Consider the following 132414-nt stretch of genomic DNA (forward strand, 5'->3'; position numbering starts at 1 on the left):
ACCGAGCCTCTCTCTGTCACACAGGCTGGAGTGCAGTAGTCCGATCTCAGCTCACTGCAGCCTCCGCTTCCTGGTTCAAGCGATTCTCCTGCCTAAGCCTCCTGAGTAGCCGGGGTTACAGGCATGTGCCACCACGCCCAGCTAATTTTTGTGTTTTTGGTAGAGGTGGGGTTTCACCGTGTTGCTCAGGCTGGTCTCGAATTCCTGACCTCAATTGATCTGCCTGCCTCGGCCTCCCAAAGTGTTGGGATTGCAGGCATGAGCCACCGTGCCCAACCTCAACTGTTCTTTGACAAAGGAGCAAAGACAGTCTTTTAACCAATGGTGCAAGAACAGGTGGACATCCACGTGCATAAAAACGAACCTAGACACAGGCCTTACACCAGTCACAAAAATCAACTCAAAATGGATCATAGGCCTGAGTGTAGAACACAAAACTATAACACTCCTGGAGGATAACATAGGAGAAAATCTAGGTGACTTGGGGCTTGTCAATGACTTTAGATGCAACATCAAAGCAGAATCTAGGAAAAAAAGAATTGATGAGTTGAACATTAGAATTTAAACTTCTGTGAAAGACACTATGAAAAGAATAGAAAGACAAGGCACAGACTGGGAGACATGTTTGCAAAGCTCATCAGGTAACTGGTAGCCAAAATATACAAAGAACCCTTAAAACTCAACAATAAGAAAACAAACAACCCAATTAAAAATAGGCAAAAGGTCAGAAAAGATTACTCACCAGAGATGAGAAATATATGTATTTAATATCTCGGCCGGGCACAGTGGCTCACGCCTGTAATCCCAGCACTTTGGGAGGCCAAAGCGGGTGGATCACTTGAGGCCAGGAGTTTGAGACCAGCCTGGCTAATGTGGTGAAACCCCATCTGTATTAAAAATACAAAAAATTAGCCGGGCGTAGTGATAGGCACCTGTAATCCCAGCTTCTTGGGAGGCTGAGGCAGGAGAATCGCTTGAACCAGGGAGGTAGAGGTTGCAGTGAGCCAAGATGGCACCATTGCACTCCAGCCTGGGCAACAAGAACAAAACTCCGTCTCAGAAAAAAAAAAAAAGAAAAGAAAGAAAGAAATGTATTTAATATCTTATAGGATGAGCCACTGATGGCAGACAGGCACATGAGAAGGTGCTTAACACCGGGCAATTACAAATGAAAACAGTGAGCTATCACGACACACCTATCAGAATGGTCCAAATCCAAAACACTGACAATGCCAGATGCTGGTGAGAATGTGGGGCCGCATTTGGTGGGAATGCAAAATGGTACCGCACCATGGAGGACAGGTCGACTGTGTCTCATAAAGCTAAACATACCCTTTCTGTATGATCTAGTAGCCTCGCCCGTTGGGATTTACTCACAGAAACCTGCACACACATGTTTATCGCAGCTGCATTCACGATCACCAAAACTTGGAAGCAACTGAGATGTCCTTCTGGAGGTCAAGGGACCAGTAAGCAGTGGTGCAGCCAGACCGTGGAGAATTACTCGGCACCAAGAAGAAAGGAGCTCTCCAGCCATGAAAAGACATGGAGGAAATGCTTTTTTTTTTTTTTTAACACTTTTTATTTTTATTTTTTTGAGACAGGGTCTCACTCTGTTGACTGGAGTGCAGTGGTGTGATCACAGCTCACTGCAGCCTCGACTTCCTGGGCTCAAGCAACCCTCCCACCTCAGCCTCCCGAGTACCTGGAACTACAGGTGTGCATCACCACGTCTGGCTCATTTTTAAAAATGTTTTATAGAGTCAGGGTCTCACTATGCTGCCCAGGCTGGTCTTGAACTCCTGGGCTTAAGTAATCCATCCGCCTTGGCCTCCCAAAATGCTGGGATCACAGGCATGAGCCACTATGCCAAGCCTGACACAGAGAAAATGTAAATGCAGCCAGGCGTGGTGGCTCACGCCTGTAATCCCAGCACTTTGGGAGGCCGAGGTGGGCAGATCACAAGGTCAGGAGATCGAGACCATCCTGGATAACACGGTGAAACCCCATCTCTACTAAAAATACAAAAAAAATTAGCCGGGCGTGGTGGCGGGTGCCTGTAGTCCCAGCTACTCGGGAGGCTGAGGCAGGAGAATGGCGTGAACCCCGGAGGCGGAGCTGGCAGTGAGCCGAGATGGTGCCACTCCACTGCACTCCAGCCTGGACAACAGAGCAAGACTCCGTCTCAAAAAAAAAAAAAAAAAATGTAAATGCATCTCACTAAGCGAAAGAAGCCAGTCTGAAAAGGCTACAGCATGATTCCAAATAGATGACATTTGGAAAAAGGCAAAACTCGAGACGGTGAAAGGATCAGTGGCTGCCAGGGGTTGGGGTGGGAGGGATGCATGGACCAAGCAGAGAGGGTGCTCAGGCGGGGAAGCGGCTCTGTGTGACTCTGTGACGGAGGAACCGTGTCGTTATTCGCCTGTCCAGACCCATAGAGTGCCCAGCGCCAAGAGGGACCCCTAATGTAAACCATGGGCTTGAGTTAGTGATTTCTCATGTTAGCTCTTCAGTTGCAAGGAATATGCCACATGAATGCAGGACGTTAATAATAGAGGAAGCTGTAGGGGAACATATGGGAATGCTTTGTATTTTCCCCTCAATTTCTCTGTAACCCTAAAGCTGCTCTAAAAAACTAAAGTCTCTTTTTTTTTTTGAGACAGAGTCCTGCTCTGTCGCCCAGGCTGGACTGCAATGGCGCGATCTCGGCTTACTGCAACCTCCGCCTTCCAGGTTCAAGCGATTCCCCTGCCTCAGCCTCCCCAGTAGCTGGGATTACAGGCACGTGCCACCATGCTCTGCTAATTTTTGTATTTTTAGTAGAGATGGGGTTTCACCATGTTGGCCAGGCTGGTCTCGAACGCCTGACATCAGGTGATCCTCCCACCTTGGCGTCTCACAGTGTGGAGATTACAGGCATAAGCCACCGCCCCCAGCCCTATTTTTTTTTTTAAGTGATACATGAGTTACAAACACACAATAGCATGGGCAGGCTGGGCACAGTGGCTCATGCCTGTGGTCCCAGCTACTCAGGAGGCTGAGGTGGGAGGATGGTTTGAGCCCAGGAGGTCAAGGCTGCAGTGAGCCGTGATTGTGCCACCGCACTCCAGCGTGGGTGAGAGAGTGAGACCCTGTTTCAAAAAAAAAAAAAAAAAAAAAGAGAGACAGTAGTATGGGTGAGTCTTATAAACACGATGTTGAACAAAGAAGCCAGCCAGCAAAGAGGATGGGGTGTGTGAGCCATTCCTGTGCGATGTAATAACAGGTGACAGGGACCCACGGTGCCACAGTCAGGAGCAAGGCCCCTGGTGGGACCGTGGCCACCATCCACGTCCTGCCTCTGGCCTGGGTGCCCGTGACATGGAGGGTTCGGTTTCTGAAAATCTGCTGGGTTGTATACTTCTACTGCGTCCGCTTTCCTGTGGGTTACACTTCACTAAAGAGTTCCAGAAAAAATAGTGTTTGCGGTAGAAAACTGGAAATCCCAGAAAAGGAGAAGAAAGATGCCACCCCTCATCTACTCAATGCCGAAGGGGGTGTCTGGCTGCAGAAGACCCTGGCCCTGGGCCGGGCTGGGGGACTCCGTCCTCACTGGGGACAGCTGAGCACAGGGCCAGCCGGGAGGAGGGTCAGTGGCCCTCGGGAGAGCCTCCCAAAATGTGTGAATCACAGCGTCTTGGAAGGATGTTCTCCTGGCTCAGGAAGTGCCCCCTCGATGCCACTGCAGCCCGGCCCAGAAGCCGGGGGGACTCGGTTCCTGCCTCTGAGGGGGTCCCATGTTGGTGGCTCAGCCTTGGGAAGGCATGGAGGGGCAGGGACGCCCAGAGCCCGTGCTGGGACAGGCACTTGAGTCCCCGCCGGGTGCCCCATCCCAGCATCTCTGAGCTACCCCAGGGTACCCTGCGTCTTCCCAGAGGTGGTGGTGGGGCCGGGGCCGGGGCTGGGTGGTGACATCATGGGTTGAGCTGTGCCAGTTCTTTCCCGACCTCGGAAACCCCAACATCCCGCTCCAGGAACTGGCCTGCGGCGTCGGCTTTGGCTGGGCGCCCCAGGAGTGTGGCAGGGAGGCCCGGAGCCCCCATCCCCCCAGCAGTCAGCCCCGAGGCCCCCCCCCTTCCCTTCGGGGGCTCCCAGGGAGCCTGGGCCAAGTGTGAGAACCAGCAGGGTCAGCTCCCCAGGTCCCGCCCCCACCCCGCCCCTCCTCTACTGCAAGAAAAATAAACAGCTGTCCCGTCTCTCTGAGACTGGAAACACCACCGCAGCCGCAGCCTCAGCCTCGGCCCAGCTATGGGGCTGACTCACTGCCCGCCCCGGGCGGGGGCAGCGAGAAGGGGCCGGGGCTGCCCTGAGGAGCCCTGTGGTGACCCTTCTTTGCACTGTGCCAGGGGGACGGGAGGACACATGCATCTCAGGACTCCTGAGCTCGGCCACGTCGCCCTGCTCTCCCTCTGGCCATTGTGTGACCTTTGTCAGCCAGGCCTTGACCTCTCCTGGCCCCAGGGGCCTCATCGGCCCAAACGCAGGCTGGAGCATCTCTTGCTCTGTCCACAGTTGTGAACAGGGAGGAGCATGGTGGCTGGGTTCAGGGGTCCACCCTGGGGCCTCATGTAGTAGAGGAGGAAAATAAACGTGTGGGAGTGACTTTCAGCAAGGGTGGAAATGGAAACCTGTGTTCCTGCGCGCCTCGATCATTTGGGAATCTGATGATCCCCAAGTCACCATCGGTCTCCCACGCCTCCTGCACTTGTCCTTCAAGCCTTCTTTCTTTTCCACGGATACCTTCCAGTGTTCCCAGGCCAGCTCCCTCCTGTGGGTGGAGGGCGTGGGCAGGAGAGCAGTCCCTTTTCTCCGAGACCCTTGGTTGAAGCTCCAGGCCGCTTCTCAGAGCCTTACAGCCAGCCTTGCACTGCACCTTACCAGGGGCCTCGCAGGCCTTAACGAAGCACCTCTGTGTGCCAGGCTGAGCCCCTTGTCCTTAGAGATGACTCAAACTCGGCCTGGCCACGTGAAGGGAACAGATAAGGGCAGGGATGAATTGGAGATACGCACCTTTTTTAAATTTAACTTCCAAGTTCAGGTTTTAAAGTACATGTGCAGGTTTGTTAAATAGGTAAAGTTGGTCATAGGGGTTTGTTGTACAGATTATTTCATCCCCCAGGTATTAAGCCCAGTACCCATTAGTTATTTTTCCTCATCCTCTCCCTCCCCCGACCCTCCACCCTCAAGTAGGCCCCAGTGTGTGTGGCTCCCCTCTATGTATCCATGAGTTCTCATCATTTGGCTCCCACTTATATGTGAGAACATGCGGTATTTGGTTTTCTGTTCCTGCATGAGTTTGCTAAGGATAATATAATGGCCTCCAGCTCCATCCATGTTCCTGCAAAGGAGGCGATCTTGTTCTTTTTTATGGCTGCATCACATCCCATGGTGTATATGGACCACATTTTCTTTATCCAGTCTACCGTTGATGAGCATTTAGGTTGATTCCATGTCTTTGCTATCGTGAATAGTGCTGCAGTGAGCACACACATGCATGTGTCTCTATAATAGAATGATTTCTATTCGTTTGGGTGTATACCCAGGAATGGGATTGCTAAGTTGAATGGTATTTCTGTTTTTAGGTCTCTGAGGAATCGCCACACCATTGTCCACAAGGGTTGAGATAATCTACACTCCCACCAGCGGTGCACAAGTGTGAATCTACGCTCCCACCCGAGGTGCACAGGTGTGAATCTACGCTCCCACCATCGGTGCACATGTGTGAATCTACGCTCCCACCGGCGGTGCACAGGTGTGAATCTACGCTCCCACCGGCGGTGCACAGGTGTGAATCTACGCTCCCACCGGCGGTGCACAGGTGTGAATCTACGCTCCCACCTGAGGTGCACAGGTGTGAATCTATGCTCCCACCGGCGGTGCACAGGTGTTCCTTTTGGAGAGATGTGATTTGCTGCCCAAGCAGGGGCAGCGGCATGGTGACCGTCATAAGAGTCATGTCAGTGGAAGATGGAGGCTCCCTGGGACAACGAGGCCTTCCTGTGCCGGGCAGAAGGGTTGTCCTGGGTTGGGTGTGGGTGAGGACGGAGAGGCAGCTGGGCAAAGGTGGAGAGGTGGCTGTGGCTGGAACGTGGGACACAGACAAGTGTGCCTTTGGGGCAGTGCTGACACTTGTCCCTGCACGGGAGCTCCAAAGACTCACAGGCTCTGGGGGGTAACGAGGGAGGAGCTGGAGGCTGAGCAGAGGGCCTGGCGGGGCAGGGCGGATCAGAGGGCGACGGAGCCCCGCTGGGTTCCCACGCCGGACAGCGGGGCAGGTGTGGCCTTGGGGTCAGCAAGCGGGGGGAGGCGCGAGAAAGCCGGGAGTCTGGCCCTGGCGGGCAGCAGTGTCAACCAATTAACCTGTAATCGCCCAGGGAGATGCTAAGAGGATTTGCCTTTTGTCCGGCTAATTATTCTGCTTGGACACTTTTCCTTTCCTCGGGGAGCTCAGGCCCTCTGCAGAACTTTAATTAAAAGGAAGCCGCTTTCTCAATTACCCCGAGGGCGGGGCAACCGGTGAAAACCGCAGGGTTGCCCTCCCCGGCTCAAGCTGATGGTCTGGGGGGTCTTCCTTATCTGACCCCCGGGCCAGCGGGGGAACCTTCCCTGGTGCCCCTGACAACGCGGTGAGGACTGCCGCTGAGGTCGTGGAGGGAGAGGGAGCTCCTGCCCCGAGGCAGGAGGCCCCCAGTGCTGGCTCTCCCAGCCCCTCGGGCAGGAGCCGACAGCTCCCAGGAGCAGAGCTGCACTGACAAGCGCTCTGAGATCCACAGTGAGGTCCCGGGGCCTCTCCTGGAGCCCTGACCACTGGCCACTTCCTGGTCCCCACCGGACCTTTGGGGGGCAGCCATTGCCGAACAGTAATGCTGAGTGAGGTCCGCAAGCGTTTAAGGACATGGAGTCCAGCCTGTGAGCTCCCCACACCCGTGCCCAGCCCCACGGAGCTCCCAGGAGGGCAGTGAATGTTCACTGCCGCCAAAGGAATGCTGTGAGATCGCAGGAGTCAAATCGCTGGCTGTTAACACGAGCAAGGCACGGCCGCTGTCCACTGCGTGCCAGCCGCGCTGACTGCCGAGCTCTCAGGGCCTCCTCCAGCCCCGATGTCTTCCCCAGGGTGGCCCAAGCCCTGTTTTACTGAGGAAGAAACGGAGGCCCCTGGGGTGAAGGAACTTGCCCAGGATCAGCCTTGTCAGGTCCCTGTCACTGGTGGCTTCCTCCGTGGGTGTGTGAGTGCCCTAGGCTAACGGGATCCCTGCACTGCCCCCAGGGCCTCAGGGCCCAGCTGAGGCTGGTGGGCTGGTGGGCTGGTGGAGGAAGATGCCCTCCTGTGGGGCTGACCACAGCTGCAGCCATGGATACGCCCAAGCCAGGCTCTCCCTGAAGTGAGGGGGGAGCTAGCTCCCGCATCCACAGAGACACAGTCATACGCTCAGCCCCATCCATGTCCGGGCTTTGACTGTGCTACCCACGCTGCCACTGCCAGCAGCAGACACCCTGCCTGCCTGTGTCCTGCACACGCCACATAGGCTACGTGGTCATGATGGAGCTGTAAGGGAGAGAGCCCCATTTTGCAGATGAGGAAACTGAGGCTCGGAGATGTTAGGACACCCAGATCTGGGTCTATGCGGGAGCAAAGGAGCTGAGCACTGACATCAAGGCCATGCCAGGCCCCAAATTCTGGCCAGCCCCATTCGGTGCAGGATCCTGCCAGCCCCTCAGGAGTTCAGGCTCTGCTCTGGGCTGGGAGAGGGGTGGGGTTGTGGGACTTGGCTGGGAGGTTGCATGGCACAGCCTCTCACAGGCTTTGGAGCAGGTCAGCAGGGACTGGGCCCTGGACCCCCGGCCCCTGAGCTCATCTGTGCAGCGCTGGGGCTTCCTGGAGGAGGTGGCATGTGAACAGATCTCGAAGGATGCACAGTTTAGCAGGCAGAGAAGGCTGGATGCTCACCTTGGGCAAGAGGCAGTGAGCCGGTGGACCCAGCCGGGAGCAGTGGCCCGAAGAAAGAGCCCTGCGGTCCTGTGGGTCTGAGCATGGGCCTCACTGGCCCAATTCACAGGGAACCTTGGGAGATGTTTGGACTCCCAGTAGCCATGGAGCCGTGCGGCAGACCCGGACTGACCCCTGTATGGTCCTGCATGGCGTGGAAAGGGGAGTGGGGCTGTCTGCTCTTTGGAGAATGCTCCTGCTCACTTCTAAGGCAGAATTGGAGCTTCGCGAATTCATTCATTCACTCATGTATCCATTCACTTGTTCTTCCGTTTGTCTATTCTACCTTCATTTGTTCTTATTCGTGTGTTCACTCATTCACTTATTCACTTGCTCATTCATTTCTTCATTCCCTCGTGGCTTCTCCTTCACCCCACTCTCTCCTTCGCTCGTTCACTCACTCACTCTTTCACTCGTATTTCATTCCTGGGTTCAATCCATTCTTTCACTGTTCGGGAGGCTTTGGCAGGTGCCAGCGTGGGGCTCATGAGGAGGGACCTTCCCACAAAGGAGGTGATCAGCAGTGGCAGACGGCAGCTGTGAGGCCCATGTGAGGGGTTTTAGAGCAGCCAGCGGGTGGGAACTGCCCAAGTGCTTCCCTGGCCCTGGGATGGGGCAGGCAGTGGCCTAGGTATGGTGTTCCTGGCCCTGCACACTCTGGACCCAGCCCCTGCTGCTGGGGACCCTCAGGCCTCCCAGAGCTCCCCTCCCCTGCGGGCACCCAGCACAGAAACCAGCCGGCCTCAGCTCCCTGGGGTCCTTCCCTTGTCACCATCAGTCAGGCTGGGAAGGTCCAATTCTGCCCTGGGCAGCAGGGCCAGCACTGCCTCCTCTGTGGCCTGCTAACCTCCGCACCTCACTGAGCCCTGGACCTGCCTGGGCTCCTTGTCTGGTTTCCTTGCCAGGAAGCTCCTTCTGGAAGGGTCCACACCTTTCTCACCTCTCAGGGTCTACCCGGGAGGCCCGGGGCTGGGTGGTGTGGGGTCGGTCTCATAAGATGGGTCACACTGGCCCCCTGCACGCCCCGGGTCACAGGCGTACTCTGCCCACTGTCCTTGTTCCCCCACAGGCAGAGCAGCAGCCAGGCCTCCTGGGACGTGGCAGGTGGACCAGTCCGTCCTCACCCCAGGTGAGCCAACCTGCGCCTGGTGACAAGGCTCCCTGTGCCACCCGCCCTGACCCACGACCTCAGCGACTGTAGCTAGCATGCTCGAAAGCTCTCAGAGAATTTCTGGAACTTCTCTTTCCTGTGGCGGTCTCACTTAGGAGCATTCTAGCACAGTCTCCTGGGGTTGGCTTTCACCAGCGCTGAATGTGGGTAACTGCGCCACCCCCTCGGGTCTGCAGGAGCCAGCAGCCCAGCCTCAGGGAGCCCTTGTTTGGGGTTGAGCCCCTGGGTTTGGGCAAATGTGGCCAGGAGAGCAGCACAGCCTGTGTGGCCCGGGGTCAACCAGTACCCAGGAGGCTCCAGAGCCTTGAGTAAAACTTCAGGGCTGGACTCACTTCGTGGTTTTCAAATGTTTTTAGCAGCAGAGCCTCTTTGTCAAACCAACGCTTTTGTGGGAACCTGACTTGTAAAACCATCAAAGTGGAGTGTCCTATGGAGGGGGGTCTGAGGGCCAGACCCTGCCTGAGCGGGCCCTGGACCCACCCTGAGCCCTAGACCGCATCAGACATGGCCCAAAGTCCTCCCAGTGCCCAAAAGTCCTCCCACGCTCTGCACCCCAAAATGACATCTGACTTCGTGGCCTCTGAGTCAGCCATGCCAGCGATCCAGGCCCCAAGCCCCTCTCCCTCCAGCACATGCGGTACGAGATGGAAGAGGCCCTGCAGCCTCTGCCACCTGGCTGCCCCCTGCAGCCTCTGCCACCTGGCTGCCCCCCTGCAGCTTCTGCCACCTGGTTGCCCCGCTGCAGCTTCTGCCACCTGGCTGGCCCCCCAAAGCCCCACCCAGTGTGAGGACAGAGATGTGCTCCTCTTAATCCGTTGGGGCCAATTGTCCTGTGTGATTTGGTTCAAAAAGTATTTGCTAAGTCCTGCTGTGTGCCAGGCTCCAGGGCACTCCAGAAAGATGCCCAGCCTTCTGTTCTTCTCCGGAAAGGTCTCCAGACCCTAAGGATGGGTGGATGGGTTGAGGGCCTCATCGGGGTCCCCTAGTCCCAGAGTGTTTCTGGATCTGACACTCAGTACACTGTTCCCAGGGCAGTCTTGGCATTCAGTAGTGCTCAAAAAACACATTCAATGGACAAAGGTGCACCGGAGCTCGTGTTCTCTTAGCAACCTGAGCACAGCCAGGTTGGGAGGGACCAGGCCTGGGGTGGGAGGAGGGGACATCAGCATCTCCTTTGGGCTTCCTGGTGCATCTGGCGGGCTCCTGCATCCTCTCTTTATTCTGATTTTTAATTTTTAAAATAGAGATGGAGTCTTGCTACGTTGCCCAGGCTGGTCTCAAACTCCTGGATTCAAGCAATCCTCCTGCTTTGGCCTCGCAAGGTTCTGGGGTCGCAGGCCTGAGCTGCGGCACCCAGCCAGGTTCCTGCCTCCTCTCTGCCTGGCGTTTGGTTCTGTACTTAGATATTCTCGTTTTCTGAGTGTGCGGAGAGCCTCCCTGGCTTCCTCTGGGCTGGAGTTTTGGCATAATCTCACCATTGAACCAGTATCTGGAAAATACCCCTCCACTGGCTCCACAAAAGACCGCTGTGTGCCTGCCATGCCCCGGACTCTGTCACTGGGCTATTGTGGTGACAAGCCGGCCACCACCCCCGACTGAGGCATTCATGCCGATCAGAACAAACCAGAGGCCTGGGGACCGTGCTCAGTGGCCAGTGACTGGGAGGTGTCTTCAGGTGGGGGCCCGGGGGTGAGGCCTGAGGATCAGCAGTTTGGCCACAGGGAGGTCTGTGGCGAGAGTCGGGGCAGAGGGGCTGAGGCGCTGAGGGGCTGAGGCTGCCGCGGTCCCAAGAGGGGGCTTGTTTAATGAAAGTTGAGGACCAGGGCAGACACAGACCTGAGAGTGTCAGAAAGGATTAGGGGCATCCTTGGAGGTTTTGGACAGGCTGCTGGTGTGGTCTGTTGTGCATGTTACTAAGGTCACTCAAGTGCCAGCTGGGAGACAGGGTGGGAGGAGGGCCCAGAGTTGAAGGGACAGATGATGGTGCTTGGGCAGAGGGGATGGGGTGGCGGGGTGCAAGATGGGTGTTGGGGGTAGTGTTCGGGGGACAAAATTGGGGTTCCACATTCTCACCTGACCCACAGGCAGATGAGGGGGGTCTGGGGAGATTCCACAGGGAGACTCTGACCTCCTTGGAGGTCAGGTGATCCCTGGCAGGAAGGCCTGGGGCAGGGCATGGGAAAGGTAAGAGCCACTGGTCACTGAACATCCACTCTGCACAACACCTCACTCCCAATGCCCACGAGAGCCCTCGAGCAGGGGCCAGGATGACCTGGGCCAGGCTCAGGGCCAGGTGCTTTGCTGCACACGGAGTCCCAAGCGTCAGAGCCGATGCGCACCCAGGCCTGCTGCACGCCATCACCCACCCAACCAGCAATCATGACTCTGGGGTGTAATGCACCAGGACCCTTACTTTTCTCCCTAAACCCCAATTCTGGATGCCCAGCTGCAGCCAGCTCCGATGGACCCTCTTCTGTCCCCTGCTCCAGAGGAGCTGTCCCTGGGGTCTTCTCTGAGCCTCTCTACCCAGGCCGCCTGCAGGAGGCTGAATGATGGCCCGCAAAGATGTCCAGCCTCTGAGCCCTGGATTCTGGAGAGATCCCTGGATTCTGGAGAGATTGCCCTGCAAGGCAGATGGGGTTGAGTGGAGGATTTTTTGATGGGGAGATTATCCGGGATGATCCGGGTGGGCCCTAATGCAATCACAGGCATCCTTTTAAGAGGGAGCTTTGGCCCCAAGGCCATGGGAAGAGGAGCGCAGGGAGATTTGAAGATGCTGCCCTCCAAGGCCGGGTGATTCCGCCGCAAGCCGAGGGTGCCAGCAGCCATCAGAGGCTGGGTCCTCCCTGGAGACTGGAGGGAGCGCGGCCCCGCCCACCTCTGGATTTGGGCCCAAGGATGCCAATTTCAGACTCCTGGCCTCCAGCGCCGTGAGACAATAAATGCTGTTTCAAGCCCCGTTTCTGTCATTCATTCCAGCAGTCCCGGGAAACCGTGCCCTCCCACCTCAAGGTCCCCAGCGTGGAAGCCTCTTTGCTGTCCCCACCGGCGGCTCAGCCAGACTTCCCAGGCCTCTCCAAGCCTGGGAGCTACTGAGGAACATCTTGCTTTCTTGGGACACAGCTCAGGGTCCAAGATGAGGCCATCAGAGCAGCACCCCCAATAGGAGGACGCTGGCCCCCACATGGCTCACGGAGGCCCCACCAATTGCTGCAGGGAGTCCTGGGCGGGGAAGGGCATCCCCAGGGAAGCAGGGGGGCTCCAGCCAACCTTAGGATGCAGGGCATCACTGCACGACACACCGAGAGGAGGTGCGCAGGAGCAAGGGCAAGAGGGGGAAGTTGCCAGGCGAGTTCAGGAAGGGTTGGGGAGCTCAGGGAGGGTGGAGACCCTGGGAGGCTCTCTGGAGCGGGAGGCTGTGCGGGGTGGGGCCTGTTGGATGACGCAACCAAGCGTGTGCTTCAGGCCCCAAGCCCTCCATTTGAGTCCTTTTAAGAATAAAAACAAATATTTGTGTTGCATATTGTGTGTGTTGGGGTTGAGTTTTCTTCTTAAGGCTAAAAATAGGTGCATCTCCGCGTCCCCACAGGGATTCCTCCTGCCCCAACCAGAGTTGTGCAAGTCCTGGTCTGGCGCTCCGGATCTCATGCCAAGTTTTGACTTCACCTCCAGCGATGGGTGTAGGAAAGGTGGCAGAAAACAATTATGAGGTGGAGGCTGCCCACTGCAGCTGCAGAAGGCTTGGCAGGGCCAGGCAGGCCACGCCCAGGCAGGTGACATCGACCCTGTTCTGGAAGAGGCATCGTGCCCAATGAGGCCTGAAGGGTGACCGGGTGAAGGGGCTGTGTCTCTGCCTGAGGGAACTGCCAAGGCCAGGCTGGGACAGTCCTGGACTTACTGGCCCCGGCCGGGCTGGTGTGGAGACCGAGGGGACTAGTGAGGGGGAGCCAGGGAGCACCGGAGGATGAGAAGTCTGCGGGGCCTGTCGGGGGGTATGGGGTGTGGGGTCCAGGGTAGACATGGGGAAATGATGGTCAGCCACTTCACGGGGTTTGGGGAAGACACTGCAGCCCCGAGTGCCTGCGGGGGCAGAACAGTGTGGGGGTGCAGCTTGGCATGAACATAGGGACCCCCAGGAGAGGGGCCTGTGGGGTGCAGAGGGAGCCCAGGGCAAGTGGCCCCAGGCAATCTCCAGAAGGGAGGGGCAGTTCGGAGAAGGCGCAGCTCTTAGGAGATCATGATAAGTACAGAGGGGATGGGGGGGTTCAGGGAGGAGCTATCTGGCTGGCTGGGGACAGGAGGGGACCCAGGGGCCAGTGAAGGGAGAGAGGGCCCTGGGGAGGAACCGAGGAGAGGTGAGAGACACCAGCTGAGGGGCCCTTGAAAACTAGCAGAGAGGCTGGGGCACGGGGCTTCCGGGCCTCAAGGCTGGGCCAGATAATGCTCACAGGGGGAATTCATAAACTGTAAAGTGCTGTTGGCACATGGGCAAGGGGCTCTTTGAATCTTCACCAGGAAGCGATCCAGCTGCCATGAAAATCCCCTTCCGGAGCCCCAACTTCCCAGAAGCCAGCCCTGTGCTGCCTCCGGGTCTGCAGAGCTCCGAGGACACAGCCCCGCCCACCTCTACCGCACCCACACCCCCATCTCCCCTCCACCCATGGGTCTGCCCAGGGGAGGGGAGGGACCTTTGCTGGGCCCTGAGCAGGGCGGTGGCTGAGAGACCTCCCAGGGCTCCTGGCTTGGCTGCCAGCTGGAGGGACACAGCTGCTCTCTGTGGGTCTCTTGGCCCCCAAGGCGGGCAGGGGGAGGGGCTTCTGCGGAGTGTGCCTCCCTGCTGCTACCCAGGCACTCTCAACCCAGCTTACAGGGGAAACTGAGGTAGCACGAGGCCAAGGTCACACAGATAGCCCCCACCAGAGCCTGTCTGAAAGCGGCTGTCCAGCCCAGAACCCCTGCTCTCAGCCCGCTCCTGGGCCCGGCTAGCCAGTCCCTCCGCCACAGGCCATGTCGGGTGAATGAGGGGCAGGTGCCTCCCACCCCAGGTTCCCCGCTGAGCCTGTGTCCTGGCTCCTTTCCCCACCCCTGGGGGGCCCTGGAGCAAGTCCCCCCACACCTGAAGGATAGCTGGGGTGCTCAGCCTGGGCCAGGCACACCCTTGCCTCCTCTGGCCTTCCCCTCCCTGGGGTCCCTGTCCAGAGCCTGCCTGACCTCTGTGCGGGGACGCCCCTGGTCTGCCTGCAAAATGCCTCCAGAACCCCATGCTTCTCCCATGCACCTCCTGATCTGACCTGAAAGTGGCCTCCTCGCCCTCTCCCTGCCGCCTCCCCTGCCCCGCTGGGACCCTCTTAGAAATGAAGGCAGACCATGTCCTTGTCTGCCACCAGCCCTGCAGTGCCCACTGAGTCACTGAGAGGAAAGGCTACATCCTCTTGGTGGCCCAAAAAGACCCTGCTGTCTGCCCAGTCACACCTCTGCACTCCTCCCCTCTCGCTCTGTCCCAGCCACCGACCTCCTACAGCTCCTGGCCATCAGTCATTCTCCTGCCTCCCAGCCTTATGCCTGGAACACCGTCCACACCCTCCACACGCCACTCCCTCCTCTCCTGCGCTGCCATCTCTGTGTGGCCTGCTCTGCCTCTGGCTCTTCCTGAGCCATGATGACCTCCTTCCACGCTGAGTGCTTGATGATTTATAACACCTGCTTCCTTCATAGTAGGTGTTGATGGTCTCACATCCCCCTCCAGACTGTCACCTCCCTGTGGGCAGGACTTTTGCCAGACACATGGGAGGAGCAATAATGTCTGTGGAACCAATGAACAAGGGTGAGACAGAGCTTCTCACCTCTGAAGGGAACTCCCAGTGTCAGGCACAGAAGAAGAGGCTTCCCCTAGACCCTGGCCCAGAACCGCAACCCCTTCCAACCACAGAACAAAGTCTTCTTGTACCTACAACTAAACATACAGCCTCTCAGCATCTCAGAATCGTGGAATCAGAACACCGGGGGCTGCACACCTCCCTCTCCATCGTGTGGAGATCAAACCATGCTTGAATTCCTCCAGCGGTGGGGAATTCCCTCCTCCTAGTGGCTCGGCTAGCCTGAAAAAGGCCTTTCTAATGCAGCCTGAGGCCTGCCCCCTGCAGTGTCTAGAATGAGAGGTGCTGGTGGATCCACATAGCAGTAACCCTTGCCACAGAGCGGGGCCCTTTGAGATTGAGGAGCACCCTTCCCTGCAGAGTACACTCCCTGGCTTCCTGAGACAGTCCTGGTGACTCAGATCTGTCGCCGCCTGCCCTCTCCCTCCCAGAGTGTCTGTGGTTGAGATTTAATCGGTCCCTCTTTCCTGGGAACCAGGAGAGGAAGCAGATGTTAGTCACTGTCTGTGTCAGGACCCATTGGCCATCCTGTCCCCGCTCTGAGCAGGCAAGGTGCCCCCCTTGCAGGGCTGGTTGACAAGGAGCTCAAAGCCCTTGGCATTGGCCTTGTTGGTGCAATGCAGGCATTTATGACGAGCCTGGGGGGGTAGCCTGCTCTGTGCCCACCCAAGCTCAGCCCATCCTGGGGTCTGATACGAACCCCAGGGATCAGCCTGTCCAAATAGGGCAACCGAAGCCCAGAGGAGGAGTGTGGAGGCCTCTCCTGGAGAGCTTTTGCTGGGCTAGACAGACCTGGGGAAACAGCCTCCTCCCCAGGGCAACCTGAGGCCAACAGCCCTAGCCCACTGGGCCTGGCAGGGACTTGAGAGGGGGCTAGGAATAGTACCAAGGGGGGCCCCAGTGCCCAGCCCTCACTCCCCACTCCCCTACAGCCCCATCACAGCATGGGACACTTTCCTCCTGGGACCTAGGAGCTTGGCAGGCAGCCAGGGGTGGCCAGGCAGCCACAGGCCTTGTCCAGAGGGCACCAGGCTGCAGGGCCACAGGTGGGTGGGGTGGAGGGGGTGAGAGCTCCTTGTCCAGAGGGCACCAGGCTGCAGGGCCACAGGTGGGTGGGATGGGGGGTGAGACTTCCTGCTGAATGCTAGAAACCATGGGGCTCAAGAGCAAGAGTCCCCTCTTTCCCTCCAGAATCTTCTGAAACCTTGTCTCCAAGCTCTAGCGGCCCCTGCCCCAGCTCCCACTAACTCCATCTCCACTGTCCCTTCAGTTACCCCAGGCTCGCCGCTTCCTTTCCCTCTGGCTCCCACTGTCTCCCCCCTTTCCTTTCCTACTTTTGCTTTTGGTCTCACCCTCCACACAGCTCCTCTAGGAAGCCGTCCCTGAGTGCCCAGGCAGGGCTGCACTGCTGCCCCTACTTCCCTCCATGGTACGCTTGGTCATGGAGGCTGAGGGGAAATGTTCATTTGTCATTCTGTCCCTCGTCCTGGCCTGGGGCTAACTGGGAGAGGACCCCACTTGAGACTCAGCTCTGAGACCCCACAATGCCCGACCACACTCCAGGCGCTGAAGTGCCCAGTAGTGATGAGCACGTGAAGACATGAGTGAAGAAATGAGTGTGTGACTGGGTGGATGCCATGGGACGTGCTTGGTGGGAGCCAGAGGGAGGGTTGGAGCCAGGGGCCAGGGAAGAACCGTGGGCAGGGCCCCCACCCATCTGGAAAAGTGGAATGGTGTGCACAGGCCCAGCTGGCAAGTGGCCCCAGCTGTGGCTTGGCCCCAGCAGCTCGGACGGGGATGGTGTGTACAGGCCCAGCCGGCAAGTGGCCCCAGCTGTGGCTTTTTTGGCCCCAGCAGCTCGGACAGGGATGGTGTACGCAGGCCCAGCCGGCAAGTGGCCCCAGCTGTGGCTTTTTTGGCCCCAGCAGCTCGGACGTGGATGGTGCGTGCACGCTCAGCCGGCAAGTGGCCCCAGCTGTGGCTTTTTTGGCCCCAGCAGCTCACACGAGGGCTTCCAGAGCTGCAGACGCTGCAGGGACCTCTCCAGGGGTCCTGTCCAAGACCTTCCACTGGGCTTGTCCTGGCACTGTACTTGTGAGGCCACCCTTAGGCCTCAGGGTGGGTGGGCTGCCCGCCCAGGGAGACCAGTGTGGCCTCAGGTAGGACACCTGGGTCTGGACCCAGAAGGTGTCCCGGCCTTGCCCTGCTGGCCCCAGGCCCTTGCCTGCAGATGGAGTGAGAGGACTTCTCAGCTTCTGCCTGTGTCTCCTCCCCGCTGCTTCCGAGTGAGGCTGGGAGGGTTTTCCCTTCTGTGGCTACAGGACTCCAGCTGTGAGAGGTGAGTGGCCCAGACCAGAAGAGGACAGGACAGTGGCCTGGAGGCCCAGGCTGCCTCCCCTGGCACAACCTCCATGTGTCCTAAGGTGGGGTCAGCAGATGACTCAAAAAAGAGCTGGGTCTCCAGTTCTGGCTGGAGGCACTGCTCACCCCAGGGTCCTGGCAGGAGCACCTGCCCAGGGCAGGCTATAGGTGAGCTTTGGGTCCTGGGACCCCCTCTCCTTTGCATTTTGCTGGCCACCTGCCCAGTGGGCACTATCTATGGGGCACTGCTGTGGGCATCAACATGCAACTCCCGGGATCCCCAAAACTCACAGGCTCTGATTCCCAAGGGTCCTAGGGCACCCAGGCCAAGTGGCTCTGAGTCCCCGGGTCCTTCAAGTGCAAAGACCTGATGAACAGACAGGTAGAACCCTAGGGAAGGAAGGCAGGTGCAAGCTCAGACTCAGAGGGAAACAGGCTAGGACGAGGCCTGGGTGACCGCCAGCTGGACTCCCTGGTTCCCGTGGCGGAATGAGTCTGCAGCACTTGCTCCAGCTTTGGGCTCTCCCGGGAGCAACCTGGCAGCTCTGCTCGGGGAGCTCAGGTTTTCCTGTGTGTCTGGCACACAGCGACTCAGCCACCCCTCCCTGTGCACCGCTCTGCCCGTCTGCCCCTCTATCCCCCAGACCATGGCCCCTCCCAAGGGGCCAGCAAGACTAGCCCAGCTTGGGGAAAAGGTAGCCCACGGCCCCTCCTTCCTGATCCCCCTCCTTTACCTCCCAGTTCTGGGAGTTGTGAAGGTCACCCAGACGCATCTAACTCAGACCTTGCCTGCTGCTTTTTAACTGGCTCTTTCTTGTTCTGTGGGTGAAGATACAGTGTTGCTTGTCATCTCTCTGAGACCAGCCATAGCCACTCTTTTCCCCTTCATCTCTCTGTGACTTTGGACAAGGTCCCTGGGCCTCTGTGTCCCCTCATGGGATGAGGCACATGAGTTGGGTAGAAGGAAGACCCCAGAGGGCCTTCCTGGTTCAAATCCTGGTTCTGCCTTTCACTGGCTGTTGAGCTTCAGGTTCCCTTACTCTCTGTGCCTCAGTTTGGCAATCTGTAAAATGGAGCCAGCACTGACCTATTTGGGGAAGGGGTGTTGTGAAGGTCGTGCACACGTGTGGAACAGGCCCAAGGCCTAGCACGGGGGTGTGCTGGACCTCAGCCAGCTTGGGAGACAGGGACTGTCACAGAAACAGGACCCCTGCCCCTAAGGGTGGGAGCTGAGGCAGGGGAGGAGGAGAGAGCAAGACTCTACAGCCAGCTTGTTGCAAGCTGGAGTCTGGGAAGAAGAGTGTGGGGTGCATCCTGGGAAGAGCCAGCAGGAGCAAAGGCAGGGCTGGGGCTCACTCTGCAGCGGGGCAGGGAGGGGATGGGCTGTGGGCACCTCAGTGGGTCAGAAAGGACTCTAAGGGTACACCAATGAGACATCCTCTGCCCTCCAGGGCCACAGGGCCCCTGTGTGCTCTGGCCACCAGACAGTGCGAAGCGAATGGCGTGGGCAGCCCTGTGGGATAGGGCAGGGTGGGCGCCAGGGCTGCAGCTCAGCTGGGAGCCAGGGAAGGACGTGGATCCCCCAAGAGAGGAGGAGGGGACCAGGTGGCAGCAGGGCAGAGGCTCTGTTCCCTTATGTCCGTTCTACAGAGCGGGAAGCCCAGGCTCAGAGGCCTGGAGGAGTGAGTACAGAAAAAACCCTTTCCTCGCTCCCAGGCTGCCTCAGTCGTCAGCTGTTGCATCCCCCTAGATGGGCCACCAGCCTCACCACCGGCAGCTGTGGGCACAGGCACCGCAGGGGAAGTGGGGAGAAGGGTGAGGGGTCGGAAGTCAGGGCCATCCCAGGGCAGAACTGAAGTTGCAAAGGAACTAGCCAGCAAGCTTGCGTAGAGATGGGCTCCCAGAACTCCGGCCCTTCCAGCCATCGGTCCCCACACCTTTCCCAGCAAAGCCCACAGGAATGGCCTATGTCTGGGAGCAGCCAGGTGGCAGGCCTGGTGCGGGAACCACTGGGGCCAATCAGAAGGCAGGAAGGCCCCTGGTGTGGGCGACACCTGCAGGGCTAAGCACGTGGGGGCACCACCCCATGCAGCAGTGAGTCACTGAGTGGGGGTACGAGGGGCTGGCCAGAGGGAAATGCTCCCAAAATATGAGCCTTAGGGGCGGAGCCTGGGGCTGGGGTCAGGTGGGCTCCTGGGCCAGGCCAGCAGCAAGGGCGAGGCCTCCAGCAGCCCCCCCGGGAGGATGTGCAGGGCAGCTCGAGGGGACTGGGCGGGGGGTTGAACCAGAGCCAAGAAATCAGTCCAGTCTGGGCACCAGGGCCAGGCATCTCAGAGGCTTCCTCATTCCTGGCCCTGTGGGAGTAGCCGGACCCCGGCATGCCGCTGCTGCCGCCGCCGCTGATTCACTTACTGTCTCACGGGGAACCAGGGCCTCCTGCCAAACTGCCCAGCCCAGGCCCCATGCACGCCAGCCCCATGAGCCCCAGCGACCACCAAGTCCTGGCCCCGGGCCACCCTCTGCTCTTAGATGGGGAGACTGAGGCCGTACATCCAGAAGGGTCGCCCCAGAGGCTGCCCATGCATCAGGAAGGAACAAGGCTGGGACTGTGAGTCCAACACTCTTTTCTGGCTGTCACGCCCTCTCCACACCCTGGAGGGGTCCATTCCCCTTAAGAAGCCCCTCCACTGGGATCTGGGTCTGGGGCCAGTTCCGTGGGTGCCCAGGCTGGGCATAGCAAGGATGGGGTCTGTTTGATCAGCAGTTCCGCCCGATGCCAGGCTGCTGGGACAGTGGGCAGTGGCCAAACCGGCCCTGCCACATGCCTCCGGCCCTCGGGGAAGCGCTGTGCATCGCCCTGTGCATGGCTCTTGCAGGCTGCAGGCTGGGAGGCCCTGCCACGGCCAGGCTCTGGGGAGAAGCAGCGGAGCCTGTGGCCAGCCGCAGGCTGTTGAGCTTCTGGGGGCCTCATGCCACCTTCCCAGGCCTGGTGAGAGCAAGGCAGGCCCCAGGGCGGTGGAGCCAAAATCCACCAGACCCAGCTGGATGGACCTACAGGGACCCTGAAAGCCAGACCCCACCCCGGTCAGAGGGAAGCAGAGGCACAGGGGCCAGTGGGGCCTGCTGTCCCTTCTTACAGCAGCTCCGGCCCAGCCCCCAGTAACCAGATGCCAGGCCATGGCCCTCCTGTCCCTGCAGCCTGAGCCTGGTGCTGTCCAGCAAGGCCTCAGGGTCTGTGTCCAGTGCCCCAGCGCCCCCGGCTGGGTGGGGCCAGCCCAAAGGTGCCTGGAGGCAGGTAGGCGTGACTTGATCTCAAGGGTAGGCTCTGGGCAAGGGTGTCTGGTGCAAGGATGGGAGGGACGGCCCACAGAGGGGCATGAGGAAGCCAGACAGCTGGGGGCACATGAAGGCCTCGGGGGCTCGTCCTGGGTGGGTAGAGCATGTGTCCCCACTGGTGGGGCCAAAGCTGCAGGCACATCGCATGGGGACTCCACACACACTTCTCCGATTCCAGCTTTTATTGGGCCGAGCACTCCCCTCCAGGGGAGGCTGCCGTCAGAAGGGTGGGGACGCAGCACCTTGGTTGCCATCACCCCCATCTGGGCCACCCTGACCCCCGTCTCACCTAGGCAAAGGGCCTGTTGCTGACAGACTTCGGGGTGGGCAGGGGCTCAGTGGGGTGCCCGGCAGCCAAGGGCGAGTGCGAGTGGCTCGGTGGCATCAGGGGCCCCGAGGGTCTGTTCAAGCAGAAGGAGGAGCCTGGTTTGGGAGATGGGGGATGGGATGGGGGGTGGGTATAGGGGAATAGGGATGAGGGATAGGGGCCAGGGATGGGGTGAGGGATGGGATGGGGGATGGGATGGGGGATGAGGGATGGGGGCCGCAGCCATCCCCCTCTCCGGTACCCAGTGTAGGTCACAATAATTTAAAGACACTATAGACATTTCGACGCTATATAACAACATAAGTTAACCAGGTTCCTTGCAGAGGCTGCCGGGCCTATGGACTCAGGTGTGTTCTGGGACTTGGGGAAGGTAAGGGGATGGGGCCCGGCTGAGGGTGGGGCATTCACGGTGGCCCGGAGACTCAGAGCGTCCAGGCATGGTTAGGGGCACGTGGGCTGGACCACAGGGCCAGAGCCCAGGAGGGACCCACTTGCCCCAGGCTGAGCCCAGGCCCTTGGCTTGTTGGCTGCTCAAGAACACATTCCCACGGGCTTCCAAGAGAACACACCCTAAATGGGGGCCAGGCCGTGGGCAGTGGGGGTGCACCAGGAGCCAGCTGCAGACCATCCTCTCTGGCCTCGGACAAGTTCCTCCCTCTGTCATTCATGCTCCTCAGAGACAGGGGTGGGAGCATCCAGAAAGGACACGTCCAGCTCTGGATCCAGATTTTCTTAGCATTGGGGTCAGGGTAAAAGGACCAGGACAGGGCTAGGTGAAGCCTCAAAGGCACCGAGGGGAGTGCAGGCCCCAATGAGGCTGTCAGGGGGTGGAGGGAGCAGCCGAGTGCCTCAAGGCATGGGAGCTACCTCCTGCCACCCTGGGCATCCTGATGTGTTCTCCCAGGTCCAGAGCCCCAGGCTGGGCAGGAGAAAGGTAGAAGCCTCCACTCACAGCTGCAGGGTCTCTGGCAGGTCCTTGTGCCACTCTGGGCCTCAGAGTCCCCATCTGTCAAATGGGACAAACATCCCTGACCACTCACCACCTGCCTGCCCCCCCGTGGCAGCACTGTCCCAGGGGTCAGGCTGGCTCCAGGGGGAAGGGGGTCTCTGTAAACTGGAGGTGCCAGGCCGGGAGGGTGACAGGATGAGGGAGGGAACGAAGCACTCCTGGAACCTGATGTGGGTGACATTTTGATTTGCTTGATATTATTTTCTTTTCTTTTTTTTTTTTTTTTTTTGAGACAGAGTCTTGCTCTGTCACCCAGGCTGGAATACAGTGGCACAATCTTGGCTCATTGCAACCTCCACCTCCCGGGTTCAAGCAAGTGTCCTGTCTCAGCCTCCCGAGTAGCTGGGATTACAGGTGTGCGCCACCACGCCCAGCTAATTTTTGTATTTTTAGTAGAGACAGGGTTTCACCATGTTGGCCAGGCTGGTCTCGAACTCCTGACCTCAGGTGATCCACCTGCCTCGGTCTCCCAAAGTGCTGGGATTACAGGCGTGAGCCACCGCGCCCGGCCATTGATAGGATTTTCAAAAGAAGGAAAGACGGCGTGGAGGAGCCTGTCCATGGCTCTCCTCCAAGGCCGGGTCAGGGCTGTGTGGTCCGAGGAGCCCCTGCCCAGCTCACTTCTAGGACCTGCAGGCACCACGTGGTCCCCATCAACCCCAGGCGGCCTCAGCTCTGCAGGGGCAGAGGGCCGGCCAGGTGGGGCCGGGAAAGGAAACAGGGTGTCAAGGGGATGGGCTGACACAGATTACGGAGTTAGGACTGGCTACGCATTAGTGCTGAGAATCCTCTTCTGATACTAAGAAAACATAAATAATTTGTGTCAACATCTGTCCCCACCGCCCCAGGGCCCGGCGGCAGACCCAGCCTGGGAACTGGTCTTGAGAGGCCAGCCAGCGTAGCTTTTCTTTGTCCATGCCGCCAGGTGGGGCCGGGGACGCTCAGTCTCGTCGTCACTTTGCTCTCTGGGATACAGGTGTGTCCTGGAGGTTCATTTTCCCAGAGAGAAGAAAGGGAACTTGCTGGGCCCCGTCGGGGAGCACCAAGGCCCCTGGCCTTGCTCTCTCAGTGGATCACGGGCGCTGTTCTGCCGCAGGAGGTGATGGGAGAAGGTGGCAGGAAGGAGCCCCAGGGAGGCGGGCAGAGGGCGTGGGCCCCGGCCGGTGCCCTCCTGCACCTGGAGCTCCCCGCTTCTGCACCCGCCTCTGTCTGCCGCTGGCAGCACCAAGGCAGGGAAGGCGAGGAGTGGATGTGCAAAACGCCGCTGGGTTCCGGGGTGCCCGCGGCCACCTCCGGGCCTGGCCTCACTTGCAGGTGAAGACCTCGGTGCGCTCGCTGCAGGTGTTGCACTTGACGAAGCAGCACCAGTGGAATTTGCAGTTGCACTGCCACACCTTGGTGTACTGGTGGGTGTTGTAGCCTCGGCCGCAGCACATGGTGTCACAGCCGTCCGCACCGGGCGACGTGCGGTTGCAGAGACGGCCCTGCGTGCCCACGCTGCCCGTGGCCGCGTCCTCCTCGCAGTAGTTGGGCGACTTCTCAATGTACACCAGGTCTGTCTCCATGGGCTTCTGATAGCTGCGCAGCTGTTTGATGCGCAGGAAGGTGGGCTGCCGCAGACGGCTGGCCCGTACCACCTCCACCTGCACGGCCGCGTTGTACTTCTCCTTCAGCAGGTGGCCCACCTCTCGGAACTTGGGCAGCGTGGTCCAGCAGGTCTTGGTGGTGCAGGAGCCAGACACGCCGTGGCACTTGCACTCCAGCTGCATCCGGTCCTCTAGAACCTGAGGGCAACAGGGAAGCTGCTCGGTGCGGCATGGCCCAAGCTGGGCCCCTCCAAGTTCCCCTACCCCTGCCTCCAGCCCAACCCTGGAGCCCGCTCCTCCACTTGCGGCTGTGTGACCACAGGTAAGTGTCTCTCCCTTTCTGAGCCTCATCTATTACATGGGGCTGTTAACAATAGGTCTCCACTGCATAGAAGGTTGTGAGGGTGCAGTGAGAATATTCAGGACTTGGCAGAGCCTGCTGTACATTTATTGAAGGTATTTTGTTAGACTCTCACAGCGCTTCAAGGAGATGCTATATCCTGGTCATGCACTGGTGAGGAAACATAGGCTTGGGGCTGTGGGACCTGCTGCAGGTCATAGGCAGCAGGTGGGGTAGGCCCAGCAACAGTAGGTGCTTAATAAATGCTCATTACCCCACCCTGCCATCTCTCCCGCTCCCCACCCTCGGGCTTGGTGTAGGGTCTGGCATGCAGTTGGTGCTTAACAAATGGCTGTTTAATGGAAGCCTGGAGTGCCAGTGGCCCTCGGTGCACATTTGCCCAGGGCCGAGGGGTGAGCAGGGGAGGCAAGTACATGGGTCAGCGAGGCCCGGGCGTGCTGAGAAGCCAACAGCCCCGGCCTGCCCACTGTTGTTCTTTCTCCCCAGCTCCACAAGGGCCCTCCACGAATGCAGCTGAGTGTTTTCCTTGGGCCTCCCTCCATGGCCCCGGAAGGCTGATTCCCAGAGCCAGCCCTGACCCCAGGTACTCATTTACCCGGATCGAAAGGGCCCTGCCAGCCGGGCCTGATTGAAGATGGGGAATTATTAGCTGGCGCCCCGCGGCTGCAGAGGGGCCATTTGTCAGCTGTCAGAGCTCTGCTGGCCTCACTCAGCAGCCCAGCCCTGCCGGGGCTTGGCCACCCTCTGTCCCTCAGGCCAGAACTCACGGTCATGGGGCACCTGCTGTTGGCCCCCAGCTCTAGCCTAGTGGAGAAGTCCCCCAAAAAAGGAATGAATGAGTACAAGAAAAAGAGGGAGAGAACCCCACAGAGATGGCTACTGCGCCAAGCAGCTTCCCTGGCCTGGTTACATGAGGTCCTCTGGGGCTCACAGTTCAGCATGGGACATAGTGAAGGTGCTGTAGGAACCCCGGAGAGCCTAATCCTGCTGGAGTGAGGGTGCTTGAGGTAGGGGCTTCCTGGAGGAGGTGTGGGTATTGATGGATGAGTCGGAGCTCATTAGACAAAGAGGACAGCATTCCAGGAGGGGTTCAACATGAGCAAAGGTCTGGAGACCACTGAGCATGAAGGAAAAGACTGGGCCCTAGGCCGGCAGGTGGGCGCTGGGCGGGGCCTAGGCTGGCAGGTGGGTGCCAGGTGGGCCCAAAGGCTTATCAGGTGGGTGTTGGGTGGGTCCTAGACTGGCAGATGGGTGTCGAGTGGGCCCTAGACTGGCAGGTGGGTGCTGGGTGGGCCCAAAGGCTCATCAGGTGGGTGCTGGGTGGGCCCAAAGGCTCATCAGGTGGGTGCTGGGTGGGCCCTAGGCTGGCAGGTGGGTGCTGGGTGGGCCCAAAGGCTCATCAGGTGGGTGCTGGGTGGGCCCTAGGGTGGCAGCCTGGAGCTGGGGTGTTCTCTGATCTGCATCAGTGATGCCCTTGGACAGAGACTGGGGAGACTGGGGAGACTGGGGGGAGGTGGGAGAGGGAGGCTGATGCCCCTCCCAGGATGGCTGAGGGTGGGAGGAGCCCAGGTGTCCTGAGAAGAGGGCGGGCAGCTTTGGGGAACTGCGGGGCTCGGAGGCTGGGCTGAGGGGCATCGGGGCCAAGATCATGGGCCAGAGCCTGGAATGGGTGTCCGGGTGACGCCCAGAGTGTACTGGGACCTCCTCCCTACCTCCTGTCCCTCTCCCGTCCTGTGCATCACCCCAGCTCCCTGTTCATCTCCGCTGGGATCTGTCCCCTCCTGGAAAAGCCCTTCCCTCCACTAACCTGCCCTTCAAGCCTGGAAGCATCCCTGGTCCTGGCCACACAGCCTGCTCCGACGCCCCCAGCCCAGGCGCCACCCCAGGAGCTGCCCTGACGGTGGCCCCCCTCGGAGTTCCCAGCCGGGAGAAGTTCACCCCACCCCGGGCTACTCACCCTCCTCAGATGGGCCTGGATGGCCGGAGACCTGGCAGGCCTGTCCAGACTAGAGGGTGTGCAGGCCACGTGGTCTGGGCTCAAGCTGCCCTCTAGTGCTCCTGCTGTGGCCAGGATGGCTGCCCCTGGTACTGTGCCCTGTATCCCTCCCCCTCCTCCCTCCCCTGTCCCTGTCTCCCGGTCTTCATCAAGGCCAGGGAACCCAGCTGCATGCTACTGCCCGCCTGGGGATAATCGGCCCCTGCAGGGCCAGGCCCGTGACCATCCGCAGATAAAGCCTATGGGGCCGCTGCTTGCCGAGCGAGGGGCCACATCCTCGCTTGGCTGGATCCCTTGGGTCAGAGCCTCTCCCAGGAAGTGATCACAGGGTTCAAGAATGTGCCGTTTCCTTCTCCAGTGCCCTGGCCATTCGAGCGACAGCAACGGTGGCGCCAGTGCTGAGACCGGCCTCCTGCCCCAGGAGACCACCTGGCAGGGCACAGAGTGAGCTCATCTTGCTCAGGGGAGCTGCAGGCTGCAGCAGGGGCTGCTCCTCCAGGCCTTGGTTCCTCCTCGACCCTGGGGGCCTGGTTGGGCGAGGCGGGTAGTGGACTGACGGGGCTCCAGGAAAGGGCCAATTCAATGTTCTTTCCAGAATAAGGGTGTAGCCTGTGCTCTGGAAATAGTGCTCAGTTACAGCCAGGCAGGGGAGTCATGGGGTTGGTGGACCAAAGTCCTTCCAGCGTGAGGCTGATCAGCCCAGGAGCCTGGCGTCCGATATTCCAGCCACTGGGGCCGACGGAAGGCACCTCACCCTGGATCCTGGCCACGGCCTGGGCTGTGGAATGAGGTGCCTCACATCCTCTTCCACAGCACCTCCCATGCTTGCCGGTCCCTGCCCCTAAGTGTGGCCCTGACCTGTGAGCCCCTCAGGGACACAGCCCACGTCTGCTTCACCCTCTGACCACAAGCCCACAGAGTGGATTGAATGTGGCCTCAAGTGAAGTTACATCATGGGCCACTGGCTGTGAGAAGGAGAGTGTGGAGGGTGTGCCCCTCCCAGGATCCGGCGCTCCCTTTAGGACGGTGTGAACGATATGCCCACCCAGCAGGACGCTGTGGACCCTCAGTCAGGGAAGGGCTGTGCAAAGACGTGGGACATGGCCAGCTAATGGGGTTCCCACCCCCTGGCTCCAGGAGCTGGTGGCACTCCACAGCGATGGCTTCTAACCTCATGTCACCAAGAGAGGTGCCCTCAGCTGTCCGGACAACAGCCCCCAGGCCTCTGCAGATGGACAATTTCCTGCCTTCACTGGGTTCGTCTTGGGGGCATGGCCTCTGTCTGCCCTGCTGACCTGCCCTGCACAGTGGTGGGGACCATACACCAAGGGCAGAGCTGGGGCTGGGTACTGGGCACTCAGGTCTCCAAAACCTCAGGGGCTGCTCTGAGAGCTTTCTGCACAGGCGCCCTGTGGCAGCCCATTAAAGGCCACCCCAGCCCACCAGGAAGCTTGGGGAAGGGCAGCCAAGGCCTTGGTCTGGTAGAAGTGGGGGCAGGCCTCCAGACTCTGCCCATCTCACTTTTGCCCACCAGGGACATCAGCCTGGGCCACATGCCAGCTTGGGGAATGGCATAGTAACCCCCCAAATTCATGTCCACTCAGACCCTCGGCAAGTGACTTTATTTGGAAGTAAGGCCTTTACAGATGTGATTAAGGAAATGATGGAGAGGAGGTCACCCGGGGTTGTCCAAGTGGGCCCTAAATCCAGTGAGAGGGTCCATATGAGAGATGGAAGAGGGCCAGGGGCAGTGGCTCACGCCTGTAATCCAAGCACTTTGGGAGGCCCAGGCGGTCAGATCACCTGAGGTTAGGAGTTCAAGACCAGCCTGGCCAACATGGTGAAGCCCCATCTCTACTAACAATACAAAAATTAGCTGGGCATAGTGGCACATGCCTGTAATCCCAGCTACTCAGGAGGCTGAGGCAGGAGAATTGCTTGAACCTGGAAGGCAGAGGTTGCGGTGAGCAGAGATCAGGCCACAGCTCTCCAGCCCGGACGACAGAGCAAGACTCTGTCTCAAAAGAGATGGAAGAGAAGACGACTCAGGCTCAGAGAACTGGTGAAGACAGGCAGGGGCTGGAGGGATGCGGCCACAGTGGAGGAACACTGGGAGCTGAGGAATGCTGGGAGAGCCAGGAAGCCTCCTCCCCTGGTGCCTAGAGGGAGGGCAGCCCTGCCAACCAGCACCTCGGTTTTGGACTTGGGGCTCCAGAGCTGAGAGAACAGATGTCCTTTGCTCTAAGGCCCCACCCGCGGCACTTGTCTGTGGGGGCAGTCCGCTGCTTTCCACCCACCTCACTGTGCAGCAGGGTCCTGAGGAAGTTGGGGGGCAGGGGTGGGCCTGGTACTCTGATGGGGTCAGCGCCCCAGCACCAACCCAGGATGGGCTGGATTCAGTGCTTATGGAAACTTCCAGAAGCCCCACCCTACACCGTGATGAGCACCGTGCTCCTTAGAAAGGACCCTGTCCTGAGGGTCACCGTGACGCCACCACCCTTGGCCTTTTCCAAGGGTTTAGGCCACACTTGTGCCCCACAGGTGCACAGGGTGGGGGCTGTTGGAGGGGCAGTGAGGAGTTGGAACAAAGTGAATTGCACCCACTGTGCAGACAAGGAGGCCAAGGCCCAGCAGAAGCAGGTGTCAGCCAGGGCCTCACTGACCATTGGAGACAAGGCTGGTAGGAGAATTGGCCACGGGTGGCATCGTCAGAGCCCTTTTCTGTGGCTGTCCTCTTTGTCCCCTGCCCACCCATGGGGACTGTCACCAGCCTTCTTGTTTTCCCACCACCTGTCTCCCCAGGGGCCAGTCCTGCCTGCCTCCATTTCCCTTCTGCCTTTCCATCACTTGAGTCACCAGACACCTCCAAGTCCCACACCAAGTCAGCCCTGGGGTTCACACAGCACCCTAGAGCTAAATCAGACACAACCCTGGTCCTTGAGTTAGTGTCACTGCCCCAGGGCCCTGCAATGGCACCTGTAGCCCAGAGACCAACACCACCCTACCTGGCCATCCTGGCCTTGGTCTCGCCACACTGCATACCATGACCTGGGTCCCCCATGCCTTTGCCTGTGCTATTTCCTCTGCCTGGAGCACCCTTCCCTGCATCTCTGCTGTGTACACTTCCCCATGAGCAGGGATCCGAGCTTAGGCCTCCAGAGCCACTCATCCAGGTCTGCTGCTCGCTCTGAGCCTCACACTCCTTATCTTTAAAATGGGGACAGTGAGAGTTTCTTCCCCAGGAGAGGCTCTGCTCAGAACCTAAGCAGCTGGCAAGGCTCAAGGGTGGTGGTGGTTTCCATGAGGGCTCAGCCTTGCCTTCTCCTCCTCCAGGGAGTCCTCCCAGATGCCTCCGGGTAGATGACCCACACTTCCTCTGGCCTCTCAAGGTTCGTGGGCCTCCATTATGGCATGGACTGTGATCTGCCTGTACCTGGAGACTAGTGCTCACATGCTGTCCGTGAGTTCCTTGGAGGCAAAGGCTGTGTCACTCATTCCTTCATCCATCTATTCACCCATCCATCCCTCCTTCCATCCATCCAACCACTCTTCCACCCACCCACTCATCCTTCCAACCATCCCCTCATTCATCCATTCATGCATCCACTCATCCATCCATCCACCAATAACTTAATAACCACCTGCATGATAACCTCCACATCTACAAGAGAAAGTCAAACCCCTGGCCTGGTGTGCAAGATCTCTTCTGTGCCAGGCCCTACTTGCTTCCCAAGCCCTGTGGCCATCAAACTCTGACACACTCCTAAGCAACAAGGCCCTCACTGTCCTAGGTGTGACCCCTGCACCCTTCATGTGGATCCGGTTCCCACAGCCAGGGCCCTGTCTGATTACCCTGTGCCCAGCCTAGCACCTGGCACAGAAAAGGGCAGTGAGTGACCAGTGGCCTCAGCTATGGTCCCTGGGCCCAAGGGATTCTTCAGCTCCTCTTTGCCTGGAGTGGCAAGTCTGTCCCACACCTGAGGAACCCCCTGGGTGCAGCCCCCAGGCCTCAGAGCCAGAGCTGGCTGGGCGTTCCACTTGGCTGGCCACCCTATCTCAGGCCATCTTGCCGCTGTGCAGCTGCTCCTCCCAGCCCAGTATCTGGGGCCCTCATCTCCAGCGGGCGGGGCCCGGCTTGCTCTGACTTCTTCCCCAGTGTGTCCCTGCCTGAATTTTCTCCATTGCCACCCACCACATATTGTCCTGCCCCATGTGGGAGCAGCCTACTCCCCAGCACCCCTGGCTCACAGCTTCCACCTTTCTCAGGCTGTTCCTGCTTCCTGGGGGCATCCCTTCCTTGCTGAGTCAAAAGGCTGCCTCTGCCAGGAAGTCTTTCCTGGCGTACTGATGTGACCTCTGGGACCAGGAATGCCAAGGGCAGGGACATGGGCTGTGGTCTGGGACCGTCCCCAGCCAAGCCCAGCTCACACCCTGCATGGACATGGAGTCCTCATCTTAGCTGGGGGTTGTGAGCATCGCGTCAGCATTCAGAGCCTTGGCTCTCACATCTCTCGGTGGGGACAGCCACCTCCAGGTGTTGGGAGGCTCAGAGCCATGCACGTGGAGGACCCAGACAGCCCCACCTGCTGCACACCTACAGAGAGACAACTATTGCTGCTAGAAGAGGAGCCTGAGGCTCCGAAAGGTCAGCGGGTGACACAGCGGTCCCAGCTAACGCCCCCACCAGCCGCACCCGCACCCTACCTTCCTGCCGGCCTCATTGTTATGCAGGTTCATGAGGCGCCGCGCGTTCTTCTTGATCTCCCGAGCGTCCACGAAGCGCCGGGAGAAGTCGATGCCATAACGCACGTCAGCCGAGCAGCCGCCCCACTTCCAGCCCTCAGCTTGGTTGTAGTAACCCTGCTTCTCGCGGTCACAGCCACAGTTGCTCAGGTTGCCTTGGCTGCAGGCAGCGGTGACGGCGTGCGCTACGCCGGCCGCGGTGATGGCATACGTGAAGGCAGCCTCACGGCTCCCTGCGGGGACAGACAGGTGCAGAAGGTGAGACCCCAGGCTCTGGGCCAGGTGGGCTCAGGCGACGGGGTTGCCGAGCCTCGATCCACCTGCTGTTGGCTGGTTGTGTGACCCTGGGCTCATCACTTGCCCCCTCTGAGCCTCTGACTCACCAAAGCGGGGCTGTTGGGAGCCACCTCCCAGGGCTATGGTGGGGGCAGCGCCTGCTACACAGCAGGCCCCAGTGCACCCTGCAACCACCCTCCAGCATGCAGCGCTGCCGACAGCTTCTCTCTCTCTGTTCCCAAGACTCCGGGCAGGACAGGCCCAGTTTCTCCAGCCCTGAGAGTGAGTGGTGGGGACCCGTGGAGGGGCATGGGCGTCCATGCCTCTGCTCCTCCCAAGAGCCCCTCCTTGTGAACGGGCATTTGCACTGACCCCTGTGGGGACCAGGCATGCATGGCTGATGGAAGCTGGGGCCCTGGGGAGCATGGGGGGCCTCGTCCCCACCCCCAGCCAGGAACCCAGGCCGAAGTCACACAGCTCAGAAGCTCTTTGTTGCCATCTCCCTCTCGGTCCACCCACCTTCAGTCCATCTCCAGATCCTCGGCCCCTTTTCCTCACAATACCCCTGCCTGACCCAGGGGCCCCAGAACTGCCTGGACTTGGGCAGCAGTCCTCCCTGCTGCTTCATCCCCCCAGCCACCAGCTGGTTCCCTCCACGGGCAGTCTGGCCAGGGCCCTCGCTGGCACCTTGACTGCTCCCCTCTGCTGGTAGAGCCAAGCCCACGGCTGAGCTGGGAGGGGAGGGTCCCAGGTCAATGCCCACTGGCTGCCTCAGACCTCTCTCCCCATCTTCTGCCCAGAACAGTGACTCAGTCCTTCCAGGCGCTGCTTCCATCCCCTGGGGATTATGTGGTCTTTTTGGTGGAATTCCCTCCCACTTCATACCCAAATCCCAAGGACCTTCCAAGGCCTGCGTCTGAGGCCTCCCTGTCCAGGCAGCCTTCCCAGACCCCCAGCCAGAAGGGAGCACTTGGTACCTGACGTTTCAGTTCCAGATCTAACCCAGATCTGGACACCCTCTCCCTGGTGAGCCCTACAGGTGGGGACTTCCATATGGGTCCAAAGGCCCCTGAGATGGGCAGGTTCAGCTCTCATTTCCTCTTTGTTTCCCCCAGCTCCAGGCCAGGCCCTGTGCATCTTTCCATCCTGGCTCTGGACTCTTGGGTCCCTCTCAACCTGCCCCTGGCTGAGTCTGTGTCATTTCTGTGTCCCCAGCACCCGGCCCACGTGGACACCGAGCAGGCTCAACCATGCCAGCTGGAGGACCAAGAGCCAAACTCCAGTGAGCGGGAACCTCCCTGCCCATCTCAGCAACAGGCAGAACAGGGCCAGTGCTCAGCCCAGGAGGGCAGCTGGAGACTCACGCCGCTGGCATGGCACAGTCCCCTGCCCAGCACCCGCGAGCACCTGCACAGCCCCCAGTTGCCCACTGCTGTGCCTGTTATTGGGGCTGAGGTGACAGCCCGCAGACTGACAGTCAAGTCAGGTCTCGTCTATGAACAACGATTGAGCACCAATGGCATGCCCAGCTTTGTGCTAGGGGCTGTGTGCATGCACTGGGGCCACTTCCTTGCCCGCAGCCTGCTGGTGGCTCAGCCAGGTGGGGTCCCTCTTCCCCTAGGGTGTCTTCCATCAGGGTGAGGACTGGGGTGGGGCCCACCAGCCTTAGGAGAAGACCTTGGTGGGCTGTCTGTCTGCCGTCATGGAGGGAGCCATGGCTTCCTAGGAACTTCCTTCCTGAGAAGAACAAAGGGGAGGATGGTGTCCAGCATCCCTCCCTCCCCAGCAAGGTCCGAGACTGCAATGATCGGCCTCCTCTGAGCTGCAGGCAGCACGGCCCCTGCCTTCGAAGGGTCTCATCCTGCCAGCCTCTCCTCCTCTGGCCAGTGCCTACCCACACTGCCCGCTCCCTGCCTGGGCCAGGGCCAAGAAGATATAGGAACTCACTTCCCCGAGTCTAAATTAGGTCAAGATGACCCGAAGGGAAGCCCATGCATGAGGTGTGAAGTGGGATATTAAATGCCCCATTCTGTCTACACCCAAGCACAACAGGGCCTGCTGGCAAGAAAGCCTCAGAAATCTCATGGGGGTAGGGGGAGGGGGCAATAAATGAAGAGGGGGATCCCAGTAAAGGGTGGAGAAGGGCCACAGAGGGGTCATGGCACCTCCAAGGATTCGCTGACCTACCTCCTGGAGTGGAGTCAAGGAAGGCTTCCTGGAGGAGGTTACATCTTAAGTAGGTACAGTCTTAACAAGGCACATGGATTCACTTGCTGTGTGTGTGTGTGTGTGTGGCTGTGGCAGGCGTGCACTCCCGGCACGGGCACACAGAGGCAGATGCTGAGCTGTGGGAGGGTTTGGTGAGGTCAAGAGTGGCCACAGAGGAGGGGAGAAAGTCTCGCAAGCAGGTGGCACTTTCTGTCCAGGTGCCAGGGCCAGCTGCTGGGGAGGGCTGGACGTCAGGGCACTTGCCTAGCCACACAGGCGTGGATTCTGGAACATTCAGAGGCCGGTCGGCACCAGCACCAGCGTAGCCCACCCTCAGGGCTCTCCCCGTGTGCCGGGCGCACAGCCAGCCCTCAAATGTACTCCCATTTCACCTGGACGTTAGGATGAGGTGCGTCCAACCATGATTCCCAGTTTACAGAGGAGGAAGCAGAGGCACAGAGAGTGGCTGGAGCAAGATTCAAACCCAGGGAATGAATTCAAAGACCAGGAAGGCTGATGGAGGAGCAAAGCGTCTGGGGGCAGGGGCCCTGGAAGGTCCTTCTGACCCCAGCTTGGCCTCTCTGAGGCTAAGGTGACCTGGGGCAGGAGGAGAGAGGGGAGGTGGGCTGTGCAGCCCCCAGGGAAGATGCTGCCTGGACAGTCTGTGGACCTGGGGGAAAGGCACAGCTGCAGGCAGGCTCTGGGTAGGAGCTCTAGGGAGGCTGAGCTGGCTCTGGAGTGGGCACGTGTCACCCAATGGAAGGGGTCTAGGAACCCCAAATAATTGTGCGGGCCCAGCCGGTGGACCTTGAGGACAGATGTGGATGTCCCCTCAGAGGTCCTGGAACAACAGCCTGTGACCCTCCTCTTCCTGTCCCATGGGAAGGCTGCAGAGCAGGTCAGGGGATGCCACTGTCCTGAAGTCCCTGAGCAGGCTGGCAGGTCCACACCTGGGTTTGCACACTTGGAGGATGCTTCCCACAAGCCTCCCTCCCAGCCTCCCGCAAGCGCCTGCTCTCACCTGGCTATGCCTGCCCCAGGCTCAGACTCAGACTCAGTTACTCACCGGTTACTCATCGCCTGCCGCTCCCGCTAATTCCTTTATTTGCTTTTAATGAGCCAAACCCTCTGGTCTCTCATCATGGAGACAAGAGGGGGTGGGGGGGTGAGCTGCAGAGAGTCGTAGTTTTGGCAGAATCAGTAAGAACGACCTTAGGTCCGGCGAGAGTCGCTGCCGTGGACCGCGGGCTCCCGTGCACCTGGCACGTTGCCTGTGTTGTCTGGTTTAATTCTCACAACAGCCCACGGGGGAGGGCCCGTTACCCCATGTTACAGACCTAGACGCCCACTCCGAGGGCTTTGTCATGGTGTGCCTGGGTGTGTAGTGGGAAGGGCGGAAGGGCTGCAGGCTTCCCCCGTGTCCCTCCCCACGTCCTTCCTGGGGCCATGACTGGGGCACCTTGCCAGTCCGTGCACACGCCATGCTTCCTCCAGGCTGACAGCGAGCCAGTGCTTAGACTTAGAAGCCGGTCCTCTGCAGCGGGTACAGACAGCCTGGACCCACGCGCCTTGCTCAGCAGCTGTCGGTGGCCCCCAAGGTCTCTGAGACGACTTCCAGTGCCTTGGCCTGGCCCCCAAGGCCCCGGAGGCCTGACCCCACCAGTCCTCACCCACCACTGCCTGCAGCCCAGCGTGGCCTGCCTGCAGGTCGGGCAGCCACCTCCGGTGCACAGTAACTACTCCTGAATAAAGGACCTGCTGGCTTATTGCCGCCCGCCCTGGGGGACAGCAGCCCCCTCCCTTCCTGGAATACCTGTCCACCCTCCCACATATCCATGCACTACTCAGGCTCTGGACGCAGGGAGGGAGGCTCCCTCCTCCCCGAATGCCCACTGTGGTGGGCACGCCCTCCTCTGGGCTCTCACTGGGTGCCCCTCAGGCTGCAGAAGTGGTGGGCGGGATCCACATCTGATTCTTTTGTGTACCTCCCACCCATCGCTGTTTCCCAAATCCCATGCATGAGCAGGTCTGGGCTGGGCACCTCCCCCACACCACCTTATCTCCAAGACAGCCCCATTCTGATCAGACCCACTTCACAGATGGGAAAACTGAGCCTTCAAAGCAGGAAGGGATTTGCAATAGGCCCATGGCAGTGACCACAGCCATCTGAGCTCAGCAGCTGCCCTAGATGTGTGTGGTGATGGGGAAGCTGGATGAGGGAAGCATGGATGCTCTGTTTGGGGCCGGCAGCTGTCCTGCTGGTACACTTGGGTCTCGGGAGGCCTAGGGGCCTCTCTGAAGACCCACAGCCTACCCAAGCACAGGTTTGTACCCCCAGACTCTAGAGCCAGCAGCAGCATCCAGCAGAATCCCTAGAAAATGCCACAGCAGGCTATATTCTGGCCACCTCTCACCCCACAGCCCTCAAGAGCACTGGGTGGGTTTCTGAGTAATGGTCCTGAAGGTTCCAGCCCTGCGGCAGGATTCAGTGTTTCCAGTGCAGGCTATCTCTGGTGCCTCGGCAAGTTACCAGCCCTCTCTGAGCCTGTGTTCCCATTTGACACATGGAACTCAAAATCCTCACCTTGCTGCACAGCCCTAGCTGCCAGCTCTGAGAGCAAACAGGACGAAGGGGCATGGTACCCACATCACCAAGATGGTGGGCAGTCCAGGGCCAGCTGTGGGTGGACCAGATAGAGCAAAGGACTCCAGGACAGACCCAGGTGTCTGTCTGTGCTCCATGCAGACCGGGCTGGAAACAGCCTCCTCCCCAAGGCCAGCCCCATCGGCCCTGCCCAGCTGTCCCCTCAAATCCAGAGTATCAGAGCAGCAGAGTCCTCAGAGACATGTGGGTAAACGGAGGCTGCTGGGTCAGAAATTGCCTGGCCGTGCAAGGGCCATCCAGCTCTGCTCCCTTTTCTGTAAGTTATTTGAACTCAAGCCCTCAATGGAACCCCTGGCTGGGCCCAGGACAGGCTCAGAGGGAGGAGACGCAGCCCCCTGCCCTGCTCCTGTGGTGCCAGACAGACCCTGATGTCCAGGGACAGGGGGGTGTGCTGGGGCAGAGCTGGGCCCTCATCCACAGTCATCTCACTCTGACCATGAGGAGGATGGTGGGGACCCTGGCAGATCTTTGTGAGCAGCTTCTAGAAAAAGCAGACGTGTGTCCTGAACAAAGCCAGGGCTTGGGCAGGATGAGGCTTCCCCCTCTCCTCCTCAGGGCAGAGCTGGGGGCTGAGTCCACCCTCCCAGCTGCAGCTGCCACTCCTCGCCATCCACTCAAGCTCCCTGCCACTTCCTAGCGTCCACAGGGGCTGGCGCACTTTTGTTAGAAAGCCATGGTTGAGCTCCTAATGACCTGATCAACTGCATGGAGGAGGAGGTGGGAGAGGTACTTGGTGTCCTCCTAGGAGGAAAGCCAGGAGTCTGCAGCCTCAGTGCTGGGAAGGCCCTCGGGGACCATCCAGTGCGGCTCCTCCATCCCCAGCAAGAAACCTGAGGCCCAGAGATGGGCAGCATGCTCCCCAAGGTCACACAGCAGCTCAGGAAATGGGGGATCCAGGACATGAGGTTCTCAAGTGACTGAGGTGAGGGCAAAGGTCTGTGGGCCACACATGTTCCTGGAGCCTTCTGGAAGCAAGGGGGAGGCTCAGAGTCTGACACCTTGCCTTCAAGTCCAGACCCTGAAATTGGCCAGCTGAGTGACCTCAGACTGGCGAAGGGGCCTTTCTGTGTCCCTATCTCCCTACCTGCAAAATGAGAGAATTGCTCCAATCTGGCCAGAAGGGCACACACAGTCCTGGGGGCAGGCTGACCTGAGCTTCGTGCCTGCAGGTGTGACACATGACACATTTGGGATCTTTGTGGGCAGACACACATTTGGGCATCCCTGGGCAGCAGGTGTGCGCCTCTGCACGTGTCCCTGGGTGTACACCTGGGCTGACCCTTGGAGGCAGTGCCCGCCAGCGGCCATGTGAACCTGTGCTCATGGGTCTGTGCTTCCGGCCCACACGGTTCAATTCTCCTCCTGTACTTGCCCCTCTTTTTAAAAAAATGACATTTTTGTCCAGGCACAGCGGCTCACGCCTATAATCCCAGCAGCACTTTGGGAGGCTGAAGCAGGTGGATCACCTGAGGTCAGGAGTTCGAGACCAGCCTGGCCAACATGGTGAAACCCCAGCTCTACTAAAAATACAAAATTAGCCAGGCATGGTGGCGGGCACCTGTAATCCCAGCTACTTGGGAGGTTGGGGCAGGAGAATCGCTTGAACCTGGGAGGTAGAGGTTGCAGTGAGCCGAGACAGCGCCATTGCACTCCAGCCTGGGCAATAGAGCGAGACTCCGTCTAAAAAAACAAAAAAAAGACATTTTCTACAACTCAACAATAAAATGGTTAACAACTCAATTAGAAAGGACAAAGACTAATGGATGAATGGATAAAGAAAAGCTAGTATAGATACACAACTGAATATTACTCAGCCATGAAAAAAGAATGAAACCGTGTCATCCCTGCAGTGGCACTCACGTCATCATGTGAAGTAAAAGAAGCCAGGCACAGAGAGACAAATATCACATGTTCTCACTCACATGGAAGAGCTAAAAAAGTTGATGTTATTGAGGTAGAGAGTGGAATGACAGACACCAGCGGCTGGGGAGGGTGTTGGAGGATGAAGAAAGGTAGGTTAAGAGGTACAAAGATGGCTGAGTGCGGTGGCTCACACCTGTAATCTCAGCACTTTGGGAGGCTGGGGCGGGTAGATCACCTGAGGTCAGGAGTTCAAGACCAGCCTGACCAATATGGTGAAATCCCATCTCTACTAAAAATACAAAAATTAGCCAGGCGTGGTGGTGCGTGCCTGTAATACCAGCTACTCGGGAGGCTGAGGCAGGAGAATCACTTGAACCTGGGAGGGGGCGGGTTGCAATGAACCAAGATCTCACCACTGCACTCCAGCCAGGGCAACAAAGCAGGAATCTGTCTTGGAAAAAAAAAAAAAAGATACAAATACACACAGGTGGAAGGAGTGAGTCTGACAGCACGGTGGGGTGACTACAGTTAACAACAACATGTTGTGTGTTTCAGAACAACCAGAAGAGAGAACTGGAAATGTTCCCAACACACAGAAATGATAAATATTCTAAAGGAAGGAAATCTTAAATACCCTGACTTGATTGTTACACATTGTATACATGTATCAACATATCACATGGACCCCATAAATATGTGTAATATTAAGTATTAATTTTCAATCAAAAAATAAAAGCTAAAAAATAGTAGGCCAAGGACCTGAACAGACATTTGTCCAAAGAAGGTATGAAAACATCCAATAAGCAGACAAAAGATTCTCAGCATCATTAGCTGTCAAGGAAATGCAAATCCAACCCACAATGAGATGCCACTTCACACGCACTAGGAATAAAAGGCAAAAAAGACTGACAATACCAAGTGTTGGTGAGGACGTGGAGAAATGGGGACCCCTGTATGCTGGTGGCAGTGTGAGATGCTGGTGGCAGTGTGAGATGCTGCAGCCACTGTGGCAAAGTTGGGCAGCTCCTCAAAAACTTAAATGTAGGGTCACCATGTGACCCAGCACCACCACTCCTATGCATACACTTCAGAGACATGAAACAGGCGCCCACTTATATATTGTGCAGAAGAATTCATAGTATCCTTATTTGTAACAGACCAAGGTAGAAACAACCCAGATGTCCATCGATGGACGAAAGGATAAGGAAAATGTGTTCTATCCATACGGCAGAATATTACTCAGCCTTAAAAAGGAGTGAAGTATTGATATATGCTCCAGTGTGGATAAAACTCGAACATATCGGCTGGGCACAGTGGCTTGCGCCTGTAGTCCCAACACTTTGGGAAGCCGAGACGGGCAGATGCCTTAAGCCCGGGAGTTTGAGACCAGCCTGGGCAACATGGCAAAACCCTGTCTCTACACACACACACACGCGCGCGTGTGCACACACACAAATAGCCAGGTGTGGTGGTGCACGTGCCTGTGGTCCCAGCTCCTCAAGAGGCTGAGGCAAGGAGGGTCACTTGGGCTCAGGAGATCAAGGTTGCAGTGAACCAAGATCAGAACACTGCACTCCAGCCTGGGCAACATACAGCCTGGGGTTGAGACCCTATCTCAACCCCCACCTCAAAAAACCCCAAAACATCGTGCCAAGTGAAAGAAGCTAGACACCAAAGGCCACATATAGTGTGATTCCATTTCTGTGAAATGCCCAGAGGAGCAGGAGTTGGAGAGACAGACAGCACCTTAGTGTTGCCAGTGGCGAGAGGACTGGGACTGATTAAGCCAGAGGGTTTCTTTCTGGGGTGATGAAAATGTTCTAAAATCAACTGCAGTGACAGCTACACAACTCTGGATATACTAAAAACCGTGGGCTTGTACACATTAAATGGATGAATTGTAAAGTATGTGAATTAGATCTCAGTGAAACTGTGATGGACACATAGGGGCAATGGATGGCTTTCACAGGGTTTCATACCCATGTCCTACTCAATTTAAACCCTCCCTGAGGCCCCATGGGTATGAACTAAGACCCCCCACCTCACAATTAGGACACTGGGCTCAGGAGAGGCAGGCGACCGGCCCAAGGTGACACAGCAGGTGAGACACCGAGCCGGGATCTGACCGGGACCCCAGAGTTTGTGCTCAGCCCACTCCACACCCACCGGGCCAGGGAAAGCTGCAAAGTCTGCCTTGTGCCTCACTGACCTGGGCACCACGCTTGCCTGTGCCAGCCTCTGACACTCTACACATGCGCGACACTGCCTGTAACCCTCACATTATTGCCACCTGTGTGTCCCTGGCACCAAGTACAGCCTCCCTCCTGGTCGGACCTCCCAGGATCCCAGGGGTGAGGCTCTTAGCCTCCCGTCCATCAGGTAGCTGCCCAAGGCCAAGTGCAAGGCCAAGCACACAGCAGGGCGGGGCCAACACACCGAACCCGGGGAGCAGACAGGCTGGGAGCGGCTCACAGACAGTGCCGCCAGAGGCCAGGGGTCAGGGGTCAGAGCCACAGAGGAGCTGGCAGGGTAGGGTGGCTGGAGGGACTGGGGTGCAGGGTGGCCAATGGGGGCTCCTCTCAGGAAGGGATGCTGAAGGTGGGTCCCGAAGGATGGGAGAGGTGAGGAACACAGAGGTGCAGGGAACAGTGCTCCAGGCAGAGGGAACAGCAATGCTAAGACCCTGAGGTGAGAATGAGCTGAGCATGAGTGGTTTGTCCCAGCACAGATCAGTGATGATGAAGTGGGGGACGGCCCTTGGGGGCTGTACCATGTTGCCCTCAGAGAAGACCTTGGACTTTGTTCTGAAAAGATGGAAGCCCCTGGAAGGTGTCACTTTGACTTACATTAAAAGGGACCCTCCACCCCACCCAGTGGGAGGCCTGTGCAAGGGTTTGGGTAAGAAATGCTGATGACCCGCCAGGTAGAGGAGGTGAAAAGTGGCCAGGTCTCAGAGTCTCAGGGTGGAGCTAACGGGATTAGCAAGTGGATCAGGTGAGGGGGTTTAGGGAGAAAAGAGTGCAGAAGGGCCGGGTGCAGTGGCTCACACCTGTAATCCCGGCACCTTGGGAGGCCAAGGCAGGTGGATCACCTGAGATCAGGGGTTTGAGACCAGCCTGGCCAACATGGTGAAACCCCGTCTGTACTAAAAATACAAAAATTAGCCTGGTGTGGTGGCAGGGGCCTGTAATCCCAGCTACTCGGGAAGCTGAGCCAGCAGAATCACTTGAACCCAGGAGGTGAAGGTTGCAGTGAGCTGAGATCACATCACTGCACTCCAGCCTGGGCGACACTCCAGCCTTTGTCTCAAAAAAAAAAAGAGAGTGCAGCCTCTTCTGCAGTGAGGACCCCAATGCAGTGAGGGCAGCTGGTGGGGGGCTGTTACCAGGAAGCTGGACAGGATCAAGTGGAAAGAGTTGCCTCGGCCACGGGTGGCTTAAGGTGCCCAGGGATGGCAGGAGAGAGGTGAGGGGCAGGTGGGAACTCAAGCCTGGCACCAAGAAGATGTCCCAGCGTTGCCCAGCCCCCACCTCCCGGGGCCAACCCCCCATGGAACTGGGGCTTGTGCTCCGTGGCCCTGGCCAAGGCCCTCACTCCTCGAGCCTCAGCTTCCCCATTACCATGGGATGAGGCCTGGTGTCGTGGGTTCTTTAAAATCCCTTTAGCAGGGGAGGTTTTGTGAGATAGACTTTCCTGAAGAATAGTTCAGGGAAGGACTGCTGGGGCTGATGTAGGGTAGGGATGCAGGGTGGGGTGGGGTCCCTGAGGCCTGGCTGGGGAGGGGTCCCTGGGACACGGTTGGCTGGGTAGCTCCTTGGTTTTCTGAGCCCCCGTCTGCCCCCTACCCCACCTGATTCCCAGGCTCTTCACAGCCTAGACCTGGACGGGGGAGTACTGTACCCCCCTTCCCAGTTTCCTGGTGTAGAGATTGAGACCAAGGGAGGTGAGAAGACACCCCTGGGCCACACCCGCAGCTCCTGGTGTTACCCGGTCCAGCTGGTGTGGCGCCCGTGTCCAGGCTGGGGGTCTTGGTCTAGACAGGACTCGAAGTGGCTGTTGGGCACAGAAGCTGGAAGAGAAGCTCAGGGCCCAGGTGGGGCCCCACAATGGCCCCCTGTGGCTGTCCACTCCCCAGCCTGCCCTTGGACCCCAGCAGAGCTCAGTCACAGGGGGACAACTCACTGCCTGAGCTAGTCTGGGATCTGCATCCCTGACACACACAGAGCTCAGGCTGGGGACATCGGGATGGAGGCAGAGACCAAGGCACGGGCAGAGAAGCCGCCAGGCCACACAGCTTGGCCCCAATCCCTGCTTGTGCAGTTGAAGGATCAGAAGCCCAGAGCCCTGGCCTGCCTGGCCCTGCTGCAATCCCGGCCTGGACCACCTGGGGCCGAGGTGCGCTCTGGACAGGGAGGGCTGGACAGGCTGCCTCACACCCTGCGCCTAATTTTGTGGCTTACACGAAGGTGATAGCAGCACGCACCTCGTGGGGTCCTACGTGGGTGAGTTGAGGCAGAGGAGGGCTCAGGACGGGTAGGAACATAAAAGTGCTGGATGCGTCTGGGCCGCTTTTATTAATATTACCCATCTCCGAGCAGGCCTGGACCCTGGGCCCCATGGTCCTGGCCTGGGTGCAGCCTGAGTGGGTGCTGCGTGTGTGTGCATGTATGCGCGTGTGTGTGTGCGTGTGCAGTGTGCACGTATGTGCATGTGTGTGTAGGCATGTGTGTGTGTGCAGTGTGCATGTGTATGTGCGTGTGTGCAGTGTGCACATGTGTGCACGTGTGTGCATGTGTTTATGTGTGTGCATGTGTGTGTGTGCCAGGTGTACTGCTGTATGTCTCTCCACATGTCTCTGTCCTTCCCCCTCTGTTTCTCCCTCTCCCTCTTGGTCCCTTGGTCCCTCTCTGTCCCTCTGTCTCTCTCCAGCCCCACCCGGCCCCCGCCCCGGCTCGGGCTGAGTCAGCGTCTCCACACTAAGCTCTTCCCTGCCGTTGTCATAAACAGATCATGGGAAAAAGTCATGCCAGGTCCAAACATGCCGGCGCCCGTGCGCCTGAGGCCTTTGTTCCGACCCAGCGGAGGCCCTCACACGCCAAGCGGCAGCCCCCCAGGTGGGGACAGCAGGCTCCGAGTGGGAAGGACCCGGCCTTCCAGGAGCTTTTCCCCAGCCCTGAGGTGCTGGGGGAGCCCAGGAGGCCCCTCCTGTGTCCAGCCCAGGGTGGCCTGCCCTTGGGAGTGCTCTGGCAAAGCCAGCAACCGCCTGTGTGAGGTGGCACAGAGACCCCTTCCTCCCCGGGGCTGCCCCAGGGCCTCTCAGCACCTGGATCCTGGTGGGCAGTTCCCTGACAGCCTGTGGGCTTCTCTGGCCCTTGGGTGAGTCACACGATCTCCTTGTGAGCCTCAGTCTCCACATCTGTGATGTGTGGACGACAGGTCCTCAGGTGGTCATGTGACAGGGCCCAGCCCAGGCGGGGGCTACAGCCAGGAAAGAAATGACTCTCTCGAAAAGGCGGCAGGAGTTGGGCTGAGTAATGGCTGAGGGCCGGGCTGCTGTGCCCCTGTGAGGCCGAGGGAGGGGCCCTACCCACCCTGGGGTCTGTGTCCTGCCTCAGTGGCCCAGGGCTCTGGAGCTTTTGCCCATGGAACCCATGTGGGAAGCTCTGCGGGGACCTCCATGTCCCCATTCTGAGGAGAAACCCCAAATCCTGGCAGAGTCCCAGCCCCCACCTCGGCCCCTCATGAGGCAGGTGGGGCAGCAAGGTCCCCAGGGCACCAGGCTGCACCCAGGGTCACACAGTGGGACCTGGGCAGGTAGGGCCTGTGTCCTTGGCCGTAGCCTCTCCGCAGCCAGACCCCATCCCCACTCCACTCTTGTCCGTCTGTCAGGGCCCTGCCGGGGAGGATGGAAAATTCCCAACTTGGATGAGTTCCAGGTGGCCTTGGAGGAGCCATGTGGAAGGACTGGGACTGGAGGACCAGCAACCGCCTAGCCCACAGGGCCTCCATGCCACCCCCAGGAAGGGGCACAGCCCTGCCACTGCCACAGCCCCTCGGGCTCCATCCTCCCAGGAGCCTGTGAGCTGCCTTCCCCGGGAGGGGCAGCCCCGGCCTCATCCCGCCCCGAGCCAGGAGTGGGCTTGGGCAGCTTCGCCTCCAGGAAAGGCTTTCTGACCCTGGCCTTCAAGGTCCCAGTTGTCCCTACAGTCCTGGCTGCCTGGCCCCTGAGCCTCAGAAATGTCTGCTGAGCTGACTTGGGCTGGGCCCCCGGGATGAGGGCGGAGGTGGGGAGTGACCAGGGTCATCAGCCTGAGGCCTGCAGACCACCAAGGTGTGGCCAGCACGAGACTGGGCCCAGCAGGCATTGCCTCCTGGCCCGGCCCCATTGGCCTGTCCTCACCCATCGTGTCCTGGGTGCAAGCCCTGGCCTGGCATACAGCAGGCACTCAATGAATGCAGGCTGATGAACAACCAGGCCTGATGAAGGGGGCTGCCCTCCCGCCCCCGTGCTGACTGTCCTCCGAAAACGGCTGCTCAGTGACTCTCTGCCCTCAGACTGCCCCACCCCACGCTGGAGGACAGTGTCCTGGGAGTGACGGTCAGATCCAGGTTCAAATGTCCCTTCTGCCCCTGACCAGATGTCTTGGGGCCACCCCCTCCTGTCCCCTATGGGTGCAGCACCGCTCAATGGAAGGTTCAGGCGAGCCGCAGGTGTCAGCTGAAATTTTCTAGTAGCCACATTAAGAAAAGTGAAAATAATTTTGGTGAACTTAATTTTTTTTTTTTGAGACGGAGATTCACTCTTGTTGCCCAGGCTGGACTGCAGTGGCGTGATCTCGGCTCACTGCAACCTCCACCACCCAGGTTCAAGTGATTCCCCTGCCTCAGCCTCCTGAGTAGCTGGGAGTACAGGCATGTGCCACCACACTCAGCTAATTTTGAATTTTTAGTAGAGATGGGGTTTCACCACGTTAGTCAGGCTGGTGTCAAACTCCTGACTTCAAGTGATCCACCCGCCTCAGCTTCCCAAAGTGCTGGAATTACAGGTGTGAGCCACCATGCCTGGCTGGTGAACTTAATTTTGATAGTATATTTTATTTAGCCAATAGATCCAAAATCTTACCATCTCAATACGTAATCAGTAGAAGAGTTATTCAAGAGACACTATATTTGCTTTTGGGGTTTGAGTCTTCAAAATCCATGCATACCTTACACTTATGGCACATGTCGTTTGGCCCATACCATATTACAAACACTTTCCTGCCAGAGGTGGCTTGGGACCACCAGAGTGAACAAGTGAAGAGTCCAGCCCTCGAGACCTCGTCCCTCCTGGGGGTCACTGGGCCTGGTCTGCAAAGCCCCGCAGGGCGGTAGGTACACCTGGCCTGGGAGTCACCCTCTCACCCCACGACCCCTGGCCTCTCAGATAACCCGAGATGGGTCCCTTGGCCCGTCAGGCTGTCCAGCAGCCGACAGCCCTTGCTGAGCCCCTGCTGTGTGCAGCCGAGGAAGACACTCCCCACGCACAGCTCGCCCCCAAAGCAAACAGGAGCGGGCGACAGCTGTGCTGGTGTCCCGGGCTGCTCACGTGAGCATGGATTAGGGGCAGTCCCTATGCCTGGTCATGTCTGAGGCTAGCACATGATGGGCAGGACTCAGCGTTCCCTGGCAGCTCAAGGGTGGGGCTAGGGGGCCCGAGAGCACGCAGTCACTGCCCCAGGCCCAGGCCCCGTGGTCCTGGGGGACTCTGGGCTCCGGGGGGGCGGGGGGCGGCGCAGTGGTTGGAAGGAAGCGGCCTGCAGAGGGAAGCCCTCACCTGCTCAGAATCTCCTATGCCTTCTGGGCCCTCCAGAGCTTCACTGGTGCTCCAGCCCTGCCCTCACCCTCCAGCCTCTCCTGTTAGCCCTGGAAGCTCCTGTCATTCCTGCAAAAGTGCTCTCGCCTTTCTGGCCCCGGAGCCTCAGCAGATGCTGTTCCATCCACCTGGCGCCCCCTTCCCTGTGCTCACCTCCTGTCTGGCCTGGGTCACCTCCTCCGGGAAGCCCTTGCCGACATCCCTGATTCGATGATAGCACCTGTTTGAAACTCCCTGCCTTGCTGGGGGGCCCCAGGTTTCCAACAGACTTTCCTGGGATACGAGGTTCTCCTGATGCTCACGCCGCCCCTTCATTCTCCTCCCCCAGCCGTGGCAGAAGACTGCTCAGCTGGGGACAGTCACCTCTAAGCTCATTTCCAGTCAACAGAAGAGACAAGAGACAAGCCTCTCTCGACACATGAGGAATAGGCCTGGGATGGGCTCAGGAGGCCTCCAGGCACGAGGGGGGCCACAGCAGTGGAGGGGGGCCTAGCGTGAGCCTTGACCCTCTGAGGCGAGCAGAGCAACTGGAACCCAGGGGCCCAGGGCAAAGCCGGCACACGGTCATTAGAAGAAACATCTGTCTAATGGGGAGAAGTGAGCGCCCCATCCTCAGAGGCATACAAGCACCCACACCAGGTGATGGAAAAGGGATTGGAACTTTGCACAGGGGGTTGATTTGCCCTTTTAAGGGGTACCCTTTCAGCCCACGAGATTTAGGCACAGCCCAAGGTCAAGGCCTGAAAGGGGCTGTCCCACCCACGCAGGCCAATCATTAATTGGCACTGCTTGAGTGGCTGTTCCCACGAGTGTCCTGGCAGCCTGCCAACCTATGGCCCAGCTCCCAGCCCATGCCAGGGCACCCAGCTGGCCTCGGACATGGCTGGCCTCCCTGATCGGCCCCTCTTTCTGCTCATGACTCCCCGCAGCTGAGCCCTGGAAGGGGAGCAGGGCCTGGCGTGCTTGGGGAGGAGAGAGGAGCCAGATATGCCTGAAACTCTAGTTTTCAGAAGGGATGTGGGGAACCTGGGTGAATATGGGAGGCAGCTACTCAGATTCCAGGCTAAGAAGTTCACTTTATCCTGAGGCCATAAGGAGCTACTGCAGATTTTGGAGGAAGAGCTTCTGTTTAACTCAGCAGCTAGGGCTGGCGTGGGCAGGAGGCAGTGACAGCTGCCAGGGGAGGGCCAGAAAGGCAGACCGTGCTGCAGCCATGGGGCAGAGCCCTGAGGTGTATGGGGAAATGATACCAGGTTTCTGCTGAGACAACTGGCCGGGAGAAATTTGGGGACAGGAGATTTAAATAACACGGTGCTGAGTGTGTCAGGCCAGAGGTTCGCATGGGTCTCAGGGAATGGAAGCCGTGAGCAGGAGTGAGCCTGCAGCTGAGAGGGCAGAGCCAGGCGAGGGGGCCAAGGTGCACCTGGAGGAGCCGGCACTTCCCAGCTGGGATGGGGCAGAGAAGTCCAGGCTACAAGCCGGGGCCCAGAAGCCAGGGAAGAGGGGGGACAGTTGACAGCAGGAGGGTCACGAGCGGCCCAGACCAAGAGCAGTGGGGGTGATCAAGGGTGTGAGGTGAGGATGGTGGGTGTGGACAGCTCTGCCAAAATGTTTGCTTCTGAAATGCTCGGGAAAGCAACGGGGGTGTCTTAGGTGGGCTCCCGAGCAGAAGAGACTGAGACGCGATGCAGCGCTTCCAGGATCGAGGAACAGGACAGGACACACAGCCACATGGCCACACAGCCTGATCCCCAGGCGAGCTCGGGGACCCCACAGTGATGCCCAGGGTGGCCCAGATGTCCCTCACCCCATGTCTCATGGTCCCAAATAAAGTCCAAGCTCCCAGCCCTCTGTCGAGCAGCAGGACGATTTCCACGTCTGCCCCTTTCCTGGCGCGGCAAGACAGCAAGGATTAGCAGGAACGGCGAGGGACACCTGATCGACGCTCAGCTCCACCACAACTCCCCGGGGGCTCGGCCGGGAGGCAGGGGCACCCACAGCTGCCTCTGAGCCCGCCAGCTCAGCACTGAGGGGCCAGGCAGGCAGATGGGCCCTGGCATGAGTGAGCACTCGTGCCGACGCCCTCCCCACTGGGGTGGATGGGCAGCCCTGCCTGCCACAGCTGGCACCTGGAGGGAGGGAACTGCACTTGGGTGGTGGGGCCCCAGGGAGTGGGCGGTGCCACCCTCCTTGCTGTGCCAGGCGCCACCCACAGGCTGCTCACCACAAAGGGGGCCCCAGGGGCTTTTCCCCTGCGCCACCCCCAGCCCCACACCAGCGTTCCAAGCCCTGCAGAACCTAGCTCTGGCCTGTGTCCCGGCAGCTGCGGCTCTGCTCGGCTCCAGGATCAGAAGGACATGTTATGCCCATGGGCTGGGCACCCCTGCAAGCCTGGCACTGTGCCAGAGTTATCCCCCCCGCCCCGCCTCTTGCCACAGCCTGGAGGGCAAGGCACATCACTAGCCCCACTCCCATGCACACAACAGCAGTTTACTGAGCACCTGGGAGAGCCACGGGGACCCATACGAGGGCCTACTGGCTTGGAGCTCACGTCACCAGTGGGGAAGCTGAGGCCCTGAGCAGCCCCAAGTGATGTGTTCAAGGTCACACAGCTGGATTCAAACCCAGGTCAGGCTCCAAAGATCCTTTTATTTTTTTTTTTCTTCCTGAGACAGAGTCTTGCTCTTTCACCCAGACTGGAGTGCACTGGTGCCATCTCGGCTCACTGCAACCTCCCTCCACCTCCCGGATTCAAGCAATTCTCCTGCTTCAGCCTCCCAAGTAGCTGGGATTGTCTGGCTATTTTTTCTATTTTTAGTAGAGACGGGGTTTCACCATGTTGGCCAGGATGGTCTCGATCTCTTGACCTCAGGTGATCCACCCACCTCGGCCTCCCAAAGTGCTGGGATTACAGGCGTGAGCCACCGGGTCCGGCCCAAAAGTCACTTTGTAAAGCCCCTCTCTGGGCCTCAGTCTCCTTGTCTGTAAAATGGACATGATGAAGCCTTACCCCCGAGGCTGTGAGGACAGGGAGGGGTTGTGGCCTCATGGGCTGTGCACAGGCAGCAGGGATCTTGCCAGCCCACCTGGCGGGTTTCAGTGATTGCTTGGTGTCCATCAAACCACTCCCCACACCCGCCCACCCGCCCTGCCCTCCGGCCATCGGATTCCTCGTGCTCCACATGTCATGCTGGAGCATCCCGCACAGTTCACTCGGCTCCCTCTACCCAGCTCCACTCTCGGAATCCACGACATTCACACAGCACTTCCTGTGCCCCAGCTACCCCCTGCAGTAAGCGTTACTACTCCCTGCTCTCCAGATACAGGAATGGAGGTGCTGCCAGAAGAGGCAACGTGCCTCCCTCTACACGGCTGCTAGGCAGCGACAGAATGGGCCCCAACCACTGCATGGCACCGCCAGCACTGCCGTGCCACCAGCCTACAGGCCCAAGGGCCCACGGCCACGTCACGACGATGTCCTCCAGCCCCAAGCAAGGACCCTCATCTGCACACAGCCTGGCTCCCATTGAGGCCTCCCCTGCCCCAGACGCAGCGGTGCTGCCTAGGGCCAGGCCAGGCACGCAGAAGGGCTCACAGGAAGGCAAAGAAATCGGCCCCCCAGGAGGCGTGCGCGGAACAGCGGCCTGGGCTGGCCTTCGGTGGGTGGCCTGGCCCACTGCCCCTGGCCACAATGGCTGGGCCCCTTGAGCCCAGAGGTGCCCTTACCTACTCGGAGCTCTTGCCCGAAGACGGTCTTCTCGCCGAGGGCAGAGCAGTTCCAGCGTCCAAAGCGGAACTGGTACTGGCACTCGTTGATGCCCATCTGCGCCCCCTCCCCGATCACAATGATGGCATCGGGCCGGCTCTGACAGATGGCACGCTGCCGCGGGGCTAGGCCAGGAATCTTGTTGCAGATGATGTTGGCTCCCAGGGCCACCACGGATGACAGTGCTCTGCGGAGGGGAGGAGACAGAGGCCGTGAGACGGCGGCGGCCAGCACCCCTCCTCACCCCCAACACCTTTCCCCCACTCAGCCTCTCAGTCGCAAGCCCTGCACTAGCTCCGCCCACCAGGGCACAAGCAGATCCCTGCCCTTGAGGGGCTGTTTCCCATCAACTCACACGCGTGACCCCAGGATACCACACAAGTCACCCCAACTCACACGCGTGACCCCAGCCACACACACCCAGGCCTCTGAGCCTCAGAATGGAGAATCACGCAACCACAAGTCCCACAGCTCTCCAGGCCACTGAATCAGATACACAGCCCTTCAGATCAGATAGCATCATGCCTGGGATGTGGCAGCCGCCAACTCGGGACTGTCTGCGCTGTCTCTAAGCGGCAGACCCCAACTCCCCGACCAATGGGGCTTTCCCCTCATTTATAAATTCCCTGATGGCCCCTCCGTGGCACCTGGGCCAGGCAGGCTGCTGAAAAGGCCGGCAGCCAAGCCCATCCGGTACTGACTCCAGCTCCCACCTGTGTGTAACTTTGAGAAGGCGCTCCCTGTCTGAGCCTCAGTTTCCACACCCATGAAATGGGGGTATAAAACACCCATCCCCCACCACCCGACCACAGGCTCAGACGACCACAGGGAGAAAGCCTGCACCGGGAATGGCGGCTGTTGCTGTTTTCTCTCCTGTCGGGGTGACTGGGTGCACGCAGAGGAAGAAATTAGGCCTGCAGCAAATTGAGCACCTACTGTGTGCTGGGCTCGGCAGGGGCCTTATTGCAATACTGGAGCCTCGAAGTGGTCCCCCGAGGGGACTTTGTCATTAATCTCCTAGCAACTCTCATGACCTGAAGCCCTAGACAGGAACCCGCAGGTCACGCTCACTCTACTTCAAGTGATATCAGTGGGATTGTCATTTGTTCGTTTATATATTTGTTTGTTTATTTTGAGACAGAGTTTCAGAGTCTCACTCTGTCACCCAGGCTGGAGTGCAGTGGTGTGATCTCAGCTCATTGCAACCTCCACATTCCGAGTTCAAGCCATCCTTTTGCCTTAGCCTCCCGAGTAGCTGTACTACAGTTGCCCACCACCACACCTGGCTAATTTTTGTATTTTTAGTAGAGACAGGATTTCATCATGTTGGCCAGGCTGGTCTCGAACTCCTGACCTCAGGTCATCTGCCCGCCTCGGCCTCCCAAACTGCTGGGATTACAGGTGTGAGCCACCGCACCCAGCCTTGTGTGTTTTCTTAATGAGGTGAAATTCCCATAACATAAAATGAACCATTTTGAAGTGTACAGTTCTGTGGCATTTAATACATTCAGTGTTATGCAACCTCTAGCACCGTCAGGTTCCCAGATATTTCCACCACCCTAGAAGGAAACTGTACCCATCAGTCACTCCCTGTTCTCCCCTCCCCGACCCAGCAACCACCAGTCTGCTTTCTGTTCCCATGGATTTGCCCATTCTGGACGTTTCCTATGGATGGAATCCTTCATCATGTGACCTTTGGCGTCTGGCTTCTTTCACTTAGCGTCGTGTTTTCAAGGGTCATCCGCGTGGTCACAGGTCAGTGCTTCATGCCTTTCTAAGGCTGAGTGATATTCCATTGTGTGGATAGACCACATTTTGTATATCCTTTCATGGCTGGTGGGCATTTCGGCTGTTTCCACCTTTGGACTACTGTGAGTGATGCCGCCATTAACGTGCGGGTGAGGTTTCTGTTTGAACCTGTTTTCAGTCTCTGGGGCATGGACCTACGAGTTGCTGGGTCAGGTGGTCCCTTCACTTTCTGAGGACTTGCCGGACCACCCTCCACAGCGGCTGCCCCAGTCATCTGGCTTTAAGCACCCATGGAAGGGGCAGTGAGCTGGAAGGAGGGGGGCGGCTGGTTTCAGGCAGACCTGCAGGCAACAGTGGGTTTCAGCACAGCGCTTGGCTTCAAGACAACAGATCAGGCTTGTTTAGTGAGGGGGCAAGATGTGGGAGTTGGGGGGACCGCCAGGGGCTCCCTGAAGCTGATGCCCATGGCCCTGGGCCCCTAGTGTGCTGGGAACCCTTCCTCTACCTACTGCCCGCCCGCCCTTTTCTTGAGGGAAACAAGTCAGTGATTTTCCAGGGCGGCCGAGCACCCACAGCCAGCTGGAAAGTCCCCGTGTGGCCTGAGCTCACAGCACATGCTGCAGCCGGGCTGCCAGGGCGACACTCAATCCCCGAGGCCCGCCCGGCCCGCCCACTAATCTGGCCAAGACCTCCCTGGGTCTCCCACGGGCACAATGGGCAGAAAAGCTCCAGGCTGGCGTGGAGGAAGAGCATCTGGATGGGTGGGGCTGGGAGCGGGCTGGAATCTGGGGAATTCAGCCCAAAGTAATTGTAGATCCTCGGAAAACCGAGCTGGGGAAATGAGATGGATGGGAATCCTGCCGGGCACCCTGTTTGCCGTGGGGCAGAGCCCGCCTCAGTCCCGGCCTGAGGGACACTCTCCAGTCCCAATCTCCCAGCAGGCTCAGGGCCGAGAAACCCCCATTATCTGCAGTAGGTACCCTTGCTGGGGGGACCATGATGGGACTTAGTGTGGACCCTGGGGGCGGCAGCGGATCATTGCCATGGCCAAAGCCCTGGCCTCCCGCCTCCAGCCAGCTGTCCACCACCGGCCCTGCCAGCACCCAGATCTGCCATGCCAATCTGCTCAAAGCCCATCCATAGCTCCCCATTGCCCAGGGGACCATCCCAGCCCCTGTGCCTGGAACTAGAGGCCTTGTGGGGTCTGGCCTTGGATGACCCCGCCTCCCAGCTGTGTCTGCTGGTCCCTCCCCTGGCTGCTGCCCCTTCTCCGTTTTTCTGTCTGACATATTCCATTTCCCTTTCAGGGCCCAGGTGAAAGCCCCACTCTGCTGAAGCTCCTGATTCCCTGGCACTGAGGGGGAGCGCGGTGGGCGCTGGTTTTGCGGGTGTAGAGCTCGTTCTGCAGTCTCACAGACACCGCGTCCATGCCCGGCTTCCCCCTCGCCATGTCCCCGGCTTCCTCTCACAGTCTGTGTCCCCAGCTTCCCCTCACAGTCACCGTGTCCGTGCCCGGCTTCCCCTCACAGTCACCACGTCCGTGCCCGGCTTCCCCTCACAGTCACCGTGTCCGTGCCTGGCTTCCCCTCACAGTCACCGTGTCCGTGCCTGGCTTCCCCCTCACCATGTCCCCAGCTTCCTCTCACAGTCTGTGTCCCCGGCTTCCCCTCACAGTCACCATGTCCCCAGCTTCCCCTCACAGTCACCGTGTCCATGCCCCGCTTCCCCAGCAGACGGTGGGCCCCTCCAGGACAGTGTCAAGTCTGCGCTCAGTCAGGTCTCAGGGCTGCCAGGCGTGGCCATCCCGAGTGTTTGTGGAATCGATAAATGAATAAATGAACAAGTCAGTACTTAAGAACCACATCTGAAAGAACTACAACTCAACAACAAAAAGACAAACAACCAGTGTTACAATGAGCAAAGTGCTTGTAGACATTTCTCCAAAGAAGATATACACACCACCAACAAGCTCTGGAGAAGATGCTCAACCTCAGTAATCACTGGAGAAGTGCAAACCAAAACCAAAATGAGATGCCGCCTCACACCCACTAGGATGGCTATGATTAAAAAAAAGAAGAAGAAAGAAAAGAACAAGTGTTGCCAAGGATGTGGAGAAACTGAAACCCTCACACACTGACAATAGGAGCATACAATGGTATAGCCACTGTAGACAATGGTTTGGCAGTTCCTCAATAAGTTCAACCTGGAGTCACCCAGCGAGTCCACCCCTTGGTATATATTCAAATGAACTGAAGACAGGTGTTTAGACTAAAGCTTGTACACAAATGATCATAGTAGCACTATTCACAATAGCCAAATGGTGGAAACAAACTCAGTGCCTGTCAACAGCTGAGTGGATAAACCAAATGTGGTCCATCTATACAATGGAACATTATGTGGCCATAAAAACAAGCAAAGCACTGGGTTATGCCACGGTGTGGAAGAACTCAACAATACAATGTTACATGAAGGAAGCTAGACCCCAAAACCACGTACTGTGTGGTTCCACGGCTATGAAATGTCCAGAATAGGCAAATCCATCAAGACAGAAAGTAGAAAGGTGATTGCCAGGGCTGGGAGGAGGAACGGGGAACAGGGAGTGGCTGCCTAATGGATATGGAATTTCCATCTGGGGTGATGGAAAGTTCTGGAACTGGGGGTAGTGACTGCACCACATTGTGAATGGACTAAATGCCACTGAATTGTTCACTTAAAAATAGTTAAAGTGGTAAATTTTATTTTACGTATTTTAACCACGATTTTAAAAAACTCTATCTATATACAGGACTTCTGCATCCTGGTGAAGATTAGGACCCAATTGAAGGGGATGCGAGAGGCCCACCCAGCCGACGCCCTGCTTGCCTTCTTGCACACTTATCCGGGGTACGTGGGACTGACAGAGCAGAGGGACTAGAGCCCCCAGCAGCCCCCTGCATGCCCGTGCATGGGTTAAAGGGGAAGTAAAGGCATCGGGGAATAGAATACAGGCTCCTGCACTGTATTTTATGCCAGGAGTATAAATAATTAGATGTGGTTGATAATTCAGAAATAATTTCAAAATTGTCTCCCTTACTAAGTGGGGGTGTTTGTGTTTCCACTAACAATACCAAGTGCTCCCATTCTGAGGGTCGACTCTGGGCCGTTGGGACCTCAGACCTCACCTGTGTATCATTTAATCCTCACCTTGCTAGGTGAGTGGTGCCATCCTCATTTTGCTGGTGTGCAGACTGGAGCTCAGAGAGGCTAGGGGACCTGCCTGGCGCTGCACAGCCAGGCTCGGAGCCCAGTCTCTGAATCCAGAACTCAGGTAGAAGAAGGAGTGCCACATAGTAAGTGTGGGACTCACGCTGGAACATGGCCTGGAGCAGGCACTGTGTCGGCTTTTCATTCTCAAAACAGCTTAAGTTCTTCCTTTGCTTAAAATCCTTCAGGCTGTGCAGCAATTCATTCCAGGTGCACAGGCGGCTCCCATGCAGCTGCCATCCCTGCCCTCCCACTGCTGCCCCGGGCACTGTCCAGTCTGACCCCTGCCCTCCCTGAGCCGGCCTGGCCCTGCCACACCCCAGGCCTGGCCCATGCCATTCCTTCCACCTGGAAGCGAGGGGGCTGGGGAGAGGGGTGACTGGGACGGGCCCTCCTTAGAGAATGGTCGGCGTGGGAAGTGGGGGAAAAATATCTACCAACTATTTTTATAGCCAGTGATTTAGAGGAGGCCAGAGAGCCATGCGGGTAGTGTGCTGGGGCCATTGGGGAGCGTGGGCCGGCCATGGGCACCCTCAGCAAACCCTGTGGGGCGGACCCAGCTTCGCTCCAAGTGTGAAAACTCTCAGGGGTGGCTTCCTCATCCTCAGCTGCTTGCCTGGGTGCCGAGGGAAGGTTGGCCAGGAAGGCTCTGAGTGGCTGTGAGTGCAGAGATGCTGGGAGCAGGGGCATTCATGTTTCAGTCGCTGACCTTTTTCATGGAAAATTCTGCCCCCGGCTCGTCCCCCTGCATTGAATGGGGCCTCGGGACACAGGCGAGATGCCAGATGGGATGGGCAGGTTGCAAGTCTGGAAAGTTTCCTTACCCCAGCCTGGGCTAGTCCGCTGCAGGGAGGGTGCTTATGGGAGAAGAGTTTAGCCCTGCAGACAAGAAGCCTCCTCCTCATTCCCCAGGGACCATGGACAAGGCCCTGCAGTCTCAGGCCAGAGGCCAGCAGAGGTCCAGGAGCTTCCTGAGATGCATCCTGGCGCAAGCAGAGGTCCAGGAGCTTCCTGAGATGTATCCTGGCGCAGGCTTTGAGCCGCCCCGTGTATAAGGAGGGCCTGCCACCAGGTAGCAGAACGAACTTGCTCTTTGGCAGAGTGGCCCCAAGGGAGTGAGTGGGGCTGCCTCCAGGAGGAGGTGGCTGCAGTGGGGGTGAGGGACAGGTGAGGACACTCCAGCCCCTTCAACCACTGCCAGGTGACAGAAGAGAGCAGAAGTGGACAGCAGGCAAGTCCCTGGCTGCAGTGTTAGCCAGGTACCAGGCCAGCCCCGCAGCCCTGGGGTGCCTGAGTCTGCAAATTCCTAGCTGTGAGACTCAGGCAAGTTTCTTAACTGTGTCTCAGTTTCCTCCTCTCTCAAATGGGAGTGATAACAGCCCCCATCCATCTCAGAGCCGCTGGGAGGGGCCATCTTGTGGCGTCCACAGCACGGGCCGCTGGCCTGCAGTGACAGCCCTCATTATTAACCCTTGAAGCTTGAGACTGCAAGCTCATTACTGACCTCATTCACTGGACACACAATCTCTGACCCCCAGGATCCAGCCTCCCCCGGGAGATCAGGGACCAGCTTCATCTATGGGGCCCCAAGCCCAAGACCAGCAATTGTGAAGCCACTGGGTATCCGCGTCAGCCACTGCACCCACCACCGATGGGTCCATGCCCAGATCAGCCCTTCCCTGCGACCCAGCGATCTGTCTCCTGTACCCAGGAAAAACGCGTGCATGTGATCACCCAAGGATATGCACATGGGTCTATAGCACAAATGGGAAACAATCTAGGCGTCTGTCAACAGGAGGATAGATAAATAAAGTGTGGTCCATTCATGCAGCGTGACTACACGGCGAGGAAACTGCTGACACGCGTCAACACGGATGGGCCTCATAGACGTCATGGCGCGTGAAAGAAGACAGGAAAGAGGATGTGTGGATTCCAACACTTCTAAGAATCTCCGGCCAGGCACAATGGCTCACGCCTGTAATCCCAGCCCGTTGGGAGGCTGAGGCAGGCGGATCATGAAGTCAGGAGATCGAGACCATCCTGACCAACACGGTGAAGCCCCATCTCTACTAAAAATACAAAAATTAGCTGGGCGTGGTGGCATGTGCCTATAATCCCAGCTACTCAGGAAGCTGAGGCAGGAGAATCGCTTGAATCAGGCAGTTGGAGGCTGCAGTGAGCCAAGATCGCACCACTGCACTCCAGCCTGGTGACAGAGCGAGACTCTGTCTCAAAAAAAAAAAAAAAAAAAATATCCAGGACAAGCCCACCTCATCTTGGAGACAGAAATCAGAGTAGTTACTCTTCGGTGGGTGGCACCGACTGGGAGTGAGCAGAGGGAGCCTGCCGGTATGCCAGAATGTTCTATGTTCCAAGCCGGGACATAGTGTACATGTATGTAAAAATGCATTAAGGTGTCCACTTGAGATTTCTGCATTTTACATAAGTTATATCTCAGCATAAAAGTAAAGTATTATAGCATGTGACTTTATTGAAATGGGGCAATAACAAAGCAGGAATGGAAACTCCAGGCTTCTTACAATAATTAAAATACAGAAAACAGGCCGGGCGCGGTGGCTCACACCTGTAATTGCAGCACTTTGGGAAGCCGAGAAGAGTGGGTCACCTAAGGTCAGGAGTTTGAGGCCAGCCTAGCCAACAGGGTGAAACCCTGTCTCTACTAAAAATACAAGAATTAGCCAGGCATGGTGGTGCACGCCTGTGATCTCAGCTACTTGGGAGGCTGAGGCAGGAGAATTGCTTGAACCAGGAGGCGAAAGTTGCAGTGAGCTATCACACCACTGCACTCCAGCCTGCGTGAGGGAGCGAGACTCCGTCTCAAAAAAAAAACAAAACAGAAAACACACTTCAAAATTCAAATGCCAACATTAAAAATCATGCCCTTGTGCTTTGTATGTGCCTAGCCCGCATGGGGGCTAGCCTTTCCTGCACACATGCTCCATGGGGCCGCTGGCCTGGGCCAGCCACCGACCTAAGGCAGAGCTGGGCTGAGCCAGAATGCCCTGCCAGGGCTCCTCTGCCCCAGCCTGTGCCCATCAGCCAGCCTGTCCCCACCAGGCCCTCAGCCTCTCTGGACCCTGAATGCAGGCAACAGCCCACCACAGCAGCTCCCAGGCAGTGAGAAGGTTAAGTGCAGGAGACCTCAGGGAGTTGTGGGGGCTCATGGCGCTTGGTGGAGTGCCCTCCAGATCTGCCTGTACCCAGCCTGGCACTCAGGCAGTGGACAGAGTCGCCCACATAGCCACCATCCTTCCTCCGAAAGGAGCAGGGCCCGTCAGCAGTGATGCGGAGACCAGGGTTGTGGAACGTGGCCCCTCTGGCTAAGACCCTCATCTGGGCGACACCATCTCTGCCAAGGCCCAGCCTGGGGGCTCCCTCCTCCAACAGTCTCAGGAGCTTTGGGGTGACCTGTCGTCTCACTCTTGGGTACCCTGAGCCCAGGTGGCAGGGAGTGGGCAGCATCTCACCTGTGACCAGAATTAGAGCCGCCCTCTCCTCTCCCCAACACCCCTGCTGTGCTCAGGAGTTTCTCCCGCTTCAAAGCCTGCCCCAGCAGGTAGGAGTCTAACCTAAATCCCTCATGCTATCAGGGTCTTCAGTGGTTGAGGCAGAGTGGACACCCACTGCATGCCTGACTAGCCTCAGAGTCTCCTCATGGTTGCTATTTCAAAGCTCGGAGGGCCAAGGGCTAGAATGGTGACAATAATCATGATTACTCTTCCCTCAGAACAGGAATCGGAGGTCCAGAAAGGTTCAGCAGCCTTCCTGGCAGCTCAGGTAGGCAGGGAGCGAGCAGGGCTGGAACCCACCCCCCGTCCCGGGGCTGGCCAGTGCCCTGTCATCAACCCTGCCCCTGGGACATACCCCATTCCTGACCCTCAGACAGCGGGGGCAGGATGGGCAGAGTGTGGTCACTTGTCCTCCTGGAGAGCCACCCTCCCGTGTAAGTCCCTAGGGTCAGGAGGCTGCATCTGGGGCCAGGCTGTGGGGGGTGGGCCTTCCCTGAGGAGCTCTTGGAGAAGGACACCCCCCCACGTGCACCAAGCTGTAAGGAGTCTCTCAGGCTCCAGACTGAGTCACGGGCCCTCCCCGAACAGGTCCAAGCCCCCATAGCTGGGTCCAGGATGGCAGAACCATCTTACTCCCCACGATATGCTGGGCCTGGTGCAAGGCCAGGTGTGGCAGAGCCTCAGCTGTCACCTCAGGATGAGTGAATGAATGGTGGGTGACGAGTGGCTGACAGACACATGCGGGAGACACTCTTCCCCGACAGAGGCCCTGTCTGTGCAGGCAGCAGGATGGGGCATCTGGGACACCCTCAGCGGGGCTGGGGCTGCAGGCTGGACAGGGGGTGGGCAGCAGCACGGCCATGGGGTGTCCCCTTGTCACTCAGACTGTGTTACAGGTCAGTCGAAACCAGCTTGCACCCCCACTTCACATAGGGTTGAGAAAATGCCCACGGTCCATATCGGGGCCCTGCGTTTAAAACTGGGGGATGAGGTGGTGAGGATTATGAGGGTGAAACCACCCAAAGTTGCCCTCGAGAGGGCACAGCTCCCCGCCAGCAACAGGACAAGCTGTGTCTTTCTGGTGATGCAGCCTGGGAGAAATTGGCTGTGCTATGACACAGATGTGGGCTCGTGTCCCGAGGAGGCCTGGGAGCCAGGCACCTCCACCTCAGTATCCCGTTTCTCCTCCAAATTCCCAAAAACCGACCCCACAAACCACAGCCCAGCTCTGTTTTGCCAGTGGGGGTGCAAATGGCCCCACAGCAGCAGAGACTCCTCCCACCTGGCTGGACCCCCGCTCTCCCGCCTCGCTCTGGACTGGACACCAGCTCCCAACATGGCACCCAAGCAGCCCTAGTGCTGCCCACCCCACCCAGCTCAGGGTGGAAGTAGCCCCTACCCCGCCACTGAAAGCATTCCCCAGAAGGACCAGGGCAGCTCTCCGTAGGGGAGACACGAGATCTGACTTCTTCCTGGAACCCAGCTGGAGCCTGCCCGGGCCTCAGCATCCCAGACCCCCCCCAGAGCCGCAGGAACCAGAAGCGGGAACCCTAGGGCCGTCTGCCCTCCCCCGCAGATAACATGGACCTCTATCAAAAAGCTCATCGGAGGTCAGAAAGGCTTTCCCCAGCATGCCCCGCTCTGCCCCCAGGGCACCCAACCCGCCATCCTGCCCCTGGCATGGGCCCACGCCCCACCCTGACACCGGCAGGTTCATGGCCTCGGGGCCTGCCTGAGCCACCTCCCAGCCCCAGCCCAGGCTGCTTCTCCTTGACCACTTTGGCCAGGTGGCCCCAGGCCTGCCCCCTCAGCCCTCACTCTTGCCCACACCCGTTCCTCCTTCCTAGCATGCTGGCCCGCCCCTGACCTGCTGAGCTCTCCACTGCAGAGACCCCTCCTTGGGGAGGCATTTCCACCCACCAGCCCCCTCTGGGAGCGCCCAGACTGTGCTTGACCTCTCAGGCTGTCCTAAAGCCACTGTGTCAGCGGCAGACTCCCCAGGGCAGGGGTCCCCAGCATTGCCCAGCACCTGGCCAGGCCCTACGCTCACCTTGGTCATGAGCCACCCCACCCCCCCAGCTGAGGGAGCATGGGCAGCCCCCTCCCCAGCTCTCTGGGTGGCAGGGACAGGCTGGCTGAGCCCGGGCCTGATCTCCGGCCTCCCTCCCGGCCCCAGGCCCTGGCTGCCGGACTGCCCCAGGCTCCTGCGGCCCACACTCCTGGCCCGGGGCGCTTTGTAATTCTTCCTTCTCAGGCATCTTCTGGCAAAAATATTTGAAGAATGTTCCAATTATCTGTGATCAGCCAGGGAGGCGGGCCTGGGTCCACCCATTCAGGAAGTAAGTCAGCAGATACCCGGGAGGACAGCACCTGGCCCCTGTGCCCACCCAGGGCCGAGTCCTCGCCAGCCTCTTCCTCAGGTGGGCAGAGGGTTGGCCCAGAACTTTCCATCCATATAGGGGCTCTTCTATGGCTTTGGAGCCCAGCAGGGTTCCTTGGGGCTGAGTATGGGGCAGGGGCTGGTGGTGGCCTCAGTGTTCCTGCCTGTCAAATGGGGATCAGAATGTGGACCAGGTCTGGGGTCATTCAGCAGACCCCATGAGCCACAGGCTGCAGACTAGCCAGATACCCCTACTCACCCAGAGCAGAGCTCCACCTGCACCTGCCCCATAACGCCTGACCCCCACAGCAGCTCTGGTGCTGCCCTCAGAGGAGGCTGGAAGGGACGAATTGCAGCCCAGAGCTGGGCGCGCCGATGAGAAGGAACCAGAGAGAATGAATAGGACAGGTCTGGGCTCAACAGCTGGTGCCCCGTCCTTTCTCAGGGCCCAGCTCCGTGGGGTGGGGCTTGGGCCAAGAGTTTCGCCCGGCCACCCCAAGGCTGTTCTGAGTCTCAGTTTTCCCATCTGAGAGCAGGGAACAATCACCTCTCCTTTCGCAAGTGGCAGGCGAGGCCCGGGAGGGGCTTTACACCTGTGGGGGAGGGACAGGCCCAAAGCACTCCCCTTTCCAAGCAGCATTCATGGTGTGTGGGGCCCTGGAACCATTTCCCACCCTCTCCCCACTCTGGTTCCCCTGGCTGGTCCTTGCCAGCCTGACCTTACAGATGAGAAAACTGAGACTCAGAGAGAACAGCCAGAAGAGAGCAGTGTGGGTGGGGGCCGGGGCAGTGCGTCCTTCGAGGAGGCACAGGGAGCTGGACAGGTGGGGGGTAGGCAAGGAAGGGGCTGGGGAGAGCAGAGGGCTGATACCCCCAGGGCCCAGCTCAGGAGTGAGGCCATCCCTCTGACCCTCTCTGCCCCTCCCGGCCTCAGTTTCCCATCTGTGTAGTGAGGGGCTGAGGTGACAATCTGGGTACCTGCAGCTGTGTCCTAAAGAGGTTCGCTTGCTTGCTTGGGTTTGGGGTCCTGTGTTCGAGTTCTGCTCAGCCACTGGCTCTCACTGGCCTCCCTGAGCCTCAGTTTGCCGGTCTGTCCAATGGGGAGAACCGGCCTGCTGGTGGGTGGGGCATCCTGCAGCCTACACTCCACCACAGTCCCGCCTGCCACTCTTTCCACGCCACTGCTCTGCTCAGCTCTCAGCTCTCAGTGTTCCCAGGGAAGGGAGCAGAGCGTCCGCTTGCTCCCTCGCGCCCCCGGCGGGCGGCTGCCCTCCCACCCTCCCCACATAGCTGGCATTCCTGGCCTGGCAGCCTGGGACCCCACCCTGGAGAAGAACCAGACCGCCTGGGAAAAAGCTGGTGAAGAGCTGGGGGCCCCAGCAGGGCTGAGGCTGCTGCAGGTGGATGAGCCACAGCCATGGGGTCCATTGCACCCCTGGCCAACACAAGGAGCCCGCAGCTAATGAGGTCAAGGGCAGACACTCCCAGCCACCATATCTGCTAAATCTGTGAAATGAGAGCCTCACCCATTCACTGTGACCTCCCAAACTGCAGGACGCTGACCTCTGACTTCAGAACCTTCCAGATCTCTACTGGCACCCAGGGCCCATCAGGATGCACCAGGTGCTGGCCACACTGGACTAGCTCCTCCCCGTCCAGGGGCAGGCACTTTGCCCCCTCCAGCAGCCAGGCAAGATTCCAGACCCAGCTTAGTGCCTCCTCCTCCAAGAAGTCCACCAGGGTCTCTCTCAGTTCTCCCCTCTCCACTCCCTGCAGGATCACATCTGTGCTGGGCTCCTGAGGAAGCCGTTGGGACTGAAATTCAGCTATGCCCTTCCCTAGGTCTTACTCTGGCCCTTCTCTTTGCTTCCCACAGTACAGATGGGAATAGAAACACCCAGAGATGCCACAGTACCTGAGACCACCCAGCTAGCTGAGACCCGAGCAAGGATGGGACTCCCAGTCCTGGCCCTGGCCCTGATGCCACAGATCTGTTGGACGCAGGGGTGCCTTGCAGGCCTGGGTGACCAGGATGCCAACCTGAAACCTCAGGACAGATGGGTGGGTGGACAGACAGGTGAACACGTTGGAGGGAGCTGGCAGGCCCCACTGGCCCATGGCCAGGATGGGAGTCTGGACACTTTGTGGCTGGGCCAGCGCCTCGGCCTTCCTGGCTGCTCTGGACTTGGCTGAGCGGCAGGTCTGGGGGCCGAGCCATCACCTCTGTGCAGACTGCAAGACAGGGCTGAGCTCCCGGCCCTGGGACTCAGCCTCAGGCCATAGTCCTGAAGGGTCCTCCTTCCAGGAACAGATGGGAGCCACGCCCAGTCCATGCCTGGGCCATGCAGCGTCTCAGACAGAGTGTGAGCCGGATCCAGGCCAGCCCCACACAGGTCATCTGCATTCTCCAAAGCAGGGGACCCATTCTGGGTCAGAAGTCCCCTGTGCATAATTCCACACCCCCCTCACCTTTCAAGCAGCCCACTTTTCTGGAATGCTCCCTCCAAGAATTCCTAGGCCGCCACCGCCTCCTAGCCAACTGCTCAGCGTGGATGCCTTGTGGCCCAGAGTGCCCACTTCCCCAGGGGCAGCCTCCTCTGCCATTCATCAGCCTGGCTGAGTGAGTGCTTATGGAGCCTTCAGAACTCCAGGGGCCTTGATTGAAGTGGCCCGAGGTCCTGAGTGCCATCCCTGCCTTCCCCACGGTGAGCCCCCAGTTGGAGTTCATCATTCCCATTTTACAGAGTCGGCTTACAGAGGAGCAGCATCTCGGGCCAGGCCACACAGCAACGTGGCAGTGATTTGGTATCAGAGACAAGAGCAGGACCAGATCCTGTGGCTTTTCCCCCACCTTTGGGCTCTGCCTCTTCCCACCCTCCCGTCCTCCCTGCCACAGGAATCTCCACCGTGGAAGGCGGTAAGGGGAAGCCGAGCTGGGCTCTGGGCTCACAGTCAGAGCTGACTGCAAAGCCTGGCTCTCCCCAGCCTCTGAAGGTAGGGGACCACCCCAGCCACCCCTCCAAGGCTGCTCCAAAGCAGGGGACTCCCACAACAGAGGGAGGCATCACACTGCACACCCTGCCTGGCTCCTAAAGATGCCAGAAGGAAATACAAGAGCACGATGGGGCGCCAGGTGACCCCCCGCACCTCCAGGAGCTGCAGCCTGGAGGGGAGCCCCCAGGCCACATGCTGGGGAGGTGGGTTCTGAGAGAGAGCAGGTGCGGCCCGTGTGCAGTCTGCAGCCCTCAGCCCAGTGGCCCTCCCCAGGTGCAGGTCCACAGCAGCCCAGCCTGGCCACTTCGGGGACTATGTCCCGCAGGTCCCCAGCCCCTGCATCCCTGTGTACTCTGGACTACTGCGGACATGGAGTGACTGGAGCCCAGAGCCACTGACTCCCTATCCAGTGCTCTCTCCACAACACCAGCCTGCCTGGCATCCAGGGATCCTGTGCCTGTCACCCCCAGGAACACTCCCTGAACACCCTGAGGCTCAGAAAGGTGTGCCCGACATGCGAGTCCATCCCCAGGGCAGTGCCACCAAGGCGGGTGACAACCTTGCTGGAGCAGTGATGGGGCCAAGCAAGCACTTCAGACCACAGGAGTGTGGCCCCTGAAGGCCAGCCCTCCCCAGGCTGAGGGGAGCCATGAGGCACACAGGAGGAGCCCCGGGAAATGGAGATGGCAGAGTGATGAATCTGCCCTCCTAGTGGGGGTGTCAGCCGCACCTGGAAATTCCCAACACTTTCCCGCCAGCGGTGAAGTCACCCTGGGAAGACCTGAGTCAGGGAGCCCAGAAGTCATCCAGCCCCCGGCCACCCACTCCCCCTTCCCACCTGTGCCACTAGGGTCCAAGCACACCTGGGGCCACCACAGGCTCTGCCACCCCTGGGCAGCGGGCCCTGAGCTGGGAGTTCACTGGGCCCCAGACCCGCAAGTGGCCATCAGACTGACAGATTTGCTGGGTACCGACTGAGTGAGGGCCTGGTACTGCCCTGAGTGCTGGGGAGGAGGCAGGCAACCCTGCAACCCCAGACCTGGCCAAGCACACTCCCTTGGCACCCCTGCCACTGGATGGTCCTACAGACTCAGCCATCTCCTCTCCTCAGCCCCGGAGTGGCCCGGGCCCTGCATCTGCAGCTGGTGGGCAGGACCAGCCTCCTCCATGCTTCCCCATCCTCCACCTCATTGCTCAGAAGGGTCTTTCTAAAGTTCTGCTGAAGCCACTCCTCCCTGCCCTGGGCTCCCCAGATCTGAGATCACTGCCTCAGGCCCCACCCCCACCTCACCTTCTCCTGCTCCAGCCTACTTGAACCTGCTGCTCCCCACTCCTGATGCCGCCACATCCTCTTCACACCTCCAGACCTTTGCCCACGTCTGTCCCTTTCCCAGGAACCCATCTTCCTTCCCTCCAGCAGGTCCTTCAGGGCCGAGGTCAGAGGCTGCCTTCCTTGAGAGGTCTTCCCTGGGCCACCCTCATCACAGATGGCTTAGAACGCCTGCTGTGGGTCCCACAGGGCTTTGTGTAAACGATGCTGGAAGGGAGGGCGGTAGGGGCTTTCCTTCCCAGTCATACCTGCGCACCTGGCCAGCCCTGATCACCCACCCGTGGGGGCTGCCATCACGCTGTGGGCACAAAGGGAAAGTTCAGGGTGGTGGTGGGGCCAGCAGGAAGGGGAGGAGGGAGGAAGAGGACCTGGGGGAGCATCCAGACCCACCACCCAGATGGGGAAACAGAGGCCCAGAGAAGGGGAGGGATACCCTCAAGGTTGCCACAAGCCCACAGCTGAGCCAGGAACAGGACCTGGGCATCCAGGACCACACACTTGCTGACCCAACAAAGCTGGCCAGGCTGGTCTTAGAGCTCCCGGGTCAGGGGCGAAAGCAGGACAAGGCCCAGAACAGAAGGCCTCTGGGCTTCCCATACCCACAGGACAGCTGCACCTCTGGTCCCAAAGCTAACCTTGGAGGCAGCCCCTGCAACCTTGACACCCTCGCTCAGGGTCCCAGGGACTCTTGGTCAACACACAGTTCTAAGCAACTGGAGGCATTGGTTTCTGCCTGGAGAGGACAGGCAGGAAACGGGACAGGCAACAGAGCCCGCCCAAGACTGGAAACCCACCTTAGTAAGACACCGTGACAAGTGGCATGGACCCAACAGCCAGGAGTCCCTGGGCTCAAATCTGGGCTCAGCTGCTTGACCTGGGCGAGTGACTCTGCACCCTGACCTCGTCTTCCTCACTCCACCACCTACCAAGGCAGACGGGCCTCTCCTAGCTCCCCTTCTCTGGCAGCCCGAGGGGGACACAGATTCCAAAGCAGACCCTGGGCACTGTGCACATGTCAGTCCCGCTAGGGAGGGCCTTCTGGGGGTAAACTAAGTCCTCCAGAAGTGGGAATGCCTCATCCTGTGTCCCCCAGGCGGGGGTCTGCAGGGCAGGCAGTGCATTCTGGAGGACTTCCCACTGGAAGGGGCTTTGCCATCTGTCTCACCACTTGGGACTGCGCGGGCCTGAGTCGCGGCTCTGGACGCCTCCTCACCCTGGCCCCACCAATACCCGCTGTGTGGAGGCCAGCTGAGACACCACCAGTCCTTGTGCCCAGGCTCCCTCTGGCCTGGCCCATTCAGAGCTCCAACAGGGCACGGAAGGGTTGGAGCAGGGATCACAGTGCGGGAGGGCTCCAGAAAGCGATGGAGGCCCGCAGGGGTCATGGGATGGAACTCCAGGGGATGCTCACTCGGGCTCTTCTCCATTGCTGCTGATACCCGGCAAGCTGCTCGTCGGGTGGGGTGGCTTCCTCCCAGGCCCAGCTCTGGGCACCTGCAGGCTTCACACTCTAAAGCTGCAAAGGCTGCTTGGGGGAGCAGGACGTTAGTGTCTTCTGCACACAGCCTCAGACCCAGCCTCGTGGCAGCCCCAGCACCTCAGCTGCCACCTGCTCCAGCCTGGGGATGGAGGACGTGTCGATGGCCCTGTGCCAAGCCTCACCTGCCACTCTACCACTGAGACTGTGGGATGGCCTCTGGAAAGGCCAACCACTCCACCGGCTGCTTGCACAGAGAACCTGTGAGCTCCGCTTCTCTGCTCAGGCAGGGACCCTCCCCAGCATCCCCGGCCCTCACTCCTGCATCTGCTTGTATGTCTCCGGGGCTGGAGAACTCACTGCCTCTCTGCCAACAGCGGAGCTGACCCAAGCCTCAGGACCCACACTCAGGACGAGAACGCCCTGGGTGAGGGGCAGGGATGGGGGAGGGGCCCCAGGCAGGCTGAGTGGGAAGACAAGGAAAGGGGGAGGGAGCGCACCTGTATCCACCCCCATCCTGCCGGCCAGCCTGAGGTGAGGCCCCCAGCCCCGCGCCAGGGACGGAGCACAAACGGTGGTTTTGTCCTTGGCCAGCGGGCGGCCCGCACCACACAATGACCCTTTCATCAGGCTGAAGGAGCCCTGGGCCGGGGTTTCATCTGACAAGGGAGGGTGCCCGGCCTCCTGTCCCTTTGGGAGGGGAGCTGAGCCCCATCTGAGCCGGACCCAAGGCTGTGTAGGGCGGCAGCCTTAGGAGCCTGCTACCGCCTCTCCATCTGCCCGGGATGACAGGGAGCAGTGTGAGCCGTGAGGGCTTGGGCTCCCACTGCATGTGGGTCCTAGTTCCGGGGGCTCCGCACCCTGGCCCTGGGCTGATGGCCTAGACACCCACAACCGAGCCCTCTACCTCATCCAACACCGCCACTCCACACCCAGGGTCTGTCAGGGTCCTCCGAGAACAGAGCCTTGGTCCACACCCAAGCAGGGGCCCTGGGCTCCCCACAGGCACCCACCTGCCCTGCCAGGGTGACTCAAGGCTCCGGGGACGTGGTGGGTGGGAGGGGAGGGAGCGGGAGTGTGACTTGCTCGGCCATTGTCCACTGTGTCCCCAGAGGAGCCCAGGGAAGTGTGTGAATGAGGGAACAATAATGTGCTGTTGGCGCCTCAAAAATCACCAACTTCATGATCATCACCTCGCCTCCCATCAGCACCTCCAACTGCTGGCTGGAGCCTGAGGCCCTGGGAGACCCCGATTCCACTCCATGTGGGACTGCATAGGGGGAACTTCCCTTCAGAGGCAGCGCTGGCACCAGGTGAGGAGCTGGAACTGGGAGGGCTGAACCCCTGGGATCCAAGGTGATCTTGGGAAACAGCCTCTTCTCCGGACCCTGGCATCCCATCGGCCCACCTCAGCAAGATGCTCTGAGGCTCCCTGGAGGGGAACCCCTGGTGAATGTGTTGACAGTAGTGTTCCCTCTTCTAGGGGTCTCTTTCATATGCCTGTTTAGTCTGGCCAACTCCTCTCCATCCTTCAAAACCCTGTCTGAGCGTCATCTCCTCTGGGAAGCCCTCTGAGATGCCCTAGGGGGTCCATCATTCCTTCCTGAATGAACACAGCCACTGGGCCTCCCTCTGTGCTGCCTGTGGCCAACCTCCCTGTTCCTGATAGCTGAGAATGGCCTGTCTCCCGTACACCGACCGCACCAGGCATCAAGCTAGAGTTTCCCACAGCCACCCGGTGAGGTTTGTGCTCTGGTGATCTGCACCGGAGAGGGAAGAGCTGGGCCTGGGGACACAGCCAGGCAGTGAGGGCCCTGTGGAGTCAGGATGAGGACCCAGATCTGAGTCACTATCATGCCCCTTGGCCTCACGGGAAACCATGTTAGAAAACGGCGCATTATCCTACAGGCCTTGGCGCACAACCGTGGAGCCCAGTGCCACCCCAGGACCTCCTGTCCTCCCTCTGCACACAGACAGTCCAGGATGCACATTCTCCCCTTTAGCCAATGGTTGGTGGGTCTCGTCCACATGGTGATGAGTTCTGGGGAGTTTCCTGTGATTAGAGAGGCTCCACTTGTCCACCTCCAGTGGGGGGTCCCCAGTTGAGATCTCATCAGATTTCCCAGCTTGAACCCCACATGCACACCCTCTATGGAACGTTCTACACTTTCAAGTTCCAACTACACGTGGCCTGTTCTGAGCCTTGGGGGAGGGATCACCATCCCAAGTGACCCATGAGGAGACTGAGGCCCAGAGAGGCTCATGGACCTGCTCAGGGCACACAGCAGAGCCCCTCCCAGACGTGGATAGACGCAGACCCTCCAGGCTGGGAGTTGCCCCTCCCCCAAGGGCAACCTGAACACGCCTGAGCCACGGGGTGCATCCTGTCCCCACACAGGCCGTGGTGCCATGGGAGTGGGCCTGCTTCATCTCCTCCCCCTCGAGGGTCATGGCCACAGCACTTCTGGGACTGTGGCTGGCACCACTGACAAAGCCACAGCGGTGGAGCCGGGAAGAGGCCTGGCCTGGCAGGGCAGTGGTAAGCGCCCCCCCACCCTGCCACAGCCAGGTGGTCGGTGAGTAACCACGCCGTCACCCATGACTCACTCGGCTCCCCAGAGCGGGCGGTCACCATGAGAGGCTCCTACCGGAAGACCTGGGGGGGTCGTCAGAGCCAACCCCCACATCTGGGAGAGGAAGGCTGAGACCGGAAGAGACCTGCCTGGGACAGAAGCTCAGCCTGGTCCTGGTCAAGGCCTCAGCCAGTCCCCCATTCCAGCTGACCGAGCACCACAAGCCTTCTTCTTGGCCTGCAGTCCCCTACCTGCCCTCCCTTGGGCCGTTACTGACCCCCGCTGGCCCTGGGAGCTCCTGCACTGACAACAGAGCTCTGCACAGAGAAGGCGAGGGCTGGCCAGAGCCGCCTAGCATGGCTGCAAGTCAGCATGTAGCAGGGGCGCAGGGCGCTTCCAGGCCAACACACCCGTCCAACCTGATCAGTGGCAGGGACCCAGGCATGCGTCTGGGATTCGGTGTGCACAGACCACAGCCCAGGACAGGGAGCTAGGGGAGCAGTCCAGATGAAAGGGGGAGGATCAGCCGTCAGCCAGTGTCTGGGATCCCAGCAATGGGATCTGGAAAGTTCCTGAAAGTTCTCTGGAGCAGAATGAAGCCTCCACCCAGTGACCCTCGTAGCCCAGGCATCCTCAGATCCAAAGGCCAACACCATCGAGTGCGCCTGCAGTGCTGAGGGTGGGCTGACACTCACCCCCACCTCTCACAGCTCTCCAAGCACTTGCTGCTGGCTGCCTCCCCAAGTGCAGCCATTGAGTCGGAGACACGGGAACCAAGGTCTTCTCACTTTGCATGCTTTCATTCAAATCGAATTGCGCAGGCCCTACTCCCACCTATGGTCAGCCTTGCGCCCACCAAACAAACGGGGCAAGGGACATCTGAGACCCGCCCCCCTGGCTCCGGGAACGTGTCTGGGTTCGTCTCTGCTTGGGGAAGGCTGGCGTCAGCGTTTTCCTCCCTGTGGGGCAGGAGCTGCTGAGGGCAAGTCAGGGATGCAGGCTGCCTTCCTGTCCCCCACGACTCAGGCCGGACCCCAGCACTGGCCCAGGGATGTCTGGAAAAGCTGTTTCCTTAGGAGAATTTCTGCCAACACAGCTGGCAGTGCACACTCCAGGAGCAAGCCTGGCGGGTGTAGTCACTGCAGGCCCGGATGAGGGGCCAGCCCTGAGGTAAACCTGGGGTCTGCAGAGGTACACTGGGCACCACCTTGCCCCAGAGGCCCCTCACTGCTGCCTTGGCATCAACTCCCACCAGGCTTCTGGGGCCCCTGCGCACCTCCCTCTCTCCCACCCTTACCCCAACTCCCCAATCCCCCCACTTCCCTCGCCCCCACCTCCGCAGGACTCCTGGTCTCCCACCCCGGACACCTCTCCATGAACACCGAACCTCAGCCAGCCGGCTCCAAAACTGATTTCCCAAGCACCGGAGCTGCCAATTCTCTAGCAAGGCCTAAGGCTGAAATGCCAGGATTCTGGGGAGGGGGAGGCTTCCTGGCCTCCAACCGCCAGACGCTGAAATTCCAAGGTCCCCTGGTTGATCTAGTTCCTGGGAAGGACACCAGAAGCAGGACCCGGGGACCCTGGCACTTTATTAGCCTGGGTCCCCACTGCTCAGGCGGTCCCCACCCGCATGCGCCCTGCTACCCCGCCCCCCTCAGGCGATGCCTCCGCAGCCGGGGCTGCCCGCCGGGCCTGGAGCGCTCTCTGTGCCTGGACCTTGTAATTATGTCCCACAGCCCGGGAAACCACGGGCCTCGCAGCATCTGGCTGCGGTTGCGAACTTTTGTTTCAAGATGCGCGACTATTTATAGAAGGAAAACTGGTAGGATAGTAATTTCCTAGGAGCAAGAGGAGAAATTGGCTGCGTCTTTATTAAATGGGGGTGGGGGTGCGGCGATGTATTAGGACTGCGACCGCATGGGGAAGGGGGTGGCGCAGGGAGCGGGAAGGCAGCGGCTGCCCCCTCTGGCCGCGTCAGGCGACCCCGGACGTGGCCCGCGTGTAAAGGAGGGGGAGGGGGAAGGGAAGAGAAGGGGAGGGAGAGCAGGCTCTGAGGTTTAATCAGTAGCATCCAGCTTAAATTCCCCCAAACGGCGGTTCCATAAATCAAACTTCTTTTTAAGTCAGAGGCCAGAGCATATGCGTCCCATTAGGAATCCGGCGAAGCCACCACTGCGCGCCCCCTGGGCTCACTGGGCTGGACTCGGCCCTGCCCGGAGCTTCTCAGAGCCCCGTGGGCTCTGCCCTGCCGGACGCACACACGCGCGCCCACGCTCCGCGCTCCGCGCTCTCCCTTGGCTGAGACACCTGGGCGAACGCGGCCGCCAGCGCGCAATGCGCGTCCTCCTCGCCCCCAGGTGAGGACTTGGCAGGGGCAGGGATCGGGCCACCGCGGCAGGAAGGCGCGAGAAGCCGCAGCGGCTTCAGGGTACAGTCCGGGCACTGTCCGGTGAAGCGCGGCGTGCACGTGTGTGCCGGTGTTTGCACGAGGGAGCGGGTGTGTGCGTGCGGCTCTCCCAAATGTGGCATGGTCTTGCGCGCCGCGTAGGTTAATACGGGGAGGAGTCCCCCGCCGGTCCAGGACTCTTCTGGGACGCGCAGGGAATCTCGGCGCCGCTCGCGCGCCCGCGGGCCCTCGCTCTGGGCGTGCACAGCCTGCTCTACTCCACTCCGGCAGTCGAGCCGCTCTCGGGCCATCCTTTCTTTGACCCCAGAGCCAGGACTTCTCACTGCCGTAGCTGCCCGACAAGTGCTCCACCTCGGCAGCTTAGGCTGGCAAGGCGACCTAAAGTCCCCCGGCTCCCGCGCGCGACGGTCACCCGGTGCCCCGCCCCAGGGGCCTCGCTGCCGCGTTCCCTGCCCGCCCGGTTCCAGCGCTGGAGGCCCGGGGGGAGCCCACCCGCCCACCCCACAAGCCGCCCGCGGCACTCACAGGTAGCTGCCGCTGGACAGGAGGAGAAAGATCTGCGGGCAATAGACGGAGACGAGCGCGCTGCGCGGCGACAGTAGGAGCATGGTGGGCCGGCGCGCCTGGCGGGGCTGAGCAGGCTCCACGGGCCGGGCGCCTGGGCCAGCTGAGGCCGGGGTCCCCGCGGAGCTCCCTGATGCAGGACGGCGGCGCTGGGCGCTAGGGGCCGGGTCTCGTGGGCCCGGGCGCAGTTGTCGCCCGTGCCCCGCCGCTAGGGCCGCGCATGGCGCTGGGTCTGGGGCAGCGGCGGGAGCTGGGGCTGGAGTGCGGGGCGGGGACCCGGCCGGGGGCAGCGGGCGCGCCTTGGCTGCGGTCTGGACCTCCGTCTGTCTGTCGGTGTGAACCGGCTCTGTCGCTCGCTCTGGCTCACTTCTCCAAGTCTCCCGAGGCGCGCAGCTGCCATTGGACGGGCCGCCCCTACATCCGCCTCCTCCCCCGGCGGGTTTTTTTAAAGGGGAGGCTGACCAGAGCGTGTGGTGGGAGCCGCCTCCAGGGCTTGCCCAAGTTGCCTTGGCTGGGACACCCGTACCCCCACCTTTAGGGAGCCACACAGCTCTGGCCTGGCTCGGGAAGGTGCACATGGGGGCGGCTCTGCGGGGGAACTTCGCGGAGGCGTGTGCTCCTCTTGGGGGCTGTGCTCGGCAACGTATGCGCGTGTGTGCATGCATGTGCCTACATGTGCCTGTGTGTGCCTGCGGAAGCGTGGGCAGTCTGTGAGGACAGGTGTGTGTGCACAGATGCACTGAGTGTCTGAGCCTCTGCCCCCGTGTGCCCTGGGTTTAGTGAGGCTGGCTGTGGGTCGCACACAGGCACTGCCATGGCTAACCAGGCCCAGCCTTGTGCTGGTGCTGAGCCTGCACGACCCTGCCTGGGCACCTCTTTGGAGAGGCCGCCAGTGGGAAGGCATCGCCAGCAGGTGCTGCTCTCCTCGCACAGAGGCTTCCGCACTCTGGCTTCCCCATCCCGCTTCTTTTGCTCTCCTTTGAGGGGTTGGTGGGGATGGGTTTGGGGAGTAGACCTACAAAGACATTCTCCCTCCTCGAGTTCGTTTTATTTTTTGTTTAAGCCTGAAACATAGGTCTAGTGTCCCACCTCCTGTCGTTAGCCAATTCTGGTTCCACATGACCATCTCTTTACATCTGAATCACAGCACAAAGCAGGAAGATGGCAAGACAAGGGAGGGCTGGGCGGTCTGGCATGTCGTCCTGAGGAAGAGGATTTTCTAACTTCTAGACCTGGTGTGGAGGCTCATCACACAGGATGAAGCAGCCGCTTCCTCCACCTTCATCCCTCCCAGTCCAGGGCTCTCAGGCCCCTCTGCTTCTGGCCCCAAAGGCAAGGACAGGCTTGTGGCAGGGCTGGTCCTAGAACTGCAGTGACTCTAGTTCTAGTGAGCAGAGAGTGTCCAGACTCCAGACGGGCTCCTCTGAGTTCTGCTTTGGCCTCCTCCAAGGCTGGAGCTGAAGGCCGCTCAGTCCAAAAAGGGCCCTGGGTGAGAAATTGTGACTCTCTGAAGCCATCAGGTTTTCAAATTGCTCCAAATCCCAGGTGCATCTGTTCTTAGGGCCCTGACGCCTAAGGGGATTGTGAGGGCTGAGTTCTGGTTCCAGCTGGTACTGGAGTCCTTCAGGGGTTGTACATGTGAGTTGCACCAGGCTTAGGGGCACATGTGTGTGATGGCTGCACGTGCCCGGGTGGCCCCCCTGTGTAATTAAACACAGGCAGCACGCAGGGAAGTGATCACGTAATATCCCATCCATGCATACAACCTCTGATCTTTGGTCAGAACTTTATGACCCTGAAAATCCCAACTTCTGGGATGCAGACGCCCTGGAATACACCATCTGGAGGAGTCCTCAGGGTGTCAGCCTCAGTGACATCATAGTCATTAACAATAAGAAAGATTCTCCTGGTATCTACAGCTGTTCATTGGGACACATATCTCCACCACCTGCAGGGCAAATGCCCTCAGGAGTAACACGGGCAGCACGCAGTGAAGGGGGTGTTGTGACCCCATTTTTTGGATGAAGAAAGGGAGGTTGAGAGGTTAAAGGGCTCACTCAAGGCCACAGGCTAGGAGTGACAGGAGGACAGAACAGACAGCCCATTGGTCCCAGACTCCCCCTTAATGCAATGGGCTTCCAGGTCATTTAACCCCTGAGGGCACACCTGGGCCCAGCTTCCCCCTTCTACCGCTGCGCGTAGCCAAGATGGCTTGCGAAGAAAGCAGGGCCCTTCTCTCCAGTCCTGGCGGGCAGGGGCTGAGCCTCGAGGGAGGGATTGGCTCTCCTTCCCTTAGCAGATCCCAGGGTAGATCTCTGGCTTTCCTGCTTGCCATTCCACAGGGTGTTCAGAGGTCACATTTTGGAAATCAAGGAGGTGGGTGGGGAGTGTGTGTTTTAAATTGGCACACCAGGGGGAGGAGTTTCCCCTCCAGGGGTCCTGGGTGGGGCCTGAGGGCAGAGCCAGGGCCACACAGAAGGAAGCTCAGCCACTGCTTCACTCTTACCTCCTCCCAGAAGGAGGCTGACACAGGTGCCCGGGGCTCAGGCTGGGCTACACAGAGGCCCGGTGGGGTCTTGCTCACTCAGACCTCTCTCAGACACTGGCCACCATCCTGTTCAGGATGGCCAGAGCTGCACTCCCTGTTTACAGAAGGGACCAGGAGGCTTGGGAAGGGCACACAGACCTCAAGCCCTGGAAGCAGCCCCAGGAGCGGGGCTGGGGTGGACCGTCAGCTCCTTCTGCTGTCTACGGGGGTTCCTAGAGCTCTTCCCACCCGCTCACTCATGGGAGGAAGGGCTGCTTTCCGATGACTGATGCAGAAGAATGGACGCTAGGAACAGCGGCCCGCAGTAGGGGGGCCACAGCCAACTGCAGCCCCAGCTCTGTCACTGAATTCTGAAGACAGTGACTTAGGTCCTGTGCCCAGTTTCCTAATCGTTGAATCCGGGAGAGTAAAAGCGCCTAACTCTAGGGGTGCCAGGAGGGGGAAGGCCTCAGCGCTGAGAATCAGGCTGCAGGGACAAAGCCTCATTAAGGGTTGCCATCACTTTGAGGAGCCCAGCGGGACTCACTGCAGGACTGCTGAAGATGCAGGAAAAGAGCAGCCTGCCCACTCCACCCTCAGCCCAGCAGGCTCAATGCCCCGCACCCCTCACCTCCATAAACAAACACCCAGGGACACAGCCTACCCACAGACCTATGATAAACGGGGCTACCGGCAGCCGCAGGCACGCCCGCCCAGACCTGCAGGGCTCAGGCTAGGATGGGGGCTTCCTGTCCTGCCTCTGAAGCCACTGGCTTTGTCTCTGCAGGCCTTGGGCCTCAGTTTCTCCACCTGTAAAATGGCGGGGTAGAGATGGGATGGAGGGTGATGGAGAGACGATTCCCAGCTCCTGCTTCCACCTCTCCGCCTGGGAAGCCGCATCTCCCCCCAGTGGTACCTGGACCTGCCCCTCCCGCGGGTCTGTTCATCGCCTTGCCAGTGGCCTGGACGGGGCTTGCCTCGGGGCAGCCGGCGGCGCACAGTAGGCGCGCAGGGCGCGGGTCCCCGCAGGTGCGAGGAGCGCGGGGCCAGCAGCGGGCGGTGGGCGCCCCAGGCGAGGTGCACCGCACCCCCTCTGTCACGCCGTTTCTCCACCCCCACTTCGAGCGAGGCCGAGACAGATTCTGTCTAAAGGAGATCGCGGCTCAACAGGTAAGGACTCGGCTGGGTTCAGGAATGTGGAAATACGACTCGGAGCAGCTACCGCAGAGAGCAGCTAGCGCGGCTCGCCGGGCGCCCGCCCGCCGGGCCGCGCCAGGGGGAGCGCGGCGAGAGGGGGCCGGGCCCAGGGCCCAGGGCCCCGGGCGGGCGGGGCGCGGGCCCCGGACCGAGCCCGAGGCGGCCCGGCCGGCCCCACGGCCCATCCCGAGCCAGCCGGACGAGTTGTCAGGGTAATTTCAACACGTCTGGGTGATGGATAGAGAAGAAGGGCCGCGGCGGGTGCCCCGGCCTGCGCGCTCGCGGCCGAGTGCGCGCCCCCCGCCCTCCCAGGCCTCCGCAGGCGCCGGACGCCCCCCGACCCCGCCCCGGCGCACCCTCCAGGCGGCGAGCGCTCGGCCCGGGCTCGGCGCCCAGCGCAGCCCGGGGGAGGGAAGGCGCGTCCCACCCCCGGGGCCTGGAGCCCAAACAGGTGAAAGTACGCGCCGGGCACGCTCGCCGCTACCCGCGAGCCCGGCCGGACCTCCCGCGCGCCCCGCTCTCTCTCCTCCCTCGCTGGGCTCGGCGCCCCTCGGGAGCCCAGGGGGTTGGGCTGCGTCTCTGCTGGCGTGGGGCGAGGGTCTGACACACGGGCCAGCCCCGGAGCCCAGAGAGCTGCCGTGGCCCCCTCCAGTCCCCACGTCCCCACGGGGACACCCTGGAGGCAGCTCCTTCGTCCTGTCTTGGCCCCTGGCTGCTGCCCCCGCCTACGGGGTACTCACCCGAGCTTCACGTACAGGACGCCAAAGCAGAGAAACACGTAGAAAATCCACTTGCGAAAGTTTCTGTGCATGATCCAGGGAGGGGGGCTGCGCCATAGACAGCGGCGGCCGGAGGGGACGCGCGGGCCCGGCAGGGCCGGGCAGGGGCCAGGGGGCTGCGGGCAGACTGCGCTCAGCCGGCGCTGCGGCTCGGGCGGCCGGCGACGCGCGGGCACTCGGCGCGCGCTGCCACCATGGTGAGCCCGGGATGCCGCCGCCGCCGCCGCGTGAGCCCGGGAAATTGACCCAGGCTGGGGGCCGAGACCTCGAAGCCCGGTTGAGCGACCGTGGGCCCCTGCAAGCGCAGGCCGGGGGCCCGGGCGCGGCTGGCGGGCGGGTGCAGCCTGCACTAGGCGCAGCCGCCTGAGGCCGTGCGCGCCTCGCCGAGCGCCGCGGCGGCCAATGTGTCCGCACTTGTCGGCCTCCCCAGGTGACTCGCGGCCCCGGCAAGCGAGCCGCGAGCGAGCGAGCGCGCCCCAGGTAGGAGGATCCGCCTCCCGCCCGCCCTCCTCTCTCGCCGCGCGCTCTCTCCCTCTCTCCCTGGTTCTCCCCTCCCTTTTCTCCTCCCTCCCCCGTGACACACAAACGCATCTACTACCCCCCCGGCCCCCCCTCCCCAGGCCAGCTCCCTTCCGATTGCCCTCCGGGGACTGGGCGGGGGAAGAGGGCTTAGGTGACGGGTGGTGGGGGTGCGGGGAGGGTGCGGCTCGGAAGAGACACCTGCGCTCCTCCGCGCACGCGGGGGTAGGGGCGGGGGTACAGGTGGGGGCGGGAAACTGCTGGTACAGGTCGCGGTGGCCACTTGGCTTCCAGTTTCCGGTGGGGGAGGGAGAGACCACCCACTCCCATTGCCTCTCCGAGTGCACTTCCCTGACCCCCAAAAATTATCCGCATGGGGTACTCTGGGGCCATGTTTTTAGTCCAGGCATCGCTGCCACTCCAGTAAACCTCAATGGCAGATTCTCACAACCCCAGGTCCCAGCACTGCTGCCACCTGCGCTAGCCCAGCTTTGGGACCTGAAATATGACAGACGGGCTAACCTGGCCTCATGCAGGGAGATGGCATGCGTGACCTCCTGCAGAACCCATTGGCCAAGCGCCGTGATGGAGGCCTGTGGAAGGTGGTTGAGGGGCTTCCCCTGCACTGGGGGAGGCTCCTGGCCCCCAGAGTCTCTGCCCCGCGCCACGGTTTTCGTGGCCTCCTCTGCAGCGCCCAGCTGTGTTCAGTTTCCCTGAGGAGAGCCCGAAGTCAGATTGACTCCGTGCGGCGCACACCCAAAGCCCATCTAGCCTGATTCAGCCCAGGGCGAACGAGCGCCAGAGTCCCGCAGACCCTGCTGCGCCAAGCCCGGTCTGTCCTCAGGGGGCAGGACCCAGACCCACAGCCAGATCGCTGTCCAGGCCAGGCTCCCTGCCTGCTCTGTGCTTTCTCAGCCCTGGATGGCTCCCGGTGCTGCAGGCGGACGGGACAGGGAAGAGCTCAGTCCCCGAGGACCAGCAGGGCTTGCGGCCACCAAGGCGAGAGTCTGTGTGTGCATCCGGCTGCCCTCTCCCACCTGGCCAAGCCTGGGTAGGTACCTCCAGCTCAGAGCCTGCCTCCCCTGCCCCCCGCAGTCCCGCCAGACCCCCTGCCCCTGATCCCTTCTTAATCCCTCCAAATCCCTGAACGTTTGCCACGACCCCGGTGCAGGTCATTCCTGGGCCCCTCGATCTGAGGCCCCCGGTGCCGCCGAGCCCCGTGCGCGGATGGGGAGGGTTCCCAGATAAAACGGACGTTGGCGATCAGCACAGACAGGGGAACCGAGGCACAGGAAGAAGTGAAATGGCAATAGCAGCTCCACCCCTGGGTGGCCCCTGCTCCTGCTCCCCAGAGCCCCACTCTAGGGCACCCACCCCCATTTCACGGCCTGGAAGCTGGACGCGGGGAGCAGGAGGGTCTGGCCTGGCCCTCGCAGCCAGTGGCGGGCGCGGGCGCAGCTCGGGCGCGGGCGAATGCTGCCACCCGGCGGCGGCACTGAGGGCGCTGGGACTCAGGCGCGCAGGGGCTGGAGGTGGCGGGCGGCGGAGCCACGCCTGGCCCCGGGGCCATGAGGCAGGAACCCCATCCCCTCCCGGAGCCCGGGACCCCGTCCCCACTGCCGCCAGCCTCAGTCTCGGCGCCCTTTAATGGGGCGGATCGCCAGGAGCTGTCGGGCTGTGGCGGAGCTGGAACCACAAGGACTGCACCGGCGGCCTCCCTGCTGCGTGCGGGTCTGGGCGCTCGACCCCCGACCCAGCCGCGCCAACCTCCTCCCGATCTTCTTCCGGCCAGAGGTGGGGTCGGCTCTGGGACCTGCCGGGCGGGGTTCATCCGGGAGAGGAGGGGGTTACGGTCGGTGGGCGGGATGCCCGGGTTCGTTCGCAGCCTCGGCTGCGTCTCAGTGCCTCGGTTTCCCCGGGACAGCGGGAGGCGGAGCCGCGCCTCGGAGCGCAGAGGGACCGCGGCGTGGTGCTGCCCCCTGTCGGCCGCGGAGAGAGGCGACGCGCGGAGAAGGGCGCGGAGAAGGGCGCGGAGAAGGGCGGGGCTGAGCGGGGTCCGGGCTGCTCGCAACCCAGGGGGTCGCTCCCACCACCGGGTCCGGTTTCTCTGTCGTGGTCTCCGAGGGTCTTTGAATGGCTCCAAGGTTGGGGAAATGTGGGGTGGGAGGAGCTCACAGCCTACGCGCACACAGCACACATACACCACACACAAACACCACACACAAACACAACACACACCACACACACACCCCACACACACACCACCCCACACACACAACACAACACACACGTACACACGACACAAAACACATACACCACGCACAACACACACCACACAAAAACACACCACACAACACACACAAAGACACCACACACATCACACACAACACACAAACATACACCACACACAAACACCACACACACACAAAACACACCACACCACACACACCACACACAAACACACAGTACACACGTGCACACACATTACACACACCACATGCAAACACCACACACATGCACACACATCACACACACCACACAACACACAAACACACACCACACACAACACGCACACACGCACACACCACACACACTACACACAAGCACACACACCACACACAACGCACACACACACACCACACACAAATACACACAACACAAACATAAACCACATACGCCACACACAAACACACACCCCACACACACCACATCACACACAAACACACCACACACACCACACAACACACATGCACCACACATACCACACACAACACACATCACACACACCACATAAAAACACACAACACACACCACACATACACCACACACAATACACACACAACACACAACACACGCAGCACACAACACACACCACTCACCACAAACACACACAACACACATACACCACACAACACAACACAAACACACACCACACACGATGCACATAACACATCACACACATCACACAAAACACACATAAACACATCACACTACACAACACACATAACACACTACACACAACACATACACAGCACACACATCATAGACACACCACACATAAACAACACAAGCACAACACACCACACACACGCACACACCACACACACAACACACATACACACAACACATACACAACACACAAACATACAACACACAAACACAACACACACAACACAGACACACACAGCACACACACAACACACAAACATACACCATACAAACAACACACACCACACACACACAACACAACACACGCAACACACAACACAGAAACATACACCACACACACCACACACAACACACACCCACCACACACAATACACAGATCACACACCACACACAACACACACACACCACCACATGCAACACACACAACACACATAACACACAACCCAGAAACATACACCACACAACACACAAACACCACACATACCGCACACACAGCACACACCAGAAATCACAAACACACAACACTCGACACACCACACAAACGCAACACACAACACACCACACACACATCACACAAACACAGTACACACAACACACAAACACAACCCACAACACACAGCCACCATATAACACACACACAACACACACAACACATACAAAACACAATACACACCCGATACACAACACAACGCACATACACCACACGCAAACACAACACACAACAGACACATGCAATGCAATACACACAACACACCATGCACAAACACACACACACCACACACATCACAAACACAGAAAACACAACTCACACAAAGCACATAACATCACACACACATTAGACATAATACACATAAACACACCACACCATGCACACAACACACACACAACACACACAACACACAACACACCACCCACAACACATACACAGCACACACACACCATACAGACACACCACACATACATAACACAAATACACAACACCACACACACAACACATGAACACCACACACACAACACAACGCACACATGCCACATTCAAACACCATGCACCCATACCACACCACACACACACCACACACAGGCAGCAGGAGTCCCCAGGACAACAGGGCAGCTGTGTCTGAGCCTCCACCCAGCTGGGGCTCCAAAGGCTGGTCCCAGGCCTCAGAGGTCTGCATGACCACAGGCAGGTCCACTGTCCCTCCATATGGGATCATGGCTCTGATCATCTCGAATGTGAGGGTGGCCGGGATCCAGGCCCAAGGGTCCCCACGCCTGTTGTGGGTAGCGGGTGATTGAGTGGGCGGAGGTGGAGCCTGTGCTTCTGCTGGGAGTGGAAGCCTCTCTGGTTCCCAGTCAGCATGGAGACCTGTCAAGGCCTGATGTCTCCAAAGTCAGGACACCCTGGGGCCCCGGATGGTCACCTTTGGGCTCTATGGAACTCAGCTACTTCTTACCTGTGTGTGCTGTGTGTTTCTGTGTTGTGTGTGGTGTGTGTGGTGTGTGTGTGGTGTGTGTGTTGTGTGTTGTATGTGTGTTGTGTGGGTGTGTGTGTGCCTATGTGGTGTGTGTGTTTGTGTGTGTTGTGTGTTGTGTTTGTGTGTTGTAAGTTGGTGTGCTGTGTATGTGTTGTGTGTGGTGTGTATGGTGTGTGCGCATGTGTGTGATGTGTGCATGTGTGTGGTGTGTGTGTTTGTGTGTGGTGTGTGTTGTGTGTGGTGTATGTTTGTGTGTGACCGCAGGTAGAACTGTCAATGTCCCCAGCCCAGGCATAGTAATCATGAGCCCACACTCCATGGGGTTCTTCTGACAGGGGAATGAGTTAACTCAAAAATGATTGAACAGCCAGGCACAGGGGCTCACGCCTGTAATCCCAGCACTTTGGGAGGCCCAGGCAGGCGGATCACGAGGTCAGCAGTGCAAGACCATCCTGGCTAACACGGTGAAACCCCATCTCTACTAAAAATACAAAATATTAGCCGGGCGTGGTGGCAGACACCTGTAGTCCCAGCTACTCGGGAGTCTGAGGCAGGAGAATGGTGTGAACCCGGGAGGCAGAGCTTGCCGTGAGCCGAGATAGCACCACTGCACTCCAGCCTGGGCAACAGAGCAAGACTCCGTCTCAAAAAAAAAAAAAAAAAATGATTAACCTGGCCAGGCGTGGTGGCTCATGCCTGTAATCCCAGCACTTTGGGAAGCCGAGGCGAGCAGATCACCTGAGGTCAGGAGTTCAAGACCAGCCTGACAAACGGTCTTTAGTAGAGACCCGTCTCTACTAAAAATACAAAATTAGCCGGGCATGGTGGCACATGCCTGTAATCCCAGCTACTTGGGAGGCTGAGGCAGGAGAATCGCTTGAACCTGGGAGGCAGAGGTTGCGGTGAGCTGAGATCACACCATTGCACTCCAGCCTGGGCAACAAGAGCAAAACTCCGTCTCAAAAAAAAATTAAAAAAAGATTAACCTAAAAACAAGTACAGTGCCCAGCGCACACGGGCATTCAATCAGTGCATGTTCTATGTCCTAACTCTACAGGCCTGTGCCAAGCAGAGCTTAGGGTGTGGCCCAGGAGGACAAGCCAGGTGCCTGATCCCACTGCCAGACCACCTCCCTCCACCAGCCCCACAGTTCCCAGAGAAGGCTGAGAGGAGCTGACTGTGGGGTGGCCATAAGCAGGACCAGTCCCTAATTGCACGGGGCATTGGGGCAGGCATCCATGTGCCCTGCCCAGGTCTCCTTGATGTACAGGAGTGTAGGGGAGAAGCCCACCACACCTCCCTCCGCCAGGCCCATGGTGGACTCACAGGCGCCCTGGGGCCTCTTTCCTTTCTCTGGGCAGCAAGGACTCCGGACTCTCTTTTTAAGCAGCTGCCTCTATTGGGTCTGCCTTCTCTGAACATGGAGGGTTTCTGGAGGAGGTGACCTGCAAGAAGCTGAGATCCGGAAGAGCATGGCCCCTGTGGGGAGAGACAAGTTCTGTGTGGCTGGAGTGGAGGCAGAGCCTTGGTTGCCCACCCAAGGATCCTGGGCTGGACCTTGAGCACGGTGTGAGCCATGAACTGGTTCCATACAGGGGAGCAACAGGGTCAGGTTTCCAATTTAGACACCCTATGTGCCCATGACACCACATTGGCCCTTGGCCAGGGTCCTCCTCTGTGTCTTCCAGGCTAGACATCTTAAGGCCAGTGCCACATCTGATTTATCCCCACGTTCCCAGCATCTAGAACAGAGGTGAGGATTTGGTGAGAGTGAAAGATGGATGGATGAATATGTGTAATAGTGGGAGGAAGGATGGATAGATGGATGGATGGATAGATGGATGGATGGACGGATAGACGGATGTTTAATTCAGGATGGATGGATGGATGGATGGATGGATAGATGGATGTTTAATACAGGATGGATGGATGGATGGATGGATGTTTAATACAGGATGGATGGATGGATTTGCTATGGGAGGAGACAGCACACCCCCCTACCTTCACTCTGCTCCATGTGGACCAGTGTGGGCTGTAATGATGGAATCAGGTCTGGGTGTGGTTTGCCTGAGATGTTCCCAGTTTTAGCACTGGAAGTTCCACATCTCAGGAACCCCTCAGTATTGGGAGAACAGGGATGGTCGGTCACCCTAGATCTAAGATTATAAAAGGAAAGATGACTTCATCTTCAGTATTTTCCTGGGTACAGTTTCTCTGGTGCCCTGGCAAGGGGCTTCTGGACTGGTCACACTGGGATGTGTTTTGTGTGGGAATGGTACTATTAAAAGTGATTTAAATAATAATAACAGCTCCCATTTAGTGAACAGCTGCTGTGCCAGGCCTGTCCCAGCTGCTGGATCCCCCTGAGTCCTCGTGAGCTTACAAAGCAGGGCCTGTCCGCACCCTTGTGCTCTGGGTTCATTTGTCCTCCCACTGGACAGGAATTTCTGAGCACCCGTGATGTTCCAGTCTGGAGTGAGGTCCTGGGATGTGGAGAGAACACGTCCCCACCTTTGGGGGCTGGCAGGCTGGAGGGGGAGGTAAGGACACCGAGGTCGCAAGATAAGGGCCTGGGGCCGGAGCCCAGCGCTCGCACCTGTGAGTGCACATGTAACCCAGCCTCCTCCCCAGGGGCTGCCTGCAGGATGTGTTTGTGTCACTGTCACCAGAGTTGGAAGCTTGATTCCTCCACTACAAAGCCTCATCCCAGTTTCTCAAGATGGAATTCAAGGAGCTGCCCTCACTTCCTCATCCTTTCCGCTTCCCACACTGAATCCACTCACAAGGCCTTTGGCCCTCATTCCAAAACAGATCCTGTTCCTACCCTCCCACCTCCACCACTGCTACCTACTGGTCTGAGTCCACCCAGAAGATGAAATAGGCCCCAGCTGCTCCTCTGCGTCCTCTCCTGACCTTCTGCAGTGCATCCTCCAGCCGGCAGCCAGAGGAGTCTTCGATAAATGCAAGCCAAATCAGGCCACTTCTCCTGCTTAAACCTTCTATGGCTCCCCACTGCTCTCTGAATAAAATCAAAGTCCTGATCTGGCCTGCAGCGTGGCATCTTCTGGCCCCCACCTGTTCTCAGTCTCATCATGTAAATGAGCCTGCTTCTTGTCTCCTCTCCATTCTCCATGTTGTTCCTTCTGTTACTTCAACAAGTCCAGGGTGGTTCCTGCCCCAGGACTTTTGTATGTGCTCTCTCTTTTAGCAAAGGGCTCTTCCTCTGGTTTTATGCAGCCTCAGCTTAAATGTCCCACATCAGAGGGGGCCCACACTCCTCCCCACAAACACACTCTCTGATATTTGCTACTGTAACACTTGCTGTTCCCTTGGTGACACTGAGAACACTATGTCATTATTTTTTCCTGTCTGTCTCCCACCAGTACATGAGCTCCACAGGGGTCATTGCAACACCTGCTTTGGCTACTGCTCTATCCCCAAGACATAAGACAGAACCTGGCATGTAGTCAGTGCTCAATTAAGCAACTATTGAATGAATGAATGAATGAATGATTTTCTAGGAAGCAGCTGGCATACATAACCAGCATTGTTACAAGCTGGAGAGGGCAGAGACCTGACCTGGACTTTTTTGAACTTGCCTTTGAGCCCAACTCAGCATGTCCAGTGTCACCCCATTCTTGCTGCCCTACCCCGGCTGCCTTCTCGCATCTTATGACTGGTGTGACTGACAAGCATTTCCTGAACCCCAGCAACTCCTGCTTGGGTGACACTGAACGTGTATTGGTTCCTCTAGATAAGGAGCAGGTGCTTGTTTCACCTAGCACAGTCTTGTGAAATGGAGCTACTGGACTCATTGTGCAGATGAGGAAACTGAGGTAGAGAAGGAAGTGCTTGAGGTCACACAGCTGGTGGAGCTGGGATTTGAACCCATGCTTGTCAGGCTCAGAGCTTGAGTTCCTTCCACTGCATGGCCCAGCCTCCTGGAGTGGGACTATGGGATAAGGCATTCACAATCTGCTGCCAGGACCCCCAGTCCTATGGCAAGAGGACATGAGGTCATGAGGAGCCCATGATGTCACTGGGCACACTCCAGCAGGACCAAGGCAGGTGCAGGGGGCCTGGAAGGGAATCAAGGTATGGTGGACAGACTCCTAAACCACCCCAAGATGTCCTGCCCTAGTCCCAGGACCATGAGTATGAACAGACGTCACACCCATGGTTTTGTTTCGGTCCGTGGCAAAAGATGTAATTAAGGTTGCTAATCAGTTGCTGTGATGCTTAAGTGTCAACCTGATTGGATTGAAGGATGCGAAGTATTGTTTCTGGGTGTTGCCAGAGGAGATTAACATTTGAGTCAGTGGACAGAGGGGAACACCCACTTTCAGGGAGACCCACCCACAGCGTGTGTGGGCATCATCCAATGGGCCGTCAGTGCAGCTAGTAAAAGCAGGCAGAAGAAAGTGGAAGAAGTTGGCTTGCTGAGTCTTCCAGCCTTCATCTATCTCCCGTGCTGGATGCTACCTGCCCTTGAAGATCAGACTCTAAGTTCTTCAGCTTTTGGACTCTTGAACTTACACAAGCAGTTTGCCAGGGGGTCTCGGGCTGGAGACTGAAGGCTTCACTGTTGGCTTCCCTACTTTTGAGGTTTTGAAGCTCCGACTGATCCACCACTGGCTTTCTTGCTCCTCAACTTGCAGACGGCCTATCGTGGGGCTTCACCTTGTGATCATCTGACTCAATTCTCCTTAATAAACTACCTTTCTTATATACATATATCCTATTAGTTCTGTCCCCCTAGAGAACCCTGACTAATACAGTTGCCTTTGAGTTCGTCAAAAAGAGATTTTTCCCAGTGAGCCTGGCCCCATCATGCAAGCCCTTTCCAGGCACAGTTTTTACTGACTTGTGGCCAAAGGGCCATTCAGAGGGCTGTGAAGCATGAGAAGCCCTGCCATCGCTAGCTTCGGAGATGGAGGGGCCTTGAGGTGAGGAATGCGGGAGCTCTCTGAGCTGAGAGTGGCCCCTGGCTGACAGCTGACCAGGAAATGGGCACCTCAGTCCTACAGCCACAAGGAACTGAATTCTACCAACAGCCCAAATGAGCTTGGAAGAGGATCCCTCCCAAAGCCTCCGGATAAGATCCAGCCCTGGGATGCCTTGATTGCAGCCTTAGGAGACCCTGAGCAGTGCAGGCATCCACACCAGGCTGGAATTCTTAAGTACAAAACTGTGAGCTAATAAATAGATGTGGTTGTAAGCCACTCAGTTTGTAGTAATATATACACACTATAAAACAAGCACAGGAGGGCTTGGCCATGTGGCAATGGGGAGCAGAAATTGAAATGATGGAGCCCTGTGAGCAGTGGCTCCTGGAGGCCCAGCAGGTTATGGAGCAGAGGAAAGGGGGAGGCAAGGGCACACGCACAGACAGCCGGAGTGCCAGGCTAAGGAGCAGGATGTTACTTATGGTCACTGGGAAGCTATTGAAGATTTTGAGAGAGGGGGGCACCAGAGGTGGACCCTGGATGGAGTGTCCCCAGCTTGCCTGACCAGTCGATTTTTAGCATCACCCCAGGGCCACTTCTCTGAAATATCTCAGGGAAGGGGCTAGGAATCTGAATGTTTAATCAACACCCAGGTGGCTCCAGAGATCAAGCACAATTGGCAAATGATACTTCTGGCAAATGTGTAAACTGCAGAAAGTTCCGTGGGAAGGTCCACACCCCAAGTCCTCTCAGTGTACACCCTGAGCCCCTAGGGGGTTCCTAGCCCTTGCCAAGGGAGGTGGAGGGCTCCTAGGGGAGAAGCAGTCCCTCCCAGGAGGGACAGAGCCCCCACTGGGGATGGGGAGCAGAGGCCAGCTGGGGAGGAGGCTGCGGGCATCAGATGATTTCCAGCAGGAGCCTGTGTGTGCCCACCAGGACCCCTCATCCAGAGAAGGGCAGACAGAGCTCTGGCATTTCTGGAGGGAGAATGAGGAGCCCCAAAAGGCAAATCCAGGAGCTTGACCCAATTCAGGGCAGAAGCTAAGGGATATCCAAGAGCCCAGGGAGCAGAAGGAAGGGGTGAGCACCAGTGACGGCAGTGGCTGCTCCAAGATGGCCTCCCACTGCCATCACGCAGAGCGCAGCAGGGAGGCATGGCCAGGGCCACACACTCCATGGAGTAGGCTGGAGCCCCACCCTCCTAGGTGGGGCTGCAGCCACCCAATTTGTGGCTGCAGATCTGAGCATCCCTGTGCTCTTGTGGGGACAGGAGCAGGCAAGAGCCCTACCCTCCCATGCACAGCTGCAGCCACCAAAACTGTAGCTGCAGACTCAGGAATTTCTGCACTCAGGGACCTGGGAAGGCCCCCACTGCCCTCGCAGGCTTGGAAGTGCCTGTTCCCACTGCCTGGCTTTTCCTTGCTGTCAGTGCCTGCTTTGATCTCAAAGCAAAGTCAGGGCCAAGGCCTGGCGCCATGAATGGCAGCAGGAGGCAGGCACATTACTGGGAGGAAGGGGACGGGTCCCCAGTGAGGCTCCACCTTTAGGGCCAGGGAGGGCCTGAAGGCTGGAGGCTGGGCTTCCAGTCCCACCAACCTGAATGGGAATTTGTGGTGCCTTTTCTGGGCCTGCCCATGGCTACCCATGGACCAATCTGCACACACTTTCTCCCCTCTGAGGCCCATAAAAACCCTGGGCTCAGCCAGAGCTGAGCAGATGACAAGTTGATCAGCTGCAGAGAGGAGCTACCCTCTCTGCTGAGAGCTTCAGAGACCTGCGGAGATGTCAGAATAACCTGCCTGCAGAGAGGCACTACCCTCTCTGGGGCTTCCTCTCTGCTGAGAGCTGAACACTCGATGGGACAACCTGCCTACAGAGAGGAGCTACCCACTGTGGGTTTCCTCTGAGATGTTCTAACACTCAGTAAAGTTCCTCTTTGTCTTGCTTACCCTCTACTTGTCTGCGTACCTCATTCTTCCTGGACGCAGGACAAAAACTCAGGCAAAGACGCCACCAGTCACAGAGGTTTCCAGCTAAAAAGACGACACCCAAAAGATCCTGTAACACCAGGAGCTAGCATGGGTTCACTGGGAATGAAATGTGTAGGCCCCCGTGACTTCTGACCTCTGTGAGGGTCATGAACCCAGGAGGTGAGGCATTTGACAGGGAGGCTCGGGACTGCCTCATAGACAAACTCACGTCACGTTTTCTATGTTAAAACAAATGCTCTGTGTCTCTAACGAAAGTCCTCTCCAGGACCAGGAGAGCTGAGGTCAGGCTGCCCAGCACGTCCAGCTGCACCTTGACCAAAACTCCAGGCTGCCTGAGCCTGGCAGTCAGCTGAGAGAGAAGGTGATAAGGGCCAGGTCTGCTGAGTAAGGCTGAGGCAGGGCAAGCCCCCATCTCTGCAGATGAAGATCTGGGGTCCAAGTGAGGCCTGGTCTGTGCTTGTCCATGAACCCCTTCCTCGGTAGGAGAGCCAAGGACCTGAGTCTGGAGATGAATGCTCCTGGCCCCCCCGACCTCAACATACAATCACTCCTCACCTGTGGCAACCGACCAGCACCACCCTGATGGGGCAGCTCCAGGACCCTGGCTAAGCCGGGTTTGCTGGTGGGCCAAAGCAATGTGCCCTGGGCAGTCCCTTACCTCATCCTTCTGTGAGGGTCACTTTGACCCTCCCCCTCCCCGCCCTCCACCCTGCACTGATGGCTGCTGGTGGAAGATCCAGGTTTGAGTTTTGAAGGAGGAGGAGGGAGGGCCCTTCCCAGTGCCACCCACCACAGAATGAAGAGTTCTTGGATTTCCTGCTTGAGTCCCTCATGGGGAGAAGATGGATGCCCAAGGCTGGATCTGAGCCTTCCAGAGTTCCCTGCATAAAGCCCACCCTCTACAAGTGCCACGACCCAGTGGGACTAACCTAGCACATGATGCCAGAGTGCCCAGCGCCCAGGGCTGAGGCTGGGTTAGGCCACGAAGGCCACCGAAAGCCAGGCCGCCACTTGGACCTCATCCTTCTAGGCAAGGGCCCAACACTGAGCACTCAGCTGCCTGTCTCAGCTGGGGCTTCTTGTGGCTGCACCATGGCCATTCAGGTCAGGATCGTTCTCTGTGGTGGGGACCGTCTGTGCCCAGTAGGATGTTCAGCAGCGTCTCTGGCCTCTGCCCACTAGACGCTTTTAGCACACAGCATCCCCTGAGTTTGACAACAAAAAGTATCCCCAGACATTGCCAAATGTCTCCTGGGGGGCAGAATTGGCTCCAGTTGAGAACCACTGGTCTAAGATATGAGCTTTGGACTTTTTGGTGTGGAGGACCCAGATTCTATTCATCCTGTTTCGTGGATACCCCCAGGACAGGGCCCGGGTGGCCAGGCTTAAGCTGAGCCATAGGCACGTCTGAGCTCCTGCTTGCAGGAATCAGAACAGCCCAAATAAACAATTGCTTTTTAAGCAAACCTGCAGCCATGATCCTACCCATCAGGGTGATCTCCTGAAAGTCACGGGGTGTCTGTTTTAGTCTCGGGCACCAAGAGTCACAGCCCCAGGGCTGACCACTGATGGCATCGACGCCTGGAAACTGGCCTGCTTACCCCACACCACACAGGACCCATGAACGACCGAGAACCACTGATCTGGTCTGAACCTCTTGCTTTAAGGGTGGGAAGGCCGAGACCCAGGGAGGCTGCCGGGGTCACGCAGTCATCAAGCAGGAGTTTGAGCCCCAGCATGCTGGCCCCAGGAGCCAGGGACTCTGGTGCTGATAGTGGGGTCCCCCAGGACTGTTGCGCCATCTCCCACTGGGTGACTACAGCTGGCAGATCTGGCATCAGACCCATGGCCTGGGGTCCCTGGCTGGACCATACAATCTTCCTTTCCTGCAGGGGCCTGGGGAGGTTGGCACACAGACCTGGACTCCTTAGCCCCTCTCCACAGGGGTCCCAATTTCAGCCTGAGAATGCACACAGGCCATCAGGAGGCAGTGGCCAGGGCGTGAGGGTGGGCTCCAACCCAGGCCCAGAAAATGCCTTCATAGCTGTAAGACTATATAGCTGCGGAAGACTTCGGGCAACAGCTCACACTGAGTCCAATTTGAACTCGGGCCTTCCGTGCACACGCTGTGGGATTCGGGCAAGTCATTCCTCTTCAGGACACCTCAACCAAAGGTGTGAAAGTCCACATCACCGGAAGGTTTAAGGAGGTAACACCATCTACCCAACAGGGTGCTGGGGGCCTCCTCGGGAGCTGTCACAGCTGATCCTGGGTCCACAGTGAACAGAAAGTGGGTGTTGGGGGCAGAGTCTGGAGATGGGGACAGTTGGGCACCAGGCTCTGTGACCCCGAGCCTCAGCTTCCCCATCTGTGAAAGGGCACCCAGCACCTTGATCTTTGGGCACATGAAGCCCTAAGTGAGGGCCTGGCACATGCTAAGTGTTCAGCTAAACCAGCGAGTCACACTAACTGCGGAGACTAGGGCGTTGCCAGGATTATTGGAGTTTGAAGCCGCATTTGCAGTGATCCCACCTGGGCTGGGGCTGATTGCTCTTCAGAGTTACTGTGCCCAAAGGAGGGAGCGGTGGCACATCGGGGAGGCAGCCCAGCTGTCACCCCCTTCAGGTGGGCAGCCAGGGTCCCTAGGGAGACGCTGGGTGGAGGTGAGACACCCCGTGGAAGCGGGCAGTAAGAAAGTCCAGGCCAAGGCCAGGGACAGGGCCTAGCCTCTGGGACAGTGGGTCCTGCCCAGGTACTCTATTTCCTGGCCACCTGAGACCACAAAGAGCTGCAGTTCCTGAACACTCCCCACTTTTAATGCACTCATAGCTGCACCCTGAGTGCAGCATCTTGGGCCACCTCTCAGCGCTCGAGGTGCCTTTGCCCTCCCTGTCTGGTGGGAAATGGGTACATACAAGTCCCTGGTAAAAGGAGGGGCTGGGGCTTTTATAACACTCTTTTCAGGAACTGGAGCCAACACGGCAAAGATTTTGAGGGGTGGGAATCATGACACGAATCAACATGCCTCAAACATACACATCAAGCTAATTTCCTCACCAGTTAAAGTGGCTGAAATGTGGTCTTCTCGTTGAGCCAGGCCAGGAGGAAATTGATCTGGATCCCAGGAGATTAAAACACGTGCAAGTCAAACGGAAAGCTCAGAGAGTGCTGGCTGGGCCCTGAATTGAATTATGTTGCCTACAGCTGGTGCTGTAGTCGTAGGGCACTGAGGACCACTGAGTTATTAAAACAGATATATTACTGCACAGGATCCATCCAGCAGGGCTGTTTCTGGTGGTGGAAACTTTTTTTTTTTTCCGACTGAGTCTCACTCTGTCGCCTAGGCTGGAGTGCAGTGGCGTGATCTCAGCTCACGGCAACCTCCGCCTCCCAGGTTCAACCAATTCTCATGCCTCAGCCTCTCCACTAGCTGGGATTACAGGTGCACGCCATCACACCTGGCTAATTTTTGTATTTTTAGTAGAGACGGGGTTTCACCATGTTAGCCAGGCTGGTCTCAAACTCCTAACCTCAGGTGATCCACCCGCCTTGGCCTCCCAAAGTGCTGGGATTACAGGCATTAGCCACCACACCCGGCCTTTCTCTGGGCTTTTAAAAGTTCCACCAGGGCCAGGAGCAGTGGCTCACACCTGTACTCCCAGTACTTTAGGAGGCTGAGGCATGTGGATCACCTGAGGTCAGAAGTTTGAGACCAGTCTGGCCAACATGGTGAAACCCCATCTCTACTAAAAAAAAATTAGCTGGGCGTGGTGGCTCGCACCTGTAATCCCAGCTAGTGGGGAGGCTGAGGCAGGAGAATTGCTTGAATCTGGGAAGCAGAGGTTGCCGTGAGCCGAGATCATGCCACTGCACTCCAGCATGGGTGACAGAGTGAGACTCTGTCTCTAAAAAATAAGACAAAATAAAAGCCCAGAAAAAGAGCTGCAGACTTTATGAGACGCTAAGATTTCCTCCACTCCCGCCGGGACCTGTGGCACAGGCCAGGCAGGCATGGAAAAGGCCAGATGAGGGACAGGCAGAGGGGCCCGCAGTTATATCCCGCGGGGGAGAGCATGGGCAAGCTTCTGGCCTGTCGAGGCAGAATCTTCGCCCATTTGGGCCAGGGGCTCATTCACCAGGACTGGTGGCAGAAGGAGAGGGAGGGGTGGCATCAGCTGGCTGGGCCCCAGGGCCTTGGGGAGAAATCAGAGGTGGCTCTGCCTTCAAAGGAAGATGCCACAGAAACTAACAAGAGCCCAGTGCCATGAGAGCCCCAGGGAAATATGCAGCAGACAGGGGTGTTCGGGGAAGGCTTCCTGGAGGAGGACAGCCATTGCTGAGCCCTGAAGGGTGAGCCAGGCAGACAGTCCAAGAAACCGACTTCCCGGCTGAGGGACAGCATGGAGATGAGCAGGAGCAAACCCTGCTGAGGCACATATGGGGCCACACAGCCATCGGCTTCAAACCAGCATTGGGTGAGTGGCCTTCTCCCAGAAGTTTCAGCCTTTTGCTCTAAAATGGGGTGATAGGGCCTGCCCTGCCCCCATAGGGCCCCTGCAGGCACTTCCCTGGGGCTCCCAGGAGCACGGCCCCTGCACCCACCCTCATCAAACCCACCTGCACTGAGCTCCAGCCCTGGTTTCCACCACCCTTTGTCCCTAGTGACCCCTCATGCTCTCTCTGGGGCACATTGCCTAGAGCACCCTCCTCCAACCTTCTCACCGGGAGACTCCTCTTCAGCCTACTGAGGTGGCTGGCACCTCCTCCAGGGAGCCCTCCTGGTTGTTCAAGGTAACCTTAGATGCTCCCTTCCCTTGCCTCCACACGCCTTCTGCCTTCCCATCTCAGCCTGGACCCACTACACAGTGTCTGTCTCTGTCTCTTCAGGGGCAGCTTCTGGGAAGGTCTTGGGCCAGTGCTGTTGCACTCTACCTTCCCCCAACACCTCTAGTGCAGAGCGGTGCCTGAGCTATGTGTGGGAGACACACAAGCATGGCCGCGGCTGCCATGGGCTACCCAGTAATGACCATTGAGAGGGCTTCTTTGGCAAATATTGTTGTTCTTGTTGGCGATGATGATGGTGGTGGTGGTGGTGGTAGTGAAGGTGATGGTAGTGGTGATGGAATGATGGTGGTGATGGTGGTGATGGTGGTGATGGTGATGATGGTGGTGATGGTGGTGATGGTGATGGTGGTGATGGTAATGATGGTGGTGATGGTGATGATGGTGGTGGTGGTGGTGGAGGTGATTGTAATGATGGTGATGGTGATAATGGTGATGGTGGTGGAGATGGTGGTTATGATTGTGATGGAGGTGGTGATGAAAGTAAGGGGGTTAATGGTGGAGGAAGTGGTATTGGTAGGGGTGGAGGTGATGGCAATGATGGTGGTGATGGTGGTGATGGTGGTGATGGTGATGATGGTGGTGGTGGTGGTGATGGTAGTGATGGTGGTGATGGTGGTGATGGTGGTGATGGTGATGATGGTGGTGATGGTGGTGATGGTAGTGATGGTGATGATGGTGGTGATGGTGGTGATGGTAATGATGGTGGTGATGGTGATGATGGTGGTGGTGGTGGAGGTGATTGTAATGATGGTGATGGTGATAATGGTGATGGTGGTGGAGATGGTGGTTATGATTGTGATGGAGGTGGTGATGAAGTAAGGGGGTTAATGGTGGAGGAAGTGGTATTGGTAGGGGTGGAGGTGATGGCAATGATGGTGGTGATGGTGATGATGGTGGTGATGGTGGTGATGATGGTGATGGTGGTGGTGGTCGTGATGGTGATGCTGATGGTGCTGGTGGTGGAGGTGGTGGTTATGATTGTGATGCAGGTGGTGATGGAGGTAAGAGGGTTGATGGTGGAGGAAGTGGTAATGGTGATGGTGATGATGGTGATGGTGATGGTGATGGTGATGATGGTGATGGTGATGATGGTAGTGGAGGTGATGGAGGTGATAGTGATAATGGTGAGGATGGGGGAAGTGGTGTTTATGATTGTGGTGGAAGTGGTGATGGAGGTAGGGGGGTTGATGGTGGAGGAAGTGGTAGTGGTGGTGGTGGAGGTGATGGTGGAGGTAAAGTAATGATGGTGGTGGTGATGGTGATGATGGTGGTGGTGATGGTGGTGGTGGTTGCGATGGTTATGATTGTGATGGAGGTGGTGATGGAGGTAAGGGGGTTACCTCCATGACGGTGGTGGTTGAGGTGATGGCAGAGGTGATGGTGATGATTGTGGTGATGGTGATGATTGTGGTGATGGTGGAGGTGATAGTAATGATGTTGGTGGTGGTGGTGATGACAGTGGTGGTGGAGGTGGTGGTGGAGGTGATAATAATGATGGTGATGGTGATGGAGGTTATGGTGATGGAGGTTATGGTGATGGTGGTGGTGGTGGTGGAGGTGATGGTGGAGGTGATAATAATCATGGTGATGGTGATGGAGGTTATGGTGGTGGTGGTGGTGGTGGTGGTGGAGGTGGTGGTTATGCCTGTGATGCAGGTGGTGATGGAGGTAGGGGGGTTGATGGTGGAGGAAGTGATGGTAATGGTGGTGTTTTTGTTGGTAGTAGTGCTGTTTTAGAGAATTAAAAAGAGGAAGATCTCTTCTCCACCCACTGGGTCCGGTTTGGAACCTGGATGTGCCCTCATCATGTTACAGTCTCTGGACATGAGCTGCCCTCTTGGCCATCGGTTTTCCATGGAAGTGATGGGGTGATGGGGTGGGGTGCTAGGTGACCTCAGTGCATTCTTCTCAGTCCTGGGGTCCCAGAACCTCTTTTCTGTTGGGGGAGGGGAGGGGTCATTCTCTCCTTAGTGGGTAGAGTCAGGACCAGAGTTGCAGATCAACAGCTGGGCAGTAAAGGTAGGGGGGCAGTAAAGGTAGGGGGGCAGTAAAGGTAGGGGAGGCCAGCCCATGCTCTCACGGCTGCCTGAGCCTGCAAGCCAGCAAGTGGCCTGTGCCAGGCTGGAGTCCTGCAAAGGATGGCCTGGCTCCCTGTGAGACGAGGATGCAGGGGCAGCTCTGAGGTGAGGCTGGTGATATCCAGGGCCTCGGGGCATGAAAGCTCCTTCCTGGGACCCCGTCAACCCCATTTCCACCTCCTGACCAGACCCCGAAGATGGAGCCTGAACGCGGGGCCTCCCGGTCCCAGGCTCCACTGCACAATGGGGCAGTGACACCAGCGCCTCCTGAGAAACTGGAGGTCTTTCCCCCCAGGCCCCCTTCAGGTAGCTCTTCATCCCCAGCCAGTCCCTGGCTTCTGGCCCTTCACCCTGTCCTTAACCTTGGGGTCGGCCCTGGTTCCTCCGCCTCATCCCTGACAATGCCCAGAAGGCCCACCAGAGGGCGCTCAAGGGCAGGGAAAGGACCTGGTTTGTGCCAGGCCTTGGCATGGGAGCTGGGACTCCTGGGACAAGGGGAGTCTGTCCCGCCCGTGGGAGACACAGGGCAGGAGAGTGCGGGATCTGGATTCCCAAAGACCCAGCTTCCAAGCCACTAGGCCGTATGACTCTGGCAAGTCCCTCGCCCCTCCATAGTACTGCCTGCCCGGGGGGCTTCAAGGAGGGCCCGGTAGGACCGGGGGACACTTGGCGGCACCCCATCCCATGTGGGGAGACTGAGGCCAGGTGGGGACATGGTGTCTGGGGCCTTTGCTGTCCCCATGAGAAGTAGGGTGAGTTTTTGAATCTGCAGTCCCCAGGCGGCTGAGGGGCTTGCAGGTCCCAGAAGCACCCCTTTGACCACCCAGGACACACAGCACACCGCAGGGGCCAGGCCCAGCCCCGAGTGGCGAGAGAGGAGGTGTGGACAGGCCCCGTTCTGTTCCTCCATCCCCCTGGGTGCACGCCGGGGCTGTTTCTCCTCGGCTTCTGTGAGCGGTGTGGCTGTGAACCTCAGGGTGCCAGTGTCTGGTGAGTCCCTGTGGCCGCGTCTCCCGACTTACACGCAGGAGGGGACCTACTCCTGTTCATGTCATGGTGACTCTGGCTCTCTCTTCGGTGTCCACAGTGACTGCACCATTTCACCTTCCCACCAGCAAGCGTGTGCACAGGCTCCAATCTCTCCACGCCCTCCCCTGCTTTCTCCGGCTGTATGATTCTTCACTGTGGTTGCTGTCGCAGCATCAGTGACAGTGAATCGGTGCCGCACTGTGCTCCGTTCCTTCTCACGGCTGACTCCCACCCTTCGCTCTTCCCGCCAGGAGCTCACGCTCAGGAGGGAGAGGGCTCCAGAAGCCAGCCCCGCACTGTGAGTGGCCAGGGCGAGGGAACGGTGGGCCAGCAGGCAGGGGCGAGCTCAACGCATCAAGGAAGGCTCCAGAGCTCACTCATTCCGCAAGTGTCAACCAACAAGCAGCTCCCTGCCGGCCTTATGTGCCAGGCCTGGGCTGAGAGGCTCTGAAGATACCAAAATCAGCACCAAAGTGTAGCAGTCCCCCTCAGTCCATGAATTGCTAAATCAAGCTCAGAGTCTAGCGGGAGAGACAGACCTGTCGGCCAGACAGACAGACAGACAGACCACCCTCCTCCAAGCTGGAAGGCACCCGATGCAACAGCGAGTGCCGAAGGCAGATCAGGGAGGGCTTCCCTGAGGCGGTGCCACTTGGCTGTGTCTGAGAGGTGAGGAGGGGATAGCTGAGCCCTGGAAACCACCTGCGGGCACAGGGTAAGTTCCATGTAAGGCCCCAGGGGTGACACTTGGGCCAAAAGGAGGTCAGCAGCAGGCAGGGCTGGGCCTGAGGCCTGGGACACAGCTGAGTCCTGGCCTATGGCAGTGGGTCCAGGGCAGGCACCAGGACCTCCAGGGTGCCCGGTCCAGGGAGGGGACCTCCAGGGTGCTCCGGTCCAGGGAGGGCTGCTTGACTCTGGTCTCTGCTCCCTGTGCTGACTCAGAGGGCCAGTTCTGCTTTGTGGAGCTCAGTGGGGCTGCCCTCCTGGTCCACGGCCTGGTGGCTGGCTGTGGTCTACGCTGAGGAAGGGGAAGCCCAGATCCATGCTGCCTGCCCAGGACCTCTCTGAAGAGCCTGCCTCTTCTCTTGGCCCAGGTCTGGCATCGGGGTGGGCTCCTGCAGCGGCCCCGCCCCTCCAGGGTAGTTCCAGGGCCAGGGAGACTGGCAAGCACACAGGCACGTTGCGATGGGTGATGGAGGGGCGTACAGGCGACGGAGGGGCGTGCAGGAGATGGAGGGGTGTGCAGGCGATGAAGGGGCCCACGCCACGTGGGTAGGCAGGGGCTGGGGGAAAGGGTACCCAGGGACCACAGGAGCTGAGCCCTGAGGGTTCAGGGGAGAGTAACAGGAGGGGGAGTAGGCAGGAGAGGGGGAGCAAGAACGACTGAGGGGACCTCAGGACCCAGACAGGAAATCACAGCACAGGTCAGGGCCCATGTTTGGGGAGAGGGGACAGGAGGGGCTCTAAGGCAAGGATGGAGAGGCAGGCGGGCCACAGGAGGCCTCTGGACTAAGACCCAGATGCAGCAGGCTTGAGGGACCTCAAGACAGGGCACTGCAGGCAGGAGGCCCAGCCGTGCAAAGGCCCTGCGGTGGGAGGGCTGAGGTGCCACCCACACAGCCCGAGGGCAAGGGCCGCAGGAGAGGGGAGAGATGAGGCAGAGATTTTCCCAGTGCCATCCCTCCCAACTCGACCCCCCCACCCCCACAGGGTCCCAGGGCCCTGCCATTTTAAGGCTGAAATAAACCAGTTTGACTCAAACTGGAGGCACCTCCTCTGGGAATCTACAGCCCTAAATCACAGCGCCCGGGCAGCAAGTTCACTTCAGGACACACTGGTCTTCTGAGTTCTGTCTTCCTGTGTAGCTGGGGGGGATGGACAGCATTGGCCCGGGGCCACTGTTCCCCGCCAGCGCATTGTCTGCCAGGCCAGCGGCGGAAGCAGCAGCTGCTGGGGCAGGCGGAGCCTGCTGGAGGAAGCCTGGGCCCCCCTAACCCCCGCCCTCCGCTGTCTCCACTTGCCTCACCCCCTCCACCACTGGAACCTGGGGGACAGAGGCTGGGCATGGAGACCTGCCCTGCCTCCAGCACGGGCCCCCCAACCCTGGCCAGAACCCTCCCTGTCCTTCCACCCACCCAACTCAGCCCAGCCCCCTGCAGACTCTCAGGACCATCTGGTTATCCAGCTTGTGGGTGACTGACCCACAGTTGCCCTGACTAGATGTCGGCCACCTCTCCGCCCAGAGGGAGGGGAAGAGAGAAAAGCCAAGGCCTAGTTTACAAGGGAAGTGACTCCAGGCCTGGTTGCGTACCCCTCCCCAAAGAAAAAGAGTTCAGCCACTGGCCCTGTGGGAATCTGGACCCCAGACCTTAGGTGCAAGGACTGGTGGGATGCAGAGGTCAAACCTGGGAACCCATAATGGTCCCCTGGTCCCAATGGCACCTGCCCTGAGCTGAGCCCTGAGCCTGACTCTACAGTCCCACCCCACCACCGTGTGCCCCCTACCCCTCCCCGACCCCAACCCACGAGGCCAGGATCACCAGACACTTCCCTCATCCTTTGAGGAAAGATGGTGAAGCCTCAGAGGCGGGAAATGGATTCAGTTGTCCACAGCTGAACGTGTATGATCCTGTTCAGGTGTGAAAACTGAGTCAGTTCAGTGCCCGGTGGCACCTGACATTCACGGCATCCCTGTTGGGGTGCCCGCCTTGGACGCCATCTGTCCAGGCAGGTGTCCTCTGTGGGCTCTTGTTCCAGGCTGGCACGGCTGCCAAGGCCCCTTAATGGGCCAAGCCCCTCTTGATCACCCACACCTGGGTCACTGCTCCTGCGGCCACTCCTGGACCTGCCGCTCCTCATCCCCACCCCTCACTAGGGCCCAGCTGTGCACCTGTGCACGGCTCCCGCTGGCTGAGTTCCCCCAGGCAGTGGGCACAGGCCAGCCCTGCCTGGCCCGCAGAGCCCGCCCTGTCCTGTCCTGAGGATCTGAGAGCCCTTTTAGCCTGGTCCCTTCCCCAGGGCTGACAGCAGTGCCCACCCAGGGGCACTGGCTGTTTGTCTCCTCAGGGACATTGTTTGGAACGTAGTCTCCTGTTGGCCAGGGATCTGGTTTCTAGACTCTTCTTTTGCTGTTTTCCTTCAAACGTTAGCCACGCTTTTCAAAGTATGCTTTAACCTCAGACCCTGGCCAGCATCTCCATCGTCCCTTGCTGGGTACTGCCCTTGACCGTGCAGCTGCCTGGGGCTGGAGGAGGTGCCACCTTGGGGAGAAAGTCACATCCCCTGCACCAGGCAAGGACAGCCAAGCCCACTGCCAGAGGAGTCACTGGGTTCAAGTAAATAATCAAATTGTAATTGTGTGTTCAATGTAAGCATTGGAGAGCCTGCTGTGCACCCTCCCCCCATAACCTGCTGTGGCTCCCTGTCGCCTCCCTGAAGGCCTTGCTCTTCAGCACAGTACACGTGAGCCTCTGGGTCTTATTTCTCCCCTGTTCCCCCTCCTCAGGCACATGGGAGCCCTGCCTCCTGCCTTTGCTCATGCGGGCCCCTCTGCCCGATCGGCACAGGCTCACAGGGCCAGGTTCAAAGGACCTTCTAGACTCTTTGGCTTCAGAGGGGCTGTCCACACACCTGGCCAAACTGCTCCTCACAGCCACCTTTCCATCTGCTCTCCTCTGCCTTCCTTGCCCTGGCTAACCCTACTCAGCCCTCAGGTCTCACCACCTCCTCCGGGCAGCCTCTCCTGACAGGCTCCACCAGCCCCCAGACTCCCACAGAGGCCGGAGGTGCCATCTAGGGGCATTGTCCAATGAGAGGGGACAGCTCAGAGGTGGGGGGATGTTCTGTATGCGCTCCCTGCCTGCTGAGCTCAGGAGCCTGGGGGCCAGGCAGTTGGAGAAGCAGACAAGCAAATCAACAGCAGAAATAGAAATGACACTGACAGCTACCACCTGGCACCTGCCTTAGAAAATGCATTGAGCGCAAAGGAAACAGACGTGCAGGCGGCCAGGCGACATTGACACTGCGTGGAGTAGGGGGCAGGGATTCAAAGCCCAGGCTCAGGTGGGTGCGTCCCAGGCACCTGCTGCCTCGCTTCCCAGAGTGAAATTCGCCATTGTGGGGTGGGGCATCTTAAGGGTTGTAGAAACCAAGGAGCTCGAAGGAAGGAGCCAGGGGTTGCCTTGTCCAGAAGGGATTTGGGGGTGCAACAAAGATGCCACAGAACATCAGAACATGTATTTAAAAGTAGAGGTGAAAGATGAAGGGAAGGGGGAGAGAAGGTAGGTTTAAGTGGAGCCAGAGATAGGCCCACAGCTTTGGCTCCAAGCTTCCCAGAAGCAGAGGCAAAAAGGGAAAGGGGCAGTTTACACAAATTACTATTCTATGGGTACAATTAAAAGGCACCACATCCTACTCCTGACGCTTCCCTTCCATGGCGGACTGGGGATGCCACAGGAAAAGAGCGTGTGGAATTCCTTCCCATCCTGTACACATTCAGAGCATTGTGCTGTCCTGGGCTCTGGGGCTTCCAGGTGAAACAGCCCCTACTTGCCAGGCCCTCAGCCCGTACCTGTGACAGCCCCCTGCTTCCTCCTCACAACAGCCTGGGCACTTGAGGTCAGGGTCTCAGCTGTCACTCTTCCAACCCTATAAATGAGGAGGTGGAAGAAAAGAAGCCAGCACTCCATGAGGACACAGCGGTCTGTCTGCCCGTGATGCAGACGCCGGCTTTGTGCGGGGACCCCATTCCTCAGCCCCACGTGTGTGCGCCTCTTTGGCCGCACCTGTCCTCCCATCCAAGTGCCCCCCGGACGAGGGGCCTGTGCTGAGGGATTTGGTTTTGTGTCTGGTGGCGGCTCCTAGCACCCTCACCTCTGTCCTCACCCAACCACTGGCCAGCTGGGCTCCTGCCTCCCGGCAGGTAGGGCAAATGCAGAGGGAGCACAACCCTGAGCATCCAGTCTTTTCAGTCTGGCCAACCCCCAGCTCAGTGGCTCTGAAGGTGCCTGGAGAACCAATAGCTCAGGACCCCGCCGGGCAGACCAGCCTGTCACGTAGCTGTAAGAGAAAGTTCCTCCACCCCACCCTACCCCTCGATGTCTCCTGCCCCTTCCTCCCTGGGCAGATGATGGCTCCATACAGGCCGAGCCCGGACGCAGGTGGATTGAGGCCAAGGACACGGGGGTCCCCTGGAGTGAGCACAGATGGTGGCATTCGTTTGACCTGCTGTGGCCTCTAGAGCCCCGAGCCACATGGGCCAGAAGGTGCAAGAGTGTTCAGGGAGACCAGAGAAGCCTTGGGGCTTCTCCAGTTACCCCAAAACATAGACACTGACAACAGCCACTTTCTTATGCTCCATGGGTCATAGTGGGAGTGCCTGGTTTCTGTTCCCCCCAGTGGGGGCCTTGGCTAGAGGGAGCTCCAGGGCTGGGCCGGAATCAAGGTTTCCTCACTTGGTATCATCTGGGCCCCACCAGCCAGCACCCCTGGAGAGCCAGGCAGATGCAGGAGCTTTCCCAGCCCAGCCCAGGGCTCACATGGCACCTCCACCATCCACTTACCAGGTGGTGACAGGCCCAGTTGACCCAGGGGAGAAGCATTAGCACCGCCCTGGATGGGGCATGGGGTGGCTCTAGAAGACGCATTGAACGGGAGATCCAGCACTTCCACAGCATCCTCCACTCCTGTATCAGGAAATCCGCCCTTTGCCCTGGCCGCTTTGCCTGTCCCTCACTGGAACACGCTCCAGCCACCAGGCTTGCATGTTCAGAGCCCTGCTACCGCTTTTCTCTATGCCTTCCCAGCCCCTCACTGCACCTGCCCCAGCAGGCCCAGAGGCTGACCCTGTGGGCACGTTTGCCAGCTCCCTGTGCTGGGACTTATCTGTGGCCTCTGCCGGTGCAAGGCGCTGGCAGGCCTAAGGGTCCCTGCCACCAGCGGCTGCAGCTACCTCCCCGTTTGGCCACCAGCCCCGGAGAACGGCTCCTTCCCTCCTAGCTTTTCCTGAACTGGGCCCACGCCTTTGTCCTGTTTTTAAACGCTCCTCAAGTGGCCCAAATTGAGGGGCCACACTATCTGCTTCCCCCAGGGAGCCAAGAGGGCTGCCAGCTGTCACTCGTGGGACTCCGGCCAAGGGGCCCCTTAAGACTTCCACGGAGAAGAGCTGCTTTGAGACGGTCACTGCCCTCGCGCTGGCTCGGTGGGGACAGGGCTGCTCTAACTCCAGAAAGACTCGGCCCCAGCGGGGGAGCCGGCGCCAACCAGACAGCTGAATCAACAGCCACCGCCATGGGTCCAGGCCCCCTGCAGCCTGGCGGCCCCACACGCAGGACTAGGGGCTTCTCAAGGCCAAGGGTGGGGCTGTACTCCTCAGTGGAGATGGCGGCAGCCCCCCACCCCCTTCCCCACCCTGGCTCCTGTGTCCCACAGTGAGGCCTCTCGGGTGCACAGCCTGGGTGAGGGGTTGGCAGGTCCAGATGGCACATTCAGACCCTACATCCCCAGCCCAGCAGAGCAGGGGGTGTCAAAGAGGAAGGGGCAGTGGGGGGAGGAATGAGGGGCGGGGGTGTGCTTTGGAAGCCTTGAGAGTTGCCCTGAAGGCTTGAACCGCCCCCAGGGGCAGCAGGAGAGCCATTACCATAACCAGGCAGGGTCCCCTTTTAAGAAAACTGCCCTGGTGGGCTGGTTGCGGTGGCTCACACGTGTAATCCCAGCACTTTGGGAGGCTGAAGTGGGCGGATCATGAGGTCAGGAGTTCGAGACCAGCCTGACCAGCATGGTGAAACCCCATCTCTACTAAAAGTACAAAAAATTAGCCGGGCATGGTGGCGCGTGCTTGTAGTCTCAGCTACTCAGGAGGCTGAGGCAGGAGAATTGCTTGAACCCGGCAGGCGGAGGTTGCAGTGAGCCAAGATCGTGCCACCGCACTTCGGCCTGGGCGAGTGAGACTCCGTCTCAAAAAAAAAAAAAAAGAAAAGAAAAAGAAAACTGCCCTGGTGGCCACTGATGGAGAAATGGAGGGACAGAGGCCAGGGAGGGAGACTCTCGCTGGGGTGTGGAGGGCTTCGGGGCAACAGTGCAGCCCAAACAGGGTAGGCCTTGGCCAGAGGTGGACAGAGCCGGATGTTGAGGGTGGGGTGGGTACAGCGAGAGGCAGCCACACTAGCTGCTTCCACTGGCCCAGGCCTGGTGGATGGTGTCATCCTCCGTCACATTCCTGGATCTCAAGGACACCACTTCCCCAGGCTCAAACAGCTGAGTCATGAGTGTCCTCCCTTGAGGGGATCCGGCCATTGGCTTGGGTAGTTTAGTTCTGATTTAACCCCAAAATAATGACTTAGTGGCTTTCCTAACTGCAGCCAGCTTTTCAGGGCCTCCAAGCTTTCAGGCCACCTCCCCTCCCAGATGCCCTTGAGCTGGACCTGAGAAGACCGGCCCAGAGGAAGGCGAGGAAGACTCCACAGGGGTGACAGGGGCCCAGATACCCCCTATCTGCATCAGGACCCATGTGAGCAGAGCTCACCCTGTTGTCGCCCTGGGCACCATGGCCATCTGCCAAGGTACAGATAGACGGTCCTTCCTAGTCCTCAGGCCTCAGGCCACCCACAGGGTAAACTTGGACCTTCTCCTGGGCCCCCACGGTGTCCCCAAACCCCCATACCAAGCCCTCAGCATGCTTGGAGCATGGTGGTGGGCTTTACCCCTCCAGCCCCTCTACCTGGGATGCCATGTACCTCTTCAGGGCCAGCGGAGTCCCCTCCTAGGGCCGCTGTCCCCAAGGCACCCAGGGATGTCACTCTCTCTCACCCCAGGCCACCCAGGAGAGTTGACATTAGTCACATGTCTGCCCCTCAGACTGGGAGACCCCTGGAGCAGGGACCCCGTCCCCTGCCTCTGTGAACCCCTAACTTTGGCCCATGGTGTGAACACCAACAGCCACAGCACTGAGACCTAGCCAGTGCCTCCCAGTTTCCTGGGCACCAGCTGTTCTTCGCAGCCTCTTCCATGCATGCTGGGAAGCAAGGCCTATCATGACCCTAGGCACAGAAGGACAAGAAACAGAGAGGTTGAGTAAGATGCCCGACGACACATAGCTGGAGTCAGCAGAGGCTGGAGGGGTGCTGGGCGGCCTGGCTTCCAGCACGAGGCATCCTACCCAAGGACACTAGATGGGCAGCTAAAGGACCCTCGGCTGACCACGCAGGCCGGGCCTGGGCATGTCTGTGGCACGATCCCCTTGGGCCTTGTCACCTCTTCTCATCCCCTAGATTGCAGGACAGCAAGGTGGTCACACCCAGATTGCCTGAGTGTGCATTCTTTCCTTCCACGTCGGAGCACTTGGTCGGAATCCTGCCCACACAGGACGCACCTCACGAGGTGCTCACTCACCAGTCTCCCAGAGCAGAGGGGGCTGGGGAGAGGGGACACAAGATGGCACTGGGAGTGACAGCAAGACTGACTGTCTTGCGGGGCCCTCAGGCACTGGCCTCCAAGGCCAGGTCCCCCAGGAAAAGCCTAGACAGAGGGGAGCAGGAAACCCAGTCCCAGCCCAGGGCGCCCACTCTCTGCCAGCCAGGCCAAGCCTCCCGCCTCTGGCCTCCTGGGTGCCACTTACTCATCCGTCAGACCAGTGTGATGGGGTCATTCGCTGCCCTTCCCAGGCGGGGGAGGCTCCATGAGATGTGGGTGGATGTGGGTTCGGTGGGCTGCGAGGACCTCCAGCCTCCCACCTGCCTGCCTTCATTGATTTCCAGGGATTCAGGACCTCAGACGCTGGGCCAGTGACAGGCCCCTGGGATTCTGGTCGCAGTCCAATGGATCTCTGGCCACCCTGGGCCTGGTCAAGTCCTTCCTGTATCTGGATCTATTTCTCCATCACCAAAAGTTGGCACTTTAGTTTAGTGGCTGACAGCCCTTCTGATTCTAACAGGAAGTGGCTCTGCGGGGTTCCGTCACGCAAACACTGTGCTGGGGGTCCAGGAAAGGGCTCTAGGAGTCGGACGGTTGGTGGGGGAGGATGGAGTCTGGCTGCAGAGCCCAAACATGTTTTGCGGGGGCCCGGCGGGTGAAGGGTGTCACAGCGATGGAGGTGCAAGGTGATAGATGAGAGAGGCAGTCCCAGCACAGGAACCCACGCAGGCAGCACCGGCACGGCATGGCTCTCCCGCCCTCCATTTGCGGGGCAGCCTCCCATCCTCCATTCTGATGGTGACATTGAAAATGAAATGCCAGGACCCCAGCACCTGCATGGTGTGGCCCTCCCATCCTCCATTCTTTTTTCTTTTCTTTTTTTTTTTTTTTTTGTGACAGAGTCTTGCCCTGTCACACAGGTTGGAGTGCAGTGGTGTGATCTCAGCTCACTGCAACCTCTGCCTCCCGAGTTCAAGCGATTCTTCTGCCTCATTCTCCCAAGTAGCTGGGATTACAGGCACCTGCCACCATGTTTGGCTAACTTTTGTGTTTTTAGGAGAGACGGGGTTTCACCATGTTGGCCAGGCTGGCCTCGAACTCCTGACCTCAGGTGATCCACCCGCCTCGGCCTCCCAAAATGCTGGGATTACAGGCGTGAGCCACCACACCCAGCCCCCATCCTCACTTCTGATGGTGACATTGGAAATGCCAGGACCCCAGCGGTTCAGGTGGCCAACCCAGCTTCCAATCCACCCGTGTAGCCCCGTGTGCTATGCCTTGGGCAGGTTGCCAGGGCTCTGAGCCTCTCCCTCCTTGTGTGAAAGCCCCTCTCCTGGATCTGGGCAGAGGGCGTGCACGGCCTCTGGAAGTGGCCTGGCAGGCATGGGGGCTCAGTGAGCACAGGGTCTGAGCTTGCAGGTGAAGCCCGAGGCGGTGGTACGGCTCCACCTGGCTGCCCTGGGGACCCAAGGTGCGGGCACGGGCACTGGCCCTCTGCCCCAGGAGAACGGCTGGGGGCCTTGACATCTTGGCACCTCCCCCGCTCCCTCAGCCCTGTCCCCTGCACCTAGGGCCCTGCAGGAGCATCCCAAACTGGCACCTTATGCCCATGCACTGGGCCCTTCTCTTCAGTTTCCCTCAGTTAGGAAGCCAGGTCCCATCTTTCTTTCTTTTTTTTTTGAGACAGTCCAGCTCTGTCGGCCAGGCTGGAGTGCAGTGGCACGATCTCAGCTCACTGCAACCTCTGTCTCCCGGGCTCAAGCAATTCTCCTGCCTCAGCCTCCTGAGTAGCTGGGATTACAGGTGTGTGCCACCACTCCCAGCTAAGTTTTGTATTTTTAGTAGAGACAGGGTTTCACCATGTTGGCCAGGCTGGTCTAGAACTCCTGACCTCAGGTAATCCGCCCGCCTCGGCCTCCCAAAGTGCTGGGATTACAGGCGTGAGCCACTGTGCCCGGCCCCAGGTCCCATTTTAGTGACCACCCTCCAAACCCCAAAGAATAATAAGCCTCGCCCTTCCCCACCCACTCCTCCCCTCCTAGAGCCTGAAGCCCCAGGTGGCTGTTGACTGGAGGGGAGGGGAGCACTTTCCACTGGAATGTCTGACTTCAAACCTCGCCGGCCCCAGCTTCCTGCAGGCTCTGCCCCCTGAAACTGACAACCCAGCTATGAAGTGGCAGTCGTGATCATCCCTCTCTTGTGTGTGGGAGGGGTGAAGATTCAATGAAATATCACAAGTGACACTCTCACCCAGGGCTCCCAGAGAGGATGGCCCCAGCCCTACAACACCCATCGCCCCGGGGGAGCGCATGACTTTCAGGGTGTCGGTGACCCTGGGGGTGCCCTGGCTCTGGACTGGGCCACCATGTGTCACTGCAGCCACCAGGGGGCAGCAGAGGGGAGCCGTTCCGCTCTCAGGAGCTGGAGCCTGTGCTTCCTGCAAGGAGCGGGGACAAGAAGGCCCCCGGGGTCACTCGAGGCCAGCAGAGGAGTCCGGACTCCGATCCCAGCTCCACTGCTGCCTCCCGCACGCCTGGAGCCAGCCCAGCCTTCATTTGTGCACGCAGGGTGTGCTGCACCCGACCGGGCATCTCCAACTCGGAGATTCAGCTGCAGCCCTGGCCGTCAGACCCACGGGCCCTGGAGTCCAGGAGGCCCTCTCGCCCGCCTCCTGTCTGCAGATGGGGGAATTGAGGCCCAGCCAGGGCAGGGGACTTGCCGACATTTCGCAACAAATTCGAGTCAGAAACAGGCCCAGCTGGGCCTGCTGGCGCGGAGGCCCGCTCAGGACACTGCTGGCCAACGCAGGGCACAGCACGGTCCCAGTCACACCCACAGCAGGGTCCTGCCAGCCTGCTCCGCTCTCCCCTGGGGGAAGTGACCCCCCTCCACCTCCCAGAGCCCACGTGAGTCCGCAGGAGGCCCCCCTGGGCCCGGCGCCAGGTGCCGAGTGGCTGCCTCCAACTCGGGGGCTGCTATGCAAGGATGTTTCCGGTTCTCCGGGTCCTTCCTTTCACCTGGGAGGTCCGGGGCTGCCGGGCCATGCTGGTTCCTGTGGCCCTAGGGCCCGCCCAGCGCAGGGCCTGGCAGGGAGAGGGGGAAACGTGGGTGAGGGAAGTGAGTCACCCCTTGGGACACTTCCCTGCTCAGTTCTTGCCTCTCAGCAGCTTCTGTGAGGCAGGTCACACCTGCAGGGGAGCCTGGCAGCGCTAGGAGAGGCAAGGGGTGGGGGTGCCGCCTTTTCATGGGGCCAAGGGAGGCCCTGAGAGGGACACCGGGTGGACAGCCCCAGGAGCCTCCTTGCTTGGCCACCTGGCATCTCCCCCCTGGTCCCAGCATAGGAGGGCCGGTGGCCCGAGTGCTCTGCTCTGTGCCCGGAAAAGACTCATGTTCCAGGAAAAAGCCGCTTGGCAGGTCGGAGCAAGTTCATGGTGCTGTTCCCAGACCCGATGCGATGCGTGTGGAGGGAGGCCTGCCCTTGCCCCCAGGGCTGCAGGGCGAGAACAGACGTTGATTCCTGCTATGACCCCAGGCACGGCCTCTGTTTCTCCGCGTGTGCCTGGGGGCGGCGTGTTCTCAGGGCAGGGGCCTCTAAGGATCAGAGTGAGGCTGCAGGCCCAGGCTGAGGCCTGCACCACCTCGGCCGGGAGATGAGTAAACGTCTGGGTCCCCCTGGCCACTCCAGAGTGAGGCCGCCAAGCATCCAGCCTGAAGTCCGGCTCCCATTCTCAGCCTGCCAGGCCCTTGTGCGGTGGCGTCAGGCAGGCAGGGCAGGGAGGCCACGGCAGCCATCTTCCCGGGGAGCTGGGGCCTGGCCAGCAGCGCTTCCCAGTGGCCTCCTCCTGTGCTCCGAGCTGCATTACCTCATCGGGAAGCCATTCCAGAAAGGAGCTGCAGAGCCCCTGGGAGTGGGAGTGGGGAGAGCTGCGTCAGCGCCCTCCTGGCAGCCTCGGTGCCAGACGAGGGCAGGCGTCACGCCTCCGGGTGTCTGCCTGCCGAGCGACTGCTGGGAGAGCAGCTGGCTTTTGTCCGCGTTTCGGGGTGACCGGGCTGGGCTGCAGCAGGCAGGTGGCGTGGCACGGCCCGTGGCCGGCCAGCTACCAGGTGGGCAGAGGATCTATTTCAAGAGCCGGAACCAAATGGTCAGGCATGAGGGGAAGCCAGGTGCAAACTCAGTGGCAGAGACCAAGCCCTGACCCCGCAGTCCCAGGCCCCAGTTTCCCCTCAGGCCAGCCCTCCTCACCCCAGCACCTGTCCTCTGCTTCCTATAGCCACAAAGAGCACCAGACACGAGTGAGCAGGTGACTACACTCCCTGCTGCCCGCTGGTGTAAGCCAGAGGCCCTGCCACCCACAGCTGGCCTCCAGAGGCCTTTCTGGACCACAGGGTCAGGGCTGAGAGGGGTGGGAGCGGCAGGGGCAGCTGAGGTGCTGGAGAGGGAGGACAAGCTTCCTGCCTGTGGAGGAGACAAGGGCTGCTCCCAACCCTGCTCCTAGCCTTCCTGCCCAGTTTGGATTCCAGAAACACCTCTTGGTGCCTCAGTTTTCTCATCTGGTGTGTGTGTGTGTGTGTGTTGTAGATAGGGTCTTTCTCTGTCACCCAGGCTGGAGTGCTGTGGTGCGATCATAGCTCACTGCAACCTCTACCTCCTGGGCTCAAGCAATCCTCCCGCCTCAGTCTCTCGAGTAGCTGGGACCACAGGTGCACACCACCATGCCTGGCTAATTTTTGTTTGTTGGTTCATTTTTGTAGCTACAGGGTCTCCCTATGTTGCCCAGACTGGTCTCAAACTCAGCTCAAGCGATCTGCCTGCCTCAGCTTCCCAAAGTGCTGGGATTACAGGCGTGAGCCACCGCGCCCAGCCTGGCTTTCTCATCCGTAAAATGGGTTGACAATGCCCACCCAGATAATGGTTGAAAGGACTCGTGAAGCCACATAGGAGGCACAGGCAGACAGGCACTTGTGAGGGTCCATGAGTGAGCCTCAGTGCCAGCTCCCCCAGGCCAGCTTCCAGTCTTCACACTGTCTGGGCCAGAGGAGTCTTCCTAAAACAGAGGACTGTGTGGAGCACTTCTCCACAGAGAAGCCTCTTGCCTCAAGTCAGTGACACTGTCCTCCAGCCCCACCTGACTGTACATGTGCCCAAGCTCATCATACTTGTCCGTCAGGAAAACTCCTACTCACCCCGCAAAACTCCATGTGAGATGCCCACTCTCCCATCTAAAATGCCTCACAGGATTGCTCTAAGAACCAAAGAAGAATATACACGTGTGAATACATGGGCATGGTTGCCAAGTGAGGGTCATCACACTCATGACTGTCCCCGTTACTTATTAGAGCAACCATAACCAAGAATGCAGCGGTGGGCAGAAAGTGTTACTGGGGATAGGAATTAGCAGGAAGTTTCTCTGGCTTGGAACTTAAGCCCAACTTTGGCAGATGGTAGAATTTTCAGAGAGGAAAGGAGGAAATTGGAGGCTAGTGTGGCAGTGTTAAATATGGCTGCAAAGTCCTTGGTCCTTCTCTCATTGAAGCATGGGCCCTATGGCCTCTCCTCTTGAATCCAGGTGGGCTTGTGACTACTTCAGCCAAGACAATGGGGCAGAAGTGTTGCTGGGTAACTTCCAAGGCTCACTCATAAAAGGCCATATGGCTTGTAACTTGGAGTCCTAAGTTGTCATCTAAGAAGGAAGTTCAACAACCCAAGACCTCCATGCTGTGAGGAAGCCCAAGCTCCATGAGGAGTCACATGGGGGTGCGCTGGTTGACAGTTCCAGCCTTCTAGCCAGCCCAGCCCAGGCACCAGCCATGCGAATGCAGAAGCCATCTTGGAAGTAGATCCGCCAGCAGCAGGTGTCCCGGCCCGCAGCCATTTGAGTTGTCTCGGGTGGGCCACTGAACCACACAGAGTAGAATGGAGTTGTACCTACTGTGCCCTTTCAGGACAGAATTCCTGAGCATAATAAAGTGGCTGTAGTTTTAGTCACTGTTTTGGGGCTGTTTGTTATGCAGCATTAATTAACTAGAACAGGTGAGAAGATCGGAACTTCCTGGTGCTTAAAGCCAGCCACACAGCCCCTCAAAGCAAGATTGTCTTAACCTGGAAGTCAGTCCCAAGAACAGGTTCTCCCCAGTGCTCTCGGCATTCCCCAGCCCAGCCTGGCCCATAAGCAGTGCTTGGGGAATGCGGGGTTGCTGGAGCACTCCCAAGCCACTCCCAACACCTGGAAGGAGACTCCCCTCCTCGGGATTTCCAGGGGCCTTTGCAGCTTGGATGACTGTGGACCCAGAAGCTCTGGGGAGTTATCCAGGTTCTATGTGGCATGAGTATCCCTCTGTGCCTCAGTTTCCCTACCCATGGAATAGGGCACGAAACTCATCATCTCTCTGATCCCTCTCGGCTCCTACCCCACCTTCCTGGAGACCTTGTTCATTCTCATGTGTGTCTCCCCCACATCCTCTTACCCACGTGACTCTGCCTGCCATGAAAGCGGGAGTCATGACTGCAGTCTCACGGTTGAATGTTCTGCACCTGGCAGCCAGCCTAGGCCGGAGGATGGATGCCACACCACTGGTGTTTTCTGAATGAATCAACGAGTCAGTCAATAAATGGAGTGAATGAATGAACAAAAGAAAGAACTCTTTCTATACTCACTCGATCCGTTAATATCCCCTACCATACAATAAGGATTCCCTTACAGCAGCCCTAGGAGTCTACCCTTGCATGCCTCACATGACAGGGAACTCACCACCTTTCAAGATAGCCTATTTCCTATTGGGGCAACTCTGGTCAGAGAGTATTTCCCTGAACTGGCCTCATCCCTGGCCCCTCCCCAGGAGAGTGGCTGGGGGAAGGAGTGCCGGAGGGCAGAGGAAGGAGCCCTCAGTCCCCATGGTCCACAGAGCTTGCGTCTGGTGAGTGCTGAGAGCAGGTGGAGGGACTCCAGAGCTCCAGAAACCCCTTGGCTCTCTCTGTGCTGGGCCCTGCTGAAGTCCCAGGGTGGGCGGGGGCAAGGCAGTGAGTCCTGCTCTGCCCAGGGCCCAGCTGGGATAGGGCCAGCGCACCAGGAGGTCCACAGAGGCAGAGAAAGCAACCGGGCGGGAGCGGAGCTGGGGCAGGACAGGTGGTCTGTGCTGTTTCCATGGCTCCGGTGCCTCTGCCTGCCTCACTGGCCTGGGAAAAACAAGCCGGGCACTGAGCAAACAGCGCCTGTGACCGCCCCGGACAAAGGCTGGGCTGTTTAGGCAACCAGGCGGCCAAATGGGCCTCCCTGGCGGGACATTGGTTTAGACTAGGCCCGTCGGGGCTGAGTTGCCAGGCCCCACAGCCTGTCCCTTGGGTCTCTGGAGAACAAGCTGGGGCTGGCGGTGGGGACAGGGAGTGGAGGGGAGAGGCTGGGAGGGCCGGGGCAGGCACTACCCCAATTCTGCCCTCTGGGCACGCAGTTCTCTTGCCCAGCCATTCAGGAGAATGAAGACAGCAGGATCTCAGTGGATAAAGGAATAGGGTTTCTCTGTCCGGCCACAGTGACTGGGGGTCAGCAGCAACATATCCCGTGGGACTTCCACCCTCCCAAGGGGCACCCCCAAAGAGTGACCAGTCCTGGGCCCACGTGTGAAGGGTATTTTTGCTGCTACTGTGGACAGATGCTGTCTTTGGCCCCAAGCCAGGCAAACCCAGAATGCCAGAGTGCAGTGCGGGAGGCGGTCCTCCCCCGGGGAGGGATGGGGCTGGGGACAAAAGCCCTCCACAGGGGCAACTTAGAGGCCTGCCCTCCCGGCTCAGGCTCCCGAGACAGAGCCCAGGGCCAGGCGGTGGCTGGCTCCACTAGCGGAGTGCCCTGGACTGGCCGAGGCCCTCCCTCCTGGGGCCACTCACATGAATCTTTGCTTCAGGGCCAGCTTCTGGGGAGACCTAGAGCACGACAGGAGCTCATAGAGAGGCCTCTGCAGGTGCGTGGGTTACAATGGCGTCTGCGGTCCTGGAACTCAGAGGCAGAGGAGGCGGGACCCTGTCATCCCAATCATTGTGATTCAGCAGCGTGGGAAGCCGAGGGGCACTGAGGCTAGAAGGACCCGGAGCTGAGGGACACTGGGCTGGCCTGCAGGGGAGAGGCTCTGATTTTAAGGAGAAAGGAGACAAGGATGGGGCCCAGGGCAAGGAGTGCCATCTACAGAGCAGCTCCCAGGCCTGCAGAAGCTCCCTTGTCTGTGTCACTGTGGGCTCCCTGGCAGTGGCATTCCCAGCACCCCTCCCCCTGCCACTTCCCCACTCAGGGCTGGACCACCGGCCTGCCTGCAGGGGAGCTTGTGGGGTCTCAGCCCAACAGCCTGGAGCCCATGGGCAGGCAGCAGCATGCTCTGCTGACCCGGCAGCCACATGGGCCCCCAGAAACTGCCTCCGAGGCAAGCTCACACCAGCGGGAAGCAGGGCTGCCCTGGAGCCAACACTGGGGACCAAAGGGAAGGACACAGGAGTAGGCAGGGGCAGCAATTGGACCCTGTGCGTACCTGACCCTATGCGAGCTCTGCAGCTCCAAGGGACCAGAGCTGGCCTGAGTTGGGCAGAATGGGCTGGACCTTATGCTCCGGATCAATGGGGCTGACCCACGGAAGCCAGGACCTTCGGGCCAACCCTGAAGGGACCACAGTTGAGGACTGTGTGCCCTGGAGGGAGTTCCGAGCTGGGGGGGTGTAGGGGCGGGGAACCCACAGGCAGGCACTGCCTCAGGGCCTCCCTCCTGTCCCATGGCCCCCAGGTGTCCTGCGGCCCCACACTCAGCCTCCTTCTGGGGGTCTGGGTGGCTGCACCTTCCATGGCGCCAGCCAGGCCTTGTGCCCATCTCCACCCCCTTGCCCTCACCTGCCCCAACCCACCACGCCTTGGCGACCTCCTCTCGGGGCTTCCTGGCCTCCACCACGCTGCACCCACCTCTGCCCTCATCACCCAGGAGGCCTTCCCCGGCCTGGCCCGACTCAGGCTCCACAGTCTTTCACCAGCTTCCCGGCTGCTGGCAGTGAAATTCACAGGAGCTCCCTCTGGGGCAAGGGTGCCTCTGCCTCCTCCGTGGCAGCGTCCCCAGCCCTGCACGGGGCCCCCAGTGAACACATGTGCTGAATAAATGAATGAGTGCATGAGGGACGCATGAACACACGAATGAGAGAGTGGCATTGGGGGTCCGTGAACAGCTTTATTGCATTGAAGATGGTGAAGGATTTTCATCCTGGTCCAAGCATGGAGGCCTCTCTAGAAACCGTCCCTTCCAGCTCCATGAGGGGTGAACTCTGAGCTCAGAGGCCATGGGGCCAAGTGCAGAAAATGGCTTTGAACTCTGGGAGGAGGAAAGAAGCCACCCTCCAGGAAGCAGTAAGAACCGCTCTGGAACATTCCCAGGAAAGGTCGCTGGGGGGCAGACCTGAGAGGTTCCGCGCACTCCGCAGACCCAGATCCCCCGCAGGGCAGCCCCTGGTGAGTCAGGGCCTGAGTCAGCGCCCTCCGCGTTCCCAGAGGCCCCGCCAGGACCTGCAGCCCTGGGCGCCCCAACAGCCCGGCCCTGCTCAGCGCAGCTCTGGGTTGGAACTTGCACTTTCCAGTAACTCGGACCTCCCCCCGGCCGCCTTCCCAGGCGCCACCGGGCCCAGCAGATCGTCACCGTCCAGGTGCAGGGTGGGGGTGTGTGTAAGTCAGGCCTGGGACCCGGGCAAGTTGCTGCCGTGCCCTCTGGCTTCCCGGGGGACATCCTTCACCTTTGTGCGCCCAAACCCTCTGTGCTGCGGTTCCAACCCCCCTCCACATTCCCGCCTGCTCCTCCGGGCTTGCCCGTTCCCTCTGCCTTCCTGGGAACCTCCCTCTATCTCCGCATCTTCCGCCGCTCCCTTCCCTGCAGCAGCCAGCGGGCTCCGACTCTCGCTCTTCAGGGAAACCCGCCCTTGGCGCCACGCCCACCTCCACCCGCGGCCACCTTCCCTCACTCCCACCGCCAGACCTTTAAGGCAGGATCTACCCCGGGCGGCCCCCAGCACAGGTCTCAGCCCCCTCCAGACTGGGGTTGTCGCCACCTTCCACTGAAATGGCGGCAGCCAGCTCCCTCCTGCCGCAGCCGGTGGCAGCCAGCTCCGGGCCTGGCTGGCCCCGCCCACCCTGTGTCTCGCGTGGCACCCACGGCGCTGTTCCTGTCCCGCCTGTCTTCTCGTGACCTCATCCGGCCCCAGACTCTCACGTGTTTACGCCTTCAGCCCTGCCCAGCCCTGGACCCCAAGTCCCCTCCAATATTTCTTTTTCCTTTCTTGTATTATTTATTTATTTATTTATTTATTTATTTATTGAGAGAGTTTCGCTCTTGTCGCCCAGGCTGGAGTGCAGTGGCGCGATCTCGGCTCACTGCAACCTCCGTCTCCCCGATTCTCCTGCCTCAGCCTCCCAAGTAGCTGGGATTACAGGCGTGTGCCACCATGCCCGGCTAATGTTGTATTTTTAGTAGAGACGGGGTTTCAGCATGTTGGTCAAGCTGGTCTCTAACTCCTGATTCTCAAGTGAACCACCAGCCTCAGCCTCCCAAAGTGCTGGGATTACAGGCGTGAGCCACCGCGCCCGGCTATCCCCTCCAATATTTCTGAGGCCAGCTGCCCAGAGAGGAGGGCTGGGTGGAGAGGACCGGGCCAGCAGCAGCAGGCCTGGGCCAGGAGACAGGCACGCACCTCCGCGGTCTCTGGCGAGCTATGTCCACACAGCGGCAGGACCTCCACCCCCAGCCACCTGCAGCAGCCCCACATCTCCACCGGGTCACCTTGCTGAGATCAAGAATGCTTCCCCCAATGTCCCAACCCATGAGGGCTTCTTGGAGCTGAGCCAGGGCACCGGCCACTTCTGGAGGGGGGCTGCTTATGACTTCCGACCTCTGTCTCGCTAGTTGGCATGCGAAGACTGGACTCCTTCTGCAGGCCTCAGGGCAGAAGCAGATGTCAGCCCCCAGGGATGTCACTGCCAGAACCCCAGATGCCCCAAGCCATCCGGACTCCCCCGTGCAGTATCTCTGCTACAATAAAATGTACCCAGATCTGAGCCCTCTCACCTGGGCGACTGCCAATGTCCCCTGCGGCCCTATACCCCGCCCCCAGGAGCCCAGAGGATCTTTCTTTTTAAAGATATTCAGACCTCACAGATAAGTCTGCCCTGAACAGCCCCTCCCCAGTTCCCAGGCCCTATCCTGACAATGGCCACAACTTCAGAGCAGCTGAAACCTGCTGTGAGTGAAAAATGAGAAGCTGTTGTTTTAATTTTACTTTCTCTGATTACTAATGAGTTTATTTCTTCTCTGCATAAAAACTTCATTCGTGTTTAATTGGATTTTTGTCTTTTTGTTAATGTATAGGAGCTCCTTTTGTTCTTACGTATATTATGAATTCAAATTCTTATAGATAAAGATTAATGTTTAGAGGCAAAATCATGGTTCTCATGCAAATACAAATTGAAGACACCTAAGATTTTATTTAACTCATTAGTAAGGGAACCAGTAGGGTTAAAACCAGTTCAAAGGAGAATTGGAAAGACAGATGTGTAGGCAACGAAGAAAGCTGAAACAGATTTGCTTATTGGTGCAAAGTGCTTAATATCATAGAGGGCAATAAAGTGTACTGTTTGGGATTATCTTTTCCATGGGACAGAATTCAATTCAATCTCTATGGAGCAAAATTCATTTGCATTCTATGGGCAGGATCATTGGCCTTATAATTGGTTTTCTATAAGTTAATTTCTCCCCTGACAGAGCTGTAAAATAGCTCAGTCCATAGCATAGCAGTTGAAGAAGGACCCCATCGAATCAGATCATTCCCAGCAGGGTCACTAGACAGATGCCACTTAGCACACCACTGAAAGGACACCTGCCGTAAGCCCATTTCCAAGTCTATGACATTTTTTTCCTCTATGTCACTTATCTTTTCACTTTGTTGTCTTTTGTCCTGAAGTGAAGTTATCATTAATCAATGGTTTCATCTGTGATTTGTGTTTTCTGTATCTTGTTTAAGACATCTTTGCAACCCATATAGAAACACACTCAATTTTTTTGCAAGTTGACTTAAAGTATTGCTTTTCGGCCGGGTGCGATGGCTCATGCCTGTAATCCCAGCACGTTGGGAGGCCGAGGCGGGCGGAAAACTTGAGGTCAGGAATTTGAGACCAGCCTGGCCAACAAGGTGAAACCCTGTCTCTACTAAAAATACAAAAATTAGCCAGGCGTGGTGGTAGGTGCCTGTAATCCCAGCTACTCAGGAGGCTGAGGCAGGAGAATTGCTGGAACCCAGGAGGCAGAGGTTGCAGTGAGCTGAGATTGTGCCACTGCACTCCAGCCTGGCGACAGTGTGACTCCGTCTCGAAAAAGAAAAAGAAAAAAGTATTGCTTTTCTTATGTATTTGTTTGTTTTTTGCTTTTGTTTTTTTTGGAAATGACATCAACCAGGCTGGAGTGCAGTGGTATGATCTTGGCTCAGTACAACCTCTGCCTCCCGGGTTCCAGTGATTCCCCTGCCGCAGCCTCCTGAGTAGCTGGGATTACAGGTGCCTGCCACCATGCCCGACTACTTTTTGTATTTTTAGTAGAGACGGGGTTTCACCATGTTGGCAAGGGTGGTCTCTCAAACTCCTGACCTCAGGTGATCCGCCTTGGCCTCCCAAAGTGCTGGGATTACAGGCATGAGCCACCGCGCCCGGCCTAATTCCTGTATACATCTTATAATCTAGCAGGGCAGTTCTCGCCGTCTTGTTCTTCTTCTGCTTCCAAATAGTCCCAGCTACATTTCCATTCCCATATGAATTACAGAATCAGCTTGTCACAGAAATCCCATCTCTCTCTTTTTTTTTAAAATATATTCCTTGAGAGGTTTAGTGTCAGGTTTCTTGTATGTTTTAGCATTACCATAAATGGGAGATTTAAGTTTTGCTACATCTTCTAACTTGCAATTGCTGGTAAATAGAACACTGCTTATGACTGATGAGGATCTGATGTCAATCTGATGAATTTTCTCTAGAACCAGTAGCTTTTATTTATTAGTAGATTTATGGATTTTTTTTTTTACTAGTAGCTTTAGATTTTTTTTCTCTCTTTCCTAGATGTTCTGAAATTCCACTATGAGGTACCTTCTAGTGGAATGTTGAGATTTTAATTTTTGTCCTTTCATTTGTCCTACTTGGCATTCACTGAGCACTTCCAATCTGAGGACTCATCTCTTCCTTCAGTTCTAGGGGATTCCTGTTTAATATATCACTAAATATTAATTGTCTTTCCTTCTCACTAATGTCTACTCTTGGGTCTCTGATTAGATAAATGAGGCAGCCTCTGGATTTGCACTCCCTCTTTTTAAAGAAGCTACTAGCTGTTGTGTCATATAATTCCCCTTTATTGGACAAGTCATTTTTTTTTCTTCCAAACCTTTCAAAATTTTTCCTTAGCCTTTGACTTTTAGAAATTTGACTGTGATTTGCCTAGGAGTGATTTTACTTGTGTTTACTCTGCTTGGGGTTTGTTGAGCTTTTTGGATCTGCAAGTCAATGCTTTCCATTAATACTGAGAAGTTTTCAACCATTATTTCCTCAAATTTATTCTGCCCCTATGTCTCTCTCCTCTCCTTCTGGGACTCCAACTACATGTATTTGTGGTGCTTGGTACTGTCCAAGAGGACACTACCATTCTCTTCTTTTTTCTCCAATTCTTTTTTTTTTTTTTTTTTTTGAGACAGAGTCTCACTCTGTCACCCAGGATGAAGTGCAATGGCACAATCTTGGCTCACTGCAACCTCCATCTCCTGAGTTCAAGCAATTCTCCTGCCTCAGCCCCCCAAGTAGCTGGGATTACAGGCACCTGCCACCACATATGGCTAATTTTTGTATTTTTAGTAGAGACAGGGTTTCGCCATATTGGCCAGGCTGGTCTCGAACTTCTGACTTCAGGTGACCTACCCGCCTCGACCTCCCAAAGTGCTGGGATTACAGGCTTGGGCCACCATGCCCAGCCTTTTTACTCCAATTCTATTTCCCTCTTTTCTTTCAGTTAAATATTTTCTGCTGATTTGTCTTCACATTTACTGATCGTTTGTTTTTCTGCCATCTCCAGAACTGGAGCCCATCTAATGAATTTTTAAAATTTCATTATTGTCCTTTTCAGCTCTGTAATTCTCACTAATGTTTCCATTTGTCTGTGCAAATTCTCTCTTCACTCATTGATATCATATTTTCCTTTAATTCCTTGAACATATTTTCCTATGAACCTATTTTTCTTTAATTCTTCAAACATATTTATAACAGATACTTTGAAGTCTGTAACTGCTAAATCTAAATTCTGAGCCCAGAGATTACAGCTGTTAGCTTCCTTTATGAAACACATTTTCCTGTTTCTTCATCTAGTAATTTTCAGTTGAAAACTGGGTATTGTAGCTAATATATCATAGCAGCTTTGGAATCAGGGAAAACCATCCAGGGCCAGAGCACTCCAGGAATGACAGGTGTGGCAGGGTAGACAACTGAACCATCCCAGAGTTCATCAGAGCTTTCACTCTGCCACTTTCCCCATCCAGACAGTTTCCCTCACTATTCTCCCCAAATTTGTCTCATTGTGCTAGACTTGGCTTAAGAATCACCCCCTTAGGGAAGTCTTCCCAATGACCCTGACCAGGTTAGGACCCCTTGTCAAACACATTTATAAGTACTTTCTACAACTGCATCAATTATGAACTTGTTTGTATAGTTTCTTCTTTAATGTCTATCCTGCACTACACTGGAAAGGAAATGAGAGCTAGGACAGACTGTATGTTGTTACCACAGGCCTGAGGCACAGAGGAGCTCAATAAATATTTGTTTAATGAATTAATGTGGCCCACTTTGTCTTGAGGACATTTTCAGAATTTGCTGTCTCACCAGCAAACATAAGAATGTTCATTCCCTGAACACTTACTGGTACTTATAATTTTTTATAAGCATTTTTAATGATCTTTTTATAAGCTTTCCCAATCTAATAGCTTAAAATTTTATCTTAGTCTAATTTGGATCCTTTGAAATTGAACATTTTTCACAGTTATACTGGCAATTTGAAGTTTCTGTTCTGTAAATTTCCTTCCCATATCCTTTGCAAATATTTTGTCTTGTTTACTTACAAAGAGACTTTTGTATGTTACTGATATGGTCTGGTTCTGTATCCCCACCCAAATGTCATCTTGAATTGTAATCCGAACTGTTATACCCATGTGGTGGGGGAGGAATCTCGTGGGAGGTGATTGGATCATGGGGGTGGTTCCCCTGTGCTGTTCTCATGATACTGAGTGAGTTCTCACGAGATCTGATGGTTTTATAAAGGGCTCTTTTCCCTTCGCTCTGCAGTTCTCTCTCCTGCTGCCTTGTGAAGGAGGCACCTGCTTCCCCTTTGCCTTCTGTCATGATTGTAAGTTTCCTGAGGCCTCCCCAGCCATGTGGAACTTGAGTCAATTAAACTTCTTCTCTTTATAAATTACCTAGTCTTGGGCGGGCACAGTGGCTCACACCTATAATCCCAGCACTTTGGGAGGCCGAGGCTTGTGGATCACTTGAGTTCAGGAGTTTGAGACCAGCCTGGCCAACATGGTGAAATCCCATCTCTACTAAAAAATGCAAAAATTAGCTGGGCATGATGGCACGTGCCTGTAATCCCAGCTACTCGGGAGACGGAGGCAGGAGAATCGCTTGAACCTGGGAGGCGGAGTTTGCAGTGAGCCGAGATCGTGCCACTGTACTCCTGCCTGGGCAAAAAGTGACTCCATCTCAAATAAATAAATAGATAAATAAAATAAATTACATAGTTTTGGGTATTTCTTTATAGCAGTGTGAAAATGGACTAATACAGTTATGTTAGAAGGGTTTTGTCCAGCACATAGTTTTTCCCAGTTTGTTGTTTGCCTTTTCACTCTGTTTATACTGTTGCCTCCCGCACGTGGAAACAAAACCGTATATATATTCTCCATTATTTTCTTTGTGGCCTTGATGTGAGTCTCACTGCTTAGGAAGATATTTCACAACCTCAAAATTAGGTAAATATTTATGTATACTTTATCCTACTGTATTTATGGTTTCTTTTTTTTACCTTAAGATTCTTATTTTTTTTTTATTATCTTAAGATTCTTAACCCATCTCAAATTTATTTTGGTACAAGAAGAGAGACATGGATCTAATTTCATTTCATCTTTCTCATTGGTTGCCTGTTGCTCCATCCATTCCTTATTTAAGAAAAAAATGTGTACCCAAACAAGCTGGGCACAGCGGCATATGCCCGTAGTCCCAACCACTTAGGAAGCTGAGGTGGGAGGATCACTTGAGCCCAGAAATTCAAGACCAGCCTTGGCAATCCCATCTCTAAAACATATCCCATACCTTTACCTCTTTCTAGATTTTCTATTCTGTCTGTTGATCTACTTATTCCAGTGACAGCCCCATAAGTTTTTTGAAAATGTTTGCTTTATAATTCATTTGACTATCTGATATTAAATCCCATTAGAAATTATTTATTTAGCTAATATTTATTGAGTCCTTATTTCGATCCCAACACTGTTTAGGTGCTGCGGGTACAGCAGTGAACAATGCAGACAAGAATTCTGTTTTTGTGGAACTTACATTCTGTTCAGACACCTATTGCTCATTCCTTCAAAATCTGGTGAACAGTGAGTGGCAAGTACTCTTCAATGCCAAAGGGTGGGAGACCAACCCTGCATGTGGTACTGTGCCCCCCATACTAAGAATACAAAGGTCCAGGAACCAAGGGAAAGGCTTAGGTCCAGGAGGTGAGATTGACTTCTCTCACAAGTCTCACATCCTTTGACTTTGTTAAGTTCAATGTTCCGGTTCCCACAGGCGGATTCTTCCACCAGGCAACATCCTAGAATCAACTGATCTTGAGCCCTCAATGACCTCTTGATTATTTTGGCTTCTTCATGCCAGTGGACCAACAGGGAAAGAAAGGAGTCACCATCCTGGCAGAACCATTGACCCTGACCTCAAGAGAAGCTCGGCTTCGGGGCAAGGAGGAATCAATCTCAGAACCAGATAATTCACTGCAGCGCCTCTTGGCACTTCCAAGGTGGTCATAGCAGGGACCCAGCAATGGCAGCAACCACAGCCAGCAAGAGCAAATGCAGATGAGGGCTCAGACCCCCCAAAGAGGAAGGCGAGGGCCCTGCAACCGCCACACAACCTAGGCCCGTGGAAGTGTTCATCTGGAATTGTGGTGGAGGATTGAGATGAGGTTATTGATCACGACCTCAGACCAGCTGCAGTAGTGGAGACTATAGCTTGTTCCACTAATAATCGTGTTTTAAGAACTTACAGATCTTGCTGCTGGCCACCACCTTGAAGGGAACTCTGTGGCAGACTAGACGTCATCAAAGACTCACATGCAGATGTGAGGGAGGCAAGGGGTGGACTACACCAGACCCCTCTTGTGCTCCACTTCAAGGTCCTCTCAACCCCAACTCCAGCCATTCCCACCACAGCCGGTCTTACAATGGCTTCATCCAGCTTTGGATGGGTGCCAGCAGCCAGACAGTGCCTGCCTTGGGCCCATGCTGGAGATCTCTTGCTTCCTGTCCAGGTGCTTCTCTGAATATGTGACTTAGGGCTCCTGGTGGAGCCCTCTGCAGTCACACTCATGCAACCTGGGAATGCTGGAAAGTTAATGTCTACAGAACCACCTTGACCGGTGGCAAGTTGAGCTGATGGAGAAATGCTCTCTTTCATCTCACAGGTGGTCAGTTCTGAGATGTATTTCATGAGATCCCCCAGAAACCCCCGTCAGGAGCAGGTATGAGCCTCCTGCAGCCGTGACTGACTCAATGAAACGTCCTCGTATTGGTTTTCCCAGGAATCTCATTTCCAGCTGAAATGTCTGCAGGCAAGTCTTTGTCTCAAGCCTTGCTTCCAAGGAAACCAGACTATGGTACGCGCCATTGTGGAAAGACAGAGTACAAAAAATGAACTCACAAATTTAAATAAGTATAATAAGTGTTATGGAGAAATAATACAGGGTGATGTGATAGGAGTATAACTCTGAATCTGTGCCATCTAATATGGTAGCCACTAGCCACGTGTTACTATTTAAATATAAATGCAGGCCGGGTGCAGGGCGGTGGCTCACACCTGTAATCCCAACAGTTTGGGAGGCCAAGGCAGGTGAATCATTTGAGGTCAGGAGTTCAAGACCAGCCTGGCCAACATGGTGAAACCCCATCTGTACTAAAAATACAAAAATTAGCTGGGTGGTGGTGGCGTGCACCTGTAATCCCAGCCACTTGGGAGGTTGAGGCAGGAGAATCACTTGAGCCTGAGAGGCGGAGGTTGCGATGAGCCAAGATTGCACCACTGCACTCCGGTCTGGGTGACAGAGTGAGACCCTGTCTCAAAAATAAATAAATAAATATAAATGCAAATTAATTAAAATTAAATGAAATTTAAAATTCAGCTCCTGGGTCACACGAGCCACATTTCAAGTATTCGATAGTCCCATGCATCTGGTAGCTGTCTCACTAGAAAGTCCAGTTATGGAATATTTCAAGCATCACAGAAATGTCTGTTGGACAGTACTGCTCTGATTTGGCCAATGCCTGCTGCTTTGTACTAGATTGTAAGCACAGAATAACAGAGTCGATATCTGTGTAATTTTACTTTCTGTCTCTAGAAAGTAGCACAGAGACCAGCACAGAAGCAGACAGTAATCGAGTTTACAGAAATAAGGCAGGAAGGGAGAGAGAAAGACAGGAGAGATGAAGAAGGAGGAAAAGAAAGGAGGAAGGGAAGGAAGGAGGGAAAGGAAGGGAAGGGAAGGGAAGAAAGGAAGGAAGAAAAGGAGGGAGAGAGGGAGGGAATAAGGGAGAAAGGAAGTTCCCAGCCCATCCACATGGAGCAGTTTGCAGTTTGGGGCCTCAGCCCTGGCGAACAGAAGTACAGAGCACAGGTCAAAACAGCCTGGGTGTGGAGGGAGGGAGAGTCCAGGATGCTAGCGTTTACTAAGCACTTACTGTGTGCCCGGCACCGTCCTAATTCCCTGCAGTTTCCACATTACACCCTACGATTGTTATCCGATTTCACGGAGAAGGAAACTGAGGCCGGAGAGGTGAAACAGCTTGTCTAGGCACACGGGACCATGAGCAGTGAGCCAGGGTCAAGCCAGGCAGGCGGCTCCAGGGCTGGTTCCTTCCCCTCGCACCACTGAGGTCAAAGGTGGGAGGATGCCGTGAAACAGAGGCCGAGTGTCCACACTCCCTTCCTTCTCTCCTGGGCCCGGAAACCTCTAAGACTTTGCCAATACCCTCTGGTCAGCTCCCACCAGCCCTGGCAGCTGCCCACTGAGCCAGCCCCTCTGCCCAAGGCCCCGCCCTGGGGCGATGGCAGCCAAGGGGGCAGGTCACACGGCTGCCAGCTGGAGCCCAGGCGGCCAATCCACACAGGAGCCCTGTCCGTGATGTCAGCACCACCAAAGCATCCTCATTAACCACCCCCTGGGTGACACAGCCCAGCTTTTCTGCATGGGATGGGTGGGGGACTCACCAAGACCCAGGTGTTCACAAGAAGCCAGGATGGAAAGTATGACTCGCTCCTTCCCAAACATGGGATGGCTTTTCCATTGCTAATATCCGAGGAATCCGGTGAAGTAGTGGAAAGACCGAGAAGGCGGGAGACTGGTTCTCACCCTGGCCCATCCTGGCTTTAGACCCGAACCCCAGAGCCTCAGTCTCCCCTTCTGTCCACCAGAAACCACAGCCCTGTCCAGCTCTGACTCTCCAAGGTGCCCAGGTGTCAGTGAGGCTGACAACACAGCAGTCACCTCGGGGCTGCGCCTTTTAAGCTTTTGTTTGTTTTCCAAACATGTCTTTGGGAGTGAAGATCCATCAATCATGACATAAATTTCATTTCAGAAATTATATTTTACTAGTAGGGGTACAAAGGACTCAAGAATTCAGAACTGGATCTCCCTCCCAGACACCCTCAGGATGTCCCTCCCAGCCTTGACTCTGGAACAGCCAGACTTCCAGCAAAATGAGGACCTGGAAGCTGTGCTGTGGCCGCCAGTACTGACTGTGCATCAGGCTTGCTTTCTCCTCACCCACCCTGGGAGATTGGTACTGTTGTTATTTCCATTTTACAGCGATTCTACCTCCCTGCCAGAATTAGACCAACCCTTCACCATCACTTCCTCTAGGAAGCCATCCCTGACTCCCAAGTCTGCGCCAATCCCTTCCCAGGTCCTCCAGACCCTGGAGTGCACTATCCAGCGTGTCCTGCCACATCAAGGCTTCCTCTCCCCTCCTGGTTTTGCCCAATCTGAGAGCAGCAGCCCTGGCATGTAGGGCCCAGCTGCCACTCAGCCAGCCCCTGATAGGTGCCCCCTATATTCCTCCTGCCCTGATGTTAGGGGGCCATGGTGAGGACCCGATGCCATGCAGTTCACAGGCCTCCAGCTTTTGGGGCCGGAATCAAACTGCCCATCTCTTGTGCAACCAGCTTCTCCTTAAAGGCGCTCAAATCTTGGGACTGAGAAATTAGTGGCCTCCCAACCTGCAACTCCTCAGGAGTTCAAGGCAGGCTTTTTTTTCTTTTTTTTAAACTCAACTCACCCTCTTCCCCCATCTCATTTTCCCACCCTGACATTTCCTTTAGCTGGACCAACCGCTGTATTTTATTTTAATGTTGGTGTTTCTAGTCCTGCTGGCTACCCATGAGGCAGAATGTCTATAAATGCAAAGAAAGAGGACAATTTGCCCAAGGAAAGGATTTCTTTAAAGTGAATTCTGAGTGTCCTTCCTCTTTCAGAATGTTCCTTCTCCCTAAGTGCTCCCTCCTCTGGAATGCTCCCTCTCCCTGGAGTGTTTCCTCTCTCTGCAGTGCTCCCTCTCCCTGAGGGTGCCCTCTCCCTGCAGTACACCCTGCACCCTCTTGCTCCCTCTCCCTGGAGTGTTCTCTCTCTCTCTGAGTGCTCCTGCTCCCTGAGTGTTCCCTCTCCCTGGAGTGCTCCCTCTCCCTGGAGTGTTCTCTCTCTCTCTGAGTGCTCCTGCTCCCTGAGTGCTCCCTCTCCCTGGAGTGTTCTCTCTCTCTGAGTGCTCCCGCTCCCTGGAGTGCTCTCTCTCCCTGTAGTGCTCCCTCTCCCTGAGGGTGCCCTCTCCCTGCAGTGCACCCTGCACCCTCTTGCTCCCTCTCCCTGGAGTGCTCTCTCTCTCTGAGTGCTCCTGCTCCCTGAGTGCTCTCTCTCTCTGAGTGCTCCTACTCCCTGAGTGCTCCCTCTCCCTGGAGTGCTCCCTCTCCCTGGAGTGTTCTCTCTCTCTGAGTGCTCCTGCTCCCTGGGTGCTCCCTCTCCCTGGAGTGCTCCCTCTCTCTACAGTGCACCCTGCACCCTCTTGCTCGCTCTCCCTGAAGTGTTCTCTCTCTCTGAGTGCTCCCGCTCCCTGAGTGCTCCCTCTCCCTGGAGTGCTCTCTCTCTCTCTCTCTGAGTGCTCCTGCTCCCTGAGTGCACCCTCTCCCTGCAGTGCTCCTTCTGCCTGGAATGCTCCCTCTGCCTGCAACTTTCTGCCCAAAGTGCTCTGCACTCTCTTCTCCTGATGAGAAGCTGCTCATACTCCTGGAGGCTCAGCTCAGGCGACCGCCTCCCAGGAAGGCTTCCTGGACTCCTCCATCGCCTCCTCTCTTCTCCCATGCATCATGCCCACCCCCTCATGCTTCCTTTCTCACCACATTCACCATCTGTTTCCTTATCTTCCCTCCCCACCTCTCCTGCCTCTAGCCAGGCTCTGAGCTCCCAAATGGCAGACCAGGGTCTCATGCCTTTGGGGAGGCAGGGGTCTGTCCCAGTGCCTAGCCCAAAGGAGGCCTCCATGAGTTGGCTGCTGAAAGCCAATAATCCCGTGCACCCTGGCTGGGAAGGATCCAGCTCTGTACACCATCCCCATTCTTGAAAGAGTGATCTTATTCATGTATATCTGGAGAAGCTGGAAGGATGCTTAGAGAGCGTCTCTACAACCTCCTCTTTTAGCTCTGGTGAAACTGAGGCCCAGACAGGGAGCATCTTGCCCAAGATCACCTTCTCTGAACCTCTTCCTCCTGTCCTGAGCCCTTGCCATGACAGAGCTGAGCTCCCCAGCACCTTGGCAGAAATGAACCTGTGTGCATGCTCCCCACCCACACAGGTTTGCGTGTGCGCAGGGACCCTCACAGCCACTGCCTCTGCAAGATGGGCAGGCAGTGCTCACAGACCCCTAATCAGGTGAGGATACCCAGTCTCTGGAGGACAAGTGATGGGTCGCCAGTCAGCTGCGGGGCGGGGACATCAGACTCTGGGTTGTGGCTCTGTCGCCTATCACAAACGTGCCCAATCCAAATTTACAGAAGTTGCTGGAATCACCTGGTCAGGCACATGTACATAAAAATCAGCTGCAGCTGCCTACCTGGCACGTGTGCTTTTTCTGTCTTGTCTGTTTAAACCATGTCTAAGCAGGTGAGGACGGGTGCCGAAGGACCCACATGTGGGCCTGGCGCCTTTCTGGGCTCAGTTTAGCACATTGTAGTTTAGCAGCTCTTGGTGAGGTCCCTGTCCTTTCTCTTTGCACATCCACTTACGGCCCCGGAAGACCCTGTTGACAAGCTGTTGTCCCTGTGACCGGGAAACCCAGTGGCAGAGACTGTGGCACAGCCCAGGAGAACAGTACCATGCAGTTTTTAAAAGGGACATTGGTAAGAGGTTGATGACAAATGTTATTTTCCAGGAAAAAGTCAAGACGCTGAATTGAAAGTTCACCCTGGGCTGTGAGGAAGAATTTGCCCCAAGGGGAGAGAGGAGGCGAGGGAGTCCCTCTCCACGCAGCAGAGCTCTCCCTGGGTTGGGACGGTCGTTGGGGGCAGCCTTTATTTCCTTACTGATCATTTACAGGATCTTTAAAAATCAACCTAATAAAAGAAAAATAAGGAGGGCAGGAAGGAGGGAGAAGCAGTCACCTCCAAGGGTCTAAGATCTTTTGGATCTGGTCGCAAAGGGACGCTCTCCAGGAGGGTCGCCAGGGCCGCAGGGTCCGGGACTAGGCCCAGGGTCCAGCTAAGCCCTGGCCAACACGGGGACACATGCACACACCCGGACACACCCGCACGCAGCCGCACACGCACGCGCCCGTGGGCCGCGCCGGGGGCCCACATTGGCATTCTGCGCCGTTCCCAGCCCGCGGCGCCGCGTGGGGACAGTGGCGCATTGTTCCCCGGACACGCCGGGCGGCGCAGCGCCCTCGGGGCTTGGCGCGGCCCCGCCGCGATTTGCATGCGCTCCAGTCACAAAGGTTGAAGGTCAGGAGCGCCGGGCGGGGCTATTCTTCGCCCCGGCGGCGGGAATTCCTCGCCGCCCGCGCCCGGGACGCCCCTGCGCGTGAATGGCCGAGCGCCGCCACCGTCTGAGGCGCTTTGTGTCTCGGCCTGGCCAGCTGGGCCCGCGAGGGACGTGCCAGCTCGGCCGGCGGCGCCCCCGCGCCAGCGCCCCTCGCCCATGCTAATCAGCCTGGCAGCGCGTCTGGGCGGGCGGCCCGGCCCGGCCTGGGAGCCCCTCACGTTCCCTGCCGGGAGCCCCCCTCCTACCAGCCCCCCCCTCCTACCAGGCCCCCTCCCCCAGCTTCCCCTGCTGCCAGGAGACCCCTCTTACTCTGCCAGGAGCTCCCCACGACCCTAGCTGCCAGGTGCCTCCACCTGATTCCACCTCCACTCTTCCTGCCAGAAGACCCCCTCTCCAGCTTCCGTGGGTGCCCTCTGCCCAGCCAGAAGGGCGGGTGCACCTTGTAGGAATGGCTGGCTGGGGAGCCTGGGGCCAAGGACCCTTCTGGGACTCTGACACGACTCTCTGTGGGGCCTGGGGCATCTTCTCTCAGCCTCAATTTCCCCTGAACAATGAGGCAGGTTGCCCTTCGTGATCTCCAGAGGCACTTTCAGAGCTGGGGTCTCCCAGCAGGTGCAGGGAAGGTAGTGGTAAAGATGGCATTCCCCCAGCTCCCGCCTGCTCTGCCATTATCCAGCCTGCTGGCCTGGGGACAGTCACCCTGAGCCTTGAGTCTGGGTCATCGTCTCCAGAGATGCCTTGAGGACTAACGGAGCTGAGCGTTCCACGTTGGGACCGGCCCTCAGAGTGTGCTGCCCTTATCATCCTTCCCACAGCGTAGCCCTGCTCAGGCAATACTATCATCCACCCGCTAGACTGGGAGCTTTGAGTGGACAGGGACTTCTGAATTCCCATAGCACAGTGGCACCCAGGACACACTGAATGACCTCACAGTTGGATAGGTGAATGCCCACCAGTGTGGGTCACTCTGCGCGATGGTGGAAGGGGACAGGCCGCCGCAGTTGGCATTTCCAGTACTTGGAAAGAGGCTAGAGCCTTCCTCGGGAGGTGGGAGCAGGCTTCTCCTGGGAGATCCCCACTGGGTGTCTGGGCTCCATTGTCCAACAGGAACGTCCCCACCCTCAAGCCTCTGGGGAAGTGAGGAAGTTGTCTTTCTGCAGAAAGCTGTGTGCAGGCACACAGTGTTTGGCCAGGATGCCCATCAGGAGGTCTAGAGGCTGGAACTGCAGACCTGGGGCCTCCGGCATGAGGCTGCCAAGGACCCACAACTTCCTGTAGCATCTTTCCTCCTGGCAGGTGTGAAGTCAGCGGCCCCACCTGATACCAGAGACAGCCCCCAGTGTTGGGGGCATCATGCTTGAGGGTGCATTTCCCCCAGAGCACCTGGGCCCCGTAGACAAGCAGACCCAGCCAGTCTCAGGCCCAAGAAAGACGGACCAGGTGAGGCGGTGAAATGGGCACCAGAGGAGAGAAGCCAGCCTCAGACAGACCCTCAGACAGCAGAAAATCTAGCCTGGGGGTTCGAGTCCTTTCCCCAGCCCTCTCCCATTTCCCTTCAAACCTTAAATATGAAGTAGACATAATTACATGTACCTCTTAGGGCCAGATGCAGTAGATCATGCCTGTAATACCAGCACTTTGGGAGACTGAGGTGGGCGGATCACTTGAGCTCAGGACTTCCAGACCAGCCTGGGCAACATTAGTGTGATACCTTGTCTCTACAAAATAATAATAATAATAATAATAATAAGGCCGGGTGCAGTGGCTCATGCCTGTAATCCCAGAACTTTGGGAGGCCAAGACGGGAAGATCACTTGCGGTCAGGATTTTGAGACCAGCCTGGCCAACGTGGTGAAACCCCATCTCTACTAAAAACACAAAATTAGCCCGGCATGATGGCACATGCCTCTAGTCCCAGCTACTGAGGAGGCTGAGGAGGGAGGATTGCTTGGGCCCAAGAGGTCAAGGCTTCAGTGAGCCATTATCACACCACTGCACTCAGCCTGAACAAGACCCTGTCTCAAAATAAAGAATCACTTAGAAGCCTGGATGTTACCCTCCCTGCACTGTGTTGCTAGCATCAGTTTCCTATGCGTCCCTAACCCTGTCCCTGCTTAGCTGGCTGGATACCACCTCCAGCTGTTTTCCAGCCACCCCAGCTTTGTCCTGCACATGGTGCTCTCCTGCCCATGGAATGCCCTCTCAGCCTGCCACTTGCCAATGAGCTCATCCTGCAAGGTTTGGTTCAGATACCACCTCCTCCAGGAAGCTGCCCCTGATCCTTTCCTCCTCTCTTTTCCCACCTGCCTAGGTTTTTGATGCCATGATAAGGAATTTGGCTGCAGATCCTAGGGCAATAGGGAGCCACTGCAGGCTCTAAACAGAGAGCAGTGACCCAGCAACTCTCCCTGGTGGCCTCTGCAGGGAGCATGCAGACAGGGGTTCTCAGACATCCGGAATTCACAGGCTGGTCAAATTTCAAAGGAGTATTGCAGACCTACGGAAGATTGCCAACTTTCTATTTTTCCATGTTAGGGCCTTTAGAAAAATAATTACAATTTCCCTTTTTGAGAGAATATCTTTAAACCAAAGAAAAAAAAAAAAAAAGTAAGAAGACAATCTCAGGGTAAAGGCCATTCCTTTGTGCTGGATAAACAGAGCCTTATGGAAAACTTGCCATGTGGTCCTCACATTTGATGGCTGGAAAACAGCTAGCAGTGGTATCCGGCCTAACAGCTGGAACCGTGATCAGGGCTGGGCCTCCATATGGGTGTGGCCTCCTCTCAGCATCCCTTCCTGCCCCAGACCACAGGTTTCCTGAACCCCCTAGACCAAGTGGGTTTCCTGGCTGGTCCCCTGGCTGCGCTCGGGCCCTCTAACCTGGCGGTTCTCAGAGGTCAACCCAGATGAGTATCGGGCTGGCCAGTGTGATGAGCACCCACCATGGGGAGGCCCCTGGGACAGCCTGCAGCTCCAGCACTCATGGGTCACTGCAGCCTCGACTTCCTGGGCCCAAGCAATCCTGACTCCAAGACGCAAGGACGCTTATGAGAATAGAGAAGAGGGACAAGGCACAGATGCCCTCCGTCCCCACAGTGTGAGGCAAGGAGCAAACGTGTGTGTGCATGAGCCTGGGGCCACCCACGGGGGAGGGAATGCCTGATGCATGACCAGCCTGAGTGGAGCGTCCACACTGAGCCTTGCAGATTGTTCTAGAAGGAGATTCATCCTCCCTTCCAAGGGCAGGCTGTACTGTGGATGTTCTGCTGATCAGACAGTGGGTACCATCAGTAATTAGCATTGAAATCCTGCGCTCAGCCTCAGAGCTGGGAGGCCCAGGGTGACCACTGAGGACAGCTCAGCATTGAAGAGAGGCCTGAAGATGATTAGGGGCAGGGTTACACTGGTTACACCTGCTCTATTAGGTGACATGAATTTGTAATCTTGTTTCCAGCTTTCCTTTGCCTTTTAATCCTTCTTTGTCAAGAACAAATTTCAAGCTATCCTGTTTCTGAATGATCACATGTTTGAAATGGGAGGTCTGGATTAATCTCCGACCAGGGCTAGCCCATGTATCAGTGCTCAGCCGCTCACTTTAACCAGGCTGTGTTGTCCTGGACTTGCTCCTCCAAATATGATGTGACTCAACACTCACGTCAGGCCCTGAGCTAGGCACCGAGGACACTCAAGACACAGTCCTTGGCTGGGCATGGTGGCTCACACCTGTAATCCAGCACTTTGGGAGGCCAAGGGGGGGGTGGGGTGCGGATCACCTGAGGTCGGGAGTTCGAGACCAGCCTGACCAACATGGAGAAACCCCGTCTCCACTAAAAACACAAAATTAGCCCGGCGTGGTGGCACATGCCGGTAATCCCAGCTACTCGGGAGGCTGAGGCAGAGAATCGCTTGAACCCAGGAGGTGGAGATTGCAGTGAGCTGAGATTGCTCCATTGCACTCCAGCTTGGGCAACAAGAGCAAAACTCTATCTCAAAAAAAAAAACAAAAACAAAAACAAACAAACAAACAAAAAAACAGTCCTTGCTGTCTTGTAACCAGAGGCAGGAAGAGCCTATTTCTTAGGAGTGGCTTGTCATGGCCAGGGGATCCATCCTGGAAAGCTTCCTGGAGGAGGCGGTAGCTGAGTGGAGCCTTGCACATGGTAAGTGCTCACTAGTGTCAGCTGCTGTTGTTATTCCCAGTAGGAATAAGAGGGGAGAAGCTCGGATCACCATGCAGGTGGGAAGGGCATCCCCTTCAGAGGGAAAAGCATTCGAGAAAAGGCAAGGAGTTCTCTCCCAGCCAAGTGGGGGGTGGGGTGGGGAGTTGGTGGTCAGTGATGGGGAAGTGGGGGGAGGTGGCGAGGCTGGAAAGAGAAGCAGGGGGCCAACCCTGCTTTGGTTCTTAAAACAAAACGGTTTTTCGTTTTTGTTTTTGTTTTCTTAAGGTGGGGACAGGAGCTGTGTGGATTTGGGAAACCACTCTGGCAGCGGCCCAGCCCCGGGGGAGGAGGCTGCAGTTAGGGAGGCCGCTATTTGGGTGAGGGGAAGTGTGGCCATCAGGAGGGGAGGAGCCCAGGCTGAATTACAGGGGAGGTTTTAGGAAGAACAGCCAGGACTTGTACATCTGG

The 132414-nt window shown here is 57.9% G+C and overlaps 1 protein-coding gene across 2 annotated transcripts; it reads right to left on the reverse strand.

Moving 5' to 3' along the window:
• Nucleotides 1–20937: 20937 nt before the first annotated feature.
• Nucleotides 20938–76651, reverse strand: WNT7B (Wnt family member 7B). Of its 2 annotated transcripts, none has more exons than XM_063662728.1 (4): nucleotides 71638–72024; nucleotides 49390–49616; nucleotides 30758–31029; nucleotides 20938–23894 (listed from the first exon to the last, which is right to left on the reverse strand). In XM_063662728.1, the coding sequence occupies exons 1-4, from the start codon at nucleotides 71718–71720 to the stop codon at nucleotides 23415–23417; spliced, it is 1062 nt and encodes a 353-aa protein (XP_063518798.1). In that variant the 5' UTR covers nucleotides 71721–72024; the 3' UTR covers nucleotides 20938–23414. The 2 variants fall into 2 exon arrangements, with proteins under 2 accessions (XP_063518798.1, XP_054326458.1); XM_054470483.2 differs by lacking the exon at nucleotides 71638–72024 and adding an exon at nucleotides 76141–76651 and having other exon boundaries at nucleotides 20948–23894.
• Nucleotides 76652–132414: the final 55763 nt, after the last annotated feature.

The sequence above is a fragment of the Pongo pygmaeus genome, chromosome 23 (assembly GCF_028885625.2).
Source record: "Pongo pygmaeus isolate AG05252 chromosome 23, NHGRI_mPonPyg2-v2.0_pri, whole genome shotgun sequence".
NCBI lineage: Eukaryota > Metazoa > Chordata > Mammalia > Primates > Hominidae > Pongo > Pongo pygmaeus.

Bases quoted from the DNA above. Each gene is read 5' to 3' on its own strand.
- WNT7B (XM_063662728.1), bottom strand. From the start codon at position 71,720: ATGCTCCTACTGTCGCCGCGCAGCGCGCTCGTCTCCGTCTATTGCCCG. The intron at 31,030-49,389 runs GTAAGGGCACCT...CTGTCCCCGCAG, and splicing joins CGGGCAAGAGCTCCGAGTAG to GGAGCCGTGAGGCTGCCTTC. The intron at 23,895-30,757 runs GTAGGGTGCGGG...TGTTGCCCTCAG, and splicing joins ACAATGAGGCCGGCAGGAAG to GTTCTAGAGGACCGGATGCA.